The following is a 108,911-nucleotide window of genomic DNA, read 5'->3' as shown; positions in this document are numbered from 1 at the left end:
CTCTCAGGATGCAAAAAAGTTAATGATCTCTGGCCTATACAATTTCTAGTGTTATGAGAGAAGGAGAAAAAAACTATTATTTTATATCCCTGAACTATGTCACCTCTTGGTCACCTTTTCTCTAAACTAAAAAGTCTCAAGATGCTGTAAGCTGTCCTTATAGGGGGAATTCCTTCATCCCCTTGATCACTGTGGGAATGGAGTTGAGAGACGACCTAACCTGGGGAGAGAACAGCAAAGACCTGGTGAAGAGGGCACAGCAGAGGTTATATTTTCTGAGAATCCTCTGGAAAAACAATCTCTCAAAGGAGCTGTTGATGCCGTTCTACCATTGCACTGTAGAGAGCGTACTAACTTATGGTCTGTGCGTTTGGTTTGGGAGCTGCACGGCCAGGGGAAAAACAATGCTATCCAGGGTTGTAAAGACTGCAGAGAGAATTATTGGGTGCACTCTTCCCACCTTAGATCAAATCTATGCTGCCAGGTGCCATAAGAAAGCGGCAGAGATAGCACAGGATAGTACGCACCCCGGAAATGATCTCTTTCAGCTTCTGCCTTCTGGAAGAAGGTATAGGGTTATAAAGGCCAGGACTAGCCGCCTGAAAAACAGTTTCTACGCTAATGCAATTCTGGTTCTAAACACAGCATAAGGGGTCTCTGTAGTATAGTGTATTTTAAAATGGGGTTTTAGAGTTTTTAGGGGGTTTTGAATGTTTTATGTAGTTTTTATGTATTTTTATGTAGTTTCGTGATAGTTTTATGTAGTTTTTATGTAGTTTTATAATTTCATTGTTCCGCAAGGGACAATGACAATAAAGATATCGTATCGTATTGTATCACTGTGGTTGCCGTTTCTTAGGTGCAATTATCTTGCACTCCTTTTGAAGAGTGCAAGAACCCAGAGATGCATTTTAAATAAAAGCGCACATTCTACTCATGTAAAAACATGCTGGTTCCTGGACCATCTGCAGGCCGGATTGAGAAGGCAGTTGGGCCGCATCCGGCTCCCGGATCTTAGGTTGCCTACCCCTGTGTTAGACACATGATGATGTTGGCTGTGGTATCAGTAAGTGGCCAACAGTTTCAACAGAGAGAAAATACTTGCACCATTGAAGAGCGATCCTTCTTGGGTTAGGTCAGGTGTGAGTCACACTGGCAATGGGCAGTATGAGTAATAATCAGCTCACACTGCTGTCCTCTGCCAGCTTGGGACTTCTGGAAAATATTACACTCTCACACAAACAGAATTAACTATAAACTGGAAGTTTTGCTATTTAGATGTTATTCAAAGTCTCCTGTGAATGAACAAAACATGCTCCAGTGCGCCCTCTGTTGCTCAGAGACTGAAGTGGCTGAGCATTTATAATGGGGGGGGGGGACTTGATCAGTGAGGTGGAGCAGGAAGGAAGCCATCTGCAGGGGTATAATGAATTTCTTCCATAATCATAAAAAGAAGTTTCTATATGCTCAGTATGTAGAAACTCACATTTCCTGCACACCGCCGGCATCAGACAGAGAATGATAGGATAAGTAGTAAGGGACTACCTAGCTACTTTATATGAATTCAAATCTCCAGGACCTGATGAGCTGCACCCAAGATTACTAAAGGAGTTTGTGGATGTAATCCAAGACCCTCTGTCTATCTCTGAGAATCCTTGGAGAACAGGTGAGGTCCCTACAGATTGGAGGCAGGGAAATATTTTCCCCATCTTCAAAAAGAGGGGGAAAGACCCAGGCAACTACTAACCAGTGAGTTTTCCTGGTTCTAGGACCAGGAAAGATCCTAGAACACACAATTCAACAGTCTGTCAGCACTTAGAAAAGGATGCTTTGATTGCTAAGACCCAGCATGGGTTTCCCAAAAATATGTCATGCCAAACGGATCTCATTTCCCTTTTTGATAGAATTATAGGCTTGGTGGACCAGAGGAATGCTGTGGGCATAGTATATCTGGATTTTAGTACAGCTTTTAACAAAGCCCCCCATGATATTCTTGTGGAAAAAGCTAGTAAAATGTGGGTGGGACAGGGTAACAGGTGGATTTGTAACTGGTTGACTGACTTAAAACAAAGAGTGCTCCCTAATGGTTCCTCGTCATCCTGGGAAAAAGTGACAAGTGGGGTGCCGCTGGGCTCTGTCCCGGTCCTGTCGTTCAATGTATTTATAAAAGACTTGGATGAAGGAAGTGAGAGAGTGCACATCAACTTTGCAAATGACACCAAACGGGGAAGGGTAGTTAATACCACAGAATACAGAATCGGGATTCAAAATGGCCTTAACATATTGGAGAACTGGGCTCAAACTGACAAAATGAATTTCAACAGGGACAGTTGTAAGGTTCTGCACTTAGGCAGGAAGAACCAGATGTACCAGTACAAGAGGGGGACACCTAGCTTGCCAGAAGTACATGTAAAAAGGATTATTTTTTTTTATAATAATTTTTATTGCATTTTTTTTCCAAATTGCAGATAAAACAGAAAAGAGAGAGAACATAGAGAATAGAAAGAAAGAAAAGACAAAAAATCACAACCATTTCAACAACTTATTTCAAATTTCTATCGGACTTCCCCACATCTCCCACATAATGCATTCTTGACAATAAAGTTATCAGCAAATTATAACCTTGTTTCATGTGTTTCTTTGTACTTTCAATTGCAGTTTAAGTTTAAATCTCTTATTTTCCACTTACTCTAAAAATATAACACATTATCATTTTTACCCATTTAAACTTTGATTTTTTCATAAATATTATCCAATTTCATATATACTCCACTTTCGTTGCTGGGGCTAACATTCCAAGTCATGCGGCATCTTAAGATTCATATAACTTATAATACTTTTGCAGATAGTCCTTAAATTTTTTCCAATCCTCCTCCATTACTTCTTCTCCCAAATCTCAGATCCTTGCAGTCATCTCGGCTAGTTCCATGTAGTTCATCAATTGCGTCTGCCAGTCCTCCAGTGTGGGCAAATCTTGAGTCTTCCAATGCTTAGCAATAAGAATTCTTGCTGCTGTAGTAGCATACATGAAAAAAGTTCTATCCTTCTTTAACACCTTCTGGCCGACAATGCCCAGAAGGAAGGCCTCCGGTTTCTTGGGGAAGGTGTACTTAAACACCTTTTTTAACTCGTTATAGATCATTTCCCAGAAGGCCTTCAATCTTGGACAAGTCCACCAAAGGTGAAAGAATGTCCCCTCAGCTTCCTTACATTTCCAACATTTATTATCGGACAAATGGTATATCTTAGCCAGCTTGACCGGGGTCATGTACCACCTGTATACCATTTTCATAATATTTTCTTTCAGAGCATTGCATGCAGTAAACTTCATACCGGTGGTCCATAACCTCTCCCAGTCTTCAGACATGATATTATAACCAATGTCCTGAGCCCATTTTATCATAGCTGATTTAACTGTCTCATCCTGAGTGTTCCATTTAAGCAGCAAGTTATACATTCTCGATAATAACTTGGTCTTTGGTTCTAACAACTCTGTCTCAAGTTTCGATTTTTCCACCTGGAATCCTGTTTTTTTGTCTAGCTTAAAGACCTCATTAATTTGGGCATAGTGTAACCAATTTTGCACCTTATCTTTTAGTTTTTCAAAGCTCTGCAACCTCCAATTACCTCCAATGTTTTCTATTATTTCCCAATATTTCGGCCAGCAGGCCTCCATATTGGGTTTTTTCCGAGCCTTGGCCTCTATTAGTGATATCCACCTCGGAGTTTTGCTTTCCAATAAGTCTTTGTATTTTTTCCAGACCATATATATTGCTTTTCTGACAATATGGTTTTTAAACATTCCGTGTGTTTTTCCCTTGTCATACCACAAATACGCATGCCAACCTAGCGAATTATTAAAGCCTTCCAGATCTAGGACATCAGTGTTTTCTAACAGAATCCAATCTTTCATCCAGCAGAAGGCCGCAGCTTCATAATATAACCTTAAGTCTGGCAGGGCAAACCCCCCTCTCTCCTTTGCATCAGTTAGTATTTTAAACTTTATTCGGGGCTTTTTGCCCTGCCAGACAAACTTAGAGATGTCCTTCTGCCACTTTCCAAAACATTCCACTCTGTCCACAATCTGCAAGGCTTGAAACAAAAACAACATTTTTGGCAAAACGTTCATTTTTATAGCTGCAATTCGGCCTAACAAGGATAGTTTCAATCTTGACCAGATTTCTAGGTCTTTTTTAACTTCTGACCAACATTTCTCATAGTTGTCTTTAAATAAATTCAAGTTCTTAGAAGACAGATTGACCCCCAGGTATTTCACTTTTTTGACAATGTTTAGTTCTGTTTCCTTCTGAAACCCCTCTGTTTCAATAACTGTCAAATTTTTCCCTAACACCTTAGTTTTTTGTTTGTTCAGCTTAAAACCCGCCACCCGGCCAAATTTCTGAATCAATTCCAAAACTCTTTTTGTACTAGATTCTGGCTCCTGTAATGTTAAAACCAAGTCATCTGCAAATTCTTTCAGTTTCCGACCCGTATTCCTTGTACCTGCCGATCCTTCCTTATCATGTTCAGCAAAACCTCCAGGACTGAAATAAACAATAAAGGGGAAAGGGGGCACCCCTGACGTGTTCCTTTTTCAATATGAAGTTCTTCTGTCACCACATTGTTCACTATCAACTTAGCTTTTTGTTCTGAATAGATTGCTTCTATTCCATTCTCAAACCCCCTTCCCACTCCCATCCCTTCCAAGTTTTTCTTCATAAATTTCCAAGAAATATTGTCAAAGGCCTTCTCCGCATCAATAAAAATTAACACTGCTTTAGTGTTAATATTTGTTTGTAAAAGTTCCAGGATATCAATAATATTCCTAGTGTTATCAAACAAATGTCTACCTGGGAGAAAGCCGGCTTGGTCCTTATGAATTACTTCATTTAATACTTTTTTAAATCTATTAGCCAAAATATCTGCAAATATTTTGTAACCCACGTTTAGGAGTGAGATGGGACGGTAGTTCTTAAGTTGAGTCTTTTCAGTTTCCACTTTAGGTATCAGTGTGATGAATGCTTCTTTCCACGTATCTGGTGCCCTCCCTCCCCCCATAATCTGGTTGCAAACCTCCATTAATGGTTGTATCAAATAGTCTTTTAACATCCTGTAGTACTTGGAGGTAAGTCCATCAGGGCCTGGAGATTTGCCTAGTTGCATATTCTGAATGGCATCCTCGATTTCCTGTTGTGTTATTTTACAGTTCAAGATTGATCTCTTCTCTTGAGATAGTTCTGGTAGGCCATTGTCTTTCAAGAATTGTTCTATCTCAGTTGCTTCCTCGGACCCTTGTGTATACAGTTTTTTAAAGTATTTCTGGAAACACTTTCTAATTTCTCCCGGTTTCTGAATATTTTTCCCTTCAACTTCTAGGTTGGTAACATAATTTAATTTTTGTCTCTTTTTCAACTGCCAAGCTAGCAGTTTCCCACATTTATTCGCAGATTCAAAAGATCTTTGTTTCATTTGTTTGATTTTCCATTCCACTTCTTGGTTGATCAATTTCGTATATTGTGACTGGTGGAATTTGATTTCTCTTAAAGTCTCTTTTGATTTTGGATTCAATCTTAATTTTTTCTCTCCATCTCTTATCTTCTCTAGTATCTTATCCTTTTTCCCATTCCAGAATTTTTTCTTAATCGTATTCTGTTGTATCCGAAACCCTCTCATAACAGCTTTGCTTGCGTCCCAGATTATTCTTTTTTCCACCGAGGTATTCAAGTTGATTTCAAAATAGTCCTTTAAAGCTTTTTGGGCCTTCTTTACAATCTCTTGATCTCTTAGCAGGTTGTCATTCATTTTCCATCTGAAGGAATCGGCAGTAGTAAATCTCATTTCCATTTTCAGAGCGTTGTGGTCGGAGCAAGTCTTTGGGCAGATTTCTACTCTTGTAGTCTTAGGTGCCAGCCCTCTAGTTGTCCAAATTTGGTCGATTCTTGTCCATGACAGGTGGGCCTCAGAAAAGAAAGTTCCTTCTTTACCTAGGGGGTTTCTTGTCCTCCATAAATCAATCAAATCCATATTGTCAGTTAGTTCGAAGAAAGTTTTTGGTAGTCTTCCATCCTTGGTCAGGTTCTGGTTCTGTGACTTATCCATATAGGTAGAGACGACCCCATTCATGTCTCCCATCATAATGATGTTAGAGTAGTCCAGATAGTCCAGTAGTGTCTCATGTAGCTTCTTGTAAAATTCTGATTTCCCCTCATTTGGTGCGTAGATTCCTAGTATCAAAACTTTTTCTCCTTGGATTTGTATTTCAATTGCCAGGATTCTTCCTTGTTCATCTTTAAACAAAAATTTTGGTGATAAATTCTCCTTTGCGTAGATCACCACGCCTCTCTTTTTAACTCTGTCTGATGAAATAAATTCTTGGCCTAATCTTTTGTTTATTAACACTTTCCTATGGGACCTGGTCACGTGGGTTTCTTGCAGACAGATTATGTCCAGATGTTCTTTCTTCAAAATATGGAAAATCCTTTTGCGTTTTTCCGGGGAATTTGCACCATTAATATTCCAACTATACAGCTGTAGAGACATCCTGTATCAATCTGTTGTTGCTCTTTATGGGGCGTCTTCTTTTTTATCCGAATCCGAGGGTGCTGGCTCTTTTCCAGACTCTGGTGGAGGCCAAAGGGCTGCTATTCCCTTCTGCAGGTCTTCTCCGTGATCGTGTAGAAACTTCTGGCTATCCTCTTTCGTTTTGATTTTAATCTTCTTTCCTTTGTAGTTGAATGATAGGCCTTGTGGAAACTCCCACCTGTAAGGTATTCCACTACTTCTCAGAAGTCCAGCTAGGTCAGTGTAGTTAGATCTGAGATCCAGTAGTTGTTTAGGGATATCCTTGTAGATTTGTGCTCTTCTGTCCTGGATCTCAAGTGCTTTATTAAAATGTAGGTCAAGTAGTTTGTCTCTCTCCTGCTTGGTCCTTAAGATAATCAAGCAATCTCTAGGCCTGTCTTTCCTGGCAACTCTTCCCAGTCTGAATGCAGTTGTTATTTTAAAATCTGTATCTTCCTTTATACCCCAGAATTTAGAGAATTCTGCTGTCAAAAAGCCGGTCAAATCCTCTTTCTCAATCTCTGGGATAGAGCGTAATCTTAAATTATTTTCCCTGTTTCTCAGTTCCACCATAGACAGGTAGGCCTGCTGGTCGCTGATATGTTTGTGTAGCGGCCTTACCTCTCCTTTCAATTCATCCACTTTCTGGATTGCTTGACCTGCTTTTTCATTCGCAGCCTCGGCCAATTTCCGATTTTCAGATGTAACGTCTTTTAAATTCCCAATGTCTTGTGAATGCTTAGCCACCTGTTCAGAGAGTTTAGTAATTGAAGATGTGGCTAAGTCAATTTTTGCTGTTTGGTCATCAACCTTTTTGTTCAAAATTGCAAATTGTTGTAGCAGTTCCTCTAAAAGAGTGCCAGATCCCCCTGCTGCCATATCCTCAGTTGTTGGCTGTTCAGCTTCCTTAGATGGAGCTGTTGTTGAGGGCACAGCTCCCTGTAAAACAGCAGGGACTGAAGATCTGCGAGCCTGAGAGATCAGAGTTGTTTGTACAAATTGGCCTTTCCCTGCTTTCGACGCAGCTCTTGTTTTTGGTGGGCCACTCATTCCACACCTGTCTTTGGATTCAAGGTCAAGCTGTCAAATATTCCATGGGAAAGACAGGCCTCAAAGTAGATAACCAAACCACAGAGAGACAAAACAAAGTTGGTTCTCAGGAATTTGTAAATCCCAAACTCCACTAGAGGGAGTATTGTTGCAGTTCAGGAAAGAAGAAACAAAGTTTCAGTCGCCATTAAAGTTCCTGCAGTTAAATAAATTAACAATAGTCCTTAAAGAAGACTTTTTTTCCACTGGCAGAGCCCTTTCAATGTTGCCACAATAGTCTATCTGAAGGTGCAAGATACAGTTATTTAATTGTATCCTCCAATGATGCCTCTATGTATCCATTTCGACTTTGTATATGTATCCGCAAAACAGCCCTTTTCCCCCTGCAAGCCCGGGACTGGGGTTTTTAAAGTTTTTAAAGTCTACAAAAGGAGAAGGTCTCCAAATAAAATCAACACAATAGCAGAGGAAAAAAAAGAAGGCTTGCCTTTCCCTTCAGTTGCTAGCTCCACCAGACGCATGATACTTCCCGTTTTAAAATCCCTTTCTATTGCTTCCAGCTTGTCAGTTCCTTTGCCTTTGATCACTAAGCACTACCGGGAGACGGACTTCCTTTTTCTCGTCTCCCGCTTTCAGCCATATTTTCAATTTACAGTCCCGAATTTAATACTCTTCTTACTCACGAGTAGATGGTTTAGAGTCCAATACTTAAGGAAGAAAGGTCGGCGCTCATCAGCAACAGCCGCGCGGCTTCACTCCCGCAGAAAGAGCGATGAATCCACAGCACCGCTTCCCCTCCGCGCTTCCGGAGCCCCTTACGGGGTCCCTTCTTCGTTTTGGGGGTCGCTCTGGGTGCCCGCCGGATCCCACGGCCACGAGCTCGCTCTGCTCGTGGTTTATCTTAATGGGTCGTCGCTTTGCCGCAGCGAACGACCCTTTCCTGCGGAGCCCCTCTTCGCAGCGCAAAGAGGACCGCCATTACTTGTTTCGCGCCGCCTCCGGAAGTCCCATGTAAAAAGGATTTAAGGGTCAAGTCAACATTAATAGACCACAAGCTTAACATGAGTCAAACAGTTTGATGCAACATCACAAAAATCTAATGCTATTCTAGGCTGCATCAGTGTCAAGAGAAGTAATTGTACCATTCTCTTCTGCCTTGGTCAGACAACATCTGGAATACTGTACCCAGTTCTGGGCACCAGTGTAAGGATATTGGCAAGCTGGAACAGGTGCACAGGAGGGTGACCAAGACGATCAAGGGTCTGGAAGTCAAGCCTTATTAGAATGGCTGAGGGAGCTGGGTATGTTTAGCCTTGAGAAGAGGAGAATCATTTCCCAAAAGCTTTTTACTTTCTTACATTCCCACCACATATGATAGAAAGTACCTTCTTTTTCTTTACATTTCCAACCAGATCAGCCGAATCAACCCCAAATCAACCCTGGCGATCAATGGGGTGACAGATGTCGCAGCCAGATCGCCCTCACATCCCAGGAAGAACTTTCTGACGGTAAGAGCAGAGTGGCTGGATTGGAAAATTAAAGTTCAGTCTAACTGCATGGATTGGGGTGCTTAGGGTCAAGGTTAATGGCTGGAAGCACTTGGGCCAAAGCTGGTCCAGTGTGTGGGATGGCATGGCCTGCTTCCGCTCTTGCAAGGGGGCACTTTGAGCAATGCAACCGGCGTGCAGACTGCTGCAGATGTCGCCATCCCCTTTCAGCCTGGAAAACTCGCTGTTGGCAATTGGACCTGCAATTGGGCCTACTATTGAGCCTTATGAAGATCATGGCCACTGGGCCCATCACCTCCTGGCAAATAGAAGGGGAAGAAATGGAGGCAGTGAGAGATTTTACTTTCTTGGGCTCCATGATCACTGCAGATGGTGACAGCAGCCACGGAATTAAAAGACGCCTGCTTCTTGGGAGAAAAACAATGACAAACCTAGACAGCATCTTAAAAAGCAGAGACATCACCTTGCCAACTAAGGTCCGTATAGTTCAAGCTATGGTTTTCCCCAGTAGTGATGTATGGAAGTGAGAGCTGGACCATAAAGAAGGCTGATCACGGAAGAATGGATGCTTTTGAATTCTGGTGCTGGAGGAGACCCTTGAGAGTCCCATGGACTGCAAGATCAAACCTCTCCATTCTGAAGGAAATCAGCCCTGAGTGCTCACTGGAAGGACAGATCCTGAAGCTGAGGCTCCAATACTTTGGCCACCTCATGAGAAGAGAGGACTCCCTGGAAAAGACCCTGATGTTGGGGAAAGATGGAGGGCACAATGAGAAGGGGACGACAGAGGACGAGATGGTGGGACAGTGTTCTCGAAGCTACCAGCATGAGTTTGATCAAACTGCGGGAGGCAGTGGAAGACAGGAGTGCCTGGCGTGCTCTGGTCCAGGGGGTCACGAAGAGTCGGACACGACTAAACGACTAAACAACAACATTGGGCCTCAAGGTCGTTGCCACAGCAACAGCGCCATGCTTGTATTTCCTTCCCATGATGCCTCGGGGGCGGCGCTGTTCTACCCGAAGCGATTGCGGGAGCCGCCGGCGGCTTCAAGTCTGCAGCGGGATTTGGCGAGGCTCCCGTCGTGCCTTGCGCCGTCTCCATAGCTACCGCCCGGCGGGCGTCCGCCGTTGCCTGGGCCGCGGCGGCCTCACGGGGAGGCGGGATGGGCTCCGGGTCGCCGCTGCGGTTCTTCCCGGGGCTCCTCGCGGCCTGCCTTCTACTGCCGCTGTCCTCGTCCACGGACGCGCCAACGAGCGCGGCCACCTCGGAGCCCCCGACCGGCTGGGATGAGGCCACGTCGGGGGCGCCGACAGCGGGTACCCCGCCTCACCCGACCCCTAGTCCCGGCCAGGCCTCCCCTAGTCCGGGCCCCGCCAGCAGCCCTGCGTGGACTTCCGACCCGGGCCCCGCCAGCAGCAAGCCCAGTCCGACAGACGCGGCGGGGGTGCCCGTCCCTTCGGAGCTGCCGGACCCCGGAACGACTCCCCGACCTGGTCCGTGGCCCGCGCCTGTGACCGACGGTGAGCCCCCAGCCCCGCCATGAGCGATGTGGGGAGGGTAGGAAAGGGAAGAAGCGGTAGGCCCGGCGGCTAAATGGAGCCTCCAGATACAGGGGGAATCTACCTCGGAACCGCAGCGCAGGCGTCTCTACCTGCCCAGTTTCCTGGAGGCCTCCGGCGTAGTCGCTGTTCAAAGTAGGATGCTGAGCAGTGCGGACTTCTGGCCTCGTTAGTGGTGCAGTTCTGATGTTCTTATACCCTCCAATTTTTTAACATTAATTTTCCCAAAAAAATTAAACAAACAAACATAAATCTCAACTGTATTTAAACCAATCTTAGTAACATTGTTAAGTGACTTCCTCGAATTCCCCTCGTTGAATTTCAGTGTATATCATGATAACAGTTTTCCAAAACCAATTTTCTTATAAAAATAACTTAATCACTTGACATCTTTCTTTCTTTCTATTTTAACTTTAAACCTATTAATCTCTAACATGATCTGTTTAAATCCTAAGCCTATCTGGTATTTGCAAGTTTTTCCAATTATCTTAACATATTTAACTAAATAGTCTTTGAATTTCATCCATTCCCCCTGGTACTCCTCCTTCTGGTTGCAGACTCTCTCAGTCAGGTCGGCTAGCTCCAAAAAATCCATCATCTTCATCTGCCATCCCTCCATTGTAGGGACGACTTGTGTTTTCCAATTCTTAGCTAACAAAATTCTTGCTGCGGTTGTGGCATACAAAAACAGATTAACATCTTTCTTGGGCAATTCTAAACCTGTTATTCCAAGAAGAAAGGCCTCTGGTTTCTTAATAAATGTATATTGCAACATTTTTTTCAATTCATTATAAATCTTCTCCCAGAAGTCTTTCACCTTGGGGCAGGTCCACCACATATGATAAAAGGTACCCTCTTTTTCTTTTCTTTTCCAGCATAGATTATCACTGTTATGATAGATCTTTGCTAATTTCTTATACACATGTATTGCACAAGTTCAGCCCCTGTTGCTCGGAAGCCACATCGCTCTGCATTTTGATATGTGTTGGAGGGACATGTGGCAGCAGGTACCTCTTGCAGGTGCATGCAGCTGGCTGCTCTCTGCCACGGATGGAAGGATGAAGAACCAAGGGGACCTTTTGGTTTGCTCTGGGGGGCTCCTCTCAGTGCGGATGAGTAACACAGCAGATTATGCAGAGCTGTTTTAAAATTAGATAGCAAAAAGCAAGCCCATTGGAAACAAAAAGCATTAAAAATCTTTAAAACAACGGGGATGCAGCCAGCTAAGTCATAATTAGGTCAAGTTCATTTATTGACCCTATTTCAGTATCCCCATTTCAGTATTTCTGCCCCCTTATTGTACATTCATATAAACACAAATTACTAGTATTCAAATGCACACAATAAGCTGCATGAATATGGAGAAGAAGCCTTTGAGAGACTATGCATGAAAGCAAGTCCTTTAAACCTTCTGGTTTTGTGGAGCTGTATATAATAGAAGAAAGAAGTTGGGCCGTATCCAGTATTGCGCCTGGAAGAGGGACTTCCTTGCCCCCCCCCCATAGGTTTAACATTCAGTACTATTTGTCAAAACCTGTTTGTTTTCAGTGGCCGAGTTGTGTGTCTGTGACCTTCTGGTGGACCAGTGTGATGTAAATTGTTGCTGTGACCCCATATGCACTGCTGCAGATTTCAGCCTCTTCACTATGTGTTCAGTTCCTGTTGTCACGTAAGTGCTTGCACATGCATCATGGCTTGAAATATAAAGATGCACCTTTGAACAGATTCATAAGTTCAAGAAGGGTCTGTGCTGCAGTAGAGCTAGTTGAAATATGCAGCTTTGAACATGGCTTGTAGGCCTATGCCACCCCAAAATACTTGGGGGGAGGTAATTTCTCTGGAAGCTCCCCCACATCAGAATGTGCATGAATGTGAAAGGTCAGCACATCAGTCTCTCTGATGGATGAGCTTTCCATATACAGAGTGGTTTTGAAATGGAGATGTGTCCCTTTGAGTATTCTGAGGTGGTACAGCCCCATAAGAGTAAGAAGCTACATGTTTGAATTGACTCCCCCCCCCCCCCCGCTTTCCTTTCAGGAACTTTTATTTTAATAGTATTCATATAAAATACTTTTATTTTAGTTTAGATATTAAGAAATGGTGCTTGAGACAGATACGATATGATATCTTTATTGTCATTGTCCCATATAGAACGATGAAATTGAAAAATCTACATAAGACATTCAAAACCCCCTAAAAACTCTGAAACCCCATTTTAAAATACAATATACTATAGAGACTCCTTATACTGCGTTTAAAATCAGAATCGCATTTGGATAGAAACTGTTTCTCGAGCAGCTAGTCCTGGTCTTTATAACCCTATACCTTCTTCCAGAAGGCAGAAGCTGAAAGACATCATTTCCGGGGTGCGTACTATCCAGAAAATACATTAAGGATTTTGTATATCTGTTGGGCTGAAATATTTTTCTCATTGTCTTTTTAAAAATCTCTGGGGGCCTTTTCCAGCTGAAGAGCAGAGTAAAAAATATTTAAATCAGAAGAAAGCTTTTTTTCCTGGGGTATTTATTAACAGGGCTGTGTTGAAAAGGGAAAGCCATTTTTCGCAAGAAGGCAATCCAGGCTATTGGCTAAGAGGAGTAGATTATAGAAACTGAGCAAGGAGAGCTGAGTTTGCTCACATATGTTAATGTTGCCAAACTTCTACTAGCCAAGAAAAGAACTATCTTGCTTTCTCAACCCCTTTTCTGACTTCTAGGATGTTGCTGACCGTTACCCACAGTTTTTCAAGCTAGCCTTCCAGGTGTTAAAGCCACAAACTCACTGTAAAGTGCCAAATGATGTTCTCTGAATATGCAGAGTTGTGCATTTCTGCTTTGTGATCAATTTCACAAAATCCAGCACAAAATTCCTGGCTTTGATACCCCAGAATTAATTAAAAAGAAGTGTTGCAATGCTTTTCATATCTCCATACCGGAAGGATAATTCTCTACCCATGGAGGGATCTTTTGTAAGGATGCATTTATGTATACAGCATGTGCTATTCGTGTCCCACTGCTGCCCCCGCTCTGACTTATTAAAGCACCACACATTATGCATGGGGAGCTTTGCTCTGGTTTTCTTTCTCTAGGCAATCTAGCTGCTTTCCTCTTAACAGCTGTTTATGCCTCTGGTATTTTTGTATGTTGTGAATGAGACGACCAAATAAAGCCAGGCTGGTTGGTGGCATTTTTATTGAATACAAATATGCCAGCAAGTTTTTATTGCAGCATTTAGGGCTTGAAACACCGGTTTTGTTCACCTTTTTTTTTAAAAAAGAAAAAGATTGCTTGAAATAACTGTGAATTCTGGGGACAAAAGGCCACCCTTATCAAACTATTCCCTTCCCTATACATCAGCCCAATCTCACTGTGAGGGCTTATTTCCAGCTCTGTGGGAAATGAATCACCCCATCACTGGGATTGATACTTGCCATTGTTCTGGCCCACATTGCTGATTGCCACCCACGTTCAGGTACTTTCAGAGCTCTTAGAGACAGCAAAGCAAAAGTGTATTGAATTTTAGATGAATTTTCTGTTATGAAAAGAAATGTGGCCTTGCCAGTAGAGAGGCAAATCACATGTGTTTATGTTCTGTGCTGTTCCCTCTGGAAAGTGCTGCTAAAATGTCAGGCATTGTACGCAAACACATCCTTGCATTGACATTCTTCTTACCGATAATCACTTACTAACAATAAATACAAGTTAGAAATAAGGAAAAATTAGAAACCTAAGCTTAAAACGAACGATAGAGGTGGTAGGTGAAGCCGCTGCAGGAGAGCTGATCTATAATGTGCTCTCAGCTCCATTCTCATTGGTCATAGCAGTAATCACATGTATCAGGTGAGACAAGAGATTCACTCAAACCTATGTGACTGAGCCAGGATTTGAATCTAGCCCTCAGCAGAGTACGGCTGGGCGTTACCAGCTTTTCAACATTACAATGTATCATCAGCCAAACATCCCAATACAGTGGTGCCTCGCAAGATGAAAAGAATCCGTTCTGTGATTCTCTTCGTCTAGCGGTTTTTTCGTCTTGCGAAGCAAGCCCATTGACGGATTAGAGGATTAGCGCTATTAGTGTCTTATCTGCTGATCGGATCAGCTGATAAGCGGCTTAGAAAAGGGGGGGAGGGGAAAAAACCAGCAGGAACTCGCAATACATTGTCGTCTTGCGAAGCAAGCCCATAGGAAATTCGTTTTGCGAAGCACCTCCAAAACGGAAAACTCTTTCGTCTAGCGAGTTTTCCGTCTTGCGAGGCATTCGTCTTGCGGGGCATCACTGTATAGTGATACACCACAATGTTGAAAAGTGGAGGGAGGAACAAGCTGCATTAGCCCAGGCCCCGTGAGACGCTGGGGTGAAACCGCCTCTGCTCTCTCTTCACACACCTGCCTTTTGGGTGGCAGAAAAAGGGGAATCAGAAATTCTCCACAGAGACAACTAAGGTCCCTGCAGTTTGTTCCACTTTGGCTTCTGCTGCTGTTCAGAGGTGGCCACGCATTTACACTTCTAGTAAATAGAAAGCTTTCCTTTGTCTCATACAGGAAACCATTCATTACTTTTAACAGTTGTATTTTCATAGGGCTAAAAAGGAATATACATATATAAACAGATAATATCACTCCAAAGGAAGGTTGCAGCTTAAAAATCTATTGAACAGTATCTACTGTATTTTGCGCCCCATAGGACTCTCCGGCCCATAGGACGCACCTAGCTTTTGGGGGGGGAAATAAAGAAAAAAAAAATTATCCCCCCCCCAGGTGCGGGGCTGGAAGAACCAGGTCGGGGAACAGCGGGAAGGCGCGCTCTGCCTCCCCGCTGTCCCCCGAGCTTGTGGGGCTGGCTATGGGGAGAAGTGCGCTGATCCCGGGACTGCAGGCAGCTCTGCGCGGCCACCGGGAGCGGGGCGGGACTTCACTCCCGGTGGCCGTGCAGAGCTGCGCTAAGCCGGGGACTGCAGGCAGCTCTGCACGGCCATCCGGAGCTGGGCGGGACTTCGCGCCCCGCTCCCGGTGGCCGCGCAGAGCTGCGCTGATCCCGGGACTGCAGGCAGCTCTGTGCGGCCATTGGGAGCGGGGCGGGACTTCGCGCCTGGCTTCCAGTGGCCGCGCAGAGCTGCGCTGAGCCGGGGACTGCAGGCAGCTCTGCGCGGCCATCCGGAGCTGGGCGGGACTTCGCGCCCCGCTCCCGATGGCCGCGCAGAGCTGCACTGATCCCGGGGCTGCAGGCAGCTCTGCGCAACCCTCGGAGCCGGTCTCCTGAGGGTTGCGCAGAGCTTCCTGAAGCCTGGAGAGCGAGAGGGGTCGGTGCGCACCGACCCCTCTTGCTCTCCAGGCTTCAGCGAAAGCCTGCATTCGCCCCATAGGATGCACACACATTTCCCCTTCATTTTTGAAGGGGAAAAAGTGCGTCCTATAGGGCGAAAAATATGGTAATATTCCTTGTTAATCTCCTTTGTATGATTTGATATTGTTGCATGACATCAGTAAGGGTCTCCAGCTGTTTTAGACCCTTTCCCCAGAATCATTTGTAATAAATTATCATTTATATGCCTTGTTTTTAGTGTCTGAGGCTTGAGTGGTGAGCTATAATAGCACGTGGTTGCTGCAGTGTCATGTCAGGTGCCAGAAGCATTCCGTGGGCTGCTCCTGCCCTGTGTTATAAGGATGTCTTATGTGAAAAGAGGTTTGTTTGGTTATTTAGCTTTATTTTTTATGTTTGTTTCCCCTGCAGAGGTGACAGGCATCTCTGCAGGCAGCAAGAAGCTCTCTATTCAATAGATCCAACAGCGCATCCTCCAGAGAGGATCTTTCAATTAGCCGACAAGGTCAACCCCAGCATTTTCTGTATTCAGTCCACCAACAGTAAGTAGAGCCAAGTCGGGCATGAACCTCTTGTCTGGTTGATTCTTCAAAGGCCTTGTGTTGAGGGTTGAGATGAAGAGAGAAAGAAGAAGCCTGTCATCTCTCTGTGTGTGTGTGTGCGCGCGTACGCGTGCGCGCACACACACACACACGGTGGAGAGAGGATGAAAGGGAGACATACAATGTGCCACTCACTAATCTCCAACTTCATACTTTCTCTGTGGAATTCCTTTGCCAGCAATACAGCCATTTTGTCGCAGTGTGTCAGAACTTCCTTCAAGACACTTTAAAGCGTATAGTTGGCTCTTGCTTAGTCTGCTCCGTTTGTCTTTAGTTGCCTCTGTGTATTATGGCAATGTTATTTTACGGTTTTATATTTTTGCCCCTATAATTTATCCCAATTATTTTATTATATCCTGCTTTTCAGGATACAGATCCTTCAAAGGTACCTTACAGAAAGTGGTAAACTACTTAGCAAAAAGCACCCCCCCAAAATATTTCTTGCTTCTTGCATACTGCCTTCAGTATGTAAATGAAGGGGGGGCTTTAAAAATCTTTTTAAAGTGTTTGTTGTTTGTTTTTTATTTGTGTTATTTTTGTTGAAAAATTGAGAAAAAAATACTTTAAATAATAAAATAAGTATTTCATTAATACAGTTGATTTACTTTAGATGGATTTATAGCAGGGTTGGGAAACTACCCCTCCAGATACTTCTGGAGTTCAGCTTTCATGACTATTGGCCGTGCTGGCTGGAGCTTATGGGTCAGTGTCTAGCAGCTGTTTGGAAGGCCACAGGTCCCCAACCCCATTCTGTAGGGTGATACCCAACACAAATTTATTTGATTTCAATGTGTCAACTCTTGAGTGTGACTAACATCTGAATATCGCCCCGTCCTGAAGACTTGAAGTTGGTAACAAATGCTAAAAGCAGCCAAATACACCTGAGTGTATTTCCTTGGTTTCTGCTCTATTCTTCCAGCCCCTGTTAATATGTCTCCTGGACATCACTATTCCTGCTCTCTGTACATTTATAGGGATCGGGTGCACCAGCTCCTGTGGGCCAAGTTGTTGAGGGGGCCTTCATGGCGGCATGTTCTTTTGACGATCACCAGAGTGCCTTCGTCAAAGGTGCGCTGGCGATCTCCGCCAGGGAGGCGCTTCGCCCTGGCACATCCTTTTGATGGTCACCAGGGCTCCATCTGGGAAGGTGTGCTAGTGATCTCTGCCAGGGACGTGGTGGGGCGAAGTGTCTTCTCCCTGGTGCGTCCTTTTCATTATCACTAAGGCACTTTCCGCACTAAAGCGCTTTGGCAGAGGGGGAGTGGATGGCCTTGGTGAGGCAGCCTCAGTCTCATGGCAATGAACAAAAGGTAAGGCAGTGGGCAGTTGGGGGATGGCGGGCCAAATGAGCCTGGTTGGGATGGGGTGGCACACACGTGACGTCATGCACGCACAATGCCCCCCCCCCAAATGTTGGGTGCAACTCGCCGCCTCTGATAGGGGTAGACAAATTTCTTCACCTTATGGGATGGCCCATAGCATGGTCTCAATGGCCATTCACACATGCTCTTAAAGCAGTCTCTACCTTGTTTCCAATCTTGTTGCCCCAATACGTGGTGACATTTTTCCCGTGCGATCCCAGAACTTCCATGAGTCCCAAAAGTTCAGTAAGAATAAACTCCAAAATTCAGTTAAGTGTACTACATTGACGCGCTCTTTCTTCTCTACCCACCCCCAGACAAAGCTGCCTTATCGTTCCAAGCCCCAGAAATACCTACTATGCACAATTTTGATAGGTTGCTTCAAGAATTTGGCGACAATACCTTTGGTATTGAAAGCAACCTTGCACTGGAGGATGAGCTGGACACCCGGCAGGCTACAAGTACAAACAGTACCAGCAAGTACAAGGTAAAGTGGGGAGGTACATGTGTACACCCATTTTGTTAATTATTTATTCAAAGAAAGCTCTTTAGCCAGACTTTCAGAGTGGCTCACATATCAATGAAAATAGCACAGTTTCTTTTTAGGCTTCCAGTCTAAAAAGACACAGCATCTGAGGAAAAGGGATGTGGAGGGAAAGCAAACTCAAGCACTATATCCTTAATGTCCCAAGGTTCTTAGCATTACCAGCTGGGAAGTGGGGTGGTTATAGTTCAAAATAAAACCGCCTGTGTTTTTTTGTTGACAGTATAACGATCCCATACAGACATCAGATGGGTTCTTAATTCTCCCTGCTCCTCTCTTCCTCGCCTGGTGTACCCACTTGAACCCTGCAGGTCAGAGATTATGTGTTGTCCTTTCCTGGCTCTTTCTACCCTGCTGTTTGGGCTTTATCTGAACAACAACAAATATTGCTTAATTTTGTAAATATGTAACCTGCCTTTCCACCAGATGGTGCTCAAGGTAGCTAACAAGTATTTTTATTTATTATTTATTAAATTTGTATACTTCCCTTCCTCCGAAGATCACAGGTTGTTTCACAACAAATAATATCATTATTACCACTACTAATATATCATATTGCTTAATAATGTCGTTTCTAAGTGTTGCTGCTGCTGTTATTATTCTGCAGTATAATCAATTAAGTTGCAGTAAAATGTCAAATAAAAAGCATAAAAGCAAGACAGGTTAAACAGCAGTAAAACCAGGAGAGCAATTACTGAATCTCTGTGTCCATCGCAACATACTTACAGGCCAGCATGTCTAAACAAAAAGATCCCTGTCCGCTGGCAAAACGTTTTAGTGGTTTTGTTTGACCGCCGATGTGCAGTTGGATTTATTAGTAGCCTGAAAAAATATTTTTGGCACTTCTCTTGTATTTTGTGGTTTCTCCAGGGTTTCTTGTGAACCAGGCAGTGAAATGCAACACGATGATCACGGGAGATGCATGCACCACCCTGCCAGGCCTCAGCATGCAGTTCTACACCAGTTCTAGTATTTTGGCTGTAGGTGATTATTTTGGGAACTAGCCAGAGGGTGGAATTTTGCATGTAACAAACTGAGGGGTGGGGTAGGAAATCAGGATTGCATGTGTATTTGCTTTTTATTCAGAAATAAAAGTAAGCACCATTTGTAGCGGCAGCTATAACTTATGTTTGCAGGACCCCCAGTTTTCTAACAAGAATTGAATTTTATTAGTGGAGGATTCTGGGATGGAGGCTTAATCGCTTGTCATTTTTGCAAAAGCAAATGCAGCTGGGTCTAAAATGCTTCTTCTTTATTATTCCCGCTAGGCACCAGAGTCAAGACTCGTGGTAAGTGTCTCTTTATTCTGTTTGAGAGACTTGCTGTTTATATGTGGGCGCTTTGTATTGGATATAGTCTCTTACAACACTGATGCTACAACCAAGGCTTAATTGCCTCTGAATTGACCTCCCAGTTAAGTGGGGCTTTGGAGTCATCTGCCATACCAATGGTGAGGGGTCTACAATTGTTGGTTGGCTGGGCCAAAAACCTGGAGCTACCTCTCTTCCTTTTCACAATTCCTCCTTTCCTTTTCACAATTGCATCCGACACCCACTCCTGGTCTTTTCTGGAGGAAGGTGCTAGCAAAGCGCATGCTGGGTTAGTGGGAGGGTTGCTGTTTAAAAGTGCCCTGAGCGCCTTTGTAAAATGATGATTACTATTTCCCCATGCTGATCTTTCTGAAGAGGAGGGCCATCACAGAGAGGAAGAGCGTAGCTTCAAGTAGTGACATCCAAGTCTCTTCGTCCTCCTCCTCCTCCTCGTCCCTGTCATTTTCCAAGGGAAGGGTCAGCAGGGAGGGGAGCGCTGGCTTAAATCTTCTTGGATAAAAGGCGCTCAAGCCTTCCCTGCTCTACTTACTCCTCTAAATGTTCCTAAGGTTTTGCATGTGTTTTTGTTCCCCTTGGCATTTTTTGGATTTGTTTTCTTTCCTTCCTGTACATCAGAGCTTTCCAAGCTTTCTCCCATGGAAGCTCTGCACGTCAGTTTCTCAGCCATACAAATGTGCTTTTCAGAGGGCACGCCCCTTGATAAAGCCCTGAGAAGCTTAGTGAATGTGCCAAGTTCTCTTTTGCCTGGTTTGTGCGCAGGATTGCAGCCAGCTGGATTTGTTGAGGCTGATCCGTTGTATTTTGCAGGTGAACATCACCATCAAGTCCATAACCGTGCAGAGTCCGGAGGGGCTGCGCACGCGTTTGAAGAACACTGATGCTCTGATTCTCCCCACACTGAATGGTCAGTCATGCAGTAACGTGGTCCTGGAGGTAAGTGTGCAGTTACCATTTCAACTCAGCATTTCTTGAAAAGAAATACTTTTTACGGGTTAAATACTTAAAAATTAATTTAGTTTTTAAAACCTCATGAAGAACTATGTCCACATTAAACACAACCCAATTTTATTTTTATTTTTGAAAAAATGTCACCACAAAAGTCTTTGTGCCTGCCAAGGATTGTAGCCAACCGAGTTTTGTTCAGAATAGACTCATTGGAATTAATGGACCCTTGTTACCAAAGTTCATTCATTTCAATGGATCTGTTTTGAGGAAGGCCAACAATGGATGCAGCCCCTCGTGCAGACCCACATACAGTGGTACCTCGGGTTAAGTACTTAATTTGTTCCAGAGGTCCGTTCTTAACCTGAAACTGTTCTTAACCTGAAGCACCACTTTAGCTAATGGGGCCTTCTGCTGCTGCCACGCCGCTGAAGCACAATTTCTGTTCTCATCCTGAAGCAAAGTTCTTAACCCAAGGTACTATTTCTGGGTTAGCGGAGTCTGTAACCTGAAGCGTATGTAACCTGAAGCGTATGTAACCCGAGGTACCACTGTACTCCATTCTGGAAACCAGGTGACATGTAGAACTGTAAACAAACTTCATCGAAATAAAAAGCTGGGCCATGCAGACAGGTGGTCTGTTCCTTACCTTTTGGTCAACCCTTCTGACTTGCATTGAAATATAGCTACTTAACTCCCCCTGCCCTCTAGATTTGCAGTTATGAACATAAAATAGCAGACACTTTGCCAACAGGCATGAAGAGCTGGTTCTGCTGGACCCATTTTGCTCAAAGGATCAGAAACCAAAGGACTCTCTGTTGCGTCTAGAGCAGGCTCTGCAAAGGCTGCTCTGGAGAGTTCTCCCAGGAAACTCAGACAGTGCCTTCATTCATTCATGCTGCATTTTCCCACTGGATTATGCCCAAGAAGCTGATAACAACACTGGATGAACAATAGTAACAGTTAAGAACATAGTGTAAACCATCAAGCCCATTCTAAAATCCTACCTCATGGTGAAGCACTTTCAACTCAGCTGTGGAAAAAGCCTAATAACCATGTGGAACTGAGTTTGCTTGGTTTTCCTTAAAAAACTCCTATCCCTCATATTTCCAAAAAAGAATTCAATACTGCTTGCAACTATAAAATAGCAGCATAAAAACAAAACAATACATAAAATCAACATCACAATAATGCAACAGTTCGAATATACAGTGGTACCTCGGGTTAAGTACTTAATTCGTTCTGGAGGTCCGTTCTTAACCTGAAACTGTTCTTAACCTGAAGCACCACTTTAGCTAATGGGGCCTCCTGCTGCCACCGCACCGCCTGAGCCCGATTTCTGTTCACATCCTGAAGCAAAGTTCTTAACCTTAAGCACTATTTCTGGGTTAGCGGAGTGTGTAACCTGAAGCGTATGTAACCCGAGGTACCACTGTAAAGCAGAAATTTCAGCAAGCAGCCATCTTTCTCCCTCTGGGTTCCCCACTCCACATCAATATTTGGATTGTATGGGACAAGGACCTGTACAGTGGTGCCCCGCAAGACGAATGCCTCGCAAGACGGAAAACTCGCTAGATGAAAGAGTTTTTCGTTTTGGAGGTGCTTCGCAAAACGAATCTCCTATGGGCTTGCTTCGCAAGACAACAATGTCTTGCGAGTTCCTGCTGGTTTTTTCCCCTTCCCCCCCCTTTTTCTAAGCCACTAAGCCGCTTATCAGCTGATCCGATCAGCAGATAAGCCGCTAAAAGCCGCTAATAGCGCTAAGCCGCTTATCAGCTGATCCGATCAGCAGATAAGCCGCTAGAAGCCTCTAAAAGCCTCTAATAGTGCTAATCCGCTAATCCTTCAATGGGCTTGCTTCACAAGACGAAAAAAACCGCTAGACGAAGAGAATCACAGAACGGATTCTTTTCGTCTTGCGAGGCACCACTGTATTTTGCTTCTGTTACATGATGAGGTAAAATGTATGCCCAGGGCACTATATAAATCGGATGGGCAGTATTAAGATCGAGGGCCCAAAGTGGCCCTCCAGGCCTCTCCATGTGGCCCTGGGTACTCTACACAGGCCACACCTCTTACCGGCCCTACTTCATACCCTTGTGTGTTTTTCCTGACTGGAATGTGTCTTTGACCTGATTTCCTGGATGGAGCGGAGAGAAACTAGCCTGCTGAATAAAAGTAACATTTGCATTTGTTGCTTTGCTCTCTTGAGTCTCTGGCTTTGCCAACTGGTGGCCTGTGCCTTCCCCTGGAAGGTTGCCCAGATGGCAGTGTGGCCCTTGGTCTGAAAAAAGGTTTCCCATCTCGGATATCTTACCTTGTTACGTATAATAAAAATGTAAGGATGTCGCCATACTGCAGTTTGTGTAGCTGCTGAATGATGTTGCTGCAAACTACAGCGTGACAACAGAACAGCAGCATTGGAGAGTGAAGAGGAGAGAGACATGGGCAGGCAAGCGAACAGGTGGGCAGCCCAGGCTAGCAGGAGCAGCCGTGAAAGGCTGGAGGAGCGCCTCACCTCACACTGACGTCACCTTTTTGGCTTCAGCAGCTTTGGAGGCTGAGGAAGAAGGACATGGAGGCAGGAAGGGACTCCAGGCAAACAGCTGAGGAAGTCTGGACAGGTTGTGGCAGCTCCCCAGCAAGTGTCCTGGTTTCTTGTTGCTGCTCTTTGTTTCCCTTCTCCTCACCCTCCTAATTGGTGTTGTCAGTGTGAGGTGGGCAGTATGACGTGGGGGGAGGGGCAGGATCAAGAGGAGGACGACAGAGAGAGTGTGATTTGGGTAAGCTGTAAGGGGAGTGGGGGCATGGTTTGGGGGATTGGCAGGGTTGGTGAGTGAAGTGGGCAGAGGAGGCAGCCCTTAAAAAGGTAAAGGGACCCCTGACCATTAGGTCCAGTCGTGACCGACTCTGGGGTCGCGGCGCTCATCTCGCTTTATTGGCCGAGGGAGCTGGCGTACAGCTTCCGGGTCATGTGGCCAGCATGACTGAGCCGCTTCTGGCAAACCAGAGCAGCAAACGGAAACGCCGCTTACCTTCCTGCTGGAGCGGTACCTATTTATCTACTTGTGGGGGAGGGAGACAGTGCTCCTGAAGGTAGGAGTCTATCAATTAATGAAGATGATCATCCAAATGTCATAGACCAAATGGAGCAAACAGCACGCGGACCTAGTGGTGGGAGGAAAAAATCCTTAAATAAGAGACACGGGGGAATGATTAATGGACTTCAATGTCTGTACACTAATGCGCAAAGCATGGGAAATAAACAAGATGAGCTTGAGCTCTTGGTACAGCAAACTAAATATGACATAATAGGCATCACTGAAACCTGGTGGGATAAGTCCCACGATTGGAATGTAATAATGGGGGGATACAATCTATTTCAGAGAAACAGACCAGACAAGAAAGGAGGAGGAGTGGCGTTATATGTCAGGGATGTGTATACCTGTGAAGAGATCCAAGATTTAGATCCTCAAAGCCAAAGTGAGAGCATTTGGGTCAAAATTAAGGGAGAGAAGAATAACAGAGACCTCATTGTGGGAGTTTACTATAGATCCCCAAGCCAAACGGAGGACATAGATGATGCCTTCCTGGAACAGATGGCCAAGCATGCAAAAGGAAGGGAGATAGTAGTAATGGGGGACTTCAATTACCCGGATATTTGTTGGACGTCAAACTCAGCCAAGAGCATAAGGTCAAACAGATTCCTCACTGGCCTTGCAGACAACTTCATTGTCCAGAAAGTGGGAGAAGCAACAAGAGGAACAGCCATTTTAGATCTGGTCCTAACCAATGTTGATGACCTGGTTAGTGGGGTAGAAGTGGAAGGATCATTAGGCGCGAGTGATCATGCTCTTCTGAAGTTTACTATACAGCGGAAAGGAGCAGCCAAGCATACTAGGACTCAATTTCTTGACTTTAAGAAAGCCGACTTCATAAAACTTAGGGAAGTGCTGGGTGAGATCCCATGGACAACAATACTAAAAGGAAAGGGAGTTCATGATGGCTGGGAGTTTGTTAAGAGGGAGATACTAAAAGCACAACGTCAGGCAATACCAATGAGACGGAAACATGGAAGGTGCCTAAAGAAGCCAGGGTGGCTATCTAAAGAACTTTTAACTGAATTAAGATTAAAAAAGGATGTGTACAAAAAATGGAAAAGGGGGGAAACCACCAAAGAGGAATTCAAACAAATAGCCAGCACGTGTAGACACAAAGTCAGAAAAGCTAAAGCACAGAATGAACTCAGGCTTGCTAGAGAGGTTAAAAGCAACAAAAAAGGCTTTTATGGGTATGTTCGTAGCAAAAGGAAGAACAAAGAAACAATGGGGTCACTCAGAGGAGAAGATGGTGAAATGCAAACAGGGGACACAGAAAGGGCTGAACTCCTCAATGCCTTCTTTGCCTCAGTCTTCTCTGATAAAGAAAACAATGCCCGACCTGAAGAATTTGGAGCAAATGATTCAGCAAAGGAAACACAGCCCAGAATAACTAAGGAGATAGTACAAGAATATTTGGCTAGTTTAGATGTATTCAAGTCTCCAGGGCCAGATGAACTGCATCCAAGAGTATTAAAAGAACTGGCAGATGTGATCTCAGAACCACTGGCAGTCATCTTTGAGAATTCCTGGAGAACAGGCGAAGTCCCGGCAGACTGGAGGAGGGCAAATGTTGTCCCTATTTTCAAAAAGGGGAAAAGAGAGGACCCAAATAATTACCGCACAGTCAGTCTGACATCAATAGCAGGGAAGATTCTGGAGCAGATCATTAAGCAAACAGTCTGTGAGCACCTAGAAAGGAATGCTGTGATCACCAATAGTCAGCATGGATTTCTGAAAAATAAGTCATGTCAGACTAACCTGATCTCGTTTTTTGACAGAATTACAAGCCTGGTAGATGAAGGGAACGCAGTGGATGTAGCCTACCTTGATTTCAGCAAGGCATTTGACAAGGTGCCCCATGATATTCTTGTAAAGAAGCTGGTAAAATGCGGTCTTGACTATGCTACCACTCAGTGGATTTGTAACTGGCTGGCTGACTGACCGAACCCAAAGGGTGCTCATCAATGGTTCCTCTTCATCCTGGAGAAGAGTGACTAGTGGGGTGCCACATTGTTCTGTCTTGGGCCCGGTCTTATTCAACATCTTTATCAACGACTTGGATGATGGACTCAAGGGCATCCTGATCAAATTTGCAGATGACACCAAACTGGGAGGGGTGGCTAACACCCCAGAGGACAGGATTACACTTCAAAACGACCTTGACAGATTAGAGAACTGGGCAAAAATAAACAAGATGAATTTTAACAGGGAGAAATGTAAAGTATTGCACTTGGGCAAAAAAAATGAGAGGCACAAATACAAGATGGGTGACACCTGGCTTGAGAGCAGTACATGTGAAAAGGATCTAGGAGTCTTGGTTGACCACAAACTTGACATGAGCCAACAGTGTGACGCGGCAGCTAAAAAAGCCAATGCAATTCTGGGCTGCATCAATAGGAGTATAGCATCTAGATCAAGGGAAGTAATAGTGCCACTGTATTCTGCTCTGGTCAGACCACACCTGGAGTACTGTGTCCAGTTCTGGGCACCACAATTCAAGAAGGACACTGACAAACTGGAACGTGTCCAGAGGAGGGCAACCAAAATGGTCAAAGGCCTGGAAACGATGCCTTATGAGGAACGGCTAAGGGAGCTGGGCATGTTTAGCCTGGAGAAGAGGAGGTTAAGGGGTGATATGATAGCCATGTTCAAATATATAAAAGGATGTCACATGGAGGAGGGAGAAAGGTTGTTTTCTGCTGCTCCGGAGAAGCGGACACGGAGCAATGGATCCAAACTACAAGAAAGAAGATTCCACCTAAACATTAGGAAGAACTTCCTGACAGTGAGAGCTGTTCGACAGTGGAATTTGCTGCCAAGGAGTGTGGTGGAGTCTCCTACTTTGGAGGTCTTTAAGCAGAGGCTTGACAACCATATGTCAGGAGTGCTCTGATGGTGTTTCCTGCTTGGCAGGGGGTTGGACTCGATGGCCCTTGTGGTCTCTTCCAACTCTATGATTCTATGATTCTATGACATGCTTTCGAACTGCTAGGTTGGCAGGAGCTGGGACTGAGCAACGGGAGCTCACCCCGTCGCGGGGATTCGAACCGCCGACCTTCTGATTGGCAAGTCCTAGGCTCTGTGGTTTAACCCACAGCGCCACCCGCGTCCCGTGGCAGCCCTTAGTAAATGATAAAGAGCTGTGGACCTTCCTGTTAGTTAAGCTGCAAAACATTTTTTGTTTTTCAGGCAAGTTACCTTATTACCTTCACAGAGGCAGGTGAAATTGCAAGTGCAGGTGTATCTTTGATCCTGGGGACCATTAACACAATGGCCCGTTTTGTATTGCAGTCCTTTGAGATCCGTTTCATTCAGGTAATTTCCCAAATTATTATTTTTAAGATCCAAAAAGATTTAACAAAACAAAAATTTAAAAAGGTTACACGATATTATACTATAACACAAATTCAATTACTATTGCTTCATTCATACCATACAATAACCAATCTATGTCTCTGTGCATGGTTAATTTTGCACATTAATTTGTCTAAACATCCATAATCACCTCCTAATATGTTAGTCCTGATGATCATATGATTATTCTAGTTTTTTTATCTTACAGAACTTAACAAACTTTATAATAGCTCAGTCTGTATTTCCCCCAACATTGTGTATAGGTTTTGATTACATCTTACACTTTTCCCAGTATCTAATAAATAAACTCCACTTCTCAACAAATCCGTTTTCTTGATATCTTCCTTCTCTGGCCCTTATTAAATTTGTTAATTTAATCATCTTGGTTTAATCAGGCAAGCAATGTCCCAGATTCTTATTAACCCAAGCCTCTATTGACAGATGCTTTGACTTTTTCCAGTCTTGGCAGATAAACCTTTGGGCTGCAGCTTCCCAAAATATTTTTAATAACTTTGTGGGAAGCTGGTTTGTAACAATATTTTAGAGCTGATGGGGGGCGGGGCACAGCTGTCTTAAAAAAACAAGGATTTCAGTCACTCAGTGTGTTCCTGTTTTCCTTCAAAGCATAGGTTCTGAAAATCATTTCTACCTGTGTATCTTCTGCATGTACCTGAAGCAACAATGTAATAATAACATGAGCTCCATTATTCAAATGGTTTACTGCTTAGAAAACAGTAATTCAATTTATCTATAATCCTGAAGGAGATTTTTCCTATTAGCTGCTTTGCCACAAATGGTTAATGGAAAATTAAGTGGTATTGTATTTTGTGTCCCCTCCGCACATAGCAAGGAACTCAGCCTGTTCGTCTCAGCGGAAGCCCTGGTTATGTTGTTGGCCTACCAATAAAAGCTGGATTTCGGACTCCTGGATATCCTTTTTTCATGACTTATCACAGCTCTGCAGAACTGTCCCTGCCTGGGAAAAAGTTACATTTCATAGTGCTCATTTCTTTCAAGGCTGAATCAGTTCCGGATTATTTCTCTGAGAAATTTTAAGTTGTTCAATCCTGAACTGAAGACAGTAGTCCCATGTGGGAAAGAATACTATGAAATTAGCAATTTCTAAATCTTCTCCTGGAAACTGGTGCCAGACAGTCAGCACAGAATTAACCGCCTTACTCCATCATAACACAACAGAGCATTGCCAACTATCTTGGCTGTTTTGGTTTTGGGAGTTTTAGTGGGATAATGGCCCAAGGTTTTTCTTTTGGTTTTGCCTGTTTTGCTTTTCTGAACTCACTGAGCTGCAAGAAGCCATGTCATTTTGTGGGTGATGCTTGGGTTTGGGCAAGCTTTTTAGAAGCTGGAGAGCTAGCTGGGCATGGTGGGGCTTGGGCTCTCTGTCCAGTGTGGGTAGAGGGCTGGAGGGGATTCTCCTGCCGCCTCTGCATTCTTGCACCTGGCTTTTAGGGGAAGGGGCAGTCAGTAGCTCAATAGCAGGGCACATGCTTTGTGCACAGAAAGCTCCAGGATCAAAGAATGGCCACCACCTGGAGCAAGTAATAATGCTCTGACAAGGCAGTTCAGAGATATAATAATAATAATAATAATAATAATAATAATAATAATAATAATAATAATAATAATAATTTATACCCATCTGGCTGGATTTCCCCAGCTACTCTGGGCGGCTTCCAGCAGAACACTAAAATACAATAACCTATTAAACATTAAAAGCTTCCCTAAACAGGGCTGCCTTCAGATGTCTTCTAAAAATTTGGTAGTTATTTTTCTCTTTGACATCTGGTGGGAGGGCGTTCCACAGGGCGGGTGCTACTACCGAGAAGGCCCTCTGCCTGGTTCCTTGTAACCTCACTTCTCGCAGCAAAGGAACTGCCAGAAGGCCCTCGGTGCTGGACCTCAGTGTCCGGGCAGAATGATGGGGGTGGAGACGCTCCTTCAGATTCTGGATGTTGTGCATTTTCTCTTTGACTCTAAATCTACATCTGGAATTGTTCAGAGCACAAATGAAGCTGGCCAGCTTACCCTCATGAAGAGCACACCTGCTCAGGATTGCTTAGCTGTGGAAGGAGTTAGAACTCCAATATTGTTTGGGTACAGCATGCTGTCTGGATGCCAGCTACGGTAAGGGCTGAAACCAGCCTTGTACTTAGACATGCCATATGCCATTTCCTATTCTTAAAAGGTAAAGGGACCCCTGACAGTTAAGTCCAGTCATGAATGACTCTGGGGTTGCGGCACTCATCTCCCTCTATAGGCCGAGAGAGCCGGCGTTTGTCCGCAGACTTTTTTTCTGGGTCATGTGGCCAGGATGACTAAGCTGCTTCTGACGCAATGGAACACTGAAACCAGAGCAGCACACAGAAACACCGTTTACCTTCCCGCCAGAGCGGTACCTATTTATCTGCTTGCACTTTTTGGGGTGCTTTCGAACTGCAAGGTTGGCAGGATCTGGGACCGAGCAACGGGAGCTCACCCCATCACGGGGATTCGAACTGCCGACCTTTTGATCGGCAAGCCCAAGGCTCAGTGAGTTAGACCACAGCGCCACCCACGTCCCATTCCTATTCTTACTTCCATGCTTAAGAAATTGTTTATCACAGTGTTAGGTTGCAAGGAAAATGCTGGCATCTCACTTAGCAGAGTGGCAGAGTTCCATGCCCCTTGGGTGCCTCCATCTTGAATTTTGTACTTTGCTTCAGCAAGCATGGTCTAATATAGTTCCTTCACACACACACACACACACACACACACACTAATCCCTCCTCCTGCTGTGTCCCTTCCAATACCCTTTGCTTGGGCATTTCTAAAAGAGAGAGAGAGAGGTCTCTCCTGCAATGATTTCAGATGTGGTGGCTGTAAAGCTGATTCCCAGCATGCCAGGGAAAGGCCCGGCAGGCCCATGAGGCAAGCCGAAGTAAATGCCTCAGGTGGCTGGATCCACAGAGGCAGCAGATTGGGTAGCCAAGGAATGCATTACTTGCTGCTGCTGTTTCAGCAACAGCTGTATGCTCTTTGGTGACCAAAACTGCTGCCTCCTCAGCATCAACAGCACCCCCCCCCCCAGCCACATCTTCAGCAGCCTTTTGTTCCTGGTATAGATCTTCAATCACCCCTTCTTCCCTGGTGTGTTTGGGGGCAAGGGGGCATTTTGTGGTTCGCTTCAGGTACTGAAATGTCTTTGGTCAGCCCTGGCCAGTGGGGTGGACACTTGCCACCCCCTGCTCAGAGTGTCATTCTGGCAAAACTGAGTTGCCAGCCAAGGTTGCATTTCCACTGTTAGGGCAATTGCCAGTTTACCAACCGCAGGACCCCCTCTTTGCATTTATGCTAACTTCTTTGAAATAAATGAAACTCACCTTTTGACTCAGGTAGACAAAATGGAGGAATGGGAATGGTGTGAGTGGTTTTCTTTCTCTCCCCCCCCCAAATATACAACCCCACCTTACATTGCCAGTAGCACCGTTGCATTGATTAGAATAGCCAAATATGGGAATGGCGTGGTTAGACTGCTCCACATGTAGCCTTTATGTGCTGCTCTTGAAGAGTGGTTCATTAGTTGGTTGCCGTCCAGCACTGTTGACACAGAAATTTCTTTTCTGAAAGAATTACCAAGGATGCGGATTGCAGGCTCTTGGCCCCAGCGCTCCTGAGTGTGCTGAGGGGTCAAAACTTCCCAGACTGCGTGGCCTCTTTTGGAGATTCTCTGCCCCAAAATGAACTGGACTGGCTGCAAATTTCTAACAACGTCACCGAAGCGGTAAGAGTGTGTCCACACTGCCCTAAGTCAATATGGGTAGCCACGAGGTAATTTTACTACTTTTGGCCCTCTAACTTCTTCACCTGACTCAACAGCATTTAAGTTCCATCTTTATCTGGGGAAATGTAACAGCTGCAATCCAGGAGGGTCTTCAGTAGCGTAAGTGGGGATGGGGATCCATTTCAGGCAGTTGGAACGAGCCTGAAGTTCTCTCTTTTTTTGCCAATGATGCCTTGTAGCTAGCAAAACGTCTGTCTCCTTTTTCAGAGCACCTGCGAAATCCCCGTGTCATTTCAAATAGAAGTGAAATGGACTAAATATGGCTCCTTAGTTAACCCCCAGGCGAAAATCGTGAGTGTCATGGCAACGGTAATGACAGCCGCTTTGCCCCAGGTGGGTGGCGATCTCCTGTGATAGAAGGGAGCTCCTCGCATGTATTTGTAACTAAATTGGCTTTCACATTTGCAAGGTTCCATGTCTGTGTATGAGACAGATGTCTGGCTAATGAAACTGGCTTTTCCCACTCAAAGGGAAATCCTGGCACATTGAAGGTTCTGTTCATGCTTCTGCTCTAAAGGTGGCATTGAAGTTGCCTCCCCAGTATGCTTAGAAGGAAGCTTTATGGACTCCTGGGTTTCTGTAGGAGGACCTGCTAAGCAGCCGTCCTTTTTAGCTGTGGCGGTGGCTGGAACCCTGCAAGTTCCTTGTGGCTAAAGTGGAAAGAGGGAGGAAGGGACTCTCAGAAATATGGGTGGAATGGAAAAAGAAAGAGAGGGAGGGGAAAGAGAGAGGTCCTTCTCAGCGGCCTCTTTTCCCCAGCTGCCCCCTCCCCACCCTTGCACTTCAGAAGTCAGCCACCTAATCATTTGGCATGGGAGAGACACTTCCACTAGCCTGTTTGGGCCTCTTTGCATTGCATGTTTCTTTCATTAGGTGCCTTGAGCTTTTATGTTGGTAAAGCAGGAGAATAAATGTGATTGAACAAGCAGCACGGGACTGCTGCTGAAAGCAGCCACTGCCCCTCTCCCCCCGTGGTACAGCTTGCTTTGCCCGCTGGTGCCCATGCCCTGTCTGAGTTCTCCCATGGCCACGTACCCTTGGAGCAGCCAGTGATGTGGCGCTGGAAATGGGGCATGCAGTATAATGACATCAGGACTCAGGGTAGATTGTTCTACATATTAACAAAGAGCAGGGGCAACAAGATGCAGAGTTGGCATTTTCAGCAGGAGCCCTGTGTTTCGTGCATTTTATCTCTCCAGCATGCCTGTTGTGTCTTCCTTTCAGTTCTGAAACTAGCTGCTGCTAAACCCCACAATAGCTGGAAAGGAAATGTTTTTGTACTGAGTTGGTGCTCTAAACAAGCACAGTCCTGATCTTAAAGCTCTCCTGATCTTGGCTCCTTATCATATATATTCTGCCAGCTAACACTGACACAACAACCTCTTTTATTTTGGAGCTCAGCATTTGACCTGTTCTGCATGATTCATTCTGTGAAGTGAAACTTTTCTTTCCTGTCCTAAGCGGAGCCAGGGTGTGGAATGCATCTGCCTGTCTCTTGCAGGTTGACTCGGGAAGCGAACAAACAATCCAGATCTTCAGCTCTGCTACTTTTGTTGACGTCTCTGCGCCTGCTGAGCCGGGTTACAAAGCACTACCAACCATCGAAGGCAACTTGCCCTTCGACTTTTTCTTCCCATTTGTTTAGTCGCAGGGTGAGCTGCTTCTTCTTCCTTCCTTTTCTCAATGCGAGAGCGAACCAGGTTTCAAACCACTCTTCCACTGGGATCAAAGATCCCTCCTAAATATTGACTGGCTGCATGTCTGAAAAGGGAGTATATGGGGAAAGGAGCCCCAAATAAGCAGTGGCAGGGTTGGGCTAGAGGAAACAACAGCAGGAACTCCCCTCCATAATCCTGTTTAGCAGTGAGCAAGAGGGGTCCTTCAGCAAACGCAGCTTCCATCATGCACTACAGTGGCAGTTTTGTGGAGTACAGCTCAACTCCTGTGCTGTGCCTACCCCCAGGACAGAGCCATTCCATCCCTCCTCTTGTAATTCGTGGGCAGTCACCATCTTTGCTGGGAATTGTAAAGGAAGGAGCCGTGAATCAGGATGGCTATACTTTGCTTCCTCCTCTCCTGGGAAGCTCCAGTTCCCACCACTACTGCCCCCCCCCCCAAACTCACACACTTGGATTGTACTACACACCTTGATATTTCTTCTGAATTTATTTTCCCCATGTTTTCCATTCTTGAGGACTACTAACTCCCCAAAGCCCACTGCATGTTCCTATATTCATTTCCATGGTCCTGCAAGTGGGAACAGCTTATTGTAAGACATTGCTTTATTCTTTTCTTTTCTTTTCTTTTTTAGACTAAAGGAATTGCTGTGTCAGGCACACCCAGGAATTTGGGGGGAGTTTGGGGGAAAAGGCCACTGACTCACCTGCCATCCATCCACCTTCCTCTTTAGGTACTTCAATAGTAACTTGCAGTTTTGTGAAGTTTATCAATGTCAACCAGTTTCACAGTTTTGACTTTTATTAAATTATTTTTGCTATTTTTTAAAAACTGTACAGCTGTACAATTAAAGATTGTAATAATTGGTTTTCAGATATGTGGATTTTTTTTTTCAACACTTGAGTCTTAACAAGCAATAGGGATAGAATATTGTTCTAGGCATGGAAGGGAATATACAAAAGAGTATGTTCAAAATGGCACAGTATGGCGGCACTGGCTCCGTTGGGCCCTAGGATGGCACCTTATCTGGACTGGCCGACAAGTCCATGTTGCTTCAACACAGCATTAAGCCTTTCGATTTCCAGCTCCTGTTGGAGAAGAGTAATTCTGAGGTCAGTTTGGGAGGCTATGAGGAACTACAGGACATTCCCCCAGCTTAGAGGTGTGGGGGAAGAAGCAAAGATGAAAAAATGTCAAAACTTAATCACTTTGTAACAGCCTCTCAAACAGCTTTTCAGAAGGCTAAATGGAAAACCAACCTAGGTGAACACGCAGCATAAATCACATCCTAGGAATAACCTGCACATCTTTTGAGCTTGTGCACTGTAATGGAGAACAAATTATATGCAGCCTTTGATTGCTTGCATCACCCACTAATCCTCTGCAGCACAAAGAGGCAGCCAGCTTATTCTGCCCCAGTCAGGAGTGGCAGATTCTCACTGGCTACCCCATGAAACCCCCACAAAAGTCAGACACGTGAACATGCATTAGGTCCATGTGCTAGCTGCCCTCTGTCAACTCCAGGGATGGGACCTTGGGAGCCCAAGACTCTCTGGAGGGCACCAATTTCTCAGTAGGGTGGCCAACAGCCAGGGGTGATGGCAGCTCTGATCCAGCAACATCTTGAGCGTCACGGGGTCCCTCTACTTGCTCTAGTCAGTGGGAGCACATTGCAAGATCCACCTGACTCTCCACTTCTTAATATACGGTGATTTGTTCAAGAGCACTTACCCATCGTGAACCCAAACGCCTGTTTAGACAGTTAAGGGAGCCTGGAGCGCAGAAGCAAAACTTGAGAGATGGCGGGGGGAGCATCAGCTTAGAGGGGCTCTTGATCATCAGTGATGGGGAACCTCCAGCCCATGGGCCTAAATCGCATGGTCCATGTCCTAACTTGTCACATGCATCTGCTTTCCCTAAGCCACAGTCGCCCGCCATGTACCTAGCATCTATGAGGTTGGGTGACGGGCTGCTAAAGCTGCTCCCTGTCCTGTGCCTTTGCTTCTGTGACTTAATTTCAAGCCGACTCAGTTACATGCAGCTGGATCAGAGCTTCAGCCACTGAAAATATGGCCTTACCTTCTCTGCACAGCTAGCTTCCATCTCCTGGACCTTTAGGGTGAGTTGCAGGTTGGCTTGCTTCAGCTTGGACATCTGCTGCTCAGACCGTGTTTTCACCGACAAGATGATTCCTTGGGGAATGGATACAGAGGACAAGAAAGTTAGCCAGGCCCTATTGGCTGAGACCCAGGGATCACCTTCCCGAGCTCTTTACAGCGGTTATCCTCACAATTGTCCTCTAGGATGTTCCTCTCACCGGAAAGAGGAGAGGGAGGCTGGAGAGGAAGCAGCTGGAGCTAAATCAAGGCCTTCCAACTGCAGCTCCAGTTTTATCTGTTGGTTTGCAAGCAGTTATATCTGTTGGTTTGGGACGCGGGTGGCGCTGTGGGTTAAACCACAGAGCCTAGGACTTGCCGATCAGAAGGTCAGCGGTTCAAATCCCCGTGATGGGGTAAGCTCCTGTTGCTCGGTCCCAGCTCCTGCCCACCTAGCAGTTCGAAAGCACATCCAAGTAGATAAATAGGTACCGCTCTGGCGGGAAGTTAAATGGCATTTCCGTGTGCTGCTCTGGTTCACCAGAAGCGGCTTAGTCATGCTGGCCACATGAGCTGGAAGCCGTACGCCGGCTCTCTCAGCCAATAAAGCGAGATGAGCGCCACAACCCCAGAGATGGTCACAACTGGACCTAATGGTTAGGGGTCCCTTTACCTTTACCTTACCTTGCAAGCAGACTGGTATTGCCAAGTGTTGTGGGCTAAGTCACAAGAATGTACATGTGAAAACAGTCTCCGCAGACCCAAGGGAAGAATGGCGATAGAGGAGGCAGAAAGGGTGAAAACAAGGCAGTGTGTGCGCGCGCACGTGGGACAAAGCCACAAGCAGTGTGCACTCCTGTTAGGAAGGGCCTGGAGGCCTGGGAAGAGAGGTCAAGGATACCAGGAAGAGGGGGCTGGATTTGAATGATCCAGAAGTCTCTGGAATTCCTCTGCCCACAATTAAATTCTGCTATACAATCTACTTTAGAACAATGGATCAAGGATATTGATTGCCAATATTCTTTCTCATGTGCTCACAGAATTTGCTCTCTAGTATTTTTTTTTTTAGTTTAACATGCGTCTTCTAGATATGCCACATATCTAGGTCATTTGACAAAGTATCGCCAGGCCTTTTCTAGGCCCCGATTTAACCACCTCCCTTTACAGTACAAAGAGGCGTCCCATGTGAGGACTGTTTGTGTCCTTGTGGAGATAGGAAGTAGTCAAAACTTTGGGTCAGGTCTTTGTTGAATGTAATCTTCATAGAGAAGGTCACAAGAGATTATTCCCCGCTCCAAAATAAGGAAGCATCTTGGAAGGTCACTGGAACAGTACTCTGGATATTTCTCGGCTGATACAAACAAGTTAATAACAGAGATAATGGCCAAGTTCCTGTTCTCTACTCAAAGGTTTTGTACACTGATTCTAACTGCAATTTGTATCTCAAATTTTATCTTTGTACTATGTACTATGTAATATATGTTTTAGTCATTTGCTTCATGTTGTAAGTGAATGTTTTAAATTGTCAACTGTTCTATTTTAATGGGTCTGTGGCCAAATAATAAAATGATTAAGAAGAAGCCTAGCTGCAAGTTTGTTAAAATAAAAAAATTCCTTCCAGTAGCACCTTAAAGACCAACTAAGTTAGTTCTTGGTATGAGCTTTCGTGTGCATGCACACTTCTTCAGATACTTCTTCAGGTATCTTCATGCACACAAAAGCTCATACCAAGAACTAACTTAGTTGGTCTTTAAGGTGCTACTGGAAGGAATTTTTTTTATTTTGACTATGGCAGACCAACACGGCTACCTATCAGTAACTGCAAGTTTGTTGTTCAGGCAATACTTGGGACGGCAAACAATGGCTTCCTTCAAGAAATTCCTGCATGGGTATTATTAGTGCCTGTGTACTGTGAATGGTTCCATACCAAAATCCATCTATTCCTCAAGATTTACCATTTATAATCCTGGCCACTCTCCACAGTCTAAGAAGGATCAGTAATCCAAGTGCTTCAAACTCATGCTCCCGGAAGAGAAGAACAATGTCAAGAACGAATGAGATGATGACAACGATGGCGTCCAGGACCTCAAACTTGTGATGGAAGAACTCCAACCGGTAGGCGAAGAGTTTGAAGAAAATTTCCACCAGAAAGAGGGTGAGGATGCTAAGGCTCAGGTAGTGGAACACCTGCCAGGGTGCAAGGAGGGCAAGGCAAAGGTTAATACACGTTTAAGAACACCTGGAAAGCAAGCAGTAGATTTTCAGTGAGGAGGAGGATAATAATAATAATAAATTTATTATTTATACCCCGCCCATCTGGCTGAGTTTCCCCAGCCACTCTGGGTGGCTCCCAATCGAGTGTTAAAAACAATACAGCATTAAATATTAAAAACTTCCCTAAACAGGGCTGCCTTGAGATGTCTTTTAAAAATAGGATAGCTGCTTATTTCCTTGACATCCACAGGACGGGTGCCACTACCGAGAAGGCCCTTTGTCTGGCTCCCTGTAACCTCACTTCTTGCAATGAGGGAACCGCCAGAAGGCCCTCGGCGCTGGACCTCAGTGTCCGGGCTGAATGATGGGGGTGGAGATGCTCCTTCAGGTATACTGAACCAAGGCCATTTAGGGCTTTAAAGATCAGCATGAACACTTTGAATTGTGCTCGGAAACGTACTGGATATACAGCCATACCTTGGAAGTCGAATGGACTCCGTTCCGGAAGTCAGGTCAGCTCCCAAAACGTTTGGAAACCAAAGCTGCTGCAGCCAAGCAGAAGCCACGGAAGCCCCATCGGATGCTTGGCTTCCAAAAATAGTTTGCAAACCAGAACAGTCACTTCCAGATTTGCAGCATTGAGAAGCCAAAACATTCAGGAACTAAGCTGTTCGAAAACCAAGGTACGACTGTACTGGTTTTATCCAGTGGCTCTTTTGCTGCTGAAATCCAACCTAGCCAATGCAATATTTACAGCACTTGTTCCAAGATCTGTTTGCAGAACAGCACAGGGATGCTATTGCTTCACCCAGAGTTTCAAATACTTCCCCCACTTTAGATTGTACCATGGGGAAGAGAAATACCTACTGGAGCTAAATCTACCTTTACTCCACAAAGCATTTACAGCCCTATAAAGTCTTAATTTTCTGGAAGGGAGATTCAAGAAAATCCCCAGAGATCAACCCTTTTTGCATTTGTGGAAGCCACCCCACCCCCCGTTGAGAACTCCACACGCTATGTGATATACTCTAAACTGTACAAAACACCTAGGCATAAAGATTCAGAGAAATATTTAGCATTGCTTGCTACGCTCATTGTTATGGATAAGATTAAATATCCGTTGTCTAGTTCAGATAGGTCTGCAACATCTAATGCAGCTAAATTTGCAGTGAAGGCTGTTCATCTTACAAAATGCCTTCTGGCCTCCCTTGAGATCTAAGATTCTGTTTTTTAATATATGTTTCATTTATTATACAGGTCAAGTTTTTATCTTTATATAGCATTATTCGGTATATTTCAGGTTCATACATTTCTACTTGGCTCCAACCTGTATTTGGCTTCCTTCTTAGTAAATTTGAAAAAATGTGAATGTTAGGACACCAAACACCACAACGCAATCAAAGAAAAATATTCTGTAGCAAACTATCAGATGGGTGGGTCAGACGTATATACACACCTTCCCATATTTGCTTCACAGAGAAAGGGCACTACATAAATCTCTTCAAGTATATACCGTATTTTTTGCTCTATAAGACTCACTTTTTCCCTCCTAAAAAGTAAGGGGAAATGTGTGTGCATCTTATGGAGCGAATGCAGGCTGCGCAGCTATCCCAGAAGCCAGAACAGCAAGAGTGATTGCTGCTTTCACTGTGCAGCGATCCCTCTTGCTGTTCTGGCTTCTGAGATTCAGAATATTTTTTTCCTTGTTTTCCTCCTCCAAAAACTAGGTGCATCTTGTGGTCTGGTGCGTCTTATAGAGCGAAAAATACGGTATATGCATCTCTACAGGTCTAGCAACTGGCTTATTTTAAAAATGAGAAGTTACGGTTCTGAGGAAGCTGGATTCTACACCTCACAGAATTGCAACACACTGTCTACACGGACCATGATTTATTTGCAGATTCCTCCCCTATTGCCCTTACCTTGGGTGCAATCTCGTGTTTGTCAGGGTGGATGATTTTCAAGTCCAAAAGCAGTTCCCCGAGGACCAGTATGGCGTCCAAAATAACCAGGCAGACAACTAAGATCTGGGAGAGGAAGAACCAAGACCAGAATAAATATGCAAACCTTTGAAGCCAAGCAGAAGATTGCAAAGTCGAGACTTGGTGTTCATCAGCCATGGAAGAAAGGTGGCAGCTGGGATGAGGAGAATGAGGCAAAAGCTGCGGCTCACGTGTGGTGGTGTAGACCATTAGGCTCTGCACCAAGGAGACCTAGAGAATGACTTGGCCTTGGGCAGCTCACTGTCTTTCAGCCTAGTGCAGGGGTCAGCAAACTTTTTCAGCAGGGGGGCGGTCCACTGTCCCTCAGGCCTTGTGGGGGGCCGGACTATATTTTGGAAAAAAATATGAACGCATTCCTATGCCCCACAAATAACCCAGAGATGCATTTTACATAAAAGGACACATTCTACGCTGCGCCTCCCACTGTCTCCCGAGTTTGCGGGGCTGGCGACGGGGAGGAGCAGGCTTCTCCCCCCGCCAGCCTTCTAACCAAGTCGGGGGACAGCGGGAAAGGTGTGCTGCACCTCCCCACTGTCCCCCGAGCTTGTGGGTCTAGCGGTGGGGCTCTCCTGAAGCCTGGAGAGCGAGAGGGGTCGGTGCGCAGCGACCCCTCTCGCTCTCCAGGCTTCAGCGAAAGCCTGCATTCGCCCCATAGGACGCACACACATTTCCCCTTCATTTTTGGAGGGGAAAAAGTGCGTCTTATAGGGCGAAAAATACGGTAAGCAACTATCCTATCTTTAAAAGACATCTGAAGGCAGCCCTGTTTAGGGAAGTTTTAAATATTTAATGCTGTATTGTTTTTAACACTCGATTGGGAGCTGCCCAGAGTGGCTGGGGAAACTCTAGCAAGATCATCAAGTTTGAGAGTTTGGACTATAAACGTAGCTGGAACAGTAAGTTGCACAGTTGCAAATTAATTTTTCCTTGGCCCTGTCACATATATTGCTATGCTATTGCAACTGGATTTTTTCTTTATATGTTGATTTACGACCTAGGGATAATTGTAGATGAGCATTCTACTAGCAATACAAGCTGCCCACACCCATCTTTGGGCTGCAGGATATCAGCACTGTCGAAATGCTGTGGAATTTATTCTACCAGCTGCTCCATGGCAACATTCGAAGTCACAGCCTGTTCCTGGTTTTTTGCGTCTGCTAGTAAAATGCTTTCAAACAGTTTGTACGGTGCTTTCTGTTAGCAGCTAGTCAATATTCCATGAGCATGTGCCGCATGCAATGTCTTGTCATTCACAACAAAACCTCTTAAGTTATCTTGAAGATGTGCTCCTTGCCCTCTTTCTAACAGATTAGGCACAGATTCCAGTTCAGGAGCTTTGTGTTTTGTCTTGTGGTTCTGTTTGAAGCTGGTGCAGATGGCGATTCAGCTGGTGATGGTCTCTTTGACAACGCGGCCTTCCTGGCTGTTTTAGGCCTTGAGGAGAAGACTTGTGTATTTCTTTCAATTGATTGACTTCACACCCCAGGGAAGCCGGACCCCACAACACTGATGTGCTGAGTCAGTGAATTCTGCCTCTAAACTTGGTTCTTTCCAAGTTTGCAAGTCCTCCCTTGCTTGTAGGTCTCATACCCTCATGGGTGAACTCTTGACAAAAATACAGTGGTACCTCAGGTTAAGTACTTAATTCGTTCCGGAGGTCCGTACTTAACCTGAAACTGTTCTTAACCTGAAGCACCACTTTAGCTAATGGGGCCTCCTGCTGCTGCCGCGCTGCCGGAGCACGATTTCTGTTCTTATCCTGAAGCAAAGTTCTTAACCTGAAGCACTATTTCTGGGTTAGCGGAGTCTGTAACCTGAAGCGTATGTGTCAGGGGTTCAGGAGCAGAGGCGAGGGCAAGGGAGGAAACAGAGAGCGAGGGGGAGGAGGCAGAAGAAAAGATGAGTGATGACGACGACCCGAGATCTCCGAGTCTTTCCAGTGAATCAGAAGATTCACAAAAAGGAGCACCAGTGGCCAGGGTAAGGGGGGAGACTAGGGGGACACCCCAGGAAGATAGAGCCAGAGGGGACTCAGAGGGGAGCAGTTGGAAATCGGGACCAGCGTCACCGCCAGAGAGCAGGGAAGAGGAAGGGCGCCAGGGATCAAGCGCTGGCAGCTCACAACAGGAGGGAGGGCACGAGTCAGGAGTGGCCACACCTCCATCGGGGAGCGAAGAGACGGTTAGACGGAAGGTGGAAGGTTGGGCGCGCGCGCCAAGTTCAAATGCACAGGAAGGTGGCGCAGTAGGCAGCCCGGAAAGGGAGCCAGGTCCTAAAGCCCGGCGCAAGGAGACAGGAGGGTCCGGGGGGTCAGCGTCAGAAGAATCCCGGAAGGAAGAGACCCCGGGGGGCAGAGGGACCCAGAGGAGAACAGTCAGGCGGAAAAGGTGGAGCAGGGCTAGGATATTAAGTTGGTGCACAAGGGGCGGAGACTCAGACGGAGCTTCGCCGATCTAAGCATAAGACGTAGAGTTGCACGCAGCAGCTTGAGAATGGAGACTGTAACTCAATAAAGACTTTTATTTAATGATCGCTGGCTAGCGTGATCCTCTGTGAGCTAGGATCTGGAAGCAACTCTGACAGTATGTAACCTAAAGCGTATGTAACCTGAGGTACCACTGTACACAGATTTTGGTCTCATAGGTTACCAGCAGGGAACTGATACGGAACGGGGGGGGGGGGCAATGTCTTCTTCACTACAATATATTTGCTCAATTTCTCTACGACTCCATCACCCCTCCCCTGTCCTCCATAATCTCTCAAGTAATACTGTCAAAATCCTGTTACAATGTATCCACTCTGTTTCTGCTTTTGCTCTCTAGTACAGAGTGGCTTAGAAATCACTGAAATCTTCAAAAATTGATATAAAATCAGCCGTGGTTCTGATCTGCTCGTTCTCGGTGCCATTCAACTCAGTTCCCCTTGGACTCCATGATGCTGTCCCTACTTCCATAATCCCCAAAGCGGCAGGTCACGTACGCAGGAACTTCTTAATCCTGTCAGATAGTTTTGCAAATCCTTCCTTCGGGCAATACTAGGTGACAGACGATGTATATTCCTGGCCCATTGTCTTGCCACCACCGGTACTCAATAAATGTGTATCTATGTATATTTCCCGCTCCGCATATCCCCCCTCCCTCATCCGAAAATGCTAATTAATGTAATCCCACCTTTTCATAATGTATTCATGACGTGTAAAGTATATTCATGATGTAACTTGTGAAACCCAACCTTCCCATAATGTATTCGTGACGTTTCATGCACTGTATTCTGGGACATGGAGGGAAATCTCAAAAGTTCATGCCACCCCTTTCTCGCTGTTCAATCTCGCCTTGAACCTGTTGCGCAATAAACTTGGATCTTCTGCAGTTTGCTCCTGCGTCCGGCTGAGCTCATTTTCTTCCGCAGGGACCCACGGACTTAGTCCGATGAGCTGGGTGGCAGAGTAACCCCGCACCCAGATTTTAGCCGTAACAGTTGGCTGCCCAACGTGGGGCTTGTGGTTCTCCCGAGCTGCTGACTGGGGGCCCCGAAATCTTCAGCCGGCTCCGGGCCATTTTGCCTGGGAAGATCCTTTTGGACCCCCAGCCATCTTCCGGGCGGTAATCGAAAGCCCTAGGAGTTCAGCCGGGGAGCAAAAGAGGGATCCAGCCGGCTTATTCATCGATCCCGGGATCATCATAGAAGACGCGTGAGTATAAGGAAAAAGGAAAATCCAGTGCACTGGTGGGAAGGGGGTGGAATCTCCTGGCAACTGAATCTCTGCCGTCCTCCCTATCGCTCCTTCTTACCTTTCTCTTGGTCCGGTTAACGAGAGAGACCGTGGACCACTGCTCAGCCCGAAAAGGGGGGGCTCTGAGCTCTATCTCTTTCTCTGAACCCCCCCAGCCAGCCGCACCAATTGGGAGTCCGAAAGTAAGACGGAGAGAGCCGACTTGAAAGATAGCCGACTCTCCGCAACGGACATCCCAGTTGAAAGCAAGGGGTTGGGGCTCTCTTTCCGAACTTCTCTAGCGCCCGGCAAGGGGGCGGGAAGTGGTCTTGCTTTCTATCACCAATCCCAGCCGCACTGGTCGGTGCCACGTAACCGTGCGTGAGCCCGCTTCCAAAAGCAAGGGGGAATTTCAGTTCGAAATTCTATCCAGGGACCACCTGATCTGGCACCGCATGGCGCGGGCGTCCAGTAGGGCCCCTTTTCCTGAGATGTGACGATAGGTAGGAGGTTGCCAGGAGGGATAGCCCATGAGGAATTGGGCAGGACCGGCAGAGTGGAAAGAGACCCCAGGTTATAGGAAATAAGGAAATAAGGAAATAAGGAAATAGGAAATAAGGAAATAGGAAAGGGAACGCAAGGAACCGGATAGCTAGAGCTCTCTAAAACCCACTAAGGAAGTTGCCAGGCAACTAGAAGCCCCTTCTCCTCTTTACTATACGTCCCTGTACTAAGCGTACCAAACCCCTAGACATACCAATCCTAATCAACCCCTCTTTTTTCCCCTTCTCTATCCCAGACACCCCCCCCCCCAAAAAAAGGAAAAAGCAAAAAAGCAACAACAGCAACGCATGCATCTATAAAGGGGTACCCAGTCAACCAAGCGTTGTGAGCCCTACCAGTCTGATTACCTGGTGGTGTGTTTGAAGAGGCAAGGAGGCTCATAAAACCATGTGGGACCTTCCTACTAATTTCACTTAATGAAGCCAAAGGTAGTGGCCCATCTCCTTGCAATAAACAACTAAAGGATGAGAATATATATGTTTACATGTTGTCCGTTATGTGTGTTGTCTGTTCCTTCTGTCTCTGGCAGATTGCCTTTCTTAAGTGTGCATAGTTTAAACTGCAAGCTTGCTTCAAAATTTAAATCTAAGGAAGTCATGCTGGATCTTAGCAGTCCTAAATAAGAGAAAATGAGAATGAAGTGTGCAAATGTTTACCCCACCTCTTGCTTTGCCCCAACTTTTGAGATTGCGAGTCTACAGTCTTATTTTGGAAGGTGCTGATAACCTAATGTTTCTGCTGCAAAAGCCTAGTTGAGCCAACTGCTCTCAAGCTAAAATGCAGTGTATGTATTTCATTAAGCATATGCCTATGAAAGTATGGTGTTCCTTCTAAGAAAATATCTGAGTCCAGTTTTAACTTTGATTTGGTTGGACAGAAGAGTTATTGTAAGGCTCCTGATATCAGTCTCTATAAGACTTCCTGGCCTCTTTTCTTAGAAAATGCCCCCCCCCCCCGTTTCATTCTGTCTCTTTCAGGGTTTTTTTTCCCCTCCTTCTCCTTCTTATTCTGTGCCAGGTAAATTTACTCCTGAGTAAGCTTCCTTTAAAGGAAACTGCAAGGGGGGGCGATTGTTCCGCGAATGGCCAGAGGGATATTAGCCCTTTCCTGTACATAAAGGAAGCAGTCTCGTTTGCTTGGGCCGAAATCGCTAGCTTTGGTAAATACTTAAATTGCTGAGTTTCTCTTTTTTGTTTAAAATCAAACCCTGTTTTCAAAATCTACTCCATACCCTTCCCTTCCCTTATTCAAATGTTAATTTAGCCAAAGGATGCAACATTTTCAATAGTACAAAAGGTTTGCTGAGACATGAACTCTGCACATGCACAGAGGCTAGATCAGCTAAAGAAGAGAGAGAGAGAGGACGGGGGGGGGGGACTGTAAGGAGGGAGAGGAGGTTTCTTCCAAATGTAAAAGAAAAGTCAGAACCATTGAGGGAAATCACCCTTAATCTGTCTTTGCCCCAGGGGCTACTTAAGACAAAAGGCTACAAAAAAAAAACAAAAAAAAAACTAGCCCATCAAAAGTCAAGAGCTTTCCAGGTTCCAAATCTTAACATGCAAAATTCTTTTCACAGGTAAATATCAAAGCATTCCCCCCTGATTGGGAATTTTAGGAACAGCATTTCCTGACAGGCTTTTCACATGAAATAATTTTCCCTTTTAACAGGATATGTGAACCCTGATAACAAAGTGTTTGTCCCTTTTCCTCCCACAGCAACTTTCTTTCTGTTCTGTGAAACAAGTCTGAATCCCTGCTGTATTAGTGACCTCTATCTCTTTGTGCCTTTGACATTTTTTTTAAGTTACAAATAATCTGTTTTCATTTATTTAATCAGTTTCTCCATGATGTCTATGAAGTTAATCGAAGCACAACCAAACATTGTTTGTGGAATGGTACTTGTTTACCTTTGGCCTGAGCATTTCTTACTAATTCTGTCATTTTGGCTAGTGCAAGGTACCTGCACAACTTTAAATTGCCATTCATTTTATTGGTATTAACTCATTTCCCAGTATTCTGCTATTAACATTACAGCTGATGTCACATCAAGAAACACTTTTATTTTCATTTGGGATGTTAGAATGCCAAAACAGATTACTTCAGGTTACTTATTAATTGTGTGTCTTAGCATTTATTTATTTTTGGTTCCTCATAGCTCATTTTTGTGTGTTTGTGTTTTACTTTGGGGGACATGTTCATCACATGTTGAAAGTCAGTCTCACGAAGTTCTTTTATTGAATAGCACATGGTGAATTTTAAGTTTTCCTCATTGTTTTTCCATTTTTTCCAGTCCAGTAGTAATATGTGTGGTTTTGATAATATCTTTGTACTATTTAATAATAGTTATTTTCTGAATCTGATGTCTTTGTGTCAAGTCCATTTTCATCTAACTGGTAATCTAATTTTTTGCTTTCTTTTTTATTTTTTAACCTTTGTATTTTTTTTACAGTTCTCTTTCTATACATGTGGAGTAATTTTTTATTTTATAATATGAAAAGAACAACAACAACAAAAATTAAGTGAAGGAAAGCCAACAAACTTAGCAGATAATCACAGTAATTATATGGAAATGTGATAATGAATAAAATGTTTAATCCACTAAGATTGTTATTATTTGCAGCTTCCCATGGAAACTGGAGGACATCCCTTTTACCTTTTGCCCTTTCCTTGTCTAACTGTGTTTTTAAGTCACCCCAAAACCCTGCCCCCTTACAGGATATCACTTCTACAGATGTGCAATGATGAAAAGCAGCAACAACCCCTCAACTCAGTACTTCGCCATCGCAAGACCAGCAACAACAGACAACAGAGACTGCTGGGGGAGTGGGCCTGACAAAGGGGGGTGGAGTTGACTTACAAGGACATCTTTTCACTTGAACCTCAAGCCTCTGCTCCAAGATTCAAAAGATACATACGTAAAAGATCACAATGGTGTCAAGATATGCAACAGATATTTAATTATTTTGTTTTGTATTATGTGTTATTATGTAAGAATGTTGAAATGTGTCTGACAGTGTGATTTCCACAAAGGGGGGCAATTTATTGTGTGTAACTGTTTTTATGTTTAATGTCTTATTCCTTACACACCAGTGGAGAATTCTCATGCATTTTATACTTTCTAATAGCTCACACTATTGTGTAGTCCAATGTTTAGATAACCACAATTCGTTGTCCCACCTGGCACTATGCCAACCTTCCCTACCCATTTTAAAAATGTGCTAAAACTTGCTTTACCAAGGAGAAGCTTCTAAGAAACATGAAGGTGGATATGCTTTGGTTTAGCAGGAATGATTCCTTATAGACTTAAATTGACTTATTTGGACAACTGCCCTTGTTAAGAATGGTTTTCTTTTAACAGATTGGTTTGAAGAGTTGAGAACCATAGGGCAAGATAAATTCAAATTGGACTCAGTTTGAATTGGGCACGTGTATCCAGGCTGCAATTAGCCTTTTGGTCCTTTAAGTGCAAGTGAGCAACCCCCATGCGTGCAAAACCACAGCCTATAATAAAATCCCATAGCTAAAGGCCAAGGCGAAGACATCTCCCTCAGAGATGCCCAAACCTGTGCCAGCTATGGTGAATGCCAGGTGACATGGTTAAATGAAAGCCCTGAGGGGATTCAACAGACAGGATGTGTTGCTGTAGCACTATGTCAGTGTGAGACCACAGAAGAGCTAGCTTGACACCTGAGAAACACACAAAAATGGCGAAGGACAAAACACCAACTGCATTTTTCAGTCAATTAGACCTTCCTGTTAGGTGCAAAGCATAAAACACTATTGAGAATGCCACAAGTAATTTAGCAACAAAATACAAGAGATGTTCTTTATATAATACCCTATATGCAGCTACCTACACTGATATACTTGCAAATGACCGTAAGAGGCATGGCTTGCAAGTCCCTTTCAGGTTTGCATAAAGCCACACATCCCATTCACCGAGATTTAGGGTGCGGAGAAAAGATTTGCAAGTTCTTACAGAACTTTAATGCAAATCTATCTCCGAATGGGGGACTGATACGGAACGGGGGGGGGGGGCAATGTCTTCTTCACTACAATATATTTGCTCAATTTCTCTACGACTCCATCACCCCTCCCCTGTCCTCCATAATCTCTCAAGTAATACTGTCAAAATCCTGTTACAATGTATCCACTCTGTTTCTGCTTTTGCTCTCTAGTACAGAGTGGCTTAGAAATCACTGAAATCTTCAAAAATTGATATAAAATCAGCCGTGGTTCTGATCTGCTCGTTCTCGGTGCCATTCAACTCAGTTCCCCTTGGACTCCATGATGCTGTCCCTACTTCCATAATCCCCAAAGCGGCAGGTCACGTACGCAGGAACTTCTTAATCCTGTCAGATAGTTTTGCAAATCCTTCCTTCGGGCAATACTAGGTGACAGACGATGTATATTCCTGGCCCATTGTCTTGCCACCACCGGTACTCAATAAATGTGTATCTATGTATATTTCCCGCTCCGCATATCCCCCCTCCCTCATCCGAAAATGCTAATTAATGTAATCCCACCTTTTCATAATGTATTCATGACGTGTAAAGTATATTCATGATGTAACTTGTGAAACCCAACCTTCCCATAATGTATTCGTGACGTTTCATGCACTGTATTCTGGGACATGGAGGGAAATCTCAAAAGTTCATGCCACCCCTTTCTCGCTGTTCAATCTCGCCTTGAACCTGTTGCGCAATAAACTTGGATCTTCTGCAGTTTGCTCCTGCGTCCGGCTGAGCTCATTTTCTTCCGCAGGGACCCACGGACTTAGTCCGATGAGCTGGGTGGCAGAGTAACCCCGCACCCAGATTTTAGCCGTAACAGAACTGACAGGATCCACTGATTTTTACACACAAAGTCTTGTAAAAGGAGGTGAAGTGAGTGTGACTGATGAGGCCACAGGGATTGAGTGAACAAGAATCTAGGATGGAGATCACAAGATCCAGACAAAACACTGGATCAAACAACTCTCGGCTATCTTTCTAATAGCTGCCTAAGAACTATCAATCTAACAACCATCTTTCTAACTACCCAATTCCAGCCCTCTTTTTCTAACCGCATGATCTCCAACCTTGCAACTGACCACCCAAGTCTCTTCCTCAAGTTCTCCTTTCCCAAACTCTACTCTCTTAGCGTAAAGTCTGTGGCTTGTAAAGGGGCAACCCACTGGGCCTGCAGGCCAGCACTTTCTACAGACTCCTCCCTGACACTCTCCCGAAGGACATGACAAATACGATGCACAGTTTCCACGGCATATCTCAGGTGACTGCAACTGTAGGCTTTGCATGGAGGGCAAGCAACTCCCTGACCATCTGGGACAAAGCGATTGGCCACACTAGTTCAACATAAGGAGGAAAGAATGTGCTTTGAATTTCACGTATTTGCAAAACACGTGTCATAAAAGCAATTGCTTTTAAAATTATGAGTCAAATTTTAAACTTTGAAGTCCAGTGTCATCCTTTAAGAAGGTGATTAGAAAACGTGATGTGGAAAAAGTGTGTTTTATTGCTGCTCCAAACATGCTTGTAGTGCCTTTGAGGAAAAGACACCCCAAAAACAACTGCAGTAAAAAAAAACTGTGATTACAGAGAAAGCACACAAAGTATTTGGAGACCCCAAGTTGACTGGGAGTTCAGTTGCTCCTGCTGGTGGCAATGGCTGGTTATTCATGGTCACCAATTTAACCCTGGAGGCCTCTGTCTCCTTTCCCTTCAAAGCTGGCATTCCATACAACACTGAGGTCTCTTGGCCACCAGTGTTTCCATTCACATAAGAGCCGGTACCTGCCACATACCTGAAATTTGTGTGACTGGAACAACTTCTTCATCACCTCCCGGAAGGTGGGGGTCCTGGGGGAAGAGTCAATTTTGACGGCAGTCTCAGGGGTCTTGGCTTCCTCCTCCATCTCCTCTTCCTCCCATTTCCTGTAGTCATTGTTCCACTGAGCAGGATCATCCCCCACCACGGTGAAATGCTTCAGGTACATAGACATGGTGGCAGCTCAAATGGGCATCACCCTGTAGAAACACACTGTGGAGGGAAAGCTTGAGAGCATCACTGCCTGAGAACACGACAGCTGAACTTCCTCTAAGGAATGACAATACAAAAGGATAAGAAGAAGAAGAAACCATGTGATCTCACAGTAAAAGACTATTTTTTTTTAAAATGTCTGGATTGTGTGTGGGGGGATGATACCTACTTCCCCATTCGGAGTTTGGAAATATCGGAAGCACCCTTGGAGCAAGCTGCATTTAAAAACAACCAGTAAGTTCCTAGGCCTCATGGTTGAAGAGGTAGATTCAGAACCACTGTTTGGTTAAGAAGAAGAAGAAGAGGAGTTTGGATTTGATATCCCGCTTTATCACTACCCTAAGGAGTCTCAAAGCGGCTAACATTCTCCTTTCCCTTCCTCCCCCACAACAAAGACTCTGTGAGGTGAGTGGGGCTGAGAGACTTCAGAGAAGTGTGACTGGCCCAAGGTCACCCAGCAGCTGCATGTGGAGGAGCAGGGAAGCGAACCCAGTTCACCAGATTACGAGTCCACCGCTCTTAAGCACTACACCACACTGGCTCTCTTAAGCAGGGGTGTTCCTGGGACCAACCCAATGCCCTATGTTTTGTTACCTGCCCTGTGCACAGTTGTTTATCATGCGTGTCTTTTGCTATTCCACCACACAAGGGCAACATCCAGCATCCAGCCATGTTCAAATATATAAAAGGATGTCACATAGAGGAGGGAGAAAGGTTGTTTTCTGCTGCTCCAGAGAAGCGGACACAGAGCAATGGATCCAAACTACAGTGGTGCCTCGCAAGACGAAATTAATTCGTTCCGCAAGTTTTTTCTTCTTGCGAGTTTTTCGTCTTGCGATGCACGGTTTCCCATAGGAATGCATTGAAAATCAATGCGTTCCTATGGAAACCGCCTTCAGACCAGGTCCGGGGACAGTCTGTCCCCCGACCTCTTCTGAAGGCTGGGGGGGGGGACAAGGGCTTTTCTTCCCACCCCCAGCATTTTAAAAAACCCCGGGACAGCGGAGGACTTCTCCGCTGTTCGGGGCGATGTAAAAGCCCCTGGGAAGGCAGGCAGGGGGGACAAAGACTTTTGCCCCCCGCCCGCCTTCAGAAGAGGTCCTGAACCTCTTCTGAAGGCGGGCGGGGGGGGCGAAAGTCTTTGCCCCCCCCACCTGCCTTCAAAAGCCGTCCGGGAAGGCAGGCAGGGGGGACAAAGACTTTTGCCCCCTGCCCGCCTTCAGAAGAGGTCCTGGACCTCTTCTGAAGGCGGGCGGGGGGCGAAAGTCTTTGCCCCCCCCCGCCTGCCTTCAAAAGCCATCCGCGATAGCGGGAAGCTCTTCCCTGCTATCCCAGACTGCTTTTAAAATGCTGGCAGTGGGGAGCAAAGCCTTTCGGCCCTCGCCGGCCTTCCTGGACCTCTTCTGAAGGCCGGAGGGGGGGGAAGGCTTTGCTCCCCACCACCAGCATTTAAAAGAGGTCCCCGGAGATTTCCCTATGGGCTTTCGTCTTGCGAAGCAAGCCCATAGGGAAATTCGTCTTGCAAAGCGCCTCCAAAACAGAAAACCCTTTCGTCTTGCGGGTTTTCCGTCTTGCGAGGCATTCGTCTTGCGGGGTACCACTGTACAAGAAAGAAGATTCCACCTAAACATTAGGAAGAACTTCCTGACAGTAAGAGCTGTTCGACAGTGGAATTTGCTGCCAAGGAGTGTGGTGGAGTCTCCTTCTTTGGAGGTCTTTAAGTAGAGGCTTGACAACCATATGTCAGGAGTGCTCTGATGGTGTTTCCTGCTTGGCAGGGGGTTGGACTCGATGCCCCTTGTGGTCTCTTCCAACTCTATGATTCTATGATTCTATCCTAAGAATTCCCCTCCCCTGTAAAAGAAGTTTCTAGCCTTTAAGACTGCAATGGCTGATGGGATAAAAGAAATCAGAGGAAGGGGGCATGGGCTCAAGAGTAGAGCACCTTGGAGAAAGTCTCATTCCTGGCACCTCCATTTAAAAGGATCTTGGGTACCAGGGCTGGGAGAAAGGTCGAATGAGGCCTCAAGAGCCTCACTGATAGAGACTGGGAAGAGCATTGGGGTAAGGTAAAGGAAAAGGACCCCTGGACGGTTAAGTCCAGTCAAAGGCAACTATGGGGTTGCGGCGCTCATCTCGCTTTCAGGCCGAGGGAGCCACCATTTGTTCACAGACAGCTTTCTGGGTCATGTGGCCAGCAGGACTAAACCACTTCTGGCACGATGGGACACCGTGATGAGTGCTGCCAGAGCGCATGGAAATGCCGTTTACCTTCCTGCCACAGCAGCACCTGTTTATCTACTTGCACTGGTGTGCTTTCGAATTGCTAGGTTGGCAGGAGCTGGGACAGAGCAGCGGTTTGGCGTAATAGCCCAACTTGGTAGAAAGTAGCTTCCTGGTCCCATCAGCACCATACATTTAAAGCCCTATGATACCACTTTAAACAGTCACCCCCTGCCCCAAATCCTGGGAACTACAGGGTGCTGAGGGTTGTTAGGAGACCCCAATTCCTCTGTCTGACCTGCAATTCTCAAAGTGCCTTGGAAAGAGTGATTGTGTTAAACCACTTGGGGGGGATTGTAATTTTGTAAACTGCTTAGAGGTTTTCTTACTGTCAAGTAGTATATAAATTTTCAAGCAACCACCTCCTGCTGCTTTATAAATAGAAACCAACCAACCAAAAAACCAAACCTGTCCAATCCAAGCCCCTGTCCAATCCAAGAGGAACAATCTTCATTTTTGGTGGGAGGCAGGGTGGGTGGTAGTGGAAGGGTGAGGAGACAAAGGAATAAGCTTTCAAGGCAAGCAAATGGGAGCATGCGGGCATAAGAATATCAGAATAGTCAGGCTGCTGGATCCGACCAAAGGGCCATCTTCTAATCCAGTATCTGGCTTGCCAAAGCAGCCAACAAGATGCTGCCACGAAGTCCACAACCAGGACTTGGGCACACCAATCCTCTCCCCAGAAACCGGATACCGTGCCTGGGTAACAGCAGTTGACAGATCTTGATACCAAGCCAGAGCATGGATCCATTTAGCTTCATAATGGCAACCCTGACTGACTTCAGGGGTCGCGCCTGGTGCCTTCTGAAGGCAAGAGAGACGCTTTGCTCTCCCACTCCTACGTTTCCTGAGACTTCATTTTCATTTCAGGGCAAAGGCTTGTGACTTTGCATTTGAGACAAAGGAAACCAGGGACTTTCCCCAGCTGACAGCTGAGGCTCTTTGCTATGACACAAGGCCGGCTGTCAGAGGGCCACAATGTCGCAATCTGGAAAAGGCCTCCACTTAAAAACCATGCCATGCTCTCGGTGGCGCATCACAGGGGGAATGAAGAATTCCTCCTGCACAGCCTCAAAGGCTGCAGTGCCAAAGGCTAAGGCCTAATAATAATAATAATAATAATAATTTATTATTTATACCCCGCTCATCTGGCTGGGTCCCCCCAGCCACTCTGGGCAGCTTCCAACAAAACACTAAATTACAACAACCTATTAAACATTAAAAGCTTCCCTAAACAGGGCTGCCTTCAGATGTCTTCTAAAAGTCTGGTAGTTATTTTTCTCTTATTTTTCTCATCTGGTGGGAGGGCATTCCACAGGGCAGGTGCCACTACCAAGAAGGCCCTCTGCCTGGTTCCCTGTAACTTGGCTTCTCGCAGCGAGAGAACTGCCAGAAGGCCCTAAGCGCTGGACCTCAGTGTCCAGGCAGAACGATGGAGGTGGAGACGCTCCTTCAGGTATACTGGGCCGAGGCCGTTTAGGGCTTTAAAGGTCAGCACCAACACTTTGAAATGTGCTCGGAAACGTACTGGGAGCCAGTGTAGGTCTTTCAAGACCAGTGTTATGTGGTCTCGGCGGCCGCTCCCAGTCACCAGTCTAGCTGCCGCATTCTGGATTAATTGTAGTATCCGGTCACCTTCAAAGGTCGCCCCACGTAGAGCACATTGCAGCAGTGCAAGCCAAAGTCCTAGCCTCACGTCCCGTGAAGTCTGCCCCACCAAATCCAACAGGATTTACTTCTGAGCAGGCAGAGATAGCATTGTGCTGCATCGTAAAGCATCAATTTAAGAGGCAGCAAACAGCTTTGCAGACCAACTCAGAATGTGCCCCACTGATCACATCCTGGACTTCTTTTAACAGCATACATGGTTTGCTAATGTTCACACTGGCTAGATAAGCAAGATCAACCAGGATCAGCTCACCTTCCTTGTTGAATCACTCTCACCTGACTGGTTAGAATGGAGCCAAGAGCCTTAGATAGATGGTTCTGGGGGACAATTCACTACCCCAAACAATGTTGTTGACTATCAAGCACCAGGGACAAAGAACAGGATGGGGTTCAGGCGCTATTTGTAGACTTCCTGGAGGCAACTAACCGGGCACTTATGGAAGCAGGAGGCTGGTCTAGGTGGACAGGAAACCTGCGGTCCTCCAGATGTTGCTGGATTGAAGCTTCCTTCCGCTCCAGGTGTCATGGGAAATAGACAAGGAGGATGGAAGGTGTAGGCCAATAACATCTGGAGGACATCATGTTCCACCTCCTGGGTCCTGTGCTCCAGAAGTTCTGCTTCTCTGGATCTACTTTTGTTCATAAAACCACCACAGAGCATTCATGGGATCCATCACCGGAGGGCTCGGGTGACAAGGAGCTGCCTGGTTCATCGGCTAAAACTGGGCATCGATGCCTTGGTCGCAGTACTCTGTGCTCTGATAACTTCCAGTCTAGGTCCTTGTGACATGCTCTGAAGATGACTCAGAAACTTCAGCTGCTTCTAAATGCAGCAGCCAGATTACTGGGCTGGGGATCCCCAAGAACAAAAATGGCCTTTGTATCAAGGCAGCTGCTTTTCTTGCCAGTTGGTTTCCAGCCCCAATTCAAGGGGTTTGAAGCCCCGAGTGACTTGGCCCTGAATTAGCTGAAAGACTGCCTCCTTCCCTATAGACCCACTCAGTGGATAGGGCCATAGCTGTCAACCTTCCCTCTTTTGGCAGGAAATTCCCTTATTCCAGTGCCATTTCCCGCTGCTATCCGGGATTGTTAGATATCCCGTAGACTGTCCCTGGGACAGGTGAGGCTGCTGATCCCTTATTTTCGAGGCTGCTGATCCCTTATTTCCAAATCTGAAAGTTGACAGCTATGAAGAGGGCTCCCATCTGGGTTCCCATCTGGTTGGCCACTGCAAGCAGCGCCGGATTCACGTAGAAGCTAAACAAGCTATAGCTTAGGGACCCACTCTCTTGGGGCCCCCAAAAAAATTTAAAGGGAAAAAAACCCCTGGATGTACATTTCCAAAATATAAGATAAAAAACAAATGAAATAAAACCTACAAACAGCAACAGTGTTTTGTGTTGTGTAGGCTCCTATGATGTAAGTAATGGCTAGCAGCCTGCTAGCCTGCTCCCTCAAATATCACTGGTTTGCTCCTTTCTATATATAGGGTGCCTACATTCTGCATGGACGGGTTGCATGGCAACATGTGCAAATGGCATTAGATACCTATTAGGTCCATAAATTACCATATAGCATATAAAAAGGTAAAGGGACCCCTGACCATTAGGTCCAGTCGTGGCCGACTCTGTGGTTGCGGCGCTCATCTCGCTTTATTGGCCGAGGGAGCCGGCATACAGCTCCCAGGTCATGTGGCCAGCATGACTAAGCCGCTTCTGGCGAACCAGAGCAGCAAACGGAAATGCCGTTTACATTCCCGCTGGAGCGGTACCTATTTATCTACTTGCACTTTGATGTGCTTTCGAACTGCTAGGTTGGCAGGAGCAGGGACCGAGCAATGGGAGCTCACCCCGTCGCGGGGATTCGAACCGCCGACCTTCTGATCGGCAAGTCCTAGGCTCTGTGGTTTAACCCACAGTGCCACCCGCATCCCCTAACACAGCTGTAGTGACTATGTAAGAAGAAGATTGGTGGAAGAAGACTGGAAGAAATTTAAAGACTATTTACAGAAATATTGTAAAATTATTGAATGTTAGAATGATGTTGGCTAGAAACTAAGGGGTTTTTAGCTGCAATACTATAAGGGAATATGAAAGATGGATTACTAATAGGTAAAGATTTAATGTTATAATATTTTAAGATTAAAGATTAGGATAAACAAAGAGGGGAAGGATTTGCTGAACCAATAAACTGAACTGGAATACAAAAAAGGGAGGCGTGAGGAGGTCTGGGAAACAAGCTAATGAAAAATAAGTAATGGAAAGATTGAGTTGTTTTTAATTACTTTTATTTTGTATTTTTCTTTTTTATTTTTATTTTGTAATATTTTGAAAATCTTAATAAATATCTTTTTTTAAAAAAAGCAATGGGAGCTCACCCCGTCGCGGGGATTCAAACTCCCAACCTTCTGATCAGCAAGTCCTAGGCTCTGCAGTTTAACCCACAGCTCCACCCACATCCCTGTCCCGTAATACTAGAGCCAAAAGACATCATCCAATGAAGCTGAATAGAAGGAGATTCAGGCTAGACAAAAGGATGGGCTTCTTCACACAACAGTTAGAAGATTCTACAGATCCACAGAGAAAGAAGCCCAGCAGCTGCTATGAGTCATGACAGCTAAATGGAACCTCCAGCTGCAGGGGAAGTATATCCCTGAATGCCAGGCACCAAGAGGCTACTGCTCTGCTCATAACACTTCCCAGAGGCAATCAGCTGAGCACCTGTGGAACCAGGACATTGGACAAAAGATCAAAGACCTTTGGTTCGATCCAGTATGGCTTGTCTTATGTTCTTGCTATCTGTGAGCTGGGAAACCCTGAGGAAAACTCTCAGCTCAAACCTTTGGGAAGCCGCCCCCTAAGCCCCCAGCCCGCATATGTAGGTTGGAGATGAGAGTATTATCCTAGCTCATAGAGCTGTTGCACAACTTAGTGACAGAACAACCGCCTGGGATACAGAAGGTGCCAGTTCCATTCCCCACTGGCAGCATCACCAGACAGGGCCAAAAACTCTGGACAGCTGCTGCCAGTCAGTGTAGACAATACTGGACTAAGTGGGTCAATGGTCTATCTTAAACATAGAAAGCTTCCTTTAACTATGTTTAGGGAAGTTTTTTAATGACTGATGTTTTAATGTATTTTTAATCTTTTGTTGGACGCCGCCCAGAGTGGCTGGGGAAACCCAGCCAGATGGGCGGGGGAGAAATGATAAATTATTGATGATGATGATGATGATGATGATGTTCTAACCTCCATGTGCCATGCACTGGACATTTCAGAAAGAAGTTGGGGTCCAAAATGTGATCAATCTCTGCTAAATAAATTACAGCGGTACCTTGGTTGTAGAATGTACCGTATCTTTCGCTCTATAAGACACACCAGACCATAAGACGCACCTAGTTTTTGGAGGAGGAAAACAAGAAAAAAAATATTCTGAATTCCAGAAGCCAGAACAGCTATCCCTCTTGCTGTTCTGGCTTCTGGGATAGCTGCGCAGAGTGCATTCGCTCCATAAGACGCACACACATTCTCCCTTACTTTTTAGGAGGGAAAAAGTGAGTCTTATGGAGCAAAAAATACGGTAATCCGTTCCGGAAGACCATTCGACTACCGAAATGTTCGACAACCGAGGGGTAAAGGGCGTTCAGCAAAGTCAATTGAGAAAACTGAAAAACACACAGCGGAAGCTGTTCAGACTTCCAGAAAGCATTTGAAAATGGAAGCAATTACTTCCGGGTTTTCGGTGTCCGAAAACCGAAACGTTTGGCTTCTGAGATGCTCAAAAACAGAGGTAAAAGGTAAAGGGACCCCTGACCATTAGGTCCAGTCGTGGTCGACTCTTGGGTTGCGGCGCTCATCTCGCTTTATTGGCCAAGGGAGCCGGTGTACAGCTTCCGGGTCATGTGGCCAGCATGACTAAGCCGCTTCTGGCGAACCAGAGCAGCGCACAGAAATGCCGTTTACCTTCCCGCTGGAGTGGTACCTATTTATCTACTTGCACTTTGACGTGCTTTTGAACAAAAAAGGTTGGCAGGAGCTGGGACCGAGCAATGGGAGCTCACCCTGTCGCGGGGATTTGAACCGCCGACCTTCTGATCAGCAAGTCCTAGGCTCTGTGGTTTAATCCACAGCGCCACCCGCGTCCCTAGCAAAAAATGAGGTACCACTGTATTATTAACAGGCACAACAACAGCCCTGCTGGATCAGGCTAGTGGCCCCTTGAATCCAGCATCATGTTCTGACCTGGTCGACCAGATTCCTGTGGGAAATTCTCAGACACAAGGGAAGGAATCTCCCCTCCTGCAGTTTCCAATGAGTGGCATTCAGAAGCTGCAGCTATCGATCACAGCCATGGAGAACTCTCTCCTCCATGAACTGTCTCTTTCAAAGCCACCCAGCTTGGTGGCCATGACTGCCTCCTGTGACAGCAAGTTCCACCAAAACTTCCAACCCTGAGCTTTGTTGGACATCCACATTTTCTAGCATCAGGAGGGAAGAAAACTTTCCTCCCTCTACTTCCTCCATCCAGCTAGAAAGCCACCGTAGATCCCTGATCCCCCACTTAGCTTAGCATGTCTTCGCTCTTACCTCTTCTAGTCTGCTCCTCTCTCTTGGTCCACGCACAGCCTCTGCTTTCACTAGCAGCAGTGGGGAGAAAACACAACCGCAGACAGGGAAAATCCGGGGATTGGAAGTATCAGCAAAGCGCTGAGACAGCCGAGCGAAGCAAAGTTTCCTGCCTGCTTTGGTATTTTGCATAAGAGGTATACTGTTGCAATGCAGACGGATGCACGACGCCCGCATTGCTTCCTGCCTAGCTAACTCTCGCTATGGGTTGGGGGGTTGGAGAGAGAGAACGAGAAGCGCGCTAATGTTGGTTACAGTCAACATCCAGTCATTTAAGAACCCACTCCACAACCTCTCAGCATGTTTGTTATGGGTACACAAGCTATCGCCATATCTCAGCAAGTTAACAGCCACTTGTCCCGAGTGATTCGGGGGGTGGAATCTGATGCAGAACTGTCTGAAAGTCAGACAACTGGACGGGAACATTTTGTGAATGAATGGGGGTGGAGGGTGGGGAGTCCTATACCTGTCAAATCCGCTCCAGAGCGCAATGGGTCGGCTGCAGTTTAGCCAAATCTAGCACCTGTTGATACTACTTAGAACTGAACAAACTAACACAAGGTGCCTTTCTGTGACACACCGTCAAGGTCGCTTGCAAACCAATTCTGAAACACTCAAAAACAGGTTTAGCTTCGAACAGAGCAACTTTGGCAAGGAGGTCCCACAGGGCAGGATGAGCGACTGAACTATCAACAGCTTAGAGGAGGTAACCGGACAGTAAACAGAAGCCAACCACGCACCCCATCCTGTTTTGGTGTTTTTCCTCAAAGATATTTTAGAAGAAGCAAAGCAAGTTGCCAGAAACTCCGGTGGTCTGTTCTTGGGTACGCTTCAAGGTTACGTTGCAAAAATAAAAATAAAACTGCAGAGTATTCTATGAGGAGCTGTGCTTGTCCTTGTTCAAAAAAATAATATACCATATTTTTTGCTCTATAAGACTCACTTTTTCCCTCCTAAAAAGTAAGGGGAAATGTGTGTGCGTCTTATGGAGTGAATGCAGGCTGCGCAGCTATCACAGAAGCCAGAACAGCAAGAGGGATTGCTGCTTTCACTGTGCAGCGATCCCTCTTGTTGTTCTGGCTTCTGAGATTCAGAATATTTTTTCTTGTTTTCCTCCTCCAAAAACTAGGTGTGTCTTATCGTCTGGTGTGTCTTATAGAGCGAAAAATATGGTTTTAAAAATAAAAAAAAATTTTTTTTTTAATGAGGTTTTAAAACCTCATGAAGAACTATGTCCACATTAAACACAACCCAGTTTTATTTTTATTTTTGAAAAAATACCACCACAAAAGTCTTTGTGCCCACCAAGGACTGCAGCCAACCAATTTTTGTTCAGAATGGACTCACTGGAATTAATGGACCCTTGTTACCAAAGTTCATTCATTTCAATGGATCTGTTTTGAGGAAGGCCAATAATGGATGCAGCCCCTCATGCAGACCCACATACAGTGGTACCTCGGGTCAACTACTTAATTCATTCCGGAGGTCCGTTCTTAACCTGAAACTGTTCTTAACTTGAAGCACCACTTTAGCTAATGGAGCCTCCTCCTGCTGCGCTGCTGGAGCACAATTTCTGTTCTCATCCTGAAGCGAAGTTCTTAACCTGAAGCACTATTTCTGGGTTAGCGGAGTCTGTAATCTAAAGCGTATGTAACCTGAAGCGTATGTAACCCGAGGTACCACTGTACTGCGTTTAAAACCAAAATCGCATTTTGATAGAAACTGTTTTTCAGGCGGCTAGTCCTGGCCTTTATAACCCTGTACCTTCTTCCAGAAGGCAGAAGCTGAAAGAGATGATTTCCAGGGTGCGCACTATCCTGCGCTATCTCTGCAGATTTCTTATGGCACCTGGCAGCATAGATTTGATTCAAGGTGGGAAGAGTGCACCCAATTATTCTCTCCGCAGTCTTTACAACCCTGGACAGCATTGTTTTTCCCCTGACCGTGCAGCTCCCAAACCACACACACAGACCGTAAATTAATATACTCTCCACAGTACAGTGGTAAAATGCCATCAACAGGTCCTTTGAGAGATTGTTTTTCCGGTGGATTCTCTACTCCTGAAGTTCTTCTTGTTGGAAGCCACCCAGAGTGGCTGGGGAAACCCAGCCAGATGGGCGGGGTACAAATAATAAATTATTATTATTAATAAAGGGCTGAGTTCCAGGGCTGTCAGCTGGCCCAAACCCGAGTGCTTTGTTCTTAGCTACTGTAGCGCAGTGGTTAGAGCAAACTGACCCTTAAGAACAAAGCATTCCCCGCTCCAGGCACTGGCAGAGAATGGAGCGCTCTTCAACTGTCATAGGTTTGGGAGGCATCTAGAAACAATGACAAAAAGAAGAATACTGTGCCGCCTTAAAGGGAAATCCAATTTGGAGAGCAATTCAGAGAGGCCAAATTTAAGAGGCAGACTTTATCCGAGGGTTTATAAGCCTCCAAGCCAAGATGAGACAACTGGGGTGCCAGGTCTTAGAGGACAACATTGATATAATAATAATAATACTTTTATTGTCAATGTACAACCTGTGTACAATGAAATTAACCAAGCCTCCCCCCCAACACTCAATCTCATTGCACTCTGTGTGCTTGTCGCACAACATACCAACCCCGAAAGTCAGTTGCACTACATTATTTTCCGTTCAGCAGCCTAACCGCCCACGGATAGAAACTGTTTTTTAGCCTGTTAGTACGACTGATTATACTTCTATATCTCCTGCCCGAGGGTGGAAGATTAAAGAGGTGATGGCCAGGGTGTGAATCGTCCCTGAGAATTTTTCTCGCTGTCCTAAGGCAACGATCCCTTGCGATGTCATCTAGCAGGCTCAGGGAACAGCCCATGATATCATGTGCTGTGTTCACCACCCTCTGTAAAGACTGCCTGTCCGTGGCTGTTCAAGCCAACGTACCACACGGTGATACAATATGAGAGGACACTTTCTGTTGTGGACCGGTAAAAGGAGGTCATCAATTGTTGTTTAAAATTGTTCTTTCGCAAGACCCTGAGGAAATGGAGTCTCTGTTGGGCCTTCCTAACCACCTGAGTTATATTGTTTTTCCAAGTGAGGTCTTCACTAAGGTAAACTCCCAGGAATTTAAAGGAAGAGACTCTCTACACACAACCTGCCCTGATACAGTGAGCATCACAGAAACCTGGTGGAACAGAGAGAACCAGTGGGGCATAGGTATCTCTGGCTATAAGCTCTGTAGCAGTGTTCCCAAGCTTGGCTGTTTCTGAACTACAACTCCCATCATCCCTAGCTAGCAGGGTCAGGGATGATGGGAATTGTAGTCCAAAAGCAGCTGGAGAGCCAAGTTTGGGAAGCACTGCTCTATAGGAAGGATAGAAGGGCATGCCAGGTGCTGCTATCACTCTATACGTTGGAGAGGGCACTGAGCCCAGAAAGCTAGAAATCCCAAAAGGGACAGTAAAAGGAAAAGGGACCCCTGACCATTAGGTCCCGTCATGGATGACACTGGGGTTGCAGCGCTCATCTCGCTTTATTGGCCGAGGCAGCCGGCGTGCAGCTTCCGGGTCATGTGGCCAGCATGACTAAGCCACTTCTGGCGAACCAGAGCAGCGCATGGAAACGCCATTTACCTTCCCGCCAGAGCGGTACCTATTTATCTACTTGCACTTTGACCTGCTTCCGAACTGCTAGGTTGGCAGGAGCAGGGACCGAGCAACGGGAGCTCACCCCGTCACGGGGATTTGAACCGCCAACCTTCTGATCGGCAAGTCCTAGGCTCTGTGGTTTAACCCACAGCGCTACCCGCCTCCCAAAAGGGACAGACTCCCCTGCAAAATCATGGCAGGTGGTGATACCGGACCCAAAGAGTAACTTGACCCTGGGGGCTTGCTGTCATGCGCCAGCCCTGCTCACTTCCCTAGGTCCCGCTGCCCAGAATCATGCCCTTGTGATGGGTGGATGGCATGATGGGGGCAGCTGCCCAGAAAGCCGCTGGCTCATAGCAGCCACTGATCTCCTCAGGTTTGGAAACAAATCCCAGGAAGAAGAAGAATAGTTTGGATTTGATATTCCGCTTTATCACTACCCTAAGGAGTCTCAAAGCAGCTAACAATCTCCTTTCCCTTCCTCCCCCACAACAAACACTCTGTGAGGTGAGTGGGGCAGAGAGACTTCAGAGAAGTGTGACTGGCCCAAGGTCACCCAGCAGCTGCATGTGGAGGAGTGGAGACGCAAACCCGATTCACCAGATTACGAGTCCACCACTCTTAACCACTACACCATACTGGCTCTCGTCGACAGCCCTCTATTCCTCTACTCTATTCCGAACTTAAAAATGGAAAGCGTAATGCTGGTGGTCAACAAAAGAGGTTTAAAGACTGTCTCAAGGCAAATCTAAAAAAAAAAAAGTAGTATAAACACTGACAACTGGGGAACACTGGCCTGTGAGCGTTCCAATTGGAGAACAGCCTTTACCAAAGATGTCATGGGCTTTGAAGACACTCGAACTCAGGGCGCAAGGGAGAAACGTGCTAAGAGGAAGGCACGCTTGGCAAATCCACACCGTGATCAACTCCCGCCCGGAAACTAATGTCCCCACTGTGGAAGGACGTGTGGATCCAGAACTGGCCTCCGCAGTCACTTATGGACTCATTGTTAAAACTGTGTTTATGGAAGACAATCTTACTCGGCTACGAGGGATCGCCAAAGAAGAAGAAGATTTGAAGGACTTTCCATTCCATGTTAGATGGGGGGGGGGAATAAAGACACCCCTCTCCAAGAAGAGAGAAGGCACCTTGAACCAGCTCATTCACAGTTAGCCTCCACACAGTCAGCTTAGGGGACACACAGATCACCGAGTCATGACTTCCCCCATGGCACAGATGCAATTCACTTTAAACGACAGGCCTCATTTCTATATTTGCATCAAAACATTTACGTTTGCACAGTCACTCTGCATTCTTTTGGGACTGGTGAGGAAGAGGCTCCTCACAGGGTCTCTGCCATGGGAGCATATTCATCCAGTGCTTTTCCAGCTGCACTGGCTCCCGGTGGAGTACAGGGTCAGATTTAAGGTGCTGCTTTTGACCTTTAAAGCCCTTCATAGCCTAGGACTCTCGTACCTACGGGACCGACTCTCCTGGTATGCCCCACGGAGAGCCTCAAGGTCCATATATAGCAACACCCTAGAGGTCCCAGGCCCTAAGGAAGTTAGATTAGCCTCAACCAGAGACAGGGCCTTTTCAACACTGGCTCCGGCCTGGTGGAATGCTCTGTCTCATGAGACCAGGGCCCTGCAGGATCTGATTTCTTTCCACAAGGCCTGTAAGACAGAGTTGTTCCGCCTGGCCTTTGGCTTAGAATCAGTTTGATTCCCTCCCCCTCTTTCTTTTTCCTTTCTCCTCCTATGAAGAGATTGCACCTTAATTGTTTTAATGTTGTATCTTAATATTTTAAATTGTATTTTAATCAACTTGTTTTTATTATTGGTTGCTAGCTGCCCTGAGCCCGATCTTGGCTGGGGAGGGCGTAGTATTAAAAAAAAAATTATTATTATTATTATTATTATTATTATTATTATTATTATTATTAAGCGGCCAGCTTTCCTGTTCCGTCCCATTTTTTTGCTACAAACACCCTGGCAGGCAGGTTTTGAACCCTTTGCTCAGAAGAGCTACACACTCCTGGCCCTATTAATACCTCCCTCCACCCATCTCTCATTAAAGCCCGAAGGAAGAATTTTGCCTGGTTAAAGATTCTCCACTCAAATGTCCTGAGCTTGCAGAAAAGGAACACTCGGAATGCAAATTCCACACAGCCATTTCTGACTTCAGATACTTTCTGATAAAATGTGCCTTTGCTAGCCTTGTGAGATAGCATTTGATTTCATTTAAGTGAAATGCTATCTCAAAGGGCTAGTAGCATTGGAAAAGTCCTTTGTTCTTTTTTTACTGCCATTGTACAAAGGATACGATGAGCTACTCAACACAACTCCAGGTGCTGCCCCAATTAGCACCTCACCAGAGTACAGGTAACTCACAACTTACACACATTCAGGTTTACACGCTTGGCAATTTTATTTTTTAAGAGGGTGGGCATCTAGGAAAAAGGTATTTGGCCATCCCAGTTCTGCGCACAGATGACAACTGATAGGCCGTTGAATCTTACTTTGGTGCTGACGGCAGGAGTGTGTCCTCTACTGCAACTAAAGGCAGCAAAGCAGTTTGGAGAATGGGACGGTGGGCCACACAGCACCCACAGCTCTGTCCTCCATTTCCTCTCCCGTCCCGCCAAATCTGCTGCCTGAGGCAGCTGCCTCACCCTACCTAACAGCAGGGCCGGTCCCTGTATTGATCCTATCTGTACTGCCACATAATGGAAAGCTTTACAGATAACAAACCATTTCAAAATGGTTAAAAAAGATTTGGAATGCCATTTTATTGGAGAAACTGAATGACTTTTCAAGGTTACTTTTCAAGGTTACTTTAGAAGTCAAGACAATACTTTTTTATAGTTTAATGTAATAATAATTATATAGCTAAGCTGCATCCATACTTTCCCCTCTGTATTGTGGGTTACTAGTGGATTTTATATGGCATTGTCCACACAACTGTCTTACTATTGTTTTATGATTTATGAACTACAGTTACAATGTTATTTCCATGAAATATGTTATAATATATTTATAAACTTAGTAGAAAGAGTCGTTAAAAAAGCTACGAGGAAGGCAAAAAACCGGTTTGATCCCCTTTACACTTCTCTGACTTGGCATTTCCATGTAATTTGCTACATAGTGATTTATTTATGTTTGACTCACACCCATATTTACCAGTGAGCCGAATAACAAGACCAAGCACACCTCAGTCTGAATGTCATCACATCACCCAGGACATGAGTTACCGTCATGATGACAGGTACCACACCTTAACCGTGACCTCTAACATCAACTGCACTAAATTTAAAACGGAACAAAATTGCATCACACAGAGATGTCACAACCGTCACCTTAAGCATCCAGCTGTGTTTACCTCTAAACACAGAGAGATTTTCATTAACATTGAAGGGCCCTTGAAAGCTTTCTTCCTCACTTAGCGAAGGAGGTAAGCAACATGCCGTGTTTAGCCGCGATGGGAGCTGGAGTCTAACAGCACCTGGAGAGACACAAGTTCCTCAGCCCTATTTAAGGCTGAAATCACACACACACACACACACACACACACACACACACACGGGATGGGGAACTTGTGGCCCTGCAGGTGCTGTTAGTCTCCAATTCCCATCGGCCCCTAACAAGAATGATGGGAGTTGGGATCTACCATCATACAAAATGGTCACACACTCCCCTCCACCACTTTGGGTAGACGTTGAGCCGCAAATCTCTTGCCAGCATGGCAGCAACAATGGCTTTGGGCTGCATTTTAACTGACCAAAAAATGAGAAAGAGAGAGAGAGAAGGCCTGACTGTGCTGTCTGAACTTCTCTTCTACGGCTTTTAAACTTCCAAAAGAGAAATATTTTAAAGCAAATTAAGAAGGCATTTAGGGACACGGGTGGCGCTGTGGGTTAAACCACAGAGCCTAGGACTTGCCGCTCAGAAGGTCGGCAGTTCGAATCCCCGTGACGGAGTGAGCTCCCATTGCTCGGTCCCTGCTCCTGCCAACCCAGCAGTTCGAAAGCACTTCAAAGTGCAAGTAGATAAATAGGTACTGCTCTGGCGGGAAGGTCAACGGTGTTTCTGTGTGCTGCTTTGGTTCGCCAGAAGCGGCTTAGTCATGCTGGCCACATGACCCGGAAGCTGTACGCCGGCTCCCTCGGCCAGTAAAGCGAGATGAGTGCCACAACCCCAGAGTCAGTCATGACTGGACCCAATGATCAGGGGTCCCTTTACCTTTAAGAAGGCATTTATAAATTATTTTGTGTACTAAATATTGATAAGCAAACATTGTGTAGTTATGAATTACCTAGCAATTAATTTTGTAGCTGGGTGGGGAGGAGAGTAGGAGGATGACACCAAACCAAGTAAAGTCACTGGGAGCAGCAAAAAAAAAAAAAATCTTGCCAGCCCTACGCATGGCCAAGATGCCCAGAGGGGTCTTCCTATGTAAGCCCCATTGAACAGAACAGGAGCGGACATGCCTTCCAACTGGGGTTTTGCATGATGGAGTTTCCTGCGAGTGGGTCAGATCTGTGCCTTTCCCACTGTGCCACCCTTAATGGCAACTGTACACAGCCCAAGGTGGCTTCCTCCCCTTTTGCTACCTTACTGGTCACTTTGGGCAAACAAGTTAGAATACCGTAGATGCCTGGCTGGCAATCAGAATGTTGGCTCTGTTTTCCTCTGAACGTCCCGGCAGGAGCACCAGCAAGGTCTGAAACACCTTGGGCTCCCTTGTTTGCTCCCATTTGATTTCTGCTGGGCCTTCCGGGTCCTTCTCAGGCTCTCCTTTTCCTCCACCTCATTTATATCCTGCCCGTCCTGCTAAAGGAGCCCAGAAGAGCCATTGAAAGTGCGCAGTGAGAAACATGCTCTATGTCTGAGCCTCAAGACACCCAAACACAAACCAACACAAACCTCGCAGGAACAGAGAGTGCAGTGGCGTAGCATGGGGGGTGCAGGGGGGCTGGCCGCACCGGGTGCAACATCTGGGGGTTAGGGTTAGGGGGCGCAAATCCACGGGCTAGGGGGCGCAAATTACTTGCCTTGCCCCGGGTGCTGACAACCCACGCTACGCCACTGAGAGAGTGGCCCCGTGAGTTCAACTTTCTGGAGGGCTGCTGAGGTTGCACTGTGCTCTTGACGACTTGCTGACTATTTCCCCATCATGTGCCCAGATCAGACAGCAGCACCTTTGCTCAACGCCCATGCAATAAATATTTCAGAGGAACCCTGCAGGATCAGATGAAATTGGGGAGTGGGGGTGGGAATCTCGTCCTGATAAGAGTCTTTGCTGGATTGTCCCCAAGGGCCATAATGAGGGGGCTTCGTGGCTTTGCTTTATCGTGCTGCCGACTGCTTTTCTTGTAAGGTTATATTGCTTATGCTGTTTTTATTGTTCTCTTTTGCATTTGTTGTTAGTCGCCTTGGACCTAGCTTTGAGGAAGAGCAGGCAAGAAGTCAGGCGGGGGAGGGGGAGATTCTCCAGGCTGCTCTGCCTTGTGGGAAACTTTCTGGGGGCCGCATGCCAGTGGGGGGGGGGCAGAGGCAAAAGATCCTGCAGGGCAAGGGATGTGACTCTCACTTTTCTATTTTCCAACCAGGCAAAGGTCAAATGACCAAGGCAAGCAAACAAGAGGCATTGTCTTAGTTCAGGGCTCTTAAGGGCAAGTGAGGGAGACTGTCCTGAGGGCCAGATAGAGAGGCTGAGGGGGCCTGAGCCTCTCTCCCCCCCCCCCCGGTTGTCAGCAATGGTTGCTATCATTAAATATCAGCATCAGCATCCGGACTCCTGTTCTCACAGTGGCCAACACTGGGAAGCCTGCAGGTAGGAGACAAACACAGCAGTCCCTGCCCCACTTTGCCTCCCAGCAAGGGATATCCAGAGGTGTCATGCCACCCTCAGTAGCCCACAGCCATCATGGCTAGTGATCGCTGATTACCTTACCCCGAGAGCTCTTTTAACACAGGCTGCTGACCTGGACAGTTGGACAGGAGTGGAGAATCGGTTGCCCTGCGCATGGGTTCTCTCCAGCTCCCATCAGGACGATGCGATACGATATGATAATCTTTATTGTCATTGTCCCATACAGAACAACGAAATTGAAAAATCTACATAAGGCATTCAAAAACCAACAAACCTGCTATTCCAGCTATCCTGACCTGGTTAGCCCCCTAAAAACTCTGTTACCCCATTTTTAAATGCAATCATAGCTGTCAACCTTCCCTTTTTTTGCGGGAAATTCCCTTATTTCAGCACTGTTTCCTGCTGCTTCCTGCTGCTCTCCCGGATTGTTGGATATCCCGTAGACTGTCTCCGGGACAGGTGAGGCTGCTGATCCCTTATTTTCAAATCTGAAAGTTGACAGCTATGAATGCAATATACTCCCATAGAGACTCCTTATACTGCATTTAAAACCAAAATCGCATTTGGGTAGAAACTGATTCTCAGGCGGCTAGTCCTAGTCTTTATAACCCTGTGCCTTCTTCTAGAAGGCAGAAGCTGAAAGAGATCACTATCCTGTGCTATCTCTGCAGCTTTCTTATGGCACCTGGAAGCATAGATTTGATCTAAGGTGGGAAGAGTGCACCTAATTATTCTCTCCGCAGTCTTTACAACCCTAGACAGCATTGTTTTTCCCCTGACCGTGCAGCTCCCAAACCACACACACAGACCATAAGTTAATACACCCTCCACAGGACTTCGCTACCTGAGTCTTGTTGCAAAGCCAGAGCCTAGAAGGGGCAAACTGGGTCTCTTGGATCAATGAGCCAACACAAAGAAGTCCAGGATTCCTGTGTTGCTGGATGATATTGTGGGTCACTTCCAACTCTAAGATTCACACATTCACACTCCAGGCTTCCTCATGGCACCGCACCACTCGTGAACCCTACACCACACCTAGAAAAGGCTGGTGCTATAGGTAGATGCAATTTTAATACACTTAAAAAAGAGAGAGGAAGTTAGACTGCCAAGGATCAAACAAGGTTGGAAGGCAAAATAGTCCAGAGCCGATTCCACATTTGAACTCCGCATGTATCAGGTGAGGTTTGTGCAGGCTGGGGGGAAAGGGTTTTTAAACATGTTCTGCAGGAGGTTAGACTAAATGACTCTTTGGGTTCCTTCCAGCTCTACAATTCTATGATTCTATATATAAAAGGACACATCCACACACACAATTTGGGTAACTGGAGACACAGCCGCCTTGCTCCCTTAAGGCCCAGGCAACACATTTCCCACTCCTAATTTTTAGGGAACATATTCAAACCCTTTTAGTAAAACCACTCTAGACCACCCAAAGCTCCCCAAGAGAAGGGTGAGATATATGAGTTGTTATTTTAAAATATTGTTTTCATGAACTCTGGGTTTGGCTCGGACCCACCCATTCCCCTTTAAGACCACCCGTTTATCTGTCTCGTTTTTCCTCCTTGCTGTTGCTCCTTTGACCCAACAACCCCCCGCCTCCTGACTCCACCAAATCCCAGGACTCCACAAGACCAGAAAACTATCCCCAGCGGCCCCCCCCCCAAAACCCGAAGGCGAGGCCTCTGGGACCTAACACAAAGAACCGGGAGGGTCCATCTCTGCACCCCTTCGCCCCCACCCAAGCAGCTCCTCGAGGGGGGAATCGAGGGAAAGAAACTTCTTCCTTGCTCCCCCTCCATGCAGAGTTGGGGACCGGGGGTGGGGGGGCTGCGCACGCTTCCTCCCTGGGATGCCCGGAGCCTCAGGTTGATGTTTCCAGCTTGCCACCCCAAGAGGCGGGGCAGTGCTGCTCGGGAGCCCCCCTGCCCTGCCCGCTGGCTCCCCGCTCCCCCCCAAAAACCATCCCCAGTACCGTGTCTGGCTGCAGCAGGGAGCAGACCCAGAACCGCCAGCCTACCCAAGACCGGACGCTGCACAGCTGCTGATGGCGAGGCTGCTGCTGCCGCCGCCTCTTTCTCCGCCTTCCTGCTATTCATTGGTGCATCAAGTGGGATTTATTTTCATAATGAAAAGAGAGAACGAGGAGGGAGGAGCGCAGATGCAGCCCAAGTCCCGGCGACCCGGATTGCGGCGGCTCGGAGGAGGACCATCGGGGGGCAATAAATAAATAAACTGTAGATAAAACTCTAAAGCGACTCCCGCCCGCCCCATTCTGCCCCTCGGGCTTTTCCAGGAAAGTAAAGTTTGCAGGAATTTATTTATTGGATCCCCAGTTGGGTGAGGATTGGGGGTTGGTCAAATCCAGGCATACACCCCGCCTCCAGCTCAAGTTCCTGTTTTGCACAGGAAATTTCCTTCCCTTCCTTTCTTTGCTTGGCTTGCAAGAACATCGTCCTCCTCCTCCTCCTCGTGTCTCCATCGTGGGAGGAAATTTGGAGGCGAGGAAAACCATATTGTGGTCAGCGGCAGTTTCATCCCTCGCTTTCCCGTTGCCTGATGGCCCGTTTTTTTCCCTTTCCCTTTTTGCAAACGTGCGGAGTGGCTGCGCCCCGGTAGCAGTCCCTGCTAATAACATGCAAGATGAGAAAGAATGCCTGTTTTAGAAGAGGCATTTCCACCTGAGAGCAGGGAATGCCTCTGTAGAGAGAGAAACACGCTGTCTCTAGATGTTGCTGAACTCCCATCAGACCCAGGCAGCCAGAGATGTTGTGGGGTTGAATACAGAACCATCTGCAGGGCACCAGGATCCTCACCCCAGATTTAGACAATCCTCCAAAGTATTGTCATCACTCACTTATTGCAGGTGGAAATGCAGATCGTTTTATCATGCAGCTTGTCTCATAGCAACCCCTTTTCAGAACATGTTAGGTTTATGCAAGCTTCTGCCTTATGATCTTTAACTGCCTGAGGTCCAGCCTGCCACGCCTCCCTCATTCCTTCCATAGTCATTTGTGGGACCAGTCCTACCATTGGGTAGTGTGGTATCCATCTGGACTCTCTAGAGGAATTGGGAGGACCGTTATGCAGTGGTTCCAATCCTGCCGTCTGGGCTGTGTCCAGAAAGCGATGTTGGGAGATGAGTGTTCAGACCCCTAGGCACGCACTTGTGGGGTGTCTCAGGGCTCTGTTCTCTCCCCCATGCTTTTTATATGAAGCTGCTGGGAGAGATCATTGGGGTGGGGTCTGGATAATCACCAATAAACATATGATACCCAAGCTATCCCTCTCGTTTAAATCGAAATTAGTGAAGGCAGTGAATGTCCTGTGTGTCTGGAGCTGGTTGGAGGATGGATAGGAGGTTAACGGACTGAGGCTGAATCCTGACAAGGCAGAAGTAGTTTTTGGAGGACAGAGGGAAGGTAGGTGTGGGAGACTCCCTGGTCTTGAATTGGGTACCTGTGCCCCTGAAGGATCAGGTGTGCAGCCTAGGAGTCATTTTGGACTCACAGTTGTCCATGGAGGCGCAGGTGAATTTTGTGCCCAGGGCAGCTGTCTACCAGCTCCATCTGGTACACAGGCTGAGACCGTACCTGTCTGCAGACTGTCTTGCCAGAGCAGTGCATGCTCTGGTTATCTCCTGCTTAGGGCTACCTTTGAAGATGACTTGGAAACAATTATTAATCCAGAATGTGGCTGCAAGACTGGTGACTGGGAATAGCCGCTGGGACCATTTAACACCCAGTACGTTTCTGAGCACAATTCAAAGTGTTGGTGCTGACCTCGGCCCAGTATACCTGAAAGAGCATCCCCATTGTTCAGCCAGGACACAGGTCCAGATACGAGGGCCCTCTTGGTAGTGGTGCCTTCCCTGTGGAACGTCCCCCCCCCCACCAGATGTCAAGGAGATAAAGAACTACACAACTTTAGAAGATATCTGAAGGCAGCCCTGTATCCGGAAGTTTTAAATGTTTGACATTTTCTTTTTATATGTGCTGGAATCCGCCCAGAGTGGCTGGGGAAACCCATCCAGATGGGTGGGGTATAAATAATACAATTACTGTTCAGTCACATGGAATAGGGGTGCAATCTTGTCCTTTGCCCCCAGCAGCTGTATTTTGGACCAGCCCCAAAAGAAACCATTCCAGGCATCTTCTTTGTTGACTAAAGAGATTAATATGAATTAACTGAAAGGTTTTTCAAGAGGGAGCATACTGCAAACATGCACAGGCTCAACAGGTTGGGGTAAAGGTAGAAACAATCCACTGAGACTCCCCCCTGCCAATACCCCTATGGCCATTTGACAATGTTCATGTTCTGTACATAATATTTATATCCTGCTCATCTCAGTACGTTTCCGAGCACAATTCAAAGTGCTGGTGTTGACCTTTAAAGCCCTAAACGGCCTCGGCCCAGTATACCTGAAGGAGCGTCTCCACCCCCATCGTTCTGCCCGGACGCTGAGGTCCAGCGCCGAGGGCCTTCTGGCGGTTCCCTCATTGCGAGAAGCAAAGCTACAGGGAACCAGGCAGAGGGCCTTCTCGGTAGTGGCGCCCGCCCTGTGGAACGCCCTCCCATCAGATGTCAAAACGATAAACAACTACCTAACGTTCAGAAGACATCTTAAGGCAGCCCTGTTCAGGGAAGTTTTTAATGTATGATATTTTAGTGTGTTTTTTTTGTTTCTATGGAAGCCGCCCAGAGTGGCTGGGGAAACCCAGCCAGATGGGCGGGGTACAAATAATAAATTATTATTATAATTATTATCATCTGGCTGGGTTTCGCCAGCCACTCTTATTAGAGTTTGCATAGCATATTGGTGGGTTTTCTTCATAGGTTGGATCTATCTGCTATCATACAGAGCAAGACTAGGTCTGGGTAGCTATTTCTAGCTTATGACAAGCTGTGTGTATGAACCAATCTTAAGAGCCCACCCAGCATTACATCTGCATGCTTTTTCAGAGACTATTGTGGTTACACAATGTGGACTTGTATATGCATGCATGTTGGCTGTGAAATTTGCCTTTTCCAGATGGTGTAATTTTTCCAACTCCAGATCTACCTTCAATGTAATTGTGTAAACTTGCACCAAACCCATTTGACAGTTCCCTCTTTGGCAGTTCAGACCGAGTCAGGTCTGAACACACTATTCACACAGGTGTTTTCAGTTCGCTGGCCTTAGGGCTGGCCGTACCATTAGGCAGATTGAGATGGCCACCTTTCATTGGGTGTAATGAAAGGACAGCAAATCATGATTTATTATGGGAAGGATGGGGCTTTTCTGCTTCGGGTGCCAAAACAACTTGACTGGGCTTGGATATGATGCACACTTTGATGTGACCAAAGTTGCTGCTCTGCCTCAGGCGACAAAATTTCCAGCTCCTATTGTGCCAACCTTAGGAGACCCTGCTGGGACTCCTCTCAACCATGAAAAAAAGCTCATGAAAACGGGGGATTTGAAAAACTAGATGTGTATTAACTATTTTATAGATTTAACATTTCCTGGAGATTTGAAGGCCTGGGAAAAAGTTCTCTCTCTCCATCCTACCCCATTCAGGAGAAACTAGGGATTTGACTGTATCAAGACCCAGCAGTAAACTAGAAAGGCTGGAGAATACAGAGCTGCAATGCCAAGCAGGCAAGCACTTATTTCAGCATAGGGAGGGGGGGGGGGAAGAGCAAGGAATACCAACCCAACAGTTACACTGGCTAGGCTCCTTTGCTCCTGCTACACCATTCCTCCCCTCACTGCTTTTGACCTATGCAACTGAAGTGAATGAGAGACAGTTTAGAATATACAGGGCATATCTGCAGTTTCTTCTGAGCCGTGACTCACTCAAGAGCTGATGGCACAAGCTCTGCATGCCCTTTTCCACTTCTGCTTGTTGCAGTGCATCTTGAGGTGTGTTAACAAAAGGGCCCTGGGTCTGCAGTACATTTTTGGTTCCTTCCTTTTCCATTGTATGAAACAAAGGGAATGAACACACACTCTGCACAACTGTTGGTCCCCTGGGCAAGACAGCCTTCTCTGACAATCCATGCAGTCTGCTTGCTTTCTGTTAAAAGTCCTGCATATCTGCTGGCAGTTAAGACCCCAGAGAGGACTCTTAAATCTTGTGCCCATCCAACCCAAGTAGACTCTGAAACAGGCACTCTTTAGGTACAGTTCCTTATGATCTAGACTTGCCTGCAAGCTGACCAGCTGTTGCAAAGCTGATCTATGCTCATCCCAGAAGATGCCCAGTTGAAATCTACTCTCTTGGAGCACTGGGTTTCACTCTTTCTAACAAGGAAACCACAGGAGGAACAGCCAGGCCCAGTTGGTCACCACACTGTCAGCAATGGTTCAGAGGTGTGTATCCTGGCCTGTCATTTTGAGCAGCTGCTGTTCAAATTCAATTCCTTAAGGAGGACCCATCAGCATGGTAGGCTCAAGCTTCTTTGGGAAACATTTTTTTTTCAAAGTTGCATTCTACCCTGCATGCATGCAATACTGATAAAATTGACACTGAGAAGATTTAACAAGTTATTCATTTAATAAGCATTTTACCACATTGTATTGTACACTGTCATCTGTTCAAAAAGATTAGGTTTTTTTAATTAAAAAAACACACACCACAGGATACTGTGTTATATTCATAGAAACAGATGAACAGTGTTCACTGTTGTAGCTGGTTGTTTTTTAAACTTTGTGGAATAAGTCTTCAGCTGCAACAAACCAACCAACCAACCAACCAACCAACCAACCAACCAACCAACCCTAAAAGGAATTCTAATTCTCAGGCAAGTCTTTGAACAGCTCTCCACACGTGACAGTTTTCTGAACTGGCTAAAATAGCACAGTAGCAAGCTTCGACATTGAATATAGGGGAAGTATCAAAAGGCTTTAATCCTGCATCCCAGCTGATCCCAGCATTACTCTCTGCTAGTTCAAGTCGTCCTTCCTGCAGAGGAAAAAACCTGACTTAGATACTGCCAATGAATCCCTATGAGCTGTGCCAACAAGTTTTCTCTATGCACTTTGGTTTCACAAAAAGAGACACAAACCTTTAAAATAATGGCTTTAATTGTCATTTTGAAGTATATGGGAGGGAAGTGTGCTTGAATTAAAATATACATCATACCAGGGAAGCTGGCAAAGGTTATGGGGTGGTTTCAAAATGCTGACAGCAACGTAACTAGTGTACATGACAAGAAAAAAAGCAATCCCTTTAAAACAATAAAATAAAAGACATTCACAGTGGTTCGTATAAACAATATGTCATTCGACAGTAATCAGTTTCCTAGTCTTGCAGCACACTAGTGCCTCTTAAGGTCCTAAAAGAAAAGCAGGCATCACACACCACCTGGTCTGTACAGGTTCAAGGAGTCAATTGTACAATTACCCGGAATGACAGGATAAGTTGCTGTGAAGTATACAGCTGGAACAATAAGGGAAAAAAGCATTTTTCTCTCTCTTCAAATGAACATAAGAATTTTAAAAAACTCTTCTTGAGAAGGGAGAAAGTCTCATTTGCTGTTACAACCAGCAAACGCCATCTATCAAAATGAAAAAAAACAAAACAAAAACCCCACAAACACATTAATCTAGTCTTAGCAAGCCGACAGATACAAGTTACCGTTTTTTAAAAATGATTATATACTATAGTACAAGTCCCAACTAGGCAGGGCCAAGACTGATTATTTCTTTGCTTGTTTTGTGATCATACCCCTGGGTGGTGTTACAGGCCGGCTAGCATTGGGCTTCTTCTTCTCGGCAGGCTTCAAAATCTGGAATGACAACGTTCTTTCTTAGCAATGGAAGCACTGTATGCAGCTGAACAGAGATGAGAGCACAAGAAGGGGGCTACTGGTGTTATCCCAAAACCTGGCTATATACCGTATTTTTCGCACCATTGGACGCACCGGACAATAGGACGCACTTTGTTTTAGAGGGGGGAGAACAAGGGGAAAAAAATCTCCCCCTCTCTGCCCAGCGCCCCTTCAGTGAAGCGGCAGGAGGCGCTGCACAGAGAGGGGGAGAACTTTCCCCTCTTGTTTTCCCACTTTAAAACAAGGTGTCGTTTAAGGCCTTGGACCTTGGAAGCCTGGAGAGCGAGAGGGGTCGGTGTGCACTGACCCCTCTCGCTCTCCAGGCTTCAGGTTCCTTTCCACCTGCTCTTTGGGGCTGGCGGGGGGAAGCCCACCACCAGCCCCAAAGAGCAGGTCAGGGAGCAGCGGAAAGGTGCAGCGGACAGGCTCCTGCCATAGCCAGGCGTCACCTCTCCAGCCGGGAGAACGTGCGCGGGGCTAAAGAAGCACCTGCGACCCTCTCCTGGCTGGGGAGGTGACGCGCGGCTATAGAGGTTCCTGCCATAGCTGCGGGTCACCTCCCCAGCTGGGAGAGGGTCGCGGGAGGCTGCTTTAGCCCCGCGCGCGCTCTCCCTGCTGGGGAGGTGACGCGCTGCTATAGAGGCTCCTGCCATAGCTGCGTGTCACCTCCCCAGCTGGGAGAGCGCGCGCGGGGCTAAAGCAGCCTCCCGCGACCCTCTCCCAGCTGGGGAGGTGACACGCAGCTATGGAAGGAGCCTCTATAGCAGCGCGTCACCTCCCCAGCAGGGAGAGCGCGCGCGGGGCTACGCGTCTTCGCTCCATAGGACGCACACACATTTCCCCTTCATTTTTGAAGGAGAAAAAGTGCGTCCTATAGAGCGAAAAATACGGTATATTCTACACCCATAATTTTGTGATTTCCACCCAATGGGCATGGCTAGGTGGCTTAGAGCTGTAAAATAATTCATTCAGGGTCTTGGCACTCACAAAAATAATTATTTTTCAGGGCAATAATTTTCAACAGCCTCACCTTACTGAAATATTGCAGTGTACGAAAAGACGACTCCCTCCACTCCCAAAGGGAAGAGGGAATAGAAGGGTCTTCAGGAATGTCAATGCAGATTCTATTGCCAAAATAGCCTTGCTCCAAGAGGAAGACAACATTTCTTCACTTAAGAGAGTAGCTAAGCAGGGTGCCACCAGAATCTCAATGCACGGGATGGGAAAGGCTCATTCGGTAACAGGTGTACCTGGGACCTCTGGCCTAATCCATTTAGGGCTATAAAGGTAAACAGCAGCACCTTGGATATAAATGTCACCCTGCTTTCCCTCCCACTGCTTGCAATTTTCGATGCCTCCTCTCAGATCACCAGCATTAGGCAGCAGGGAAGAGCCATGACTCTTTGGACAATCCAATTCAAGGTGGAACAGATTACAGCTGTCCTACTTATTTTATGGCAAGCTGGTGCCTCAGCACAGATTAAAGGAAATGGAACGCATTTTCAAATAGCTAGTGCTTACGATTCTGGTTTAATTTAAGGAAGACCGGCTTAAAAGTGAAAAGAAGCAACGTTATTGGGGGAAATGAGGCACCTAAACCCTAAAAATATACTGTACCTGGAAGGAACACATTAGAGTCTCATCCACGCTCATCATGGCACCCGCATTGTCAAACTCCCCACAGTAATTTGGGGCAGAAAACAGAGTTACCAGTTGCCTTTTTGCAAAGAACTCATATCCATCCTCAACCACCTTTAAAGCAAAGACAATTCAATTAATTGAAAGGGGGCGAATATCACACAACAGCAATAATTTTAATATTCCTAACCTTTTTCTAATCCTCCTTCCATGCCTTCTAGTGCAGCAGAATCACTTTGGTGTGTGGCCAACCCAAGTCGTGATCTCAGAGGTCCCTGGTTCAAATCTCACCATAGTTGTGCCATGTCATCACGACATGGTCTTAGCGTAAACCACTCCCAATCTCACCTGCTCCCCACCCACTCTGTGATGATCTGTAACCACTTCACTGGCTTGCTGCACAGATTACTCAGGTGAGATATATATGAATGAAGCTCTGAGCATTTATCTAAATCTTTTACCATGGGACACTGAATAACAGTGGCATAGTGGTCTATGCAGGAAGTTCTATGGCTGTGCCTATGAATCCAGGCCTCCAGGGCCCAGTCATTCTTCCAGCTACAAAACCACATTAACCTCACAAGCTGCTTGTTTCATGTCATTCTGCAATTTAGAGACAAGGCTAGATCAGCAAGGCCAGGAACTCGTAAAGCAAGCATCGTTCTGAGGCAAGTGAACTTGAAGGGGGAGGGGGGAAAGAGGAGAGACTGACCAGTTTCTTGCGTGGTGGACCAAGGGGTGTCCACTGGGGCCCAGGAGCTGGTGGCTCCTTCCCCAGGATCAACTCTTAGCATTTGGTCTTTACCTGATGAGCTCTGCATATAAGATCCAAATCATGTTTATGAAGGAACTTTGCAACCACTTCAGCTCCAAACGTGAAAGAAACTCCTCTGTCATTTTCTCCCCATCCCAGGACATCTTTGTCAGGGTCAGACCACAGCAGATCACAAAGGAGGCCTTGATCTGGCACATCAGTAGGCCGCATAATTCGTCGGATTTGTTCCATTGATTGGAGGTCTGGCGATAAGCCTGCAGGGGATTAAGATGCAGCTGCTTTGCATTTTGTTCACATGCTGGGCACTCGGCAAATGCACACACTGTGCGGTGACAGTATCTTCATTCCCACTGCAACCTCATCTATGCTTATTTTGAGGAAGCTATCCAGTGCAATCCAAAATTATTCCTCAGATATGTCCCATTTCTGGTATGAACTATCCTCTCATGCCAAGGACATGCTACTGCGAGGCAAGGAGACTGGTAGCAGTAGAGTTGATTAGGAACATAGGAATTTGTGATTGGTGTGGGGCCCCCATGGCGCCTTGCATGAATGGTGTGAAGGCTGTAGACATCACATGCTGCCTAGGTACTGTGCAAGAAGCGTCAGTGGTCGTGACACTTATGTGCATAAATGATGCTGGAAAGAAACGGCCGTAGAGACAGAATAAAACATGTTCCACCTGCAGAGCCAGCTAGGTGGAAGCATCTGATCTGGTATGCCTCACAGATGATGGGACAAGTGGTTCAGGTTCTCAAAGCGAATTACAGGATATAACTTTGCAACTAGCACACAAATATATGTGAATGGCTGTACTTTAAAAAGAGTAAAGAGTCACAGGGGGAAATGCCTATGAATAGGACACCTGTATAGGCATCCACACGTCTCAGACCCAAGACAGGGTAGCTGGAGTACTTGGTACTAAGAGATCACAGCTGTGCAAGAGTGGGGGTCTGTAGGGTAAGTTTATCCCTGAATATAAAAATTTAAAGGAAGGAGAAAGTGGCAGGTCAAGGCTATTTAAAGAGGTCATAGTTGAGAAAATTTAACAGGAAGAGGAACAAACTCCTTTACAGAATCACCACGGTGAAAACAGGTACCCAAAGTAACATAGTACAGGCGTCTCCTCACTTGATGCATGTTCGACTCACGTGCGTGTGTGGTGCTGGGAAATAATTAAATTGATTTAAACTGCAGAAAGGTGTGAAATGGGCAAAAACAGCTCAAAAAGAACGGGAAAATGGCTAGCAATTCCAGGAGCCTTTGCACCAACCTTTGATGCCTATAGAGAGTTGAAGTTTGAGAAAGGAGGTGTGGAGAGGGCAGTTGTAGTGGAATTTGGCTTTTTAGATGCGTGTTTCCAACAACACATGATTTCATGTATATGCATGGTACCCAGGAACATAGCCCTATATAAGTGGGAAGGTACCGGTACTACAGAGATAGTGTTTTTTCTTACGCAAGCACCGAACCAAAACTCCTTCCATATATTTATTTAATAAAAATATTTCTATAATGCCGTATCATAAAATATATCAAGGTGGTGAAGAGTATGTATGTGAAAGAGTGAGTGCTGCACTGTACAATATACATTTTGCACGCTTTCCTTTTTTTACCTAAAGAGGTAAAATGTCTTTAAAATATTCCCATGTAGGATCTTACAACTAGTTACCGTGACAGTTTGTGAGACAAATGGATGCACTTTTCACTTCACGATTCACACAGTAGGCTCACCATGTGATCTTCATAAACCAGGATATTGTCATCTGCACAATGATTAACAATGCTCCCAAATTTCAGTAACATAAAATTTAGTTTTCTTTCTATATATAAAAAGTGCCTGGGACATATCTTATCTATCTATCTATCTATCTATCTATCTATCTATCTATCTATCTATCTATCTCAAGTAGTCTATTAATTTTTGTGATAGGGTACTTTTTGTTGCAATCAATGTTAATGTACTGGAGCAGGAAAAATGTCCCATGGTATTTCAAACAAGAACTGATCCAAGAAAATGGATTTCAGTGTCCCTTTTCCAACACCACACACAGCTTTGTCTGGGACATTTAAAGGTAAAGTTAAAGGATCTCTGACCCCTTGTGAACGACTCTGGGATTGTGGCACTCATCTCACTTTACTAGCCAAGGGAGCCAACATTTATCCACATACAGTTTTTCCAGGTCATGTGGCCAACATGACTAAGCTGCTTCTGGCGAAACCAGAGCAGTGCACGGAAACGCAGTTTACCTTCCCACCGGAGCGGTACCTATTTATCTACTTGCACTTTGATGTGCTTTCAAACTGCTAGGTTGGCAGGAGCTGGGACTGAGCAACGGGAGCTCACCCAGTTGCAGGAATTCGAACCACCGACCTTCCTATCGGCAAGCCCTAGGCTCAGTGGTTTAGACCACAGTGCCACCCGCTTTTTACCACCCCATTATACATTGGAATTTGGCTTGGAGGGGTTACACAGCGTAGGGTTGATTGGCACAAAAAATAAATTTCTTCAAGATGGAACTCAGTGCTAAAAAATCCATCTCTTTTTCAGTACTGCTGTAGGCTGTGAATGAAGGAGCAAGGAAGGCTACAGGATTAATCCTTCCCCCCACACCAGCCATCTCCAGAGCAAGCTGCCCATCACAGAGTCAGACAGTCACTATATCTAAGCTGCTCAAAAGTAGGACATTTTATTGCTTTAAAGCAGCTGCCTCAAATTCAAGAGGTATGACCTGTCCTTTCTGCAAGGTCATAATATTTGTCCTCACATCTGTTCAGCTGTAGCCTCCCAATTCAACGCCTAGTATTGCAACCCTGATGTTTTTGCCTGTGTAAGCATACTGCAGTTGCTTATAGTTCAGGAGTGGCAAGGCTAAATATTTAAATCAAAAATGGGTCAGGAGATGCTAGGTTAGTATAACACAAGTATTTTTATAACATGGCACTGGGAACTGTCCAGATAACCTACAATTACCTACAAGTATGCAATTACCCACAAGCAGATAGCATGCATTTATAGCATCATATTTCAGTGTAAGACTTCCGGCAGTTACAAAATTAGGCCTTTTCAGTAGAGGTCTACTTCTCATTCTGTCTCAGATTATATATTAGCCCCATCGCTACAGCAACACGTAAGCTGGAGCACCCTATAGTCACCTCGCTCTAATGGTGGGTCACCAAATGCATACAGGCTTACTTCCCATCACCAAATTTGTTGTTCTGGTGATTCATTGTCATGACTGCAGTTCAAATGGTATGGGGGAGGGAACTATATTCAGACTAACTCTGGTATATAGTAACTCCTTCCTATATCACACTCGGTCAAAGTAGTTTCGAGGTGTTCCCCTATGCAAACAAGGGTACAAATAGGCTGCTTGGACAAACATTATTCAATACATTATTACACCAAAAACCTGCTAAGAGTTAGAAACATTATCTCAATTGACATTAGCTGTGAAACTTTGCAATGTGCTCAACCTGTGCTTTAGATAGAATGAAATGCAGTGCCCTGCAATACAGAGAAAGTGGCTCCAGGCCTGCACAGAGCTTGCCTGAGGCCTGGGGCAGGAGTCTTGTTAGAATAACATTATAAACTCAAACAAAAAAAAAGGAAGTTGGTGCCTGGCAAGGCCCCTGGCCAGCTTAATCCTCTAGGGCCCGGGGCAAGTGTACCCAGCTGCCGCCCCACTGCACGGGTCTGAGTGGCTCTAATGCTGACTTACCCAAGATGGTCAAGCAAGTATCACTTTGTAAATCATATATCAACTTACCTCCATGACAGCAGAATATTTTCTCATCCACAATGGCTGCAATTGGTAAACAATTAAAGCAGTCTGTAAAGGTTTTCCACAGCTTGATGTTGTATCTTCTTTTACCTGGGGAGATATTTCAGTACATGAACTCACTTGTATTTTAACAGTGGCAGAAGAAGAGAATAGGGAGGGCAAGGAGACCTACATTTACATTTTTGTATCTTTGATCTGCTTAACATTAAGGTCTTAGTCTGTGTTGGAAGAGGAACTGTTCTCCATACCTGCTAAAACCCAAACACAGGGGTATCTCAAACTCTTGAGGATCTTTTCCCCTTCTGTCATAATACCTGCTCTAGAAATAAACTGGCAAAGAGCTCAGGACAGACCACAGAAACGTACTACTTCACACAGCACATAATTAATGTATGGAGCTCATTCCACAAGCCACAGTGTGGTCACTGGCTTGAATGGCTTTAAATAAGCTTGTGACACAAATTCATGGCAGCTACCAACAGCTAAAACCCCTGATGACAAATATCACCTGTGTTCAGAGGTAGTGCACCCCTGAATACAAGCTTTGAGGGACAACAATGGCAAAGGTGCTTTCACATTCTACCTGTAGGATGGTGAGATGCTTGATTAGATGAATCTTTAGTCCAGTCAAGCAGGACTCTTACAGTCATCACCATCAACCCTTTTCACATACAGATGCTATTCTAATAACTGTTCTAGCGTTTAGAGACTCCCAAGGCAAAAATAAGCCGTGAGTTTGCTAATGATCCCTCACTGCACCTTCACCACTGATAACTGACCCTTAGTCTTGACCCGGAATTTAGGCTCCCATATCCTAGATCTATTTGAACATTGCTCTTGTTTTACTGAAGCACATGCTGCCTAGGATGCTGTCAAATGGTGACAGCATCAAGTGCAAATCCTCTTATCACACTCACGACAGTTTCCGCAATTTGCTTCCAAGCAAGCCTAACCAACAAATTATGCTGAACCTATTACAAACCTGACTAAGTATGAAGTTCACTGAATGAAGGGGTGGGGAGTATGAGGAGAATCTAAGTGTGAATGCTGCAATTAGCCTACAAGATACAAAAATACACCTGAGCATCAGGAGAGTTAAGCCATTAAAAGGACAGGGAGTTCAAACCACCGAGACGGAACCAGCGAACTGCAGGCTATTCCATAATATAAAGCTGTAATGTGAAAGGGATCGTTTGGCTATGTTTTTAATCACATGTTCTGCTTTATTAACAATTCTTCCTGGGATTACAGATATCAGTGAGCAGGCAGTCCCAGACAAATCAGAACAAAGGAAGCTGCCTTATACCAAGTTAGACCCTTGGGTACATCTAATTCAGTATTATCTACACTGACTAGCAGCAGCAGTTTCAGACAGGATTCTTCTTTCCCATCCCTACTCAGAGATGCTGGGGAATAAAACCTGGGGACCTTCTGTATGCAAAGCAGGTGCTGAATTGTTTTGTATCCATTAAAGAAGTCGTTAAACAGAGAAATATTAACATGCTTTGCAAGGCTTACGGCAAATGCCATCATTAGCATCATTTGGTACTATAAAATCACTGGGGAGAATAATGGTGCAATGTTAATCTGAAGCTGCTGAAAAAGTGGATCTCGTCCCACCTCAATTAACATGAACCACAATGTAGTAGGTTTGCTGTAGGCAGTTACTGAAGTATTACGCCTGTACTGTTCTTTGTAAACCACTTTTAGTACAAATGTATCTGTGAAAAATGCAGTGTTTATTGATATAAATTATGTGATTCAACACATTTTAAAACCAGTGGGCTCAATGGCGCACTGGTTACTAAAGACAAGCAAGTGGCAGAGGCTATAGGAACAGCAGACTACCTGATTCATAAAGTCCTGAAACCAAGTACGTATATTTTTCAAACCCTAGGTTTATATCACCAAATGGAGCAGCCAGAAACTGAATTTACAGTCAATTCCAGAAAGTGCAACAAAAGGAAACAGAGATTACACATTGTGTCATGGCATGGAGCATCCTTATTGTATATACCACCATGCAGAGAACAAAAAAAGGCATGCAATTCAATCAGGCTTGCTTTTAACCAATCAATTGATTATTAAAGGACCAGAAGAGCAGTAACAAGGTATGTACTATCTTCAAGCAAGGCTGATAATGAACTGCCCTCCAAGGAAGGGGAGGAATTCACATCCAGTCCAGCAACTGGAGTAAGACAACACCACCCAGTGCCCAGTCAAGGAGGAATGGGTTCAACTTTGTACTTGCAAACTCAAACTGAAAAAGTTAACATTATAAATATGAGGTTAATATGAGGCTGGGCAGAGCAGTGCCTTGGTGAAGACTGGACTGTAGTTGCACCTTTCTCTTCTGCAGAGAGCAAAGGAAGAACAAGAAGGCTATATTTCACCTGCCAAAATGATAGAAAAGTCTCTTAACTAGGCAAGTCAGTATTGTCATTAATAAGCAACTCACTCCAAACCCAGAGGTTATTTTATAGTAAAAATAGTGCCATTTACACTATGAATCACTTTCCAAAGTCTCAAAAGACAGCACCAGAAGTACTTACATTCATCGTAGAAGCCATAAATTCTATTAATGCTGGCACATTCATGGTTCCCTCTAAGGAGGAAAAAATTCTCTGGGTATTTTATCTTGTAGGCCAGTAAAAGACAAATTGTTTCTAAAGATTGTTTCCCTCTATCAACATAGTCACCAAGAAATAGATAGTTGCTTTCTGGTGGGAAACCTCCATATTCAAAGAGTCGAAGTAAATCATAGTATTGTCCATGGATGTCACCTTAAAACAAAACAAAATGGTGTTGATATGGTTTGAGAGTTTGGCTCATTAAAGCAAATGCATGCTAATATACTCACTTTAAAGAATAAGAATTGTTACACAACATTAAGAAAAGTAAGCATATGTAAAAGTAAGTTTCCTCCAATTAGCAATTCCTATTCCATTCATTGGTGTTTTTGCAAAGAGATGTTCAATGGACTGTACCACTGTTTTCTCCAAAGTACAAATTTTCATACTATTATTTGTGATCTGTGAGGTTAGAAGCACAACAAACCCAGTCCCAAAAATTGAAGCTGGCTTGAAGTGAAAATTTTATTTGTTATTAATTCCGACTAAGCAAGTCCAGTTTAATCTTAAATATTTGCATTAAGCAGTATCTAACACAACTTCCGTGTGCTGCTCTGGTCTGCCAGAAGCGGCTTAGTCATGCTGGCCACATGACCCGGAAACTTTACGCCAGCTCCCTCGGCCAATAAAGCGAGATGAGCGCCGCAACCCCAGAGTCGGTCACGACTGGACCTAATGGTCAGGGGTCCCTTTACCTTTTTTAACACAACTTACTTTGACTTCTTGTGAAAAGCAAGGCCTTCTGCTTCAACTTACAGAATCATGCAATGATGAAGAAAAACGGGCCACCACTTTTTAGTATACAAATGGTTATCGATATTACTAACAGACAACGACCAACTGATGCGCGCCCATGTGCGTCACAGCAATGAGGAAGAGGTTGAAAAAGGGGGTGTAAAAGGGCGGTGGAATAATGTGGTGAAGCAGGTTTATGCATGCTCCACCAATGCGCACAGGGGCCAGGAACATAACCTCCAGGCAAATTGGTCGTTGCCTGTATCCATAACCTAAAATCAAATCTCCATTGGGTTGAAGAATAAAGCTTCCTCTTTCTGGGATTTGTGTCCTCTTTATTCTGACTACTTGAAGAAGTTTCCCTTCAGAATTCTATTCAAATCAATTATACTTTTGCCCTCAAGTAGCATGATTTGCATAGGATGACTACAGTACTTTGACAGCAATATTTTAATGGATTTGCAATCTTCAGAGATGGTAAAGAAGAAGAAGAAGAGTTTGGATTTGATATCCCGCCTTTCACTCCCCTTCAGGAGTCTCAAAGCGGCTAACAATCTCCTTTCCCTTCCTCCCCCACAACAAACACTCTGTGAGGTGAGTGGGGCTGAGAGACTTCACAGAAGTGTGACTGGCCCAAGGTCACCCAGCAGCTGCATGTGGAGGAGTGGGGAGGCGAACCCGGTTCCCCAGATTACGTGACTACCGCTCTTAACCACTACACCACACTGGCTCTCACCAGTATAAATACCACCTAAGAAGTTGTGCCACATCATCATCAGTTCATCAAAAAGGGATAGTTGGAGCCAACAAATCTCAATGCTTACCACATATTTTAAGCGGTGCTTCAAGTTCTAACAGAATGGGTTGACTGAGAAAGATTTCTCGAGATTTCAAGCATAATCCTCTTATTTCATTCTCTTGAAGTTGCACATTTTTACCGGGTTTTGACCCTCTTACTGTGAAAGAAAAAAAAGGATGGTCATGTTTAGCAAATGAGATCTACTGAGTTTCAAATCAATCATCATTAAATACATAAGAAGAAGAGTTTGGATTTGATATCCCGCCTTTCACTCCCCTTCAGGAGTCTCAAAGCGGCTAACATTCTCCTTTCCCTTCCTCCCCCACAACAAACACTCTGTGAGGTGAGTGGGGCTGAGAGACTTCACAGAAGTGTGACTGGCCCAAGGTCACCCAGCAGCTGCATGTGGAGGAGCGGAGACACGAACCCGGTTTCCCAGATTACGTGACTACCGCTCTTAACCACTACACCACACTGGCTCTCTAAAACAGATTATTTTACAATAAATGGAAATGACCAATTTTGGGTCTTGAAATATCTTCTGAACTCTTACAGAGAAGGCTCATGATTACCAAGCAGATTTTGATTCAAGCTGAGGGAAGTTTGCCCACTGCTGGAATTAAAAGGCAAATAATGAAAACACTGCCTATTAAAATATGTGTTGTTCCTAAATTCTAGTGGTCCAGGAAACAAATGCTTCATATATAGGCTGCACCAATGTATTTTATGCTGGTGAAATATTTAGGATACAGATACAAGAATTATAATTTGAGGACAACCATATGAAACAGATTCTACACCAGTGGTATTTATTTTCCCAGGAAGCACAACTGATCTAGTGCAACACTGCTTATTCCAACTCCATCCTCTCCCAAACATGTATATTACTCAAAACAGTCACATGGATTAATCATGGATTTAAGGCCCTGCTCCTTCTGATGAGCTGACAAGATTACACAGTTAATTTCCCCCCCCCCCAAAGAGGAGAATATGTTTTAAATAGCAGTACCCATTTATGGTCCTATTTCAGTTTAACCTGCAACAGTGTTAGAAACTCAAGATATATAAGCTAATCGCCCAATGGCACCTTAAATCTAGGTTATGGTCACCACAAAGGAATGTCTGGGTGCCCTTTTTTGAGATGACATTTATTATTGTTATTACTCATTTCATTTCTCTACTGCTTTATAATTGAAAAAAGCAAGTTGTTTACAATGCATTAAAACATCAAATAAAACTATCTAGAATACAACAAATTCAAGCTTCAAGGAGAGTATTTCAGATCCTTCTCCAAGTGATATTCTGCTTTCCCCATTTTTATTTACCTACTTAATTTATATAGCTGCCCCACAGAAGTACTCTTTAGGAAGTCAGTGTGGTGTTGTGGTTAAGAGTGTCCAACTAGGACCTGGGAGATCAGGATTCAAATCCCTACTCAGTCAGGAAGATTACTAGATGCCCTTGGGCCAGTCACAGCCTCTTAAACTACCTCACAAGGCTGTTGTAGGGACTGACTGAGAAGGGGGAGAACCATGTACTCCTTGGAGGAAAAGGTAGGCTATAAATTGAACAAGCTCTTCTGCTTACCTGCTTAAGCAAGCTGGAGGGGCCAGCCAGATGGAGGTATCCATTGCCAAACAGGCATCTAAAGATCTCCATGTGGTTACAATTGGACCTGCACCAGTTGCAAAACACGCCTGGGGAATTTCAGGCACTGCCTGCATACAACTTCCAAGTTATCACCAATAGTTAAATAAATAGAAAAAGAGCAGGAGACTCTTGCTTACTGGGCTCTGGAGGTTCTTGCAAGCCTGTCTTGAGATTTCACAGGAGCTCCGATTGCCCTGCAAAAGTTTGCCTTTGCATGCAACCCCCAGGAACAAAACCCCCATGCAAGCTGCAGTCCCAACTATTCTTAATTACATGGAAGGGAAGAGGTGCAAAAGTTGAATATCTTAATTCAAAACAAAGAGGAATTTGAAAACTGCAAGGGTCCCAAGCTAAGCCAGAGTATGATATTCACCAAACCCAGTAAGAGTTACTTCAAATCAATTAAACCTGATGGCAAGAATGTTCCTCACACCAGTTAGACATGCTACCTCATGTTTGAGCAGTGCAACTAACTAAGCCTTCCCAGAGCCTTCCCCAATTGATGCATGTGTTGTTTTCAGTGCAACATACAGTGGTACCTCTAGTTACGTACTTAATTCGTTCCGAAGGTCCGTTCTTAACCTGAAACTGTTCTTAACCTGAAGCACCACTTTAGCTAATGGGGCCTCCTGCTGCTGCTGCGCTGCCGGAGCATGATTTCTGTTCTCATCCTGAAGCAAAGTTCTTAACCCGAGGTATTATTTCTGGGTTAGCAGAGTCTGTAACCTGAAGCGTATGTAACCCGAGGTACCACTGTATTCTATTGACCTCTTTCAATCTAGACACCACCTGTGCACTGATGTTATACAGGAAGCAGAACAAGCAGTTTAAAGTACTTGCACCGAAGCTTTAAAAAGCTCAAAGGCTGTAGTTTAAGACAATTTACTTTGAGGTTTAGTATCAGAAAGGAGTTGCAATTACCAGCAGAATAATTGCAGGGCAATGGTTGTGACATGAGCAAATACATGTTTCAATTTTTCTTCCCCGTCATTTGTTAGCATTCATTGATGACATTATCAGTACTACTATATATTGAGGGTGCAATTAAAATATTTAACACAAGTAATAAAGCATAAACCTATTGATATATTTCCCCATCTCTGCAGTGTGATTATGCGTGAAGCTATTGAGCAATTGCCCCAAGTTCTCCTTCCAAACTATAAGTAAGCAGCCTCAAATGCAAAGTGTCCATCAGCAACAGAGTTTATAGAAATGACCCACTGATAATTACATTATATGCTTTTAAACAGTTAAGGGTGTTACCGTGTTAAAAGCTTCTATAGACAGAAAACAGATCAAGCATTTTAGAAACGATATGCTTGTAGTAATGCTCTTAAAGAGGGAACCAAAGGCCTGTAGGCAAAACTATTCAGCAGCATCTGTGAAACAGAAGCTTCTGCCACTGCCTCAGCTTATATTCTCATCACCCCCACAAGCAGAGAAGTTTGGCCAGACAGGGATGAAAAGGAATGTATCCTAGAATAGCAAACTGCATTTGATGCCATTTGGAATTCTAGTCATTTCCTATAAACTCTCCCTTACTAGATGTCTTCAAGGAGAAGCTGGGAAATATAGCCTACAAGCCAGGTTCCAACTTGCTACTTAAATCACCCAATAAATAAGAAGTATGACCAAGATCTCTGAAAGTGGTATGACTTAAAATGAGAAGAGATTGGACTTCCGGGGTGGCGCCATCGGTAATGGCGGATTCCCTCTGACTCGGAGGGAACCGGCTCTACGGAAATCGGGTCTGTACCGCTATGGCGCAGCGGGGACCCTTCAAAAATCACAGGCGGGTGAAGCCTGTGACCGTAGGACTCGGCGGGCACCGTTTGCACCCCCCCAAATTGGCAAAGGAGCCCGGCAACGGGCTCTGGAGCAGAGCGGGGAAGTGGCGCGGTGCTGTGAGTTGTCTGCTTCTTCCATGGAGCGAAGCCGCATAGCCGTTGCCGGAGAGCGCTGCCTTTTTCCTGGGACAATTTGGCATCTAAAATAATCATTGAACAATTGGACTTCTAATAAGAACTGGTGATTAGAAAGGAATTGGACTTAAAAATGCACCTTAATTTGGTACTGAAACGGGAAGGTCTAAACAGGAAGTCAGCTTTCCGTTTCCTTGTAGTCAGAAGAAAGCAAAGATAACGTACACCAGAGCTTAGAAAATCACTTTTAAAGGATCGGTTTTCACCATTTAAAATCGTTGAGCCCCCCTTCAGTAGCAGGAGAAGAAGGGGGATCTTTTTTGGGACTGTTTAAACCTGCAGAAGTGAGTTTAAAGTAAAGTAACTTTCCACCGTCCTGACCCTGGAGCGGGGTGTCAGAATTGACGTTTTGAAGCTCATTAACCAGAGACAAATGTTTTTGACAAATTGTTAAAAGAAGAGTAACATTGTGATTCCACTGTTTACTTTCGCATTTTAAAGGAACAAATATTGACAAAATATCTTAAAGAAAGAAACTGTGTTGCTATTGTCCTTAAAAGAAAGAATAACCAGAAGTTCTCCCCCTAGAGGGGACCGTGAAACAGTAACCAATTCTAGGGAGCTTGCAGCTGTCAAGATTGCAATCGTGGGAAAGGACTTGTGACCTTGCAGGACAATGTTTTCAGAAGCACTGTTGGGTGCTCTCTGTAAAATAAATGCCCTATTGGATCAGTTAAGTCAGAAGACGGATTTGATGGCTAATGCGGCCAGAACATTTGAACAGGTAGTGGGAAACTATATGGAACCCACCCAGGAACTTAAACAGGAGTGTGTCCTGATAGAGCAGATGAGAGAAGAGGATGTTGCAGAATCTTGGACGCCAGAGATGGAGGGACTTTTGGCCCAGCAGGAAAATGAGCCTTTGGATGTGACAAATGAACTTGGAAAAAACCAGATTAGGAAAGACAAAGTTTGGATTGATTTGGAAATGGGGGGTCGGACTGACCCCCCTATGCAGGATGTTTGGACTTTCCGAGTCTTGCAATGGGCCGTCAGAGGTTCGGAGCTGTTGGGGCTTCCAATTTTTTTTTTATTATCCCATATGGAGTCTAGTCTGGACTATGGGAAAGGGGCTGATTTGCTGAAAAGGGTCAAAAACACTACCAAGCTGGAGTTCCCACGAGTGAAAGGAAAATATGAAGAAGAGCTGCGGAAGGGACATGGAAGAGACTTGAAGGCCTCGGATATAAGATCACCAGGTTAATGTGCCAGACTAATGGGATAAAAAGGACTGACAATCCTGGGACCGGGGGGAGGGGACGCTGGAAGAAGATTGGATTGTTTTTATTTCTTTTTTATCATTAGGAATGTTGTATAAAATTGATGAACGTTGGGAAAATGCTGAAATGAAATTACTTGGCTCTTGTAAAAAATGTTTAAAGAATTAGGTAAAAAGGTAATGGTTATGAGAAGTTGGTAAAAATAAGATTTAAGTTTTAAGTTTTTTTTATAAGATAAGATGAAAATAGAGCAAGGTAATGCAATGACAGAATATTATGAATTATGGAAAGGATTTGCTGTGATAATTATTAATTAAGATACAAGAGATGGGAGGAGGAGGAGGTCATGGAAAGAATGTAATGAAAGTGGAGAATTTGAAAATGTTGGTTTTGTTTTTACTTTTACTTTTTCTGTTTTTGTCTTTTTTCTTTGTAATTTTAAAAAAATTCTTTTTTCAATAGATATCATTAAAAAAATAATAAGAGATTACCTCTAGAAAGCATGCAGAATTTGCACATGTTGCAAAGATAGCATAAATTTTTCAAGCACTGAAATTTCAGACATTTTTGTTGTTTTCAGAAATACTGAAAGTAACTATTGCCAGCTCAATGTCTGAAACCAGTACCACAATCTAAATGTCATACCAGTTTCAGACAACATACTACAATATCGCCCAGCTAGCCGGTACTTACAGCTAATCTACTATCTATTTCGCAATTTGTTTTGTCTGTTCAGAATTCTCAAATGCTTTAAAAAATGCTTCTCAATTAATCATATTTTAAGTCAATTATATCTTGTTAATTAATCTAACCAATTAAAGTTGCTGTAACATTGAAGCCTTTGCTACTTTCATATTTGACATTTACACGCACTTGTTGAAAATTTCAAGTTAGAACTAGATCTGAAAAAATAGATCTAGGTGTAGTTTGTCAGTAGTTTATGAACCTCTTGTAAACAGACATTCCTTCAATATTAACAAATTAAGGGATTTGTTCTTGGTCCAACCAAGGAGCAACACAGTTCTGCCAAACTTTGCTTTGTGTAAATAAATTCCCACTCCCTGAATATCCTGTATCCAGAGATTTAAAGTGTCAACATAAATCTGATCTGTAAGAATAAAATAGCTGGGGCTCAACTATTTGCAAGGGATCACTGAACAGTATATCTCATAAGAAGCTGCTGTAGCTTAGCGAACCATCATTTAGAAATTAGTGCTTTTCCCTGTGAATACCCTGATAGTTGTATTGTTCCTTTGTATGAACATCAAACTACCATAATCTATGGTCTAAAGGGGGGAAAACATTTTCAGAAATGGAGTTGTTTACTTAATAGCAGAAGGGACACAGACCTCCCAAGGCAGGGAATCCCACAAAAAAGATGCTGTGAGGGAAGTCATGGTGCTCTAACCTCTAAATGAGGGGTTACAGAGTTAGGCTACTTGCAGAGAGAGAGGAGACACCCTATTCATGAGCTCAGTCGATACCTTAACGTCATCTCCCACAGCTATCACTAGTGGCCATTATGTAAGTGTTATATAACATTGTACAAGAGTTTATACCCAAATTCATTCCTTCTCCACAACTTTTTGCTTTCTATTGTGTTCTAAACTAACTTTACTATTCTAAAATAAGCCTTGATGTTGTAAACCAGCTTAACTGCAACAATGTTCACTGTGTGCATCAAGGGTTTGGACAGTGCAGTCTTGGACAGTCTTGTCAATCCACCCCTTTCTCTGCTAAAAGCAAACTGATTTAGTCACTTTCTGTGATTTTTGTAGAAATCATTTTGAGCTTTAAGGAAATTCTCCATGAAGCAAACAAGAGATATATATAGGAAATATTTGCATGCTTAATATCTTCCTTCAGATCTCATGAAGACAAAAATAAAAAATCAGTAGCCCCACCTCGCATACTAGTCAGCCATTTGTGTGACCTAATAGAAAATAAGACTTGACAGAACTTCATCGATAAATTTCGATTAGCTAATTATAGTTAGAACAAACCGTAGGCCCTTGAGTTAGGACATAACAGGGAACTACAGTTCATTTTAAAATGACGGCAGAAGTTACTGATCATCTCTCCTCTAGGGCTGGGGAATATTTGCATTGGTGTTAATAGGCATTTACAAGACTTTCCAGTCATACAGATCCCCAACTACCCATGAATACTGAAGTAGGGGCTAATGTCTTGGAACTCAGATGATCAGAGTTTGAATTTTCAATACAGCCATGAAATGACCAGAATTCATGGGCAAATCATTCCCTCTCAGATCCAGCAGCTACCCAATTGCAAAATGGAATTTCTGTATAGTGGAGTGGGTGAGAAATGACCATCAAGCACTTTGTACACTCTGGCTCAATCCAGAAACGATAGAATACCAGTTTCTTTTTACAATAACTTCTTCCTCATAATGCCTACCAGGAGATTGAAAGTTTCTGCTTTTAGTTTTAAACCAGGGTCCCCGAACTTTCTTAGGGCACAGGGCTGCATTTATAAATCTAAGACTCTCCTGTGGGCACTGAAGACAAAATACCTGGCAAAAACTTGTTCCCATAGAATTGGGGTGGGTAACCTATTGTCCTCCCAATGTTGCTGACCTACAACTCCCATTAGCCCCAATCAGAATGGTCAACAGCCAGGGATTATGAAACCTATAATTCAACATCTTAAGGGTCACAGGCTAGTCACTCCTGCTGCATCATGAAACTATGGTTTTCCTTTACATCCATGCCAAACTGTAGTAGAAGTAGCATACAAGTGTTGATTTCCAAGGCCTGATGTACTGAACCGAAGGGTACCAAAGGAGCTTGCAGATGTAATCTTACAGCCTCTGCCTATATTTGGAGTTTGGATTTGGATTTGATATCCCGCCTTTCATTCCCTTTTAGGAGTCTCAAAGCGGCTAACATTCTCCTTTCCCTTCCTCCCCCACAACAAACACTCTGTGAGGTGAGTGGGGCTGAGAGACTTCAGAGAAGTGTGACTGGCCCAAGGTCACCCAGCAGCTGCATGTGGAGGAGCGGAGACGCGAACCTGGTTCCCCAGATTACGAGACTACTGCTCTTAACCACTACACCACACTGGCTCTATATTTGACAATTCCTGGAGAACAGGTGAGTTCCCTACAGACTACAGGTGGGCAAATGTTGCCCCCATCTTCAAAAAGAAGACCTAGGTAGCTACAGACCGGTCAGCTTGACCTTGATACCAGGAAAGGACCCAGAACAGATAATTCAACAGTTAGTCTGTGAGCACTTAGAAAAAGATGCTGTGATTACTAAGATATGTCATGCCAGACAAATCTCATTTCCTTTTTTGATAAAATTGCAGGTTTGGTGCATCAGGGGAATGCTGTTGACATATGTTTATCTTGATTTCAGGAAGACTTCTGACAAAGTTCCCCATTGTATTTTGTAAGGAAGCTGGTAAAATGTGGGTTGAACGAGGTAACTGTTAGGTAGATTTGTAGCTAGTTGACTGACCAAACCCAAACAGTGCTCATTAATAGTTTCTTATCATCCTGGGAAAAAGTGACAAGTGGGGTAGCACAGGGTTCTGTCCTGGGTCCATTTTCAATGTCTTTAAAAATGACTTGGAAGAAGGAATTCAGGGGATGCTCATCCAATTTGCAGATGACACCAAACTGGGAAGGGTAGCTAATGCAGCTGAAGACAGAATTGGGATTCAAGATGACCGTAACAGATTGGAGAAGTGGGTGCAAACTAACAAAATGAATTTCAAAAGGGGCAAATGTAAGGTTCTGCACTTAGGCAGGAAGAATCAGATGCACCAGTACAAGATGGGGGACATCGGGCTTACTAGTAGTACATGTGGAAAGGATCTAGGGGACTTAGTAGACCATAAACTTAACATGAGTCAACAGTGTGATGCAGCAGAAACAGAAGAAGAAGAAGAAGAAGAAGAAGAAGAAGAAGAAGAAGAAGAAGACGACGACCTAATTATATTCTAGGCTGCATCAACAGAAGTATAGTGTCCGGTTCTGGGCACCACAATTTAAGAAGGATATTGACAAGCGGGAACATATGCAGAGGAGGGCTACCAAGATGATCAAGGATCTGGAAACCAAGCCTTATGAGGAATGATTGAAGGAGCTGGGCATGTTTAGCCTGGAAAAGATAAGAATGAGGAGATATGATAGCCATCTTCAAATATCTCACGGGTTGTCACATGGAAGATGGGAACATGCTTGTTTTCTCCTGCTCTGGAGGGTAGGACTCAAACCAATGGCTTCAAGTTACAAGAAATGAGATTCTGACTAAACACCAGGAAGAACTTTAACAGTTAGAGCAGTTTGACAATGGAATGGATTCCCTCAGGAGGATTGTAGACTCTTCCTTCCTTGGAGGGTCCAAAGAAGAGGCTGGGTAGCCATTTGTCATGGATGCTTTAGTTGATATTCCTGCATTGCAGAAGGTGGACTAGATGACCCTCGGGATCTCTTCCAACTCTATGATCTTACTATTGTCTCTTACCTTTTGCAACAGCAATTTCTCTGACAATTTTAAACTTACTTCCTTGTTGATTGTATCAATTATTAGTCAAGGAGATGTTCTTTTTAGACCTCGAACAATTACACAATTCTCACCAATTAACAGTGAGGAAAAAGACTGGGAGACCACACAGAAAGTAACCCAAGCTTTTTGAGGAAGAGCTGTGTATAAATATACAATTAAGAAACAGCACTATCCAATACACAAATCAACCAAATATGTCTTACAACATTAACCTCTTTGAAGTCTCACTTTCATTGGGGCTGAGCTACTTTTAAGTATAAATTCAAAGTGGAAATGTTTCAAAAATTCTCTCCATTACTAAATGATTTAACATTTTATTAACACAAATTTGGCATTAAATTGCCATACAATTTATATTATCTTCTAAGATGTTGATAAGTCCTGCTTGGCTCCTAGAGTTATGTCTACACAAACTTTTCAAAGTTTATGTAGCAAGAAATTTAACACAGAAATTACTGAGAAATCAATGTACACTAAATGAATATTGTTGGCATCTTAAATTTAAGCTCATTGATGAGATGGAGACATGGTAAATTATATTTTTAAGTAAATCAAGGTGGTGGAAAAAGGACTAACACCAAACCAATGGAAGCAATGTCAATAGTTCTATTTTATCCAACCCCAAATATCCTACATTCACAAATCCTATCCATTTCCATGGCTATGCTAAAATAAATGAGAAAGACTTTTTAAAAGGTATCTTTAAAAAACTGGAAGGGACGCTGAAGTGAGGCGAGAGACTACAGCAAGACATATCCCTTATATTTAGCTCAGACCACATTGCTGCAGATTACTTTGCTTCAAATGAAAAGTTAATTCCCTGATTGAACTCTTCAAGTATAAGTCCTGGATAGACTCAGACAAAGCTAGATTAGTGCAGCCTCCCTCCCTAGCTAAATGTGATATTGCTTGCTGCTACAAGGATAATTTGTCATCAGCTACTTCACAACGCTTCACCTCAGCCAAGATTTATAAGCATGTTTACCCAAACCTAGAAATCAAAACATGCACTATCTAAGATTTAGGGAACACGGCATATCAGAAACAACCCCAGCACCAAGGTCAGACAGATGAAAATGTTCAAATGAGCAGACATCCATGTGGCTCACAATCATGTCTTTAGAGCAGTCAAATGTTCATGTTGCTACAAGGATTAAATTTTTAATTTGTTTGCAAGCTTCACCCTTGCCACAATAATGGCCACAACAGACTGGCATAGGAGGGTGAGCAACATTTTAACGCCCTCCTGATTCCCCAGGCCAGCAGTCATGCAGCTTCGGGAGGGAAACTAAACCAACACTGATTTCTCTTACTACAGAAGTAAGACTCCACTTTGCTAAGCAGAGGGCAAAACAATGAAAAATGACCAACCTACTACTTATGCACTTACCCTAAGAAAAACATCAGAATAAAGCACTGCCTGCACATCTAATGTATCAGAATAAGAATTGTGTGCACCCCCACCTATCTTTAAGTTATATGTTTGTGTATGTATGCACACACAGACACACGGAGTGTACAAGAACTGAGGAAAAGACTGTTGTAAATCTGAAAAAAGATCACTGAGGCACAAACAAAGCACCTCCAGACCCTCCATCTTGGATGTGGACCCTTCAGTCTTGCCTCCTTCCCTGCCAAATCAACTCAGGAGAGTCCAAAGACAAAGTCAGAATTGAGATGAGCGGAGGGCTATGGGATTTCAGATACCCTGATGTGTTCTATGTGAGGGGACCTCTTACCATCCTCCACATAGTCTTTCCCCACCCACAACAATTACTACTTTACTTCCCTTTCATCTAGCTGAAACACTTAACCTCACCTCACCTCCGCACAGAACCACAAAGGGGCACTTTAAAAAAAAAATGAGCCCACTGCAATAAAAAACAATTCCTAATTAGGTTCAGCACCTTCGCCCCACCCTGCCCTCAACAGCACCCCCTTACTTCACCCCTCCACCTTATGGGAACACTTTTTCACAGGCAAGCAACCCTAAATTCCATTCCCAATAATGCTCCTCAATCTCACTGCTCCTCTGCAATCCACCCCAACCCACCTTCCCCCTCCCTACAGAAACGCCAGTGCAAATAAATATTGGGAGCCCACCCCCAAATCCACTCTAAATACTCATCTTCCCCCCAAGCGGAGTCTGTCAAGGGCCTCCAAAATCCCTACTCTTCTCAAGAAAAACCTTCACCCCCCCCCCAAGAGAGTTTGGGGGCGGTGGGGGGGGGGATCCTCTCTATACTACTTTGACCTGTGTGTATCCATACATCCCATATTCAAACACACACACACACACACACACCTCTGTATTGTTAAGTCCTCTCTCAAATAATCCACGCACCCCATACTCAAAAGATATGTTATATACACACAAAACCATTGCAGCTTCCTCCTTCCTACCAGTCTCTCCTGCCTTCTTTCTTTCTTTTTTGTGGCAAAAGGAACAACAGCAGCAGCATTTAGATGCAGTATATACTGTAAATGAAGAAAGTTACACGTATACCTAAATCTACATAAAGGCATGCACGCCCGTCCACCAGTACAACCCCTCCTCCAGAAACGTCCCCTCCCCCGAGAACATACAACAGCCCCCCCCCCAAGACATCCTAGATAACCCCCTTCCCTTGGCCTCCACACCTTCGGATCTCCCCCAAACACAACGCTTCTCCCTCCCCCCATTGCACCCTCCCAAGATACGGGAGGATGGGAGAAGCGCCCCAAAAGTGCCTGAAACGAGAAGCGAAGAGGAGGCGGACGGCGCGCGCACACAAGTCACGCTATTAGGCTTCATTTATTACTATTTGCGACTATTATTACCCATAACCGTCATGTGGAGGAGAGCTATAGTCAGTGGGGCTTTTTGTAACTAAAGGGTGGGATAATAATAAATTAAATAAAACGGCCTTCGCCCCTCCGCGCTCCTTCCCCCTCCCCCCCAGCCTGTGGGCACCCCCCCCTTTTAATGGTTTGCCGCCCCCTCCCCAAACCGCGGCAGCGACCCCAGAGGGCGGCGGAAGCCCCCCAAGGAAGTCGCCTCACGCGCCGCCCCCCCCTTAATCCAGCCTCACGGTACATCCTTATCCCCCCCCCACACACCGCCGCTCCGTTCCCTCAAGCCGCCCTCCTCGCTCACCCTCCAGCAGCCGTTGGATGATGCTGTCGATGTTGAGCTTGTCCACATCCGCCATCGCCTCTCAGCGGCCGGCGCGAGGGAGCGAAGCCGGAGCCCGCCGGGTCGACCCGCGCGGCTCTTCCCCCGCTCCCGAGCTGGCTCCTTCCTTCTCCTGAATGCCCTACCGCGCGCCCCCTTTCCTCCCTCTCTCGCTTTCCCGCCCCCCAACCCAGCTCGCTCGCTCGGTCGCTCGCTCGTTCCGGTGGAGGAGGAGGTGGAGATGCCGCAAACAGCGTCGGCGGGCGAACAAAATGGCCGCCTTTCCCTCCTCCCCTCACAAGGAGCCGCCTCCTTCGGGCGCGCAGGGATATACGAGAGGAAGCTGCGGCCGGGAACTTCTTTCCAGGCAAGGGCGGGAAGATTGAGGAAGCCGCGCTTCCCTTCAGCCTGCTGGGCCGTTTGCGCGCGCTGTCTCTCGCAACGGGTCTCGCGCGCTCAAATCCTTCCGCCGATAGAAAGTCGCGGGGGGGGGGGGAGTGAAGTGAGAGGCGGTTCTTCGCTCGTTCTTTCTTTCTTTTTTTTTAAAAAAATGATATTTATTGGAAAAAACTTAGAATTTCAAAAGAAAACAAGGTAGAAAAAGAGAAAGAAACAACAAAGAAAAAACAAACCACATCAAACAATACAAATTAATAAAAATCAAAATCAAAAAATAGCACAACACGATTAAAAGACAAAAATATACCACAAACATTTAAAAACAAATCCAATATTCTCAAATCCTTAACTGTCATTACCTTCTTTCTTTGACCTCCTCCTCCTCCCTTTTTTTGTATCCTAGTTATTAATTGAGTTCCAAATTGCACCAGCTGGGCAAGAAGAGCTTTATAAATAGACAACATATTTCATAATATTCTGTTATTACATTACCTTAATCTATTTTAATCTTATCTTGCTATAAAAAACCTTAAAGCCTAAAACTTAAATCTTATTTTTACCAACTTCTCATAACCATAATATTCTTACATAATTCTTTAAACATTTTTGCTAAAGCCAAATAATTTCGTTCTAACATTTTTCTAACATTCATCAATTTTATAAAACAATCCTAATAATAAAAGAAGAAATAAAAGAACAATCTAATCTTCACCCAGCGTCTCTTCCTCCTGGTCCCGGGTTTTGTCAGTCCTTTTTATCTCATCAATCTAGCGCATTAACCTGGTAATCTTATATCCAAGGCCCTTAAGTCCCTTCCATGTCCCTTCCGCGGCTCTTCTTCATATTTGTAACTGTATTTTCCTTTGTCTCCTGCTCCTTTCACTCGTGGGAACTCCAGCTTAGCAATATTTTTGACCCTTCTCGACGAATCAGCCCCTTTTCCATAGTCCACACTAAACTCCATGTATTATTTAAAAACATGTTTCAAAGTCTCTCCAAAATTAAGAGCCCCCACAACCCCAAACATCTCACGGCCCATTGCCAGACTTGAAAAGTCCAAACATCCCTGCATAGGGGGGTTTATCCAGCCCCCCATTTCCAAACCAAAGCAAACTTTATCTTTCCAGATATGGCTTTTTCCATGTTCATTTGTCAAATCCAAGAGCTCATGTTCCTGCTGGGCCACAGCTCCCTCCATCTCTGGCGCCCAAGATTCAGCAACATCCTCTTCCCTCATCTGTTCTGTCAGGGCACACTTCTGATTTAATTCCTGAGTGGGCTCCATATAATTTCCCACTGCCTGTTCAAAATTTTTGATCGCATCAGTCATCAAGTCCGTCTTCTCATGTAGCTGTTCCAGTAGGGCACTTGTTTTGCCTGGCGTGCTCTGGTCCATGGGGTCACAAAGAGTCGGACACGACTAAACAACAACACGATGTGACACTTGCTCAAATGCGAGCGGAGCCTTAATTTCCAAAATGAGGGTTCAAGAAACTTTGGTGTGTGTCTGGAAATTGGAGCCCTAAAAGCTTCCCTTCCCCTCTCCCAGTTCCAGAAGTTTAATTTTACAGGAGTTGCAACCTTTCCTCATACAGGAGTTTCATAGAGCTGGAAGGGACCCTGAGCATCTTCTAGTCCAACTGCCCGCAGTGCAGGAATATGCAGTTGTCTCTTACCGGGATCGAACCTGCGACTTTGGTATTACTAGCACCATGCTCTAACCAACTGAGTCAGCATACAATTTGCACATGCTCAGAGAACTCGTCCTTTGAATTGCCTCTTGTGCTCTGGGGCGAAGCCCTGCCTTAAAGAAACTCAGCTACAATAAACTGGATCAAAAGCTAAAGCCCCACCACCTGTCATTTAAGAAATTAATTATCAGCCACAAAATAAAAAAGCTGTTTTTCACTAGCCTGGCCAGGCTGGTTTGCATAAGCCGGTCCAGGGATTCCTTATCTGTAACAGTTCTGCAGCTTGCATTTTTATTGCTATCCCAGATAATCAAACTCATACCATTTATTGATTTCTTGGGTTTAGGGAGGTTTCTACCAACAAACCTGCAGCAATATAAAGCACAAAAGCTTATGAATTTAGGGCTTTCGCAAGTCCTACATTTCTTTCAGAGAACTTTCCCCGTGGAATGTTGCATTGGGAGGGGGAGTTACTTTCGGGGAAAGTGTGTGAACTTTCACTTATTTTATTAAATGAATGTTATTTGAAAAACCCAACTTGGACCATAGCTCAATATTAGAGCACCACCTTTCAAAGCAGAAGGTCCCAGTAGGGATGGAAGGCTCTGGCAGTTGTTGTCCTTCCAGGTTCTCATTTTTCCAGTCAATTTCAGTTCTCCACATTTTGCAGCAATTTGCGTTTTTGATTTAAGGCACACATTTTTGCAAGCAATTTGTGCTAATATTGTGCATGTTTGTGTTATTTATACTAGCAAGCTTTAGAGGACTCTTCTTCATATGAAATTCATTAAATATAGCAAAAAAGGGGGGCATTTGGGGGGCATGGTAGACAAACCGCAATGTGGGCCATATGGTAATTTCAGATTTAAAATAGAGATTGCAAGAGAAAGTTTTGTGGCACCTGAAAAACTAATGCTTATTGTGGCATAAGCTTTTGTGGACTACATTGTACTTCAGCCGAAGCATACAGTCTTGTCCTTAGTTGTGGGCATGTAGGCACATGGTTTTCTTGGCGGGGGGAAGGAAGGTACGTGCAGAAAAGTACAGGCAATGAGCCTGTATTTTCTGCATTGTGTTGCACTCTGACTTCACAGTTTATAAACTCCCGTCCTGCAAGCCATGACTGTGTGTGTGTAAGCAGGTGCGTTTAAACAGCATCTCTCCCATTAAACAGCTCACCTGGTCCACCTGCCACCTGTACTGCTTCCTTGCTCCCCTGCCCGTTTGCTGTTTGTCACACTGCAATTGCTGTGAGCCCCTATTGGCAGCCATGCAAACTACAGAGCGTGACGACAGGCTTACATTTTTATGTCTATAGAAAGATATGAATATACATATACTCTCTCTGTATACAGTGGAACATCGGTTGTCGAACGTAATCCGTTCTGGAAGACCGTTCAACTTCCGAAATGTTTGACTACCGAGGCGCAATAGGCAGTTGGCAAAATCCATTCAAAAAATGGGAAAACATGCCTCGGAAGTCGAATGGCTTCCGAGGCGCGTTAGAAAATGGAAGTATTCACTTCCGGGTTGTCGGTGTTCGAAAGGCGAAACGTTCAACTTCTGAAGTGTTCAACAACCGAGGTTCCTCTGTGTGTGTGTGTGTGTGTATTCATGCACCACTGATGAAGTGGTTCAGAAAAGCTTGTGCCATAATAAATGTTTCCAAGGAACCACAATACTCTTTGTTCTTGTGGTACTTTCTGCAATGGAAAACATAACTCCCACTCATGGGATTATGGTGTAGGCGGGAACCCATGTAACCCATGTAAGCTGGACCTGCAACAAAATCTTGCAGTATGAATCGCTTTTGTTTCAGCCACATATTCTTTCAGATACTCCATTTCTCTTCACCCCTATATTTCTCCTCAGCCCCATAGGTGCTCAACATTCTGTGGGTTCTGAGCACCCCACATCCGTATATGGCTGTCGTGGTGTTTCCCCACCACCCCTTAAGTTTTTGTTTTCATGCAAACCTTGGAGTTCCCCCAAACCTGCTTTTGTCCATGTGGCGCCATTTTGACTGCCTAAGGATTAGCACACAGAGAATGAATTTGCTATACAGTAAGCTTTTGTCAAATACATACTTCTTTTGTCAAATACATACTTGTGTTCTTTCAAAAAGGCCCAGAATTGGATGTGTTTTAATATTCATTGTTTTTCTTCTGGATTCTGCAGAAATCAGTCAGGGCGAAGCCAAGGAAAACCCAAAGCAATTTAAATCAGCTAAGTGCTGATAATATTTATAATTCCATTGGCAGGGAGAAAGGATGTGCAATGTTTAACTACTTTTGGTTTTAATCTTTGGCTGAATGTCGTTTAATTAGCATACTTATTGCTCCTTTAATAGTTAGGGTAGCGTTCTTGTTTTTTTAATTGACGCAAAGCCAGCTCTGCCTCTCTTTTCCTCCAGGGCAAATGCCTTCTTAATGTACACACCAACTGGATCTTTTACCCTGGCAGTTATGTGATAACCATAACATCTCATTATAACTGGTGGAACTTGCAAGTTAAGAGTTCAGGCTGGAACGATGAGTCGGAGAAATTTGCAGTGTCAGCTCACCTTGAAGCAAGCCAGGAAGGGAGAGTCAGAGCACGTAAGATGTAGGTCACCTGCAGCTTAGGTAACCATCGCTGCTGCAGGCAACCTACAGGTAATAACTCTGGAACCGCAAGAGGTTCTGAAGCAGGCTGGACAATTTGAGTTCCAAATTGCACCAGCTGGGCAAGAAGAGCTTTATAAATAGACAACAAAGTCTTATGTGGGAAGGCAGGCCATGTCAGGATCTTGCACTCCAGATGAAATTTGGTGGTTTGTTTCTTAAAATCGTTTCCCCAAAAGAAATTTCAACCCAGCTTTTGCATGTGTTTGCATTGCACCGTGGTTACAAACCACAAACAACCCCCCTTCTTTTGACTTGATAGCCAGACCCCCAAGTTAGCTCACGTGTTTTCTCCCCTGCAATGCTTCCTTCAACACAGCCAGCTCCACGTGGGATTTTTATTTTTTTATTTTGTAGGCTCTGCAGTAATAAAATTACAATCATGATTCTTAAGCAATAGCATTTTTTGCTTGTGAACACTGGTTGTTAAAATGTAGGCTTCGAAGATACATTTCTTACGGAATTAATGTTACTTTAGCGAAGGCAGCTCTTTAGTTTGCTTGTTGTTATTTTTTTTGTCACATCAACAAAGCACCAACCAGGCCTTTAATCATTTCAGTTTAATTGCCCCACACTCTTCCTGTTAAGAGCAGTGATGTGATTCTTGAAGGTAAATTGTGGGACAATCCCTTACATTTGCTGTACTTGGCAAAACTAAGCATGCACAGCCCCCCCACCCCCACCTCCCCATGCGGTGGGTACTTCCTCCCTCTTGACATTTTCCAGGCTCTGAATTATAGTTTGGCTAAATAATATAAGATGACATGTTATTTATTTCACTCCCTGCATTTTCGTTCTTTGCATAGCCGCCTCCTGCTCCTCTAAGAATTCCACAAATAGACCCCAGTTTAGAAATGCCTCTATTTGTTTAAGTTTCCCTTTCATATCTTCCTCCTCCTTGGATGTTGTTTGTGCTCTTGAAAAGGTTGCTGACTTCTTAGACTGTGGCTACTTTCTACTTCTTCTTAAGTAAATGATTTATAGTTGTAAATTAGCTGGGTTCTAATAGATGACAAGGTCCCATTTTTTCTGTGGGTGTCATCACATTTGCAGTATTGATATCTATATGCATGCATATTTTAAATGAAAGGTTACATCACTTTTGCAAGGGGATTAATGTATTCCAAGATGGATCGGAAAATTCTTGAAGGCTTCAGGGTTCTTAAGCAGAGAATCTGGCAAAGGAGACCCAGGCACAGTCCATTTTATGTAGCTCCATGGCAGGGGTCAGAGGGGAGAGGCTGACCTGCTGTCTGTTGCTCTTTGGTGCCACCCCTTTGAGTGGCCAGAGGGTAGTATTGCAGCTTACCAGTTTGACAGGGGGCAGGTGACATAATGGCCTAATAGGATTCCAGCTGATCATTAAAAAATGCTGATGCACTGTTAGCTTGCACAGTTGAATTGCATCATGCAGTTCCATTCAAGATCTGGTCCTGCCTTTTTCTTCGGCCTGTGTCTCTCTGCCCTCCTCCCTTCCACTGGTCACTTGCATGCAAAGGGGTCAAAGGGGGCAGCAAAGACATGGGGGAGGCTTCCCTCTCTGGCCAGGTAAATGGGCTAGACATGATTTGCCCCTATATGCATGACCTTCAAAACAGAATCTTCCACATATGACGTGACTCAGCTGTATCAACATGACCACAACATTGCAACATAATAATAGGAAGAAGTAATAGTTCCACTTTATTCCGCACACTGTTCCGGACACTCGACTGTAAGAAGAACGTAGACAAGCCGGAAGGCCAACAAAGGTGGTCAGACAGATTGAAAACAAGTCCTGTAAGGAAAGATGGAAGGACCCTTGCTATAGTTACCTTGGGAAGGGGTTTGATAGCCCAGGAAAGGATGTCATGCAGAAGCAGGCAAAGCCTTGTTGTTTGCTGCCCCAGAGGGCAAGATTCACTCTCAGAGGCGTAAGTTACAGGAGGGTAGATTTTTGACTGAACATTAGGAGAAACTGCTTGGTGAGCAGCTCAACAGTGAAACCAATAACCTAAGAGGGGAAGTGACTTTCAAGCAGAGGTTGTGCATCTATTCAGCTTGGATTCCCTGCATCTGGCAGTGGAAAGGGAGCTCCTATTTTGGAATCCCCACCCCTCTGAGATACAGTTGGAGCCTAGTCCTTGAAGCAGTAGATGGCCAGCCCAAGACCTGCTTATTCACTCAGGTTTTTAGTGGAACCTGATGTTGGAATTTAGACCTTTTAGGTTGCTTCCAGGGTGTCACTATTTTCACATGGGGTTCAGGTCTCACAATTTCAGTAGACTGGGAGGGTTTACGAAACAAACCCACCTCCCCCAAAGTTCCGACTTTTTGCAACAAGGAAAGGGATATGAAAGTGTGAGGTGACTCTGGCTTTGATGCAATGTCATCTAGCTTCCTGTGGCTCCCCACTAAAAAATCAGGATGAATCAACAGGTTGTCTAAAAGTGCCTTTGGCTCGTTGTGAAACTTACCTGCCTATTTTTTACTAATTGTGTTGAGAATTTAAAACTTTTAGTTGCAACCCACTCTGAAATCCCTGTGCAACTGGCAAGAAATGTTTTTAAAGAAATGAAATGAAATGAATAGATGGCCCTACAAAGTCCTCTTCCTCTGTGATAAGGCTTCTGGCTCTTTCCTTGTTCCCCATTTTAAGGAATTTGCTTTCTAAGTTAAGATGGATATGTCTGTTCCCAACAGAAATGGTTCCCAAGTTTGTGTTTCGCTGCCCAATGCTATAAAGACCAAATGATTTAATAGAATGCTCCTATGTAATAACACACTGAAAAAGATTCCAAGTTTTGGAGGCACCTATGACCAATGAGAATAGTTGACTCTTCAAAATTTTAAAAAACGTAATCTTTTGCATTTGGATAAGACAGAAAAAATGTGTGCTTCCTTTCTCTCTGACGTTTAAGGGAGACTCAGAAGCATGACAAATTTCCTTGAATGCTCACTGGAAGGACAGATCCTGAAGCTGAGGCTCCAATACTTTGGCCACCTCATGAGAAGAGAAGACTCCCTGGAAAAGACCCTGATGTTGGGAGAGATGGAGGGCACAAGGAGAATGGGGTCATGAAGAGTCAGCAGTGGCGTAGCGTGGGGGGTGCAAGGGGGGCAGGCTGCACCGGGCACAACATTTGGAGGGGGCGCGCTCGCTGCCTCTGGAGTCGCCGAAGAGCCTCGGGCGCAGGCTGTAGCAGAGCCGCATGTCTCGCGGCGCCCGGCTGAAGGTGCCCGGCAGGCAGCGGCTCTCAGCGCTGGCCGCGGAGGACGCGCCAGGCAGCCCCTCCTCACAGCCCCGCCTCCGCCACTGCTGCTGCAGCTGCTGGGCCGTTGCATTTTCCTCGCCTCTCTGCCCCCCTCCTCCTCCGGGCAAGCGGCGTCGTTTGGGCAGCAGCGCCAGCGGCAACTCGCAGGTTAGGGGTTAGGGGACGACAGAGGACGAGATGGTTGGATGGTGTTCTCGAAGCTACCAGCATGAGTTTGACCAAACTGCGGGAAGCAGTGGAAGACAGGAGTGCCTGGCGTGCTCTGGTCCATGAGGCCATCAAGAGTCAGACATGACTAATTGACTAAGCAACAACAACAGAAGCATGACAGCACTTTCACGTGCTTTCAGTCTGGTGACACTTCAGCACACAACTGAGAAGACAGGAAGTGACACAGCATTCCTTTCTCAGTTGCACGGGGTGAATCAAGTCCTTTAAAGGACCTAAGAACTGAGAAAATTATGGTGCCCCCAATATATAAGATCAAAGCAATTCTGTACCGTAAAATAGAATAAAATTAAAATAATTTGATACTTGGAAGAAGAAAATATGAAAGCAGTCATGGTGGGGAAAATAAGAACTCCAACCTTTTTTCAATTCTCTTCTTTTTACCTATCCCCACCTAAACCAGGGGGTGTCTTATTAACATAGATCAAAAATATGCGAGGGAATCTGATTTTGCCATGTGTTGAAATAAATCTGTATTGTATTATTTTACGGTTTAGTACTGCTTTTATTATGAACTACATGTTTGGGACACCGTAATATTGTCAGTGCAATGACAAACCTAGACAGCATCTTAAAAAGCAGAGACATCACCTTGCCGACAAAGGTCCGTATAGTCAAAGCTATGGTTTTCCCAGTACTGATGTATGGAAGTGAGAGCTGGACCATAAAGAAGGCTGATCCCAGAACAATTGATGCTTTTGAAATATGGTGCTGGAGGAGACTCTTGAGAGTCCCATGGACTGCAAGAAGATCAAACCTCTCCATTCTGAAGGAAATCAGCCCTGAGTGCTCACTGGAAGGACAGATCCTGAAGCTGAGGCTCCAATACTTTGGCCACCTCATGAGAAGAGAAGACTCCCTGGAAAAGACCCTGATGTTGGGAAAGATGGCGGGCACAAGGAGAAGGGGAAGGCAGAGGACGAGATGGTTGGACAGTGTTCTCGAAGCTACAAACATGAGTCTGACCAAACTGCGGGAGGCAGTGGAAGACAGGAGTGCCTGGCGTGCTCTGGTCCATGGGGTCACGAAGAGTCGGACACAACTAAACTAAACAACAACAATATTATCAGTGCCTCTAGAGGTAATCATTCAGCCCTGATCCTGCATCTCTCCCAGCTGTCCCCCCCCCCCACCAGAATGATCCCTACGTTGTAAGCCTTCTAGCTGGGGTTTATCGGGGAGTGGCTAAGGAGACCAGAGCCTGTGCCATGGCACCCCAAAGCCTTTTGAAAGACCTGGCAGAACCTCTGCTTCCAGCAGGCCTGCCACTTGCCCTGGCAGGTGCTTTCACCTTGGAAGGATGTTCTTGTCAGCTCTTATCCATTAACTGGCTCTTCCTTTGAAGGGGAAATTCCCTGATGATTCAGCCTGCTGCAGTCTTCTCTTCGAGTCAGCATCTAGTTCACTCACTTCAGAGGGAAGTTGCATTAAGATTCTGGGCTGCTGAAGGTGACGCGTATCCAATAGTTGGTGACCTTCCTACTGGCACCGACTTTAGACAAGACTTAGCAAGGTGCTGCTATTCAGTTAATTGGATTTCAGCAAATGCTTAGCTCCTTTTTACCGCGAAACTGTCAGGCCCACCTTCCCTGTCTTTAGCTGTATCCAGCCAGATGCTGTAGTGCAGATTGGTGCCTTCCAGATGTGGTTGGACTACAACTCCTATCAGCTGGCTGGGGCTGATGGGAGTTGTAGTCCAACAAGACTTGGAGGGCACCAGGTTCTTTGCAGGAAATGGATGTGGCACCCCCGGACTGGCAGCTGAATGCAGCCTCTGTATGAGGCCTTCAGAATTCTCCCCCCGACCACCTCCCAACCCAGCCCTGGTCAGCAACCTCCTGTGTTGCTTTTCATGGCTGGAATATTACCTTGGGACTGCAGTAAGATGTGCACATGCATGCGTTGAAACCTTTGACTTTTGCACAGCAGGAATAAAGCCTATTGCAAGACGCGGGTGACGCTGTGGGTTAAACCACAGAGCCTAGGGCTTGCCAATCAGAAGGTCAGCGGTTTGAATCCCCACGACGGGGTGAGCTTCTGTTGCTCAGTCCCAGTTCCTGCCAGCCTAGCAGTTCGAAAGCATGCCAGTACAAGTAGATAAATAGGTATCGCTCCAGCAGGAAGGTAAACGGCGTTTCCGTGCGCTGCTCTGGTTCACCAGAAGCGGCTTAGTCACGCTGACCACATGACTCAGAAGCTGTACACCGGCGCCCTCGGCCAATAAAGCGAGATGAGCGCCGCAACCCCAGAGTTGGTCACGACTGGACCTAATGGTCCGGCGTCCCTTTACCTTTACCTTTACGTCTCACAATCATCACTCCCTAGCCAATACGGACAATGCATAACCTCCAAGTGTCCCAATTTTCCAGAGACAGTCCCAGATTTACAGAAGCCATCGTGGTTTCTGATTTGATCCCGGAATGTCCCACTTTTCTTTAGGATGTCCCTATTTTATTATCCCCTATTATACTGGGATGTCTCTGTTTTCATTGGAGAAATGTTGGAGGGTATGGCAATGT

At 45.2% G+C, this 108,911-nt stretch overlaps 3 protein-coding genes across 7 annotated transcripts; 1 reads left to right on the top strand and 2 right to left on the bottom strand.

The window, feature by feature from the left end:
- Positions 1–10,127: 10,127 nt before the first annotated feature.
- On the top strand, positions 10,128–33,627 carry TCTN1 (tectonic family member 1). Of its 2 annotated transcripts, XM_082230115.1 has the most exons (14): positions 10,128–10,640; positions 12,228–12,348; positions 16,413–16,543; positions 18,282–18,451; positions 18,732–18,819; positions 19,379–19,488; positions 19,777–19,797; positions 20,647–20,772; positions 27,072–27,197; positions 28,083–28,167; positions 29,243–29,381; positions 30,864–31,017; positions 31,285–31,410; positions 32,579–33,627. In XM_082230115.1, the coding sequence occupies exons 1-14, from the start codon at positions 10,283–10,285 to the stop codon at positions 32,720–32,722; spliced, it is 1,899 nt and encodes a 632-aa protein (XP_082086241.1). In that variant the 5' UTR covers positions 10,128–10,282; the 3' UTR covers positions 32,723–33,627. The 2 variants fall into 2 exon arrangements, with proteins under 2 accessions (XP_082086241.1, XP_082086240.1); XM_082230114.1 differs by lacking the exon at positions 31,285–31,410 and having other exon boundaries at positions 10,173–10,640.
- On the bottom strand, positions 33,538–70,083 carry HVCN1 (hydrogen voltage gated channel 1). 3 transcript variants are annotated; one of them, XM_082230600.1, is made up of 6 exons: positions 69,463–70,083; positions 49,147–49,382; positions 38,987–39,091; positions 36,806–37,037; positions 34,834–34,946; positions 33,538–33,842 (listed from the first exon to the last, which is right to left on the bottom strand). In XM_082230600.1, the coding sequence occupies exons 2-6, from the start codon at positions 49,342–49,344 to the stop codon at positions 33,777–33,779; spliced, it is 714 nt and encodes a 237-aa protein (XP_082086726.1). In that variant the 5' UTR covers positions 49,345–49,382; positions 69,463–70,083; the 3' UTR covers positions 33,538–33,776. The 3 variants fall into 3 exon arrangements, with proteins under 3 accessions (XP_082086726.1, XP_082086724.1, XP_082086725.1); XM_082230598.1 differs by having other exon boundaries at positions 69,418–70,082; XM_082230599.1 differs by lacking the exon at positions 69,463–70,083 and adding an exon at positions 57,920–58,859.
- A 4,243-nt stretch (positions 70,084–74,326) lies between these two features.
- Positions 74,327–98,400, bottom strand: PPP1CC (protein phosphatase 1 catalytic subunit gamma). 2 transcript variants are annotated; one of them, XM_082230467.1, is made up of 8 exons: positions 98,140–98,400; positions 85,642–85,773; positions 84,005–84,235; positions 81,438–81,542; positions 77,698–77,921; positions 76,872–77,006; positions 75,152–75,212; positions 74,327–74,386 (listed from the first exon to the last, which is right to left on the bottom strand). In XM_082230467.1, exons 1-8 carry the CDS (start codon positions 98,192–98,194, stop codon positions 74,373–74,375), a joined length of 957 nt encoding a protein of 318 aa, XP_082086593.1. In that variant the 5' UTR covers positions 98,195–98,400; the 3' UTR covers positions 74,327–74,372. The 2 variants fall into 2 exon arrangements, with proteins under 2 accessions (XP_082086593.1, XP_082086592.1); XM_082230466.1 differs by lacking the exon at positions 74,327–74,386 and having other exon boundaries at positions 74,491–75,212; positions 98,140–98,392.
- Positions 98,401–108,911: the final 10,511 nt, after the last annotated feature.

The sequence above is a fragment of the Podarcis vaucheri genome (genome assembly GCF_965113315.1).
Source record: "Podarcis vaucheri genome assembly, chromosome: 7".
NCBI lineage: Eukaryota > Metazoa > Chordata > Lepidosauria > Squamata > Lacertidae > Podarcis > Podarcis vaucheri.
Note: the sequence above shows the minus strand (reverse complement) of the source record. Positions and strands in the feature narration are given on the sequence as shown.

What these genes read in the sequence shown, in the direction of transcription:
- TCTN1 (XM_082230115.1), top strand. Translation starts at nt 10,283, where the DNA reads ATGGGCTCCGGGTCGCCGCTGCGGTTCTTCCCGGGGCTCCTCGCGGCC. An exon ending in TACCCACTTGAACCCTGCAG is followed by an intron (nt 18,820 to 19,378) that starts GTCAGAGATTAT and finishes TGGTTTCTCCAG; the next exon opens with GGTTTCTTGTGAACCAGGCA. An exon ending in CCAGTTCTAGTATTTTGGCT is followed by an intron (nt 19,489 to 19,776) that starts GTAGGTGATTAT and finishes TATTCCCGCTAG; the next exon opens with GCACCAGAGTCAAGACTCGT.
- HVCN1 (XM_082230600.1), bottom strand. Translation starts at nt 49,344, where the DNA reads ATGTCTATGTACCTGAAGCATTTCACCGTGGTGGGGGATGATCCTGCT. An exon ending in TCCAGTCACACAAATTTCAG is followed by an intron (nt 39,092 to 49,146) that starts GTATGTGGCAGG and finishes TTCCTCTCCCAG; the next exon opens with ATCTTAGTTGTCTGCCTGGT. An exon ending in AAGCTAGCTGTGCAGAGAAG is followed by an intron (nt 33,843 to 34,833) that starts GTAAGGCCATAT and finishes CTTCTCCAACAG; the next exon opens with GAGCTGGAAATCGAAAGGCT.
- PPP1CC (XM_082230466.1), bottom strand. Translation starts at nt 98,194, where the DNA reads ATGGCGGATGTGGACAAGCTCAACATCGACAGCATCATCCAACGGCTG. An exon ending in TTATGGCTTCTACGATGAAT is followed by an intron (nt 81,543 to 84,004) that starts GTAAGTACTTCT and finishes ATATCTCCCCAG; the next exon opens with GTAAAAGAAGATACAACATC. An exon ending in AATATTCTGCTGTCATGGAG is followed by an intron (nt 77,922 to 81,437) that starts GTAAGTTGATAT and finishes AATCCCCTGCAG; the next exon opens with GCTTATCGCCAGACCTCCAA.